The 142,388-nt window shown below is 43.5% G+C and overlaps 8 protein-coding genes across 9 annotated transcripts; 5 read left to right on the top strand and 3 right to left on the bottom strand.

The window, feature by feature from the left end:
- Positions 1–25,841: 25,841 nt before the first annotated feature.
- On the bottom strand, positions 25,842–28,818 carry LOC120442747 (macrophage mannose receptor 1-like). The gene is made up of 6 exons (XM_039619899.1): positions 28,703–28,818; positions 28,367–28,458; positions 27,325–27,684; positions 26,913–27,239; positions 26,745–26,842; positions 25,842–26,437 (listed from the first exon to the last, which is right to left on the bottom strand). The coding sequence occupies exons 1-6, from the start codon at positions 28,750–28,752 to the stop codon at positions 26,300–26,302; spliced, it is 1,065 nt and encodes a 354-aa protein (XP_039475833.1). The 5' UTR covers positions 28,753–28,818; the 3' UTR covers positions 25,842–26,299.
- Positions 28,819–37,951: 9,133 nt separating this feature from the next.
- Positions 37,952–42,263, top strand: LOC120442746 (putative C-type lectin domain family 20 member A). The gene is made up of 5 exons (XM_039619898.1): positions 37,952–38,030; positions 38,952–39,305; positions 39,575–39,943; positions 41,688–41,788; positions 42,126–42,263. Exons 1-5 carry the CDS (start codon positions 37,952–37,954, stop codon positions 42,261–42,263), a joined length of 1,041 nt encoding a protein of 346 aa, XP_039475832.1.
- A 3,908-nt stretch (positions 42,264–46,171) lies between these two features.
- On the top strand, positions 46,172–61,464 carry trim33l (tripartite motif containing 33, like). Of its 2 annotated transcripts, none has more exons than XM_031746464.2 (14): positions 46,172–46,467; positions 48,538–48,600; positions 48,983–49,118; positions 49,964–50,090; positions 50,168–50,284; positions 51,238–51,352; positions 51,796–51,942; positions 53,673–53,784; positions 54,028–56,663; positions 56,775–56,965; positions 57,626–57,728; positions 57,851–57,907; positions 58,117–58,239; positions 59,205–61,464. In XM_031746464.2, the coding sequence occupies exons 2-14, from the start codon at positions 48,559–48,561 to the stop codon at positions 59,490–59,492; spliced, it is 4,194 nt and encodes a 1,397-aa protein (XP_031602324.1). In that variant the 5' UTR covers positions 46,172–46,467; positions 48,538–48,558; the 3' UTR covers positions 59,493–61,464. The 2 variants fall into 2 exon arrangements, with proteins under 2 accessions (XP_031602324.1, XP_039475231.1); XM_039619297.1 differs by lacking the exon at positions 46,172–46,467 and adding an exon at positions 47,263–47,347.
- Positions 61,465–62,439: 975 nt separating this feature from the next.
- Positions 62,440–65,051, top strand: zgc:171704 (uncharacterized protein LOC100124619 homolog). The gene is made up of 4 exons (XM_031746587.2): positions 62,440–62,542; positions 62,753–62,806; positions 62,935–63,011; positions 63,535–65,051. The coding sequence occupies exons 1-4, from the start codon at positions 62,440–62,442 to the stop codon at positions 63,943–63,945; spliced, it is 645 nt and encodes a 214-aa protein (XP_031602447.1). The 3' UTR covers positions 63,946–65,051.
- Positions 65,052–65,119: 68 nt separating this feature from the next.
- On the bottom strand, positions 65,120–80,982 carry plin6 (perilipin 6). The gene is made up of 8 exons (XM_031746466.2): positions 80,921–80,982; positions 78,235–78,274; positions 77,685–77,883; positions 77,520–77,602; positions 76,638–76,875; positions 74,231–74,412; positions 66,905–67,171; positions 65,120–66,814 (listed from the first exon to the last, which is right to left on the bottom strand). The coding sequence occupies exons 1-8, from the start codon at positions 80,974–80,976 to the stop codon at positions 66,404–66,406; spliced, it is 1,476 nt and encodes a 491-aa protein (XP_031602326.2). The 5' UTR covers positions 80,977–80,982; the 3' UTR covers positions 65,120–66,403.
- Positions 80,983–83,504: 2,522 nt separating this feature from the next.
- LOC116325643 (synaptotagmin-11) lies at positions 83,505–95,638 on the bottom strand. The gene is made up of 4 exons (XM_031746601.2): positions 95,368–95,638; positions 88,653–89,593; positions 86,871–86,991; positions 83,505–86,536 (listed from the first exon to the last, which is right to left on the bottom strand). The coding sequence occupies exons 1-4, from the start codon at positions 95,399–95,401 to the stop codon at positions 86,226–86,228; spliced, it is 1,407 nt and encodes a 468-aa protein (XP_031602461.1). The 5' UTR covers positions 95,402–95,638; the 3' UTR covers positions 83,505–86,225.
- A 7,381-nt stretch (positions 95,639–103,019) lies between these two features.
- On the top strand, positions 103,020–104,401 carry LOC120442855 (methyltransferase-like protein 27). Its single transcript, XM_039620244.1, has 4 exons — positions 103,020–103,144; positions 103,269–103,404; positions 103,492–103,584; positions 103,726–104,401. Exons 2-4 carry the CDS (start codon positions 103,269–103,271, stop codon positions 103,968–103,970), a joined length of 474 nt encoding a protein of 157 aa, XP_039476178.1. The 5' UTR covers positions 103,020–103,144; the 3' UTR covers positions 103,971–104,401.
- Positions 104,402–131,104: 26,703 nt separating this feature from the next.
- On the top strand, positions 131,105–140,043 carry LOC116325631. Its single transcript, XM_039619217.1, has 7 exons — positions 131,105–131,238; positions 132,035–132,409; positions 132,487–132,762; positions 133,392–133,482; positions 137,848–137,902; positions 138,216–138,334; positions 138,808–140,043. The coding sequence occupies exons 1-7, from the start codon at positions 131,187–131,189 to the stop codon at positions 138,863–138,865; spliced, it is 1,026 nt and encodes a 341-aa protein (XP_039475151.1). The 5' UTR covers positions 131,105–131,186; the 3' UTR covers positions 138,866–140,043.
- Positions 140,044–142,388: the final 2,345 nt, after the last annotated feature.

The following is a 142,388-nucleotide window of genomic DNA, read 5'->3' as shown; positions in this document are numbered from 1 at the left end:
TACAGGAGCCTCTACACCCATAGACGGTACATCCATGCATGTCTGAGGGAGAGAAATGCTGCTTTCCGGTCCAGAGATAAGCCGTCACACAGTATAAGCCCGCACCAAGCAGCTGTGATGGAGATACCGCACTCCCTGAGAAGCTGAACAAGTTCGACGCATGGTTTGATGCACTGAACAACACGCGAGTGAAGAAAGCCACACCCCCACCACTGACCAGACCATCTCTCTGCCTGCAGCTGATGTGAGGAGAACTTGTGCTGATCAGCTGGCTGATGTCTTCACATACATCTTCAACTCTTCACTGAGTCAGATGATCGTCCCAGCGTGCTTCAAGTTCACCACCATCATCCCGGTGCCAAAGAAATCCTCGGTATCCTGCCTGAATGACTACTGTCCCATTGCCCTGACCCCCATCATCACGAAGTGTTTCGAGAGACTTGTCATGGCGCATGTGAAGAGCAGCCTCCCCTGCTCACTGGGCCCGCTGCAGTTTGCATACCAGCTGAACAGGTCGACTGAGGATGCTATTTACACTGCACTACACCGCTCCCTCTCCCAGCTGGACAAGAAAGACACTTATGTCAGAATGCTGTTCACAGACTTTAGCTCAGAATTCAACACCATTATATCCCAAAAACTGTTTGACAAACTCAGCAAGTTGAGACTGAGCACCTCTCTCTGCTACTGGATACCAGATTTCATGTCAGAGGGACCTCAGTCTGTCTGAATCGGTGACAACATCTCCAGCACCATCAGGCTGAGCACAGGAGCTCGTCAGGGCTGTGTTCTCAGCCCACTGTTATTCACCCTCCTGACACACGACTGCACCACCCTACACAGCTCTAACCACATCATCAAGTTCGCTGACAACACAACCGTGGTTGGACTAATCAGCAGCAACGACGAGTCAGCGTACAGAGATGAGGGTCAGCAGCTGTCGTTCTGGTGTAGCGAGAATAACCTGTCACTGAATTTGGACAAAACCAAGGAGATGATCGTCGACTTCAGGAAGACTCACTCCACCCACACACCACTCAGCATCCACGGTTCCACAGTAGAGACTGTTAACAGCACCAAGTTCCTGGGAGTTCACATCTCAGACGACCTCACCTGGACCACCAACCCCACCTCCATCACCAAAAAGGCCCAGCAGCGCCTCCACTTCCTGAGACGCCTGAAGCGGGCCAATCTCCCTCCTCCCACCCCCACCGTGTTCTACAAGGGCACCATAGAGAGTATTCTGACCAGCTGCATCCCCGTGTGGTTTGGAAAATGCAAGGTCGGCGACCTCAGCCAGCTACATTGGATCGTCAAAGCAGCTGCCAAGATCATCAGAACATCTCTCCCTGTGCTACAGGACATCTTCCACAAGCGCTGCATCAGTAAGGCCTCCTGCATCGTGCTTGACCCCTCACATAGACTCTTTTCCCTCCTCCCATCCAGCAGACGCTATGGCTATGGCAGCATCGGGGCCCGATCCTCCAGACTGCGAGATAGCTTTTTCCCACAAGCCATCAGACTCCTGAACTCACTACCGGCTCACTACCGGCTCACTTTCACTTTCCTCAGGGGAAAGTGAAAGTGCATATTAAGGTTTATTTGTTTAAAGATTTCAGGAGTATTTTCTTAATGCAAAAATCCGCCTTATTCAAATTCATCTGAGAAGCAAACTCAGACTGACCTCCATCAACCACAACATGGTGAGTGAGCTGTGAAACCATGAAACCAGACTGAGGTCATACACAGTAAACATTGCTCATGCATTTATCCTCTCTGACTTTCTTCTGCAGTTTTAGTCTCTAAGTGTAATAAAGCTTTTCTCACAGCATCAAACCTTTACCCTGTCTGCTGCATCAGGTCTCGGGTTTGTGTCTTCATTTGAATCTGAAGCAGAGGTTTGTGGATTCGCGTGCAGTGAGTGTGTTTGCATGGCTGTTTCACCCCCTCAGTCATATTTGAGTGAAGCTGTAATTATTATAATTCTGGAAAGAGCAGAAAAGTTTAACTCGTTATGAACTCGTGAAACAGATCAGTAACGAGCAGACTGATTAAAGACTGAACGTGAACGTCTTGTAGAGAAAGTTGGGCTCCTGTGAAAATGTAAATAACATGATCAGCAATGATGTGCAAATCAATTAAATGAAATTCAGCTTTATTGGAGCAAAGATAAAATAAGCATTATTGAAACTGGGAAGCTTTACTGGTGTTTTTGTTCTGTGTATGTTTTCACTGGGCACTGGAGTGCTGGTTGTCCAAACCCAGGAGACTTCTCTGAGGGGGCCAAGGATTTCCACGCTCCAGCTGAGATGTTGTCCGGTTCAGTCATCTGGCCAAACTTCATCTTCTCAGCAGCTGATTCGACTTCAGCTGCAGTGGATGACATGAAGAATACACCGTGAGAGATTCTTGAGAAGCATTGGTTCCAGTGCTGAAGCATGGCAGGCAGGTCTCACAGAACCTGATGGTCATGTTTGTTGTGAGCTGGCCAGTGTCCTGCGTCGATGATGGTAGTAGATGTTATTTCTCCTCCCTGGGTGTGAGTCAGTGTATAAATGTGTTTCCTGCCACAGAAGCTCTTCTGTAGCAGGCCTTTACATACTAGAGGTTTGCGGTGGTGACCAGCAGGTGGTGGTAATACGCTCAGAGTCTGGACGTCACCTGCCCGGACCAGAAGAAGAAGCGTGAAGAAAGTTCCATCTGTGTGATGCTCGCAGTGTTCCAGACTAAACCGGGAGGTTGTGATGGCCAAATGAAGCTCGTGCTGAAAAAGGGTTCATTACTCGAAGCTTTTCACCACAGTCCTCTCTGGTGACATCTAGTGGTCAAAAATATGAAGAGCAGCTTGAATCTACAAATTAAAACGAACTGCTTCATTATTATTGCCCACTCTGCAGCGTGGAGTTCACAGTTCCTTCTGATATTGGGCCACCCATGTTCCGTCTGTTTAATCAATAATTTGGTCAATAAACGTTCCTTGTTTAAACATGTGTGGTCTTTATTTGCTTGTGACTTCTTGATGTAAATCAAGAAGTCATAAATAAAATAGATTAAAAATACACTAATATGGATATAATAATGTACAACACATTGTGGGAGTATGCTTCTGCTGTGAGGTCCTATCTCCACATATTTATGCATTTAACCACTGCTCAGCTGGACAGGTATGTTTAATAATAATGTTATATTAAGCAAATTGTCTTATATATGTTTTTGACCTGGGGTAGAATTGGTTGTGAACTGGGAAGTGAAAATGCTTATGGACTTGTAAAGCAAACACATGATGCATATACGGTTATGTTATGTTTGTTTTTATTTAAGAAGTGAATTTGTTCCACTGTGCAAGAGCTGAGTCTGTTTCTTTTCTTGGACATAATTTCTATTGCCTTAGAGAAAATCCTCTCACATGGAACAGAAGAGGCTGGAGTGCACAGAAACTATCACGCAAGATGGTAGAGATGCAGGTATTGGTTCTTCCTGGTTGCTTCAGAGGTGGAGTGGATCCTATGTCTGGGGAATTAAAGGATCTGCCATGTACGTCTGTACTTCCACTGTGACATCTGCAGTGGCATTCCTTGCCTGATTCTCCACCACATCGCTGTCCAGCAGATCCCACAGACCATCACCTAAAATGAATAAACAAATCAAAGGGCTGCACATTTTATAGGAAAACATTTTATTAAAATTTTTTAAATAAAACATTTTTTTATTACATTAAATTTAAAGAGTCAAATCCAAGTCTTTCTAAAGATATTTAATGATATTTATATTTTGAAAAGCAGATTTTAGTTTTGTTAAGACATTTTATATTTACATATTTTTAACAACAGAATTAAATGGTAAATGGCCTGTATTTATATAGCGCCTTTATTCAATTCAATTCAATTCAATTCAATTTTATTTATATAGCGCCAAATCACAACAAAAGTCGCCTCAAGGCGCTTTATATTGTACAGTAGATAGCACAATAATAAATACAGAGAAAACCCAACAATCATATGACCCCTATGAGCAAGCACTTTGGCGACAGTGGGAAGGAAAAACTCCTTTAACAGGAAGAAACCTCCGGCAGAACCAGGCTCAGGGAGGCGGGGCCATCTGCTGCGACCGGTTGGGGTGAAAGAAGGAAAACAGGATGAAAGACATGCTGTGGAAGAGAGACAGAGGTTAATAACAGATATGATTCGATGCACAGAGGTCTATTAGCACATAGTGAGTGAGAAAGGTGACTGGAAGGGAAAAACTCAATGCATCATGGGAATCCCCGGCAGCCTACCTCTATTGCAGCATAACTAAGGGAGGATTCAGGGTCACCTGGTCCAGCCCTAACTATATGCTTTAGCAAAAGGAAAGTTTTAAGCCTAATCTTGAAAGTAGAGATAGTGTCTGTCTCCCGAATCCAAACTGGAAGTTGGTTCCACAGAAGAGGGGCCTGAAAACTGAAGGCTCTGCCTCCCATTCTACTTTTAAATACTCTAGGAACAACAAGTAGGCCTGCAGTGCAAGAGCGAAGTGCTCTAATAGGGTGATATGGTACTACAAGGTCATTAAGATAAGATGGGGCCTGATTATTTAAGACCTTGTATGTGAGGAGCAGGATTTTGAATTCAATTCTGGATTTAACAGGAAGCCAATGAAGGAAGCCAAAACAGGAGAAATATGCTCTCTCTTTCTAGTCCCTGTCAGTACTCTTGCTGCAGCATTTTGGATTAGCTGAAGGCTTCTCAGCGAGTTTTAGGACATCCTGATAATAAAGAATTACAGTAGTCCAGCCTGGAAGTAATAAATGCATGAACTAGTTTTTCAGCATCACTCTGAGACAGGATATTTCTAATTTTAGAGATGTTGCGCAAATGGAAGAAAGCAGTCTTACATATTTGTTTAATATGTGCATTGAAGGACATGTCCTGGTCAAAAATGACTCAAGGTTTCTCACAGTGTTACTGGAGGCCAAGGTAATGCCATCCAGAGTAAGAATCTGCTTAGATACCATATTTCTAAGATTCTCAGGGCCGAGTACAATAACCTCAGTTTTATCTGAATTAAGAAGCAGAAAGTTAGCGGCCATCCAGGTCTTTATGTCTTTAAGACATTCCTGCAGTTTAACTAATTGGTGTGTGTTACCTGGCTTCATGGATAGATAGAGCTGCGTGTCATCTGCATAGCAGTGAAAATTTATGCTATGTCTTCTAATGATGCTGCCTAGGGAAGCATGTATAATGTAAATAGAATTGGTCCTAGCACTGAACCCTGTGGAACACCATAATTGACCTTAGTGTCTGAAGAGGACTCTCCATTTACATGTACAAACTGGAGTCTATTAGATAGATATGATACAAACCACTGCAGTGCAGTACCTGTAATACCTACAGCATGTTCTAATCGCTCTAATAGGATATTATGGTCAACAGTATCGAACGCAGCACTGAGGTCTAGCAGGACAAGCACAGAGATGAGTCCACTGTCAGAGGCCATAAGAAGATCATTTGTAACCTTCACTAAAGCTGTTTCTGTGCTGTGATGAGCTCTGAAACCTGACTGAAACGCTTCAAATAAGCCATTCCTCTGCAGATGATCAGTTAACTGTTTGACAACTACTCTTTCAAGGATTTTTGATATGAAAGGAAGGTTGGAGATTGGCCTATAATTAGCTAAGACAGCTGGGTCTAGAGATGGCTTTTTAAGTAAAGGTTTAACTACAGCCACCTTGAAGGCCTGTGGTACATAGCCGATTATTAGAGATAGGTTGATCATAATTAAGATCGAAGAATTAATTAATGGCAGGACTTCTTTGAGCAGTTTTGTAGGAATGGGGTCTAAAAGACACATTGATGGTTTGGAGGAATTAATTATTGAAGTTAACTCAGAAAGATCAATTGGAGAAAAGAGTCTAACTTAACATTGATGGTACTAAAAGTAGCTGTAGATAATATTACATCTGTGGGATGATTATTGGTAATTTTTTCTCTAATGATAAAAATTTTATTTGTGAAGAAGTTCATGAAGTCATTACTAGTTAACGTTAAAGGGATTGTTGGCTCAGTAGAGCTCTGACTGTTTGTCAGCCTGGCTACAGTGCTGAAGAGAAACCTGGGGTTGTTCTTATTTTCTTCAATCAGTGACGAATAGTAAGATGTTCTGGCTTTATGGAGGGCTTTCTTATAAAGTAGCAAACTCTTTCTCCAGGCTAAATGATGATCCTCTAAATTTGTGACACGCCATTTCCTCTCCAGCTTACGAGTTATCTGCTTTAGGCTACGTGTTTGAGAATTATACCACGGAGTCAGGGACTTTGGATTTGAGGCCTTAGTTTTCACAGGAGCTACAGTATCCAGAGTCGCATGCGTAGTGAGGAGGTAAAATTATTAACAAGATAATCGACCTTTGTTGGAGTAGCGTTCAGATAGCTGCTCTGCTCTATGTTGGTACAGGGCATTGAAGATGATAACAGTGGGTGGATTATATTCTTAAACTTAGTTACAGCACTTTCAGAAAGACATCTACTTTGATAAAGTCTACTCTCCACTGCTGTGTAATCAATTATTGTAAATGTAAATGTTATCAGGAAATGATCAGACAGCAGAGGGTTTTCAGGAAACACTGTTAAATGTTCAGTTTCTATGCCATATGTTAAAACAAGATCTAGAGTGTGATTAAAGTGGTGGGTGGGTTCTTTTACATTTTGAGAGAAGCCAATTGAGTCTAATAACAGATTAAATGCCATGTTGAGGCTGTCATTTTAGCATCTACATGGATGTTAAAATCACCCACAATAATTATTTTATCTGAGCTGAGCACTAAATCACATAAAAGTCTGAGAAATCAGAGAGAAACTCTGTGTAAGGCCCAGGTGGACGATAGATGATAACAAGTAAGACTGGTTTCTGAGTTTTACAGCTGGGGTGGACGAGGCTAAGCATCAGGCTTTCAAATGAATTAAAAGTCTGTCTTGGTCTTTCGTTAATTAATAGACTGGTGTGAAAAATTGCTGCCACACCGCCCCCTCGGCCTGTGCTTGAGTTTCTGGTAGTTAGAATGACTCGGGGTGTTGATTCATTTAAACTAACATACTCATCCTGCTGCAACCAGGTTTCTGTAAGGCAGAGTAAATCGATTTGTTGATCAATTATTAAGTCATGTACTAACAGAGACTTGGAGGAGAGAGACCTAATATTTAATAATCCACATTTCACTGTTTTACTCTTTGGTTCAGATGTGGATACTGTATTGTTCTTTCTTTGTGATTTTTATGTTTAAGTTGTTTATTGCTGGTTTTTAGTTTGTTTTTGTCTTTTGGGAGCTGACACAGTCTCAATGGAGATGGGTTTTGGGGGGTAGCAGGAGGAGAGAAGCTGCAGAGAGGCGTGTAAGACTGCAACTCTGCTTCCTGGTCCCAACTCTGGATAGTCATATTTTGGGGGTTTAATGAATTTGTCCATATTTCTAGAAATGAGAGCTGCTCCATCCAAAGTGGGATGGATGCCGTCTCTCCTAACAAGACCAGGTTTCCTCCAGAAGGTTTGCCAATTATCTATGAAGCCCACATCGTTTCTGGGACACCACTCAGACAGCCAGCAATTTAAGGAGAACATGCGGCTAAACATGTCACTCCTGGTCTGATTGGGGAGGGACCAGAGAAAACTACAGAGTCCGACATTGTTTTTGCAAAGTTACACACCGATTCAATATTGATTTTAGTGACCTCCGATTGGCGTAACCGGGTGTCATTACTGCCGACGTGAATTATGATCTTACTGTATTTACGTTTACCCTTAGCCAGCAGTTTTAAATTTCCTTCAATGTCGCCTGCTCTGGCCCCTGGAAGACAATTGACTATGGTTGCCGGTGTCTCTAGCTTCACATGTCTGAGAACAGAATCACCAATTACCAGAGTTTGACCCCGGCGGGTGTGTGTCGCCGAGTGGGGAAAAACAGTAGACACATGAACAGGTTGGTGGTGTACCTGGGGCTTCAGTTTAAGACTATGCTTCCTCCTCACCGTCACCCAGCCGCCTCTTTCCCCAGCTGCTTGGGGTCTGCCGGGAACAGCTAGCGGGGCCTCACGCTATCTTCGGCTGCACCAGCTACAGGGGCCTGGCTAGCTACGGGTGAATGAAGGGTGCGGCCGAGTCTCCAATTCAGTAATCCTGGCCTCCAGAGCTGCAAATATGCTACATTTATTACAGGTATCATTACTGCTAAAGGAGGCCGAGGAGTAACTAAACATCTGACACAATGAGCAGGAAAGTGCAGGAGGGACAGGTGAAGTAGCCATGGTGCTAACGAGTCGGCTACGAGCTAAGCTAGCGAAACAGTAAAGAGACAGTGAGTGAATACTTTGGCTATAAATTAGGTAGTGAGTACACAGAAAGGGTGATTCAGATGAAGCACGTTAAGATTATACTATGAAAAAGGGATGTATCAAAAGATTTAAATTAAATTGCTAAGCAGAAAAGCTACTCAGAAACACCACTGTGTTTGAGCAGGAACAGGAAGTGATACTCTACCACAGAGCGAGCGAACACCAAGTGACAGCGCCACCAAGAGTCAGGAGGGTCAAAATGGAAATAGATTTTAGACACAGGAGGAACACGCAGTGATCAGCAGGAGCAGCTTGGAGTCCCTAAGGACCCCAAAGCGCTTTACATACCCAGTCATTCACCCATTCACACACACATTCACACACTGGTGAACACACAATTAAAATGTTTTAAAGACATTTTAAGAATATACGCTATACGTCACTGGGTTGCAGAACCGGCAGCTGACTCTGGCTGTGAGGAGGTGGATGGGGTCATCATTTGGTCTGTTTCAGCTCCAATGTTGGTGGCACATTCTACAGTCAGACGTTTCCCTGCAGTTTGAGCACAGGTCTGACTGGAGAACCAAACAGCCCTAGTGGATGGTGCACGAGACTCCTGCATGGTGTTTATGACTGATGCAGGAAGTCCTAAGGCACGGAGCCTCTCCCTCTCAAATCAAATCAATTCAATTCAATTTTATTTATATAGTGCCAAATCACAACAGCAGTCGCATCAAGGCGACTCTCAGGGGCCAGGCCATCAGCCGCAGCCTGTGGAGAAAGGATGGAACAGCGACCCACCGGCCTGGGAAAGGAGGTCTCTACGAACTGGGAGCTCCCAGGAAATGTCATCCAGGAGGGCCAGGATTGCCGAAAACCAGGGCATGTCGGGCCAGAGAGGGGGCACCAGGACCCAGCCGCATCTCCTTCCACTCCCCTGGGCTTGGACCCCCCCGGACATGATGTCGGCCGCCGTGTTCAGGGGACATGGCACGTGTACTGCCCTGAGGGAGAGGAATCGGAGGTGAGCCCACTGCGACAGCTTGGCGGCCAGTTTGCAGAGGGGAGGAGAGCCCAGCCCCCTGCTGGTTGATATAATCCGCCGCAACCGTGCTGTCCATCCGGACAATCATGTGAAACCCACGCAACCGAGGCAGAAAGTGTCAAAGTGCCAGGATCGTGACCTGCACCTCCAACATATGGTGAGATGCCCCCACACCCCTCGTGGACCACTCCCCACCCTGTCGGGGAGTCATCTGTGGAGACCAGCTGGCGGTGAGTCACTGGACCCATCGCCTTGCCCTTTTGGAGATTGGGCGGGTCCCTCCACCACCGTAGAGCCCGGTGGAGAGCCTGAGAAACCACCAGCTTGGTCTGGTGGGCCAATCTCCAACCTTCCTTTCATATCAAACATTTTTGAAAGAGTAGTTGTCAAACAGCTAACAGATCATCTGCAGAGGAATGGCTTATTTGAAGAGTTTCAGTCAGGTTTCAGAGCTCATCACAGCACAGAAACAGCTTTAGTGAAGGTTACAAATGATCTTCTTATGGCCTCTGACAGTGGACTCATCTCTGTGCTTGTCCTGCTAGACCTCAGTGCAGCGTTTGATACTGTTGATCATAATATCCTATTAGAGCGATTAGAACATGCTGTAGGTATTACAGGTACTGCACTGCAGTGGTTTGTATCATATCTATCTAATAGACTCCAATTTGTACATGTAAGTGGAGAGTCCTCTTCACACACTGAGGTCAATTATGGTGTTCCACAGGGTTCAGTGCTAGGACCAATTCTGTTTACATTATACATGCTTCCCTTAGGCAGCATCATTAGAAGACATAGCATAAATTTTCACTGCTATGCAGATGACACGCAGCCCTATCTATCCATGAAGCCAGGTAACACACACCAATTAGTTAAACTGCAGGAATGTCTTAAAGACATAAAGACCTGGATGGCCGCTAACTTTCTGCTTCTTAATTCAGATCAAACTGAGGTTATTGTACTCGGCCCTGAAAATCTTAGAAATATGGTATCTAAGCAGATTCTTACTCTGGATGGCATTACCTTGGCCTCCAGTAACACTGTGAGGAACCTTGGAGTCATTTTTGACCAGGACATGTCCTTCAATGCACATATTAAACAAATATGTAAGACTGCTTTCTTCCATTTGTGCAACATCTCTAAAGTTAGAAATATCCTGTCTCAGAGTGACGCTGAAAAACTAGTTCATGCATTTATTACTTCCAGGCTGGACTACTGTAATTCATTAATATCAGGATGTCCTAAAAACTCGCTGAAAAGTCTTCAGCTGATCCAAAATGCTGCAGCAAGAGTCCTGACAGGGACTAGAAAGAGAGAGCAGATTCCTCCTGTTTTGGCTTCCCTTCATTGGCTTCCTGTTAAATCCAGAATACAAAATCCTGCTCCTCACATACAAGGTCTTAAATAATCAGGCCCCATCTTATCTTAATGACCTTGTAGTACCATATCACCCTATTAGAGCACTTCGCTCTCACACTGCAGGCCTACTTGTTGTTCCTAGAGTATTTAAAAGTAGAATGGGAGGGACAGCCTTCAGTTTTCAGGCCCCTCTTCTGTGGAACCAGCTTCCAGTTTGGATTCAGGAGACAGACACTATCTCTACTTTCAAGATTAGGCTTCAAACTTTCCTTTTTGCTAAAGCATATAGTTAGGGCTGGACCAGGTGACCCTGAATCCTCCCTTAGTTATGCTGCAATAGCTGCTCAGTGCTGTCAGAGTCTCCTGCATGGGGTGGGAGATGTTGTCCAACAGGGATGACAGCTTAGCCACCATTCTCCTGTCACTCACCACCTCCACTGGGTCCAGAGGGCATCCTAGAACAGAGCTGGCCCTCCGGATCAGCCTGTTCAGTCTCTTCCTGTCCCCAGCAGAGATGCTGGCGCCCCAGCAGATCACACCGTAAAAGATGGCAGAGGCCACCACAGAGTCATAGAAGGTCTTCAGGAGTGGGCCCTCCACTCCAAACGACCTGAGTCTCCGCAGCAGGTACAGCCTGCTCTGCCCTTTCCTGTAGAGGGCGTCTGAATTATGAGTCCAGTCCAGTTTGTTGTTCAAATAAACACCAAGGTACCTGTAGCTGTCCACAGCCTCAATGTCCATGCCTTGGCTCTTTAGTGGCTGCAGTGCAGGATGTTTGTGCCTGCGGAAGTCTACCACCAGCTCCTTGGTTTTACTGGTCTTGATCTGGAGGAAGTTCTGCTGGTACCAGTCCACAAAGTCATGGGTCTGTTCTCAGTACTGTCGTCCCCATCAGTGATGAGGCAGACTATTGCAGAGTCATCAGAGAACTTCTGCAGGAAGCACTGGGTGGAGTTGTGGGAGAAGTCTGCAGTGTAGATGGTGAAGAGGAACGGAGCCAGAACCGTTCCCTGTGGGGCCCCCGTACTGCAGACGACCCTGTCCGACACACAGCCCTGAGTCCTCACATACTGGGGTCGGTCGGTGAGGCAGTCCAGAGTCCAGGTAGTGAGGTGATGGTCCACTCCTGAGTTCTCCAGCTTGTCCTTCAGAACCGAGGGAAGAATGGTGTTGAAGGCACTGGAGAAATCAAAGAACATGATTCTCACAGTGCTCCCAGCGGTCTCCAGGTGAGCGAGGGAACGATGTAGGAGGTGAATGACGGCATCATCCGCTCCAATGCCAGGCTGGTAGGCAAACTGAAGTGGGTCCAGTAATGAGCTCACCAGGTGCCGAAGCTGAGCCAGGACCAGCCGCTCCAGGGTCTTCATCAGGTGGGATGTTAGAGCCACCGGCCTGTAGCTGTTGAGGTCCTTGGGGCGTGAAGTCTTTGGCACTGGTACAACACAGGAGGTTTTCCAGAGCTGTGGGACTCGTCCCAGCCTCAGGCTCAGGTTGAAGAGGTGCTCCATCACCCCACCCAGTTGGTCTGCGCAGGACCTGACGACCCTCGAGCTGATGCCATCTGGGCCCGCTGCCTTCTTGCCATTAATCCTCCTCAGTTCAACAGGCTGGAGCCTTGTGTTGATTGTGTATTGGATGCTGTTGTTGGGGGTGGGGAGGGGTGAGCAGGGTGAATAGAGGAGGTGTGAAGTGTCTGAGGTGTCAGAGGTGGAACAGCAGCAGTGGGGGTGGGTGAGTCTGCAGCCGATGTTGGAGACTGCCTCATGGCTGAATCAAATCTGTTGAAGAAATGATTCAGTTCATTTGCCCACCTCACATCCCTCCCAGGCAGAGAGTTCTGATGTTTGTGGCCTGAGATGGTTCTGAGGCCTCTCCAGACTTCACCAACGTTATTTTGCTGAAGCTGGTTCTCCATCTTCTGCCTGTAGCTGTCCTTCCCATTCCTTATCAGTCCCCTCAGCTCTCTGCACCCTTTTCAACTCCTCTTTGTCTTTGGATTTGAAGGCCCTCCTCTTCTGCTTGAGGACAGCTTTAATTTCTGGGGTAATCCAAGGTTTGTTGTTGGAGAAACACCGTACAGTCCTGGTAGGTACGGTGTTATCCACAGAAATTAATATAGTCAGTAATGCATGTAGTAAGGCTGTCGATGTCCTCTCCGTGGTCGTCACAGATCACCTCCCACACAGTCGACTCAAAACAATCCTTAAGAGCCTCCTCGCCTCCTCCTCCGACCATCTCTGTACTGTGCAGGTGGCTGGTGGCTCCCTGCGCACTAAGGGCTCATACACAGGGACAAGGTGCACAGGGTTATGATCAGATCTGACCAGGGGAGGGAGAGGTGATGAACCGTATGCCTCTTCAGCATTGGCATACAGTAAGTCCAGTGTTTTATTGTCTCTGGTTGGGCAGGTCACATACTGGGTGAAGGTGGGCAGTGTGGAGTCCAGTGAGGCATGATTGAAGTCCCCTGATATTATGAGAAGGGCTCGGAGATTGTGTTTGCAGTCTGCTGACCACAGAGTGGAGAGAGTCACAGGCTGCATCCGCGTTGGCGAGGGGGACATACGCTGTTATCGCGATAACATGCGAGAATTCCCGGGCAGGTAGTGCGGACGCATGCTAACGGCTAACAGCTCAATGTCTCTGCTGCAGAGTTGTTCTTTTACAGTGATGTGCCCGGGGTTACACCATCTGTCATTCACAAACACTGCCAGTCCCCTCCTTTCCTCTTACCGCTCTCTCTCGTCCCTGTCCGCCGCAGCAGCTGGAATCCCGGTAGTGTCACGCTCGTGTCCGGAGTTAGCGTTGTTAGCCACGACTCCGTTAGCATCATGATGCTACATTGCCGGTACTCCCTCTGTGACCAGGTTAGCGACGTGAGCTCATCCATCTTATTGGGCAAAGATCTTATGTTTCCAGTAATTACAGAAGGAAGAGATGGTCGATAACGTCTCCTTCTCGGGCGACGGCACTCCTTCCCAGCACGACACCCCCGTCTTTTTCTCCTCAGCTCGCTGGGAATGTCGGGTCTGTCCGCCGGCAGTACCGCTGCGGGACGCAGCGCTAACAGCTGATCCTTACTGTAAACAAAGGATCCCTGCTCTGGGTCCCCAGACACGGGTGAAAAAAGTAGAAAAAAACTGAGAAAAACGACCAGGACTAGCACAAAACGGTAGAACATGGTTGCAGAGTCTAATTACTAATACGTTAGTTATAAAAATTACGAGAAGAAAAAGATAAGAAAGAAAGAAACTCAGAATGAGCAGAGCTGCTGTAACAGGCTGCCGCACACGGGGGGCGCTGGAAGTTATTGAACCTCAGTTTGATCTGAATTAAGAAGCAGAAAGTTAGCGGCCATCCAGGTCTTTATGTCTTTAAGACATTCCTGCAGTTTAACTAATTGGTGTGTGTTACCTGCCTTCATGGACAGATAGAGCTGGGTGTCATCAGCATAGCAGTGAAAATGTATGCTATGTCTTCTAATGATGCTGCCTAAGGGAAGCATGTATAATGTAAACAGAATTGGTCCTAGCACTGAACCCTGTGGAACTCCATAATTGACCTTAGTGTGTGAAGAGGACTCTCCATTTACATGCACAAATTGGAGTCTATTAAATAGATATGATACAAACCACTGTAGTGCAGTACCTGTAATACCTAATCGCTAATACCTAACCTCTAATCGCTCTAATACGATATTATGGTCGACAGTATCGAACGCAGCACTGAGGTCTAGCAGGACAAGCACAGAGATGAGTCCACTGTCAGAGGCCATAAGATGATTTGTAAACTTCACTAAAGCTGTTTCTGTGCTGTGATGAACTCTGAAACCTGAAACTCTTCAAATAAGCCATTCCTCTGCAGATGATCTGTTAGCTGTTTGACAACTACTCTTTCAGAGAGATGTATCCAAACACCGGGCAGAGAGGAGAGAACCTGCACCTCTTGCACCTTTTATGGAAAACTGGAAGTAAATCAGTGTTCCCGTTTGATTTGATCCGTTTCCTTCATCTCTGTCTCACACATCTTCATAAACTTTATCATTTCTCAGCAGCTTCATCGCGCAGCTCTGGGCGCCTGATCACACCCAGCAGTCCTCCACACTGACAGACTGACACACACACACAGAGCACAAATCAACAGAAACTGTACCGGATTTAAATCTGGCTGACCTCCTGTTCAAGCTGCTCAGCACATTTTTTTAGATCACGGTGCTTTATTGTAGGTGTCATGTAACGCCCCACAGATTTGAATGAGCATTGCATTTCATCTCACAACATCAAGTGTTCAGAGCACGAGTGAGCAACACATTCATATTATGTTTGAGTATCTACAGCCAAAAACTACGTGTACTGTGTTTGATATAATATGTGGGACATCAGAGTTTTCCTTTGTTTCCACACCTGAACCACCTCCACTGGTTCCTTGGAGGAGGAGGAGTGGCTCTACTCTGAGCTCGCGCTCTCTTTGAGGCAGAGGCCAGCCACCCTTTGAAGAAAGCTCATTTCTGCTGCGTGTATGTGGCCTCGTTCTGTGGGTCACTAACCTGAGCTCGCGACTGTAGGTGAGGGTGGGGAAGTGGATCGACTGGTATTTTAAACCAGTGACACCTGATTAACACTTCAAATAATCCATATTCCTTCTTTTACTCCATAAAACAGAATCTGAACCCCCATCCTGGAAACCTTTAACCGATGATAAAACCGATCAGTGGCTGTGGGTTGTTATTTTTTTTTACCTTGTGGCGGGTGATGGAGGAGCCTGTGTGATCTGGTCACCGTGACTCTGCGATGCGCCGACACACAGACGCCGCTCAGAGCTTCATTACAGTCGAGACACCAACATGCGGCCGAGGTAGCATCACAGTTTGTTGTGGATTTTTGGATGACATGTACAGTTCTATACACTGTATATCTATCTGCACTGAACATATATGCTGTAACATTCGCATAGACTCAACGAGACGTTTTGTCCTCGCCATGGTTTAGTGAGATGGTACAGTAACTGGGATGTCAATGCCGGGCAGGGTCCTCCTGAATAATGTTTTTCATGCAGCAACAACCAAAACAGGTCTCTTACAGAACTGTAACATTGTAACACAAATAGTGAACACATCAAAATAAAATCACCTTAAGGGTCATTACAATACTCTATAATCATATATTCACATATACACTATAAACCTACACTGGAGTGTTTATATATGAGAATCAGCATGTTAAGCATTTAACCTATATATTTAAACTGTATGTAACCTATATATAATTAGGTCCACTATTATTCACAGGTATATCATAAGATTATGCCACTTGCTGTATGAGCACCTGCTGATGCATACTGCTTGTTGTAAGATTTAATAATTCGGATTAATGTGCGACTTTTGACTGTGTTATGACCTGTTGTGATAAGCTGAACAAAGGGTTGCTCACCTGCAGATGACCTTGGCCGGTACCTGACGCTGCACCTGCTGTTTTTAGCTGTAGGACAAGCGGAAAGTTACCCAGCAGCAGAAGCAGGAGGAGGGGTTTCTGGCCCCTATAAAAGATGGGTCGGAGGGGCCATCGGGGCTTCTTTCCTGTCTGTCTCTGTGTGGCTCTGCTCTCTGTGCTTAAAGCTCTACACCCCATCGTTTGCTTTGCTAGCTTTGCTATGTGTTGTCTTGCTGTTCATACGATTCTGTTTATTAAACTGTGTTTCAAGAATTCTGCTCTTTTCCAGAGGATCTTTTTGAGTGATTTGATTCTAACTGGATCTAAAACGCTGGAACTCCACATCGTTGGCAGGATAAGGTTATCATATTGGCTTTAAAATTTGCGACCCGACAAGTTGCTGCAGGTGGAGACGTTCACAGGTCAACGACCAGCTGAAGGTCTTTTCTTTTATTAATCTATTTAAATGCCACGTGGATTTCCACAAACATGTCTCTACTTTATAAAATCAGACACGTTCACGTTTCCTGCACGTGTGCAGCTGCAAAGTACCGAACACGGGAGATCTTAAAAGTGTGTCACAAGACACAAAATGGTCTCCATAGGGCTCGTGGTGTCTTCATATAAAACCAGCCTCACAGTGTTGTGACGGATGCCACAGCCTGTTTTTATAACACACGTTCTTTACTGTTTTTATGGCACTATGATAAAGATGAAGACATGAAAATAGCAGCCCCCGCATTTTATTTTTATGCTGAAAGTCACTTTCTTTTTAAGACCACTGTTAATGTCGATTGTGCTGCCTGCCGTCTAGACGGACACACCAAGACTGATTTTGGGTATTTTCAGTGGAAAATATGAATTTAAGAGACTGAATCTTTTAAAATGTTAAATTTATTAAAAAAAAATCAATACTAAATGTGAACACAGTGAAACTCACTTTAATCTCATTTCAGCCTCATCTTCACTCAGTGATTCCCATCATCTCCAAGTGTGACAGACATTTTTCCATCAGTGTGACTGATTACAACATGAAACGACTGGTCAGAGTGTTTGGTGTGTTATACAGGTGTTCTCCCTCTGCTTTCCTGTCACTCTTCACTGGTGTCCGATAAAGCCGAAAAAGGCCAAAAAGAAAATACAGTTTTTTAAAAGTCCATATGAGGACAGAAAACAGGTGTTCACGTTTTTAAAATGCTTTGAGATTCGTTCCAAATCTGCGGACCTCTACAGGTCACACTAAAACTGGCTGATTCAAATGTGCATTTCTGTCCCTCCAAAGCTGAGTCCACATCCTACATTAACTTCAGCAGCTTGTAACCACGCTGTCACTGAAACAACCCCAACTCAGCCAAATGTGAGACTCACTGTCACTTTGTCATAGTCTCCTCTTTGGGCACGGCGCTGCCACCCACAACTTTCCCCTGACCATCATGAGGGTCAAGTGCAGGGAGGACAAAGCCAGACTTCATGAAAGTGGCTGATGTGGACTTCAGGGTTTTGTCACCCTGATCTCACAAACCACAGGTGTGTCTGTGGAGGTTCTCAGTCATCCAGGTCACGGTAGTCTAAGGAGCTTGGAAAGAAAGCGATGGGACTGCTTTAAGTTTCTTTAAGACGTTTCACCTCTCATCAGTTCTTCTTTAGTTCTAAGACCGAATGGCAGACGGTTACAACAGAACCACCGAGGGTTTAGCGTGTCTCCACTAATCGCGTCACAGAGGACATATCTGAAGGCCACCGGCACGCACGCTGTGAACATTCACGCTAACACGAGTCCTCGAGGTTTAGTTTGGAGGCGCTCAGATGACCAAAACGACAGAACCAACAAGAACCATCACGATCACTAGTGACGGTCCGTTTGAAGCTGAAGCTCATGTGTCTAAAAAATCAACACTGTTTCAGAAACACTGTGCTAAGGCTTGGTTCGTCTGAACACAGTCACGTGATCAGTGACATCTGAAGCTTCATTTGGCACTCTGCTGCTTCAGTATCTGATTCAATAGTTTATAAGGAGATGAATCATTGATTTGTGCTCTGTGTTTTGGTGATTTTGTGCGAGAGATAGCGAACCAGTGTGTGACATCATATGAGCCCGAAATCAGACAGAAGCTGTCAGTTCAGGTCTGTAGAGCGGGCAATCATGATGAAGCAGTTCATTATAAGTTGTAGATTCAAGCTGCTGTTTATATTTTTGTCCAGCAGATGTCACCAAACATAACTGTGTTGAAAAACTTCGAGTAATGAACCGTTTTTCAATACAAGCTTCAGTGCTTCAGAAGTCTTCGTTTGGCCCTCACTAGTGGTTAGTTATTCGTCAGTTGTTTATTTGCTATAACTGAAGCTTGGAAAAAACGTTTGTTTAATTCACTTTTTTTCTGCCAAGTCTCCTGCGTCTGACTTCACCGACAGCATTCTCCCTCTGTCATGATATGCGTGAAATGTTGTTTCTTAAGATGCAGTTCATGTGGAAGCCACAGGAGGGTGGTGTTGTGTGTATAATAAAAAGTGATGTCAAAACCTAAAAGACGGTGTCATGTCTACTCCCTGAAGTAATATCGTAACATGGTGTCAGAAGTGAACTGATAAGGCTATACAAGAGTGTCGCACACATGGAAGGGCTTAAGCCGCCGGCTGGACTTGATTTGCTGCAGGGGAACCTCTCGGAAAACTGGAGACGGTTTCGGCAAAGGTTCGAGCTGTATCTCGTGGCTACCGGAGGTGCTAGCAAGCCACCCAAGGTACAGTCTTCACCATTTCTTCACATTGCTGGAGAGGAGGCGGTTGAAGTGTACAATACCTTCCCGCTTATGGAAAATGGTGATGAGCATAAGCTGACGAAAATAATGGAGAAATTTGAGGAATACTGTAACCCAAAGATGAACATAACCTATGAAAGGTACAAGTTTTTCACGTGTGTGCAAGGGATATGCCAATTAGCCAGTACATCACGGAGCTAAAGCTAAGGGCCAAGTCATGTGAATTTGGACAACTGCAAGAATCCCTCATCAGAGATCGCGTAGTGTGTGGAATTACATCGGATCCAATGAGAGAAAGGCTGTTAAGAGAAGATGATGTTACTGTCGAAAAAGTAATTCAGCTTTGCATTGCAACCACTAAAGCTCAAATCAAGCAAATGCATGAGGAGGATCACAATGCTCAAGTCTCTGCACATGAAAGCAAAGACGTAGATGCAGTGAGACATAAGCAGACATGCAAAAAGACAGACAAAGTAAGAAGAAACCGAACGACAAAGACCAAGCAAGCACGTTTAATTGCAAACGATGTGGAACTAAGCATGCATTACGTCAATGCCCTGCTTATGGCAAACAGTGCAAGAACTGTGGGAAAATGAATCACTTTGCCAGAATGTGTAGATCGAGAAAAGTGCACACTGTCGCCGATGAGGCCACAGATCAGCAGGCAAGTCTGTTCATTGGGGCTGTAAATGCAAAAACACAGACACGAACAGATGAATGGACTGTAGAAATAAAAGTTGGCCACAAACCTGTGAAATTCAAACTTGATACTGGTGCACAAGCCAATGTGGTTCCATACAGTTTACTAAGAAGGATAGGAAATAAGCAAATGCTTAAACCCACAAATGTCAGGTTGTACACATACACCAGAGACAAAATAGCAGTTAAAGGAAAGTGCACTTGGGCAGTGAAATACAAAAAGAAAAGTTTTGTTTTGGAGTTCATTGTCGTAAAATCAGAAACCAAGCCAATTCTGGGAATTCAAACGTGAAGAAATGGGACTCATCAAGAGAGTGATGGCACTGAATAGAAGTGATGAAATGGACATCTTCAAAGAATTTGCTGATGTGTTTGAGGGCATAGGTTGCCTGGAGGGAGAACACACCATTCAAATTAATGAGAGTGTGGCACCAAAAGTTCATCCACCGAGAAAAATCCCTGTCACTTTGAGAGAAAAACTCAAAGTAGAACTGGACAGAATGGAAAAAAATGGAGGTGATTACAAAAATTGAAGAGCCTACCCAGTGGGTGGATCCAATCGTGATAGTGGAAAAGGCTACTGGACGACTGAGAGTTTGCCTAGATCCACGTGATCTCAACACAGCAGTCATGAGAGAGCACTACCAGTTGCCAACAGCTGAAGAGATAACGAGCCGACTGTCAAAGGCCAAATACTTCACTGTGCTGGACACAAGCTCAGGATTTTGGCAACTTAAATTGGATGAAGCCAGCTCTCGTCTCTGTACATTCAATACACCTTTCAGTCGTTACAGATTCCTTCGCCTGCCTTTTTGAATTAATTCAGCTCCAGAAGTATTCCACAGGACGGTGAGGCAGCTGTTTGAGGGGACTGACAGTGTAGAGACGTACATAGACGACATTTTAATCTGGGGAGAGACTAAAGTACAGCATGACGACAGACTGAGACAAGTGCTTGAGAGAGCAAGAGCAAAAAATTTCAAGCTGAACAAGAACAAATGCAAGGTAGGCCTGGAGGAAATTAAATACCTTGGCCACATCTTCTCAGCAGATGGTTTGAAACCAGATCAGAGCGAGATAGAGGCAGTAAAGAAAATGCCTACACCAGAGTGCAAAAAAGATGTGGAGCGATTTCTGGGTATGGTGACATACCTAGCAAAGTTCATTCCAAACATGTCACAACACACAGAGCCATTACGTGGCCTTACCAGAGATGATGTTGCATGGCAGTGGGAAGGTGAGCATCAGCACGCCTTCAAGAAATTGTAAACAATTCTTACTGAAGCTCCTGTGCTCAGATACTATGATGTACAGCTTCCAGTAACACTATCTGTTGATGCTTCTAAAAGTGGACTCGGTGCTGTCTTACTACAAGAGGGCAAGCCGGTTGCTTATGCATCACGCTCATTAACAGAGACTGAACAGCGTTATGCACAAATAGAAAAAGAGATGTTGGCAATTGTGTTTGGTGCAGAGTGTTTCCATCAGTATGTGTATGGAAGAGAAGTGAATGTGGAGTCAGATCACAAACCACTAGAAGTGATAATGAAAAAGCCGTTGAGCAGTGCTCCAGCAAGAATACAGAGACTCCTAATGAGACTGCAAAAATATCAGGTACAAGTACAGTACAAGCCAGGAAGTGAAATCGCGGACACATTATCCAGAGCATATTTGACAGTGACCAACTCATCTGATAATGACATAGAAGACCAGGTGCACATGGTGATTTCCAACTTACCTGTGACAAGTGCAAAACTAGAAGAATTCAGAAAGGAAACAAGGAATGATATGACACTGACTAAACTTACAGAGACAGTTCTGGATGGATGGCCAGAAGCAAGAAACCAAGCTGCAACAGAAATCCAAGCGTATTAGAATTACAGGGAACAAATTTCAGTAGTGGATGGAGTTCTGTTCAAAGGAGAGCAGCTTATTGTTCCTGCAGCACTGAGAGCAGAAATGCTAAAGCGCATTCACGAGGGTCACTTGGGTATTGAAAGCTGCAGACGCAGAGCGAGAGAAGTACTGGAATGTCACAGAGAATCACTGAGATGGTGAGCTGCTGTGATGTGTGCAGTACTCACCAGAAACGACAGACCAAAGAGCCACTACATCCACATAGTGTTCCAGAAAGACCCTGGCAGAAGATAGCTGTGGACCTATTCACCTCTGACCAGCAGGAATACCTCCTCTTAGTGGATTACTATTCCAAGTTCACTGAGGTTGAGTGGCTGAAGTCAGACACAAGAACTGCAACGGTCATCTTAAGTCACAATTTGCCAGACACAGAATTCCTGAAACAGTGATTTCAGACAACGGACCACAGTTCAGTTCCCATGAATTCCAAGACTTTGCAAAAGAGTGGGAGCTTTGTCACAACACTACGAGCCCCCACCATGCACAGTCAAACGGAATGGCAGAGAGAGGAGTACAAACAGTGAAACTCTTGTTAAAAAAGGCAAAAGCCGAGGGGAATGACCTGTATCTGTCATTAATGAATCTGAGGAGTATGTTGGAGGACATTGGAGCGTCACCAGCCCACCTGCTAATGGGTCAACGCATAAGGACAAGACTTCCAGCAACATCGCAAAGATTGAAACCCCACATGGTCACTAAGACAGTGCAGCAGTTAACCAAGGAACCAGAGCACTTCAGCAACTGCAGGTTGGTGACACTGTCAGAATGTGGCAACAGGGTGTGTGGAATCCAGCCCAGGTGACAGGTTTATCTGAACATCCAAGATCTTATGTTGTTCAGATGCCTGATGAACAGACATATAGAAGGAACAGGAAGTTTCTAAGGCAGTCAGGGGACAATCAAAACGTGACACAGCAAAATGAGTGTGAAAAACACAGGGACAATGTGAGATGGACATGCAAAGTAAAAATGTCACTCCCACAGAGTTTCCAAGTTCCCCACCCAAAACAGCGAGTGGACATATTGTTTCCAAGCCCAGAAGGCTTATTGAGGAATAAAATGAACATTATGTTTTGAGTATATGCTTTGACCTAAAAAAAAAAAAAAAAACATGGGAAGAAAAAAGAGAGAAATGTGAGTATGCCAAGAAGCATTTTTTTTCTCTCTTTTTTTTCCCCACTGGTCATGGGCCTTGGGTCGTGTTGTGAGTTACTTTGTTTTTTACACCTGCTGTTAAAAAAAAAGAAAAAGGGGGATGTCATGATATGCGTGAACAGTTGTTTTTTAAGGTGCAGTTCATGTGGAAGCCACAGGAGGGTGGTGTTGTGCGTATAATAAAAAGTGATGTCAAAACCTAAAAGACGGTGTCATGTCTTGTTATGTGAAGGCTGTGTGGCCCCTCGGACCCTCCAGCGGAGGCAGAAGGCTGGTGCGGTTCTCCAGAACCCCCAGCGGGAACAGAAGGCTGGACGGTCCCCTCGGACCCTCCAGCGGAGACGAACAAAGGCTGGTGCGGTTCTCCAGAACCCCCAGCGGGAACAACAGATGAAGGCTGGACGGGCCCCTCGGACCCTCCAGCAGGAACAGGTGGCAGAACAAACGACTGAGGTGAGAACTGAGCAAGTGACTGAGCCGATAGGTGAGCTAATGTTTGAGCTATGGACAGAAGTTTCAGATTTATTGACTGTTGTAAAGATGGTAGTAATGGTGGGTTAGGTGGTAGTTTAGCTGGTAGCTGAGCTAATTCTCCTGAGCCTCCAGAACATGAGAAAAACGGCTGGACGGGCTCACCAGAACCTCCAGCAAGGTCAGAAATGGGTGCACGAGTCTGCTGGGCACTAGCCGCTCCCACCCGAGGAGTAGGTACGGGTGCAGAGGTAGGCTGTGTCCTGGCTAGCCTCACCCTGGGAGCCGGGACAGGCACCGTCAGTGGCTGGGCAGCTGCTGTCCCCACCCGAGGAGCTGGTACGGGTGTAGCGACAGGCAGGGCCTCAGCTGGCCTGGATACCAGAGCAGGGACCAGCTGGACCTCAGCCTCCCTCACCCGAATCACTGAAACAGGTGCAGGGGAATGCTGGGCCCAAGCTGCCCTGGGAGCAGGAACACAACGGGGCGAAGGAGCAGGCTCAGCAAACACAGACTCCTCTACAATGTTTTGTAGCTTCCTACCGCCACCACGTCTAACAGTCTTAACAGTTTTCACAGTCTCAGAATTTACGTGGCCAGGTTTAGAAAAAACAGACTTGGCAAAAGTGGGTTTTAGCTTATTTCCACCACGATGAACAGTCTTAGGACTAAAAATCTCTGAGGAATGTATACTGTCATTAACTAGCTCGTGAGGAGCTAAACCAAAACTGGCCTTCCAATCCAAATCATCATTGAGAAAAGAGATCCCGAAGGTGTCTGAGGTGAGATTATAGTCCATTCTGTTTATTGGCTCAGGAGTGTGGGAAATGTAGTCATTTTGACTCACCACCACAAGTTGCTCAGAATTGTCCATATGACGGCGGCGTGGGCTTTGCTTTCCTCGGGAGGAGCAACGCTGTGGCTCCAGCGAGGAATGCGCTTCTTTTGCGGTTCGGACTCCTTCTGACATTTCTTTGGAGGTGGAGGAACACCAAAGTAATTGCTTAAAGGAGCTTCTTTGACATCTTTAAGAGTTCTAAACAAATGTCTGTCCTCTTCCGGAAAATCTTATGTACACAAACGCGCGTTGCAACTTCTTATCTGTTGTGCGTCTTTCATTTTGACAGCGAATGCGCACCTGCGGACCACTTATGTGCGCCCCTGGTTATTGTAGAGTCTACCTAACACTATAAATGAAATGTGAAGGCGTGGCCAGCAAATGGCGCCACACCTGGTTTTAAACTCCTTGAAGTGTGACTTTGGAGGTGAAGGGTTGGACTTTTGAATGGTCAGTCACACATTTTCATCAACGATGAAGTCCTGAAGTGAAACTCGATCATTACCACTCAGACTTTTTCTACTGTTAGCATCTCTGAATAAAATCAGGTGATCTGTCACTTCCTGGTGGGCAGACTAAACCGACAACAGCCAAACTTCCAAACTTTGGCAAAGCTTTCCTCAGCCCATCATTTACTTTACTTTACTTTACTTGAAGTAATAAAAAAAGAGAAAATATAACAAACAATACAATTATTCAAAACACATGATCATTATGAAAAGGAAAAATAAAGACATGCATCTGTAAACACATCAGCTATGTCCATGTCAGGGCAGCTCAGTCTGCAGTTTGTCTTAAACGACTGCTGAAAACTCATTTTATAGATTAGCTTGAATCTGTTTCCTGTTATTTTTGGCTTTTGTTCCTCTAATGTGTGTGTGTGTAAGTGTGTGTGCAGCAGTGAATGCACCGCTGTGTGGACAGGTACTCTGGTCTTAATGTGGAGTTTTATCAGACTGTGAAACACTTTGTGTTTTAAAACAGAAAATATTTGATCTGAATTTATTTTGAAAATCACCGTCACACAGCTGTCTCGTCGCTTTCACAGATTTTTCTGTGAACAGATGAGCAGCAGAAGTTTTCAGCATTTTACATTCAGATGTTTCATAAACTGTTGGATTGTCTGTCTGGGATTTCATAGCCAGTCATGTGACTGCTGTCCTGCCAATCAGCTTCACTGTATGTGAGACGTCTTATTTTTTAGCATTAAACTTCATGTTGTCTCAGCCTTTATGATGTGTGTTACTGGCATCAAATTCAAAATAAGAGCATAAAAATGAAGCAACTCAAAAGTTGTGACAGGGACAATAAAATATGAATAGACTTTATTGAATAGAGTTTACAATGAAGATGGATGCAGAGCCATTGTAACGGTCTTTTGCATTTGATGTTTGTTAAGCTGTATGTCTGGATTTTGTTCCTTTGCGCCCTCTGGTGGTGAACTGTGTAGGGTACAGCTATGCTGTTTGGGTCTCCACCCAGCCACTTTTTTCTTTTGCTAGCGCACATGGTGTCTGCATGCTGCAGCTCACAGTTAGCTCCACACATGGAGAAAATATCGTTTAAAGAGTGGAAATAATTGAGAAAGAAGATGGAGGATAAGGCCATAAAGGACTATTTAGCACCTCCTGGATGTCAGCTCACTGTAATTAAGGATTTTTGATTGATTGACACTAAGTACAAGAGCGCATTTTGATGTGATGTTTTTGTCTTATTGTTTGTCCGTGAGCAGTTCTCATGGGTTGCCAAGACCAGAATAAACCCTGTTCTATAACTACATCGTGCGTACGTCAATCCTTGAGGGTGCTACAGCCATCACTGTAGTTTACAGAGTCAAACATCAGCAGAGACATTTCTGAGACTTTTACAGAAAAATGTATATTTAATATCATAATAGAGAGCATAAATGCCCCATTCACTGACATATACGGCATATCTACTGTTATATTGCTGGGTGCTCATTTGAAATATGATGTATGAAGTCAAAAAGCTCAGACATCAGACTGCTCTGAACACTCAGGTTCACTTTGTTCTCCGCTTGAACTTTCATATGTAGAGACAGGATATCATGAACATTTAGACACAGAAGGTCCGCTCACCTGCTCACCTGCAAACTTTAGCTTCACCAATCAGAAGAAACAAAGAGGCATAAAACAGCTCATCAGACACTCTGTGATCTGAGCTTAGGATAAAGAAGGATTATTTCCAACTGTCAGTCATGCAAAGCTACGCTGCTACAGTCCAGCAGTCAGAGTACAGAGACGGAAATAAGTTGAATTACACAGCAGATCATCTGAGGAACATCAGCCAATAACGTTCAGACTAAACCGACCCACAGTCTTCCTCCTCACTGTCACCGGCTGTCTCCTCCTCTCTGTGGAAAATCTTCCCATCAGGCTGCGTCCTCCACCTCAGCTTCACCTCCTCTCTGATCCCTTGCTCCACCAGCTTCTCCCTCACCTGAAACACAGTTTTCACACATTAACAGAAGCTCCTCATGAATCAGCCGTTGTTTCCGTAGTGAGCAGAAAACGTTGTTCCTGCTGTTTCTGGGGGAAATGAACTAAATGAACTGGCTGGGGATGAAACTGAAGTTTGGAATTAGGCCTCATTGCCTGTCATTGGTTCACTTCATTAAACGAGCCCCGTATCTCTGCAGCTGTGTGCTGTCACGTGTCCCTGAACCTGCACAGACTCACTGCTCTCTATCATTTCACAGTAGTTATAGCGCTCTGTTCCTTGTATAGGGGCCCGTGTGACCTCTGACCTGCTGCAGGATGGATTCTTGCACTGTGGGGTCGTTCAGGTCTGCAGATCCTGCCCTCAGCTGAACCTTCACTGACCTCGAGGCTGAAGGTTTGACATCTGCAGAGAAAGAAAAAGCCGATGAGCCCAGGAGGACCAGACTGTGCAGAAACACAGAGGACAGACTCACCTCTGGAGCAGAGGAAGGGGCGTTGGCCACCACAGTTATGACTGTGGAAGGAGCCCGTTGATCCGACTATTGTGGCACAGTTTACGCTGTTATCAGGCTGCCCGGGCCCCCACGGCAGGTTGGAGGCTGTGCTCGAGTTTGACCATGTCCAGCCACTTCTGTACAGTCCAATCCAGCTCATAGAAAAGTATTGCATCGTATTAGCGACCTGGCTGTTGTCCTGCGAGTCGGTGATGGTGCTCAGGTCTGTGTACGTCTGTCTGCAGTAAGACTGAGCATCAGACCAGGTCATCAAGATCTGCACCTGGATGTGTTTGTTAGTCGCAGCTGAAACAAACGATCAGACGGATTCAAACCTGCAGCTAAAATGTTCAGTTTGTCAAACCCTGGTACCAAAGTCTGAAACACTCACCGTCATAGCAGACAAAGGGATAACGAGCTGAGCACGGTGAAGTGAACCATGATCCATATCCAGTTATTATCACACACTCATCAGTCCCTGGCTGTCCCAGGAACCAGAAATTTAACCAGGATGACTGAACTGGACCAGTTTGAGACCATTTCCAGCCGCTCTTGAACAGTCCAATCCACGCCTCTGTGCTCCCCGCCCTTTTCTGGGCTTCCTGGATGAGAGCTGAGCTGTTAACGATGGCGAGGTCGATGTACTCATCTCTGCAGTATTGCTGAGCATCGTTCCAGGACTTCTGCAGGTCAACCAGGTGGAGCTGTCTGACTAACTGATCAGACTGAAGATGGCAGACCATCACGTAACCTGAGAGGACACGAGTCAGTCAGCGCGGTCACAGACTCACCTCAGCTCGATTTTACTCGTCAGGAGAATTTACAGACATTTGAACAATGTTGTGGTCTGTTAATATATATGTCCTTCAAAGGATGTGTAACTCGTGTAGTGGTTAAAATGTGTTTTACAATGCCTGTGGACACCTACACACTGGTTTCCTGCTCCAGGGCAAAACTCTCACATCAGGTTAAAAAGCTGCTTTAACAGTGTTAAGTTTGTTTTTCACTCTGGCCTTATTGCACATGTATTTGGATGATTTTTCCTCCTCAGTGTGCAGAATGAAGGAAAACAACGTGTTAGTGGTCGAGGCTGAACAACACGTGCAAAAAGCAGTCAGGATCTTTTTCAGCGAGCTGACGGGTTTGCAGCGTTTCAGGCTTTCAGTCAGATTTCTACACAGAAAATAAAATCAAGACGTGTTTTTCTCAGCAGTGCACACAAACAGAGCCACGTTCATGCACTCTCTCTTCCCTCCTTACATGACAAAGATCTTTGGAGATTGTACGAGTGTTTCTGTGACTGCTTGAAGCTCGTTTACAGACACCTTTAAAATAATCCCTATGGAGCAGTTCAGTTTGTGCTTTCTTTGATTTTCTGACATCAAAAGTTTTATTCAAACTATAAATGAGGCGACTGAGATGAGTTTACTGACCTGAGAGCAGCAGCAGGATCAGTCCACACCTCTTCATGACTGAGAGCTGAAAAACTGTGAAGACGTCCTCATGAATCTCATCTGCAGCTGCTCTGTCATTATTAATCATAACACTTAAAGCAGCATCAACACAGAGGCAGATGTGTCTGTCACTCACTCCATTTCTATCCTAATCTAATCATTCAAACAAAACTATCAAACATATTAAACATTTGAAACGTTCAACTTTAAAAAATGCTGTCTTCATTCAATTATCATCATTTTGTTTATTACAATACCAGATAATGAATGTGTGAGATTATCAAATACACCAAATCAAACATATGCATAACATACCCGACACGATGAGACGTCTGTTCAGCTGTGACACAGTCAGAACTCTTCATCTGATATAAATGTCATCCTCGCTCCTCCTCCCACGTCTATCAGAGACTTTGTAAAAGTGGTTTTAGAAAGCAGCCCAGTGTTCATTACAGTGCATTTGATTAAAGATGCTCAGAGTCATTTAACTGAAGATGACTTATTCAAAGCTATTACAGATGCAAACAGACTGACGTCTGGCAGAACGGGCTGTGAACTGGAGCTAAACGAGGTCACAGGCGTCGAACCATGAAACTAGGACTGAGGTTAAACGCAGTAAACGGGCCGTTCGGTTTCAGGCTTCAGTCTCTGTGAGTGGAAGAACATGCTTCTCCTCCTGACTGGAGGTCAGCCTGTCTGCTGCATCATCAGCAAAGATGGACGCACTTGGAAATGTTTGTGTCTTCATTTGAATCCAAGGCCGAGGTTTGCGGGTTTGCTTGCTGTGCATGTGTTTGCATGGATACAGCGCTGATTCTCTGCCCGACCACTTCAGTCTTATTTGAATAATGTTGTCATTATTATAATTGGGACAAAAGAGCGTTCAAGCTCGACTCCTCCAAACAAATCAGTGATGATGAAGACACAACCTGACACATTTCACATGTCAGTTCCAATCATAGAGAACAAATAGATTTTATTTTGTTCCTTGTTTGTTTGGCTTCAGCCTGTTTTTTAATGATATTACAGTTTTAGTGCATCTCCTCTAAAAGGGAAAAACTTGCTTTGAGAGTCTCACACAGCACCACTTCCAAAGATGGAGGCTCAGTCAAATACAAATAAAATGCACTGATTTTAAAGTATTAAAAAGACTTCATGAAACAACGTATCAAAGTCTAAAACTGTGTTTGGTAGCACTGATGGATCTTCTGCTGGAGAAAAGAATCCAGCTTTTGTTTTTGACCAGAGTTGCAACCAGAGACATGGACGCAGGAAGTTTAGCTTGAAGAAGAGGAAGAAAATGAATGAATGGCTGGATGTACAGATGGATGGAAACACAGTAAACACAGTTCTGTTCACAGGAACAGGCCCACTCAGGGACACAGGTAAGTGCTTCTTCTGGAGCTCAGTGCGAGGCAGATGTCAGAGAGCTGATTATCACCACTGATGCAAGAAGGATCTGGGAGAGAGTGTCGGCTGGAGGTGGTCCCTGTGTACAGAGGTGGGAAGAGCTGACAGAAGACAGGTGTGTCAGCTGAAGTGAAGGAAACCAGCAGACCAGCAGGTGGAGCCAAAGGTGAATCTGGCCAACAGGAGAGAGAGGAAGAGAAAGGAGAAGTCAGACCTGCCCTGGATTATCATAGAGGTGCAGTTTGAGCACCGTGGGTCATTTTAGTCATCAGCCACAGGCTAAGCTGCTGGTTTACTGACACTGAACAAAGATCTGGTTTCCAGGAATTACTGAGTTTGATCCTTTATTTCTACAAGTCACGCTCAGTCAGTTTAAACGAGCTAATAAGCTGCAGTGGTAGCATATCAGACTTAGAATCAGAATACTTTATTAATACCAGAGGAAATAATGTGGTCACAGTTGCTCCAATAAAATCAATAAATTCAGTAAAAAGGGACTAGATGTTACAGTCCCTGATAATGCATTGCTTTAGATGGAGAGACCCTTGAGGGATGGCTATTATGAGGAAAGGCAGCCCAGATACTTTGCCAGCAGCACACATCATTGTGTGTCTCAACTTTCTGTGTTTTACCCAGGCTAATCTGCCATTTTCCTTCCTTGGTTAGGTTTAGGGATTAGAGATCAATCTAGATTATCATTTTAAAATGTGGAACACATCGTCAGTAGTGGACCTTGGATTCATCAGGTGTTTCGGCCATTATCACTAGACACCCTCATCCAAGGAGGCCCTGCCAGGGTTGATCAGGCCCTGGAGTGTGTCACTGGTTTATGTTAACTTGTTATTTCTCTTCTTCTTTCTTCTGTTTAATTTCCTACAGTTTATTTTCTGTCTATTCACTGCAACTGAAAAATAATACTTACCTCTTTAGCATTTATGGAGCCTAACTTCTTCAAAGGGATAGAAAAGGTGATAGAGAGAAGTAAGACAAAAGAGACAAGATAGGAGAGAGCAGAGATGAGAGCCGGAAGGGGGGGCGCCTGATCTGGCTTCCTCCCCGCCGGATACGGCTGTACGCTCTACCTCCCCACTGCCTCCCAGAAAAGGGAAGAAGAGCAGAGGGAAGAAGAGCGGAATATTTGTTTTCTCTCGCGGTTAGCTGACTGCCTTAGCTGCCAAAGTGATGTCAGTCCTTTTTAGCCATAGCCAGTGACTGGTCCTCTCAGCAGTGTTAGCTAGTTCTCTTATAGCCTGCCGTTGCGCCTGTCCTCTGATCCCAATCTCTCTAAGCAGTTTTGCTGTTGGACTGGCAACAAAGCCCCTGCACCCCACTTACACCAGGCGCATCTTGATCTTCCAGCCTCTGTCCTCTGCCTCAGCTGCCAAGTTGGCATACCGCAGCTTCTTACGCTCAAACACTTCCTCAGTTGCTTCCTCCCATGGTACCGTCAGCTCAATGACGTATGCAAGTTTTTGGGAGTTAGACCAAAGGACGAGGTCTGGTCGCAGAGTTGTTGTTATGATCTCTGTGGGAAAAATTAGCCTCTGATCCAAGTCCACCTGCATCTGCCAATCCCTGGCGGCCTTCAGCGGGCACAGGTCTGGGGTTGAGGGGCTCGTCCTCGGCTTGTCTCCTTCCCGGACAAATGTTGATGAAAACTGACGCTCCTCTTGGTTCATGAAAGGTTGAGTGTTGATGGATTTTCTTTTGCACTCAACTTTCTCGGCTAGACACCTGAGGACCTGGTTGTGTCTCCATGTGTATCTGCCCTGAGTAAGGCTAGTCCCACAACCAACCAAGATGTGCTTGAGTGTGGCTGAGACTGTACACAGGGGGGAGGGTGGGTTCTTTCCAAACCACAGCTGCAGATTTATTGGGGAAGGTAGCACATCGTATGTCGCTCGGATGATGAAAATTAGTCTATTAGACTCCATGCTCCAGATTTCACTCCATGACAGTTTCCTCTTTTCCACACTTCCACACTTCCAGCGACCTTGTTTGGCCAGCGCTACGGCTCTCGCATGTCTGACTGTTTCCTCCTGTCGACGCACCTCCTCCACCACCATTTTTCGACGTTCGGTTACAGATGCCTGTTGCCACCGAGGTGTTACTGCTCCAAGACCAAATCCTCCTCTGCCCTGTTGGACGTGACCCACCACGTCACAATGCCAAAGAGCGGATTTCACCTGTAGCACAGATGTGGCCGGGGTCCACTTCCTCCCCGTTGCTAGGGTGGGAGCAGTGCCTCTCACTATGGGGTCCCGGGAGTCCGTGAGTGACATCTCAAGCCTCACTTTTGCACATTTAAACTCCTCAACCAGGCTAGGGATAGGCAATGACAGTATCCGGTCACTGTAGAGTCCAACGCTGTTGAGGCATTTGGGAAGTCCGAGCCACTTCTTAACGTAGGAGCTCACTAGCCTCTCTAGTCGATTGGCATGATTGAGTGAGACCTCGTACATTGTCAACAGCCACAGTAGTCTGGGTAATAACCCAAACTGGAAGCACCAGAGCTTCAGTTTCCCTGGGAGTGCAGTGTTGTTAATCCACTTGAGGTCATCAGCCAAGTTCTGCCTTAGTTGTTCTAGTTCCCACGTATCATTGAGGTCTGCATTATACCACCATCCCAGGCTCTTTATGGGCTTCTCTAAGACTGTTGGAATTGGTTCTCCATTGATATAGAATTGCTCGGCTGTCAGTTTTCCTTTTACAATGGAGATGCTCCATTCTTGCCCATTCTGTGTTTTCCTGGAGCTTCTGTAGCAATCGCCTCGTACATGGTTTTGTTGTTGTAAAATAAATAAATATAAAATATAATATGCTACAAAGTTACAAAATATAACAAAGTAGCTTTAATTCTAAATATCACAAAATGTAATATACATAGATAAATTAAGGCGCCTCTCAAAAGATTTGGCATGAAAGGAAGGGAAGTAACACAGAGAGTCCACCTTAACTTTATTCAGTGTAGTGTGTCGGTGCTCTTGATGCAGGGGTGTCATGGCTGTGTGCAGGCAGGCAGGGAAATGGACCCAAGATGCAGGACTCATGGAGGCAAGGGTGAACTTAAAATAAACAGCTTTATTGCCAGTTGCTGATTGTACAGGACGCTAACTAAACTGGAAAAACATAAACTAACGGACAGGCAAACAGGTTAATGGAACACACAACGAAGTTTGATGGTACGACGCGACAACGAGCAGGGGAAGACGCAGACACTAAATACAAGAGGTGAACAGGACTAAGAGGAAACAGCTGGGAGACACGGTGGATGCTGATTACACTGACGAGACAGGGGCCGTTTATCAATGCCCAAGTACGCGAGTACGTACTGGCGTGCTCGGTGAGTACGTACTCGCCGAGAACGCACGGGAGTACGTACCCGCCGAGAACGCGAGCACGGACTCGTGGGCTGTTTCTCAATTCTCAAGTACCCGAGCACGGACTCGTGATTTCTACAGTCGGAACACCAGCGTACGCGATGATGTCACAGGTCCGGAGTTTTTACTGCCGTCCCCTCTTAATTTAACTGTGAGTAACATGTTATAAAGCTTAACTTTAATCACAGCCAAACCGGTTTACTCAGGAACAAATAAAACACTGAAATGAACCAAACATTAACATTTAGAAGTGATCTAAGTGACTTATATATCATTTTTAACCTCAGTAGTGAAACCTCTATTAATAAAAGTAGTGTGCATGTACATACGTGTACATACCTTAATAAAAACAAGCAGGTGAGATGTTAGAACGCTTTTATTTCTATTCTAGTGGACACTCAATACTATAGACAGCTGCTGGGGTTTCTTTACCCTGAGTAGTGAGAAGTCCGCGAGCGGGGGTGGGGGCGAGGCGATGTGCCGGGAGTCCGCTGTAGAGTTTTGGACGAAATGCATTCTGGGATATATAGCTGTCCCAAGTCTACACCGATGCATGCTCGATAAAATGGGCGGATCGAGAACACATCCGGGACTTTTTCGCGTTCTCGGCTTGATGCGTACTTCGAATTGGAACAGTACTTGGTCTCCGACTGATGACGTATCACGCGTACACGAGAACGCAAGTACGCACAAGTACGCATATTGATAAACGCCCAGGGAGAGCACAAACACAACACACTGACAAAAGACACAGACCTTCAAAATAAAACAGGAAATGCACAGACTGGACTCACATGGGCAGACACAAAACAGAGGGAGTGCAACACCAAACCTCTAAGAACAAAAAGGTGTAAACCCCAAGCACACAATCAGCGTAAACAACAACAAAGGATCATAATGACAACCACAGAATAATAAAAATAAACACAAAACGCTGGGTCAGATGACCCAGGACTGTGGCAAGGGGCAGTTGGAGGGTGGATGGAGGGTGGTGGGTGCTCCACCTTGGATATGACGATGATGATTACACCTCTGCTCACTGGGCTTGGTGCAGGATGGTTAGCACACAGGAGAAAGATGGGATCAGTGGAATTTTTCTGCTGTTGGGCCCAAACTCATTCTTTCCTTTTACTGGGCTCGCAGGTGAAACAGGCTCTTCCTCGCTCCATGTTTCTGGGTAAATGCATGTAGCTCCGCCCCTTCCAAGCTCAGATGATGTTGCCCACTTGCTGAGTGAAAATACAGGATTTTTTCCACTTGTTAAGTAATTTGGAGGTAGAATAAGGAAGCAGTATAAGTATTTAATCTTGTCTGTAGACTGTATACTACGAAGAAGTTCAACACAGCCAGACTTTCGTTGAGTCAGCTGGCTCAACAAAGTCTCAACAAACTCTTGAAGAGATAATGACGACATTGGTTATCAACTTTCTCTGTTAAGCTGGGCTTTTTAACCCTGTGAGGTCATCATCACTGATGACCCTGAACCTAACTGGCCCAAACGCTGTTGTTCAATGACAATAAACAGCTATTCACAGCGTTGTATGAGGAAGACGCAGCAGATCCTCTCTGATCCAAGCCACAGACTTTTCACACTCCTTACAGGCGGTACAGAAGCATTCAGACCCGCACCAGCAGACACAGAGACAGTTTCTACCCACAAGCCATCAGGCTTTCGAACTGTTGACATTCTGCACACACCATTACACAAAGACACACTGTCACTTTAAACCACTTTAAATCCTCACTGTAAAACTGTAAATACAAAAAAAAGTTAATTCTCTTAATATTTTTTATTTATTATTATCATTATTGTTGTTATTTTCTTTCTAAATATACCTGTAAACTTCTATATGTTCATGTAAAGCTGAGGAACACAAGCCTAAGAATTTCATTACAGGTAAATGTTCCTACACTGTCTGCATAAGACAATAAAACATGAAACTATTCTGTTTAATTCTATTCAATGTGAGGAGCAGGATTTTGAATTCTGGATTTAACAGGAAGCCAAAACAGGAGAAATCTGCTCTCTCTTTCTAGTCCCTGTCAGGACTCTTGCTGCAGCATTTTGGATTAACTGAAGGCTTTTCAGTGAGTTTTTAGGACATCCTGATAATAAAGAATTACAGTAGTCCAGCCTGGAAGTAATAAATGCATGAACTAGTTTTTGAGCATCACTCTGAGACAGGATATTTCTAATTTTAGAGATGTTGCGCAAATGGAAGAAAGCAGTCTTACATATTTGTTTAATATGTGCATTGAAGGACATGTCCTGGTCAAAAATGACTCCAAGGTTCCTCACAGCATTACTGGAGGCCAAGGTAATGCCATCCAGAGTAAGAATCTGCTTAGATACCATATTTCTAAGATTTTCAGGGCCAAGTACAATAACCTCAGTTTGATCTGAAATAAGAAGCAGAAAGTTAGCAGCCATCCAGGTCTTTATGTCTTTAAGACATTCCTGCAGTTTAACTAATTGGTGTGTGTTACCTGGCTTCATGGACAGATAGAGCTGCGTGTCATCTGCATAGCAGGGAAAATGTATACTATGTCTTCTAATGATGCTGCCTAAGGGAAGCATGTATAATGTAAACAGAATTGGTCCTAGCACTGAACCCTGTGGAACACCATAACTGACCTTAGTGTGTGAAGAGGACTCTCCATTTACATGTACAAATTGGAGTCTATTAGATAGATATGATACAAACCACTGCAGTGCAGTACCTGTAATACCTACAGCATGTTCTAATCGCTCTAATAGGATATTATGGTCAACAGTATCGAACGCTGCACTGAGGTCTAGCAGGACAAGCACAGAGATGAGTCCACTGTCAGAGGCCATAAGAAGATCATTTGTAACCTTCACTAAAGCTGTTTCTGTGCTGTGATGAGCTCTGAAACCTGACTGAAACAAAGAGATGCTGTTGGAGTCAAATTGTTAAATGTTGTTATTGTGTTACTTAAATTTGTAAGTCTTAGTTCAAGCAGCATGATCAAAGACATTCCTTTGTTTCTGACCACCTCCCCAGCCTGTTGGTGGAGGAGGCTGTAGTGTTTTATTATATGGACACATCCTATGTGAAGGTTCTGTTTTCTTGTTTAGTAAACTTCTTGCCTTTATGACCCTTTTGTGGGCAGGAGGTCACACAAACGCACCCCCAAACACACACACACACACACACACACACACACACACACACACACACACACACACACACACACACACACACACACACACACATTCTCGCACATGCATACACACACACACATACACACAGTACCTTATCTTTTAGAACCATAGGGGGGGTTTGCAATGGGTGGTGCTTGTGTGTACTGTAACTGTTTTCAATAAAAGGTGGCAAGCGGAGGCTGGGGACCAGGGCTTCCCTTGCGCAAGTAAAATCGATCGATCGCTGATTGTCTTGCTTCCTAGCTTCGTTAACGGGAATAAGTTTCTAAACCAGCGGGGCCTGTGGAAGTGCAGACCCAACAGATGCCAACGTGATGATTACTACAGAGAATTGTAACAGTCAAGAAGTAGGAAAATCTAGAAAATAGTAGATTTTTACATAATATTAAAGCTGCCAAATCAGTACAATTAGAAGTTAAATGTAAAATGTGTCTTCAGTCGGTCAGCACAGATCATTTTAGATGAAGAGTTGAATCTGAATACTCTTTTATCAGAGTTATAATATAATTACAGCTTTACTCAAATAACCACAAAGTGGTGAGGCAGAGAGTCTGTGCTGTATCCATGCAGACACGTGCAAAGCTTTTGCTTTAGATTCAAATGAAGATGCCAAGATTTCCGTCTGGACTGACAAATGATGATAAGATTCAAACATTTTTGATAAAACTTCATTCAAGTGGAGAAATGTTTTATTACGCTTGAAGAGTAAAACTGAAGAGAGAAGTAAAATAAAATCAACTGACCTAACGTCCTGCTCACAGTTTATGACTTCCATCTCTTTGATTTATAACAGCTTCACACTTTTGACCTCATTTACAGTCTGTTCTGGTCTGAGGGTCGTTTGCATCTGAAATGAGTGTGAATAAGTCAACTTCAGATTTATATGCCTGTTTTTGCATTCAGAAATGACTCCATAAATCTCTTAACCAAATAGACTTTAATGAACACTTCTATATGTCCAAGAACATGTGCCTGGTTTTTACATAGTTAATGATGACTTTCTGAGAGAGGAGGAAGAGGAGGGAGGAACAGATGTATATTTAGAGGGACAGTGTTGATGTCTCATGGGCAAACACACTGACTCCATCTCCTCACTGCAGGTACGTTGTGCATTCTGAGGCTCTCCTTTGTCTCATATTCATGTGAAGTGATGTGAGTAATAATTCAGTTACACAAAGTTCAGTCTGTAATATTTGTACATTGGCTTCATTGGGCCACATTGGTACATTGGGTCTTCAAGTCTGGTTTGAGTGATTTAACAGGAATGTAAAACTGTTTTAAGTTCATGACAGAACTGGTGCTGTCAGCCGGTGGGATAGGTCAGTTTCACTGAAGTGGAACTGTAGACTAGAAGGTCCCATCTATTATAAAAGGCATCGTCCCAATTTGGAGGCGCAAACAGGAGTGCTTTAAGGCCTGTGATTATCTTCCTTCCTGTATCGCAGGAATGTGATGCTAAACACATGAAAATACGTTTCTTCAGGCTCCCACAAAGGAACACGCTAACACAGTTTACAGTGAGCGCTAACTCAGTAATAATAAAGAAGTGTCACTCTATGCTGATGATGTTTTTGTGTCCATGATGAAATGGTTGCAGAAGAAGTCCTTACAGTCTCTGAGCTCTCAGTCATGCAGTGTGGTGAAGCGCTCCTCCTGCTGCTCTCAGGTCTGTAAACATGTCTCACTCTCACACATTTAGTTATAAGAAAATGTGGCAACGTGTCGGCCTTAAACCACAGTAAACTGAAACCTCTGAGCTGAGCGGTGTGCTACGAAGTGAGATTGTGAGTGAGATTATCAAGCTTAAAGTCAGTTTCCTGTGTTCATCTTTTCACCTGTTAGATCACCATAGCAACTGATGATAAACACATAACTTGGTCTGGAGCAGGTTATGTGTGGAGTTTCTGTTTAAAATCAGCTGAAAGTGCCACATTTTACTGATTCTTTTATTTACAGCCTGATTTAAGTGTATCTCACCAACATGACTGAATGAAGCTGGGATGTTATGCCAGCACAAACAGCTGGTGGTGTATTGTCACTGGAATTTATACAGATTCAGTTAGTGATACAGAAATTGTATAAATGTTTTGATGTTTAATCTGCTGCTGGGTGTTTTTTACACCCTAATATTCAGTTCAGTTTTTTAAAGACTCTACAGAGAAAATCCAACAATCAGATGATCCCTGTGAGCAAGCGCTTTGGTGGCAGTGGGAAGAAAAAAACTCCCTTATAACAGGAACAATCCTCCAGTATAACCAGGAGGGTATACTGGAGGGTATACTGGAGAAGAGTGTAATAACTGAACAGACATAAAAATAATCCAGTGTCAAAATATCAAACTTTGCCTGTGGATCACTTTGTTTTTTCAGATGTTAATAGAACAAAACTATTCATAATAATCAGCGGAGAAGAGCAGAGTTTGTAGCAAAGCAGTTTGTTGAACTACAAAATAGTCAAAGCGATAAACTGAAGTTTTCCTGACACACAGAATAATCTGTGATCTTTAAATGTTTGCGTTTCACGGCCGTGCAGACCTTCTGGGTGTTGTGTTTTTGCAGTCAGGGCTGTCTCTTGTGTTGTCTCTCAGGTTATGTGGTCGTTTGCCAGTTTCAGTCTGGTCAGTGCGACAGACAGTTCCACTTCGTCACGCAGTCAAAGACCTGGACCGAAGCTCAGCTTTACTGCAGAGAGAAGTACACCGATCTCGCCACCTTCACCAGCAAAGACAAAACCATGGCGGCCCAACAGCTGGTGGGGAGTCAAAAGTTCTGGATCGGACTCTTCAGGGTCTGGAAGTGGTCTTATACTGGAACAGGTAAATCAACCTTCACAAACTGGGGCCCGGGCGAGCCTGGTGTGGAGAAGTGTGTGACAGTATCTGCACTGGGAATCTGGTCGACCAGAGACTGTTCAGAAGAGAAGCACTTCATCTGTTACAGCGGTGAGTGGCATCGGCACCAAGACGAAGGAGCACGATGGGTGCTTCCACTCTAAATAGCTTTTAAAATCCTGTAATCTTATTTTTTTCATTAACAGAAGAATTTTGAACTGGAACTCTGGAAAACACATACTTGGCAAATATTTAGTTGAAGAAAAGACATAACAATTAAAATTTCTTAAAAAAATGAGTTTTTAGTTTAAAAAAGGTGAATGTTGTTGGTGAATATTTGCAGCCTGTGCTCTGAATCTGTCTGCTCGTTTCTCTTCCAGGTGATGCTGGCCGTTACATCCTGGTGCAGGACTCGAGGAGCTTTTATGGCGCTCAGTCCTACTGCAGGGACAGGTACACAGATCTGAGCACCATCAACAGTGTGGTGAACAACACGGAGATCATGACTCTGCTGGCGTCAGACATTTATGATGGTTATTCAATGAATGGAAGTAGATGGCTGATTCCCTCTTTGTCACTTGCCTGGATTGGTTTGAGCAACAGCTGGGAGTGGTGTGATGGGAGCGACATCCAGTTCCTGCCTCTGACTTTGCAATCAGCAGATGGGGACTGTATGATGGTGGACCAGTCATCATCATCGTGGCTTTTCCAGCCATGCAACAATGCCCACCCCTTCCTCTGCTACCAGGGTGAGTCTGTCCTCACTGTTGCTGCAGAACCTGATCCTCCAGGTCCTGAGATGAGTCCGACTACCGTGGTGTCATCAGCAAACTTGATGATGAGATTGTTGTTGTGGGTCGAACTGCAGTCGTGGGTGTAGAGAGAATACAGGAGGGGGCTCAGCACACAGCCCTGTGGGGAGCCGGTGCTCAGTGTGCGAGTGGAGGAGAGATGAGGGCGGAGTCTTACAGTCTGGGGCCGGTTTGTGAGAAAGTCCTTTATCCAGGCACATGTGAGAGGAGGGAGGCCAAGAGTGACCAGTTTGGTGATGAGGATGTCCGGGATGATTGTATTAAAGGCTGAGCTGTAGTCCACGAAGAGCATTCGGACGTAGCTCTGCCGCTGCTCTAGGTGATTCAGCACAGCGTGGAGGGCTGTGGCGTCTTCTGTGGATCTGTTTGCGCGGTATGCAAACTGGTGGGGGTCAAATTCTGGGGGGAGGTAATCCTTGATGTGCTGAAGGACTAGTCTCACAAAGCATTTCATGATTACTGGTGTGAGGGCCACAGGGCGGTAATCATTCAGGCTGGAGATGGGAGACTTCTTCGGCACTGGGATGATTGTGGCTGATTTTAGACAGGATGGGATGGCTGCCTGATCCAGTGAGAGGTTGAAGAGTCTGGTGAAGATGAGGGTGAGCTGGTGTGTGCATGCTCTTAGCACCTTGCCTGGTACTCCGTCTGGACCGGCCGCCTTCCTGGGGTTCACTGCTAGGAGCACAAGTCTGACATCGTGCTCCGTTACAGTGAGTGGAGCGGTGCAGGAACCAGGTGAGGATGAGGATGGGAGCAGGGCTGAAGCAGATGAGTGTTGCTGTTGTGGTGTTTCAAAGTGGGCGAAGAAGCTGTTTATTTCCTCTGCCAGCTGCACACTCGGGTTTTCTGTTTTCTGTGGTTGATGATGTCTTGCATTCCCTGCCACACCTCCCGTGTGTTGTTGCTGGACAGGTGGTACTCGATACTTCCTTTATGGTCTGTCTTGGCTTTTTTAATCCCCCTTTTCAGGTCAGCTCGAGCAGCCCTGTACAGAGCTCTGTCACCTGACCTGAAGGCGGCGGCGCGGCTGTGAGCGGACCTCGCTGGTCATCCAGGGTTTTTGGTTTGGGAAAACCTGAATGCTTGTGTCCACAGTCACATTTGCAGTACAGAACTTGATGTAGTCCTGAACTGATCCTGTTCATGTTTCTAGGTCCTGGTGTTCAAATATGTCCCAGTCTGTCTGTGTGAAGCAGAACTGCAGTTTGGAGAGAGCATTTTCAGGCCAGGTTGTAATGGTCTTTGTGGTGGGCCTGGCACTGCACCTGAGGGGGGTGTAGGCTGGGGAGAGCAGGAGGGAGAGGACCCACAAAGACCCACAGACTCTAGAACAGTTTCTTCCCAAAGGAACTCACACATGCACCAATAACACAGTCCCACCCACTCATTTTTCCCATTTCCCTCTTTAAACCACCACTGTGCAATAACCCGAACTGTATATACAAAACACTATTTACATAATTACCTTTTTTTTTTTTACACTGGATTGTATATTGTAAATTTTATACTTTTCTTTTCTGTTAATACTGTTCATATGTATATAGTGCTGCAGAACTGTGCACCCCCACCCCCCACATGTTTGCACTGAGTTGTAGATGTTCTGTATCTCATTGTACAACTGCATAGTGACAACAAAGGCAATCTATTCTGATCTGATCAGCTTGTTGTTTCTCTGCAGATGTCCAAACTCCAGTGTTGAAGCGCAGTGTGAAGGTTTGGCTGAGAGCGGGATCTGCAGACCTGAACGACCCCGCAGTGCAAGAGTCCATCCTGAAGCAGGTCAGGGGACACATGATACCCTGTTCCTGCAGCAGAGCTGCAGCAGAGCTGCAGCAGAGCACCAAACTGCAGCCTCTTGCATCTTCAAAATAAAAAACCAGAGGATCATTTGGTGGTATTTTCCTCTAGTCTGCATGTCCTCAGTCAGCAAAAGAAAATACTCGATGACAACTGTGTTAGCATGAATTCAAGAATTTAAGAATGAAATTCAGTCATCCTGATATTTTCAGACTCCTCACTGATTGTGCTGGTTAGAAATCAGTCACTGTGTCTTCATCAGGTTTCAAACACTTTTTGACTTTATACACTGATGTAATGTGTGAAAACTGTGTTTCAGGTGAGGGAGAAGCTGGTGGAGCAAGGAGTCACTGAGGAGGTGAAGCTGAGGTGGAGGACGCAGCCCGATGGGAAGGTTTTCCACAGAGAGGAGGAGACAGCCGGTTACTGTGAGGAGGAAGACTGTGGGTCGGTTTAGTCTGCACACCAGGAAGTGACATCATCTGTTTATTCATTATTATTGGCTGATGTTTCATTGATAAATCAATTACGTCTTTTAATCTTTAGAAGTTATCTGACTGACACATATCAGTAGTTAGCTCATAAATTGTTGTGTATATTAGGGTTAGTAATCGAGTACATGTATGTGTGATGTTTGAAAAGTAATTACTCTGTAGATTGTTTCATGATCTTGAGTTGCTGGACCTCTAACCGCTGCTCTCCTGAGCAGGCTGACTCTCACAGTCCTGCTGTGCTGTCAGGAAACAAGTGCAAATGATTTTCTTTTTAATAACTATGACTTTTCTTCTTCAGCTGTTTTTCCCAGTGCATGAAATTGTAATTTTCATCTTATGAATTAAATAAAAGAACAACTTTACACAACTCTACTTTTTCATCACTTAGGGGTTATGATGGAAAACAAGGCGCCAATAAAACTAATTTGAATACATTTCATGATATTGATTATGGCAGGGTAACACTGTTCCCTTATTTGACTGAACTTTGATTCATGTTGTTTGCCTTTGATTCTTGATGATTCGGTTAAATCAGAGCTCAGATTGTCAGATTCACCTTAAAAGCCTGTCGTGCATAGTGAATGAAAATAAATCAGTCAAATTTAAAATCAAATCTTTAATTAAAGGTAAAACTTGAATGTGGTTTAATGGATATGTTGGTGATCTGGAGGAAGTAACTACTGAAGTTAGCTAAGAGAGATCAGAGGGAAGCAATCTAAACCTATATCAGCAGTTATTATATGTTTATTATATGTAGGCAGGCTATGGTAAAGTTTTTCTATAAATTTCTATAAACTTTGGTGTAAAATTTATTTATACAGAAATGTGACGCAGCTCTGACTGAGGATGACGAATGATGAATGCTTAAAATGATGAGAGCTTCATCTGAGGCTTGGACCCAACAGAGGTCCATATGTCATCAGCAAGAAGATGAAGAGAAAATGCTTTATGGATGTATCCAGTTTCATTCAGTTATTAATAATTACATTTAATCTAAACAACCTGAAGCTGCACTTTCTCCATCAAATTCCAGTCAGATCAGGAAAACAGCTCAACAGTAACATCCAGCAGTAATAAAAATTATAAAACGTATTTAAACCAGTTTATTATTGATTTCTGACCACCTCTTTAATCGAACCCTCGGATGACCAAAAAAGGAAAATCTGTTACTGTTGCTAAACATCTTTTTTAATCATGCATTAAGCTGATAGTATGAGGATTACAGCTTTAATGGGTTCGAATTTTCTGAGAGAGGAAAATATGATTAAAAAACATACAGTTAGTCCATAATAAGCAGCAATCATGAGTCCAAATGTTCATGGGAAAAGCACAAAAACACAGCATTGTTGTGTTTAAAGAATATCTGCCCCTAAAAAGGATGATGATCACACAGTATATGAACAGTTTTATTCCCAGAAATGAATCCAGAGGTTCCCTGAATCCACGGAGGATTGACTTTGTTGGAAGAGAGGGGAGGAGGTGCAGACCTGACCTGGAGTTTAATCACAGAGTCGGGAGAGCAGTGAGACCAGTGAGGGGTTAGCGGTCCATACAGAACAGGTGTTTGGTATCAGTGGATAGAAGACCAGTGACTCCAAATCATCAGTATAAGCGTTTAACACGAGTACATAGTTTATCATGTTCTCTCTTACCTCTAATAGACAGACTGATTATTCATGTTCTCCACAGACAAACACTGAATTTTTACAGCTTTATCTAATTTCTAAAATAAGAAATCATGGAATAAATCATCGATCCTCTCCTGGTGTGCAGACTAAACCATCCCACAGTGCTCACTCTCACAGACGGAGTGATGAAAGGCTGTTCAAACCATTTAGCTGACGTTTGCTCCATCGGCACGATTTACTTTAGACCAGCACGACCTCCACTGTCTGTACTGGGTACTGCTGCCATCTGACCACACCCGCTGCTGTTCAAACCATTTCCACCCATGGTGACCTCATTAGAGGCGTTTGATGCCAGCAGAGCGGCGACCTTCATGCTGTTGCTCAGGTTTGTGTACCGAGCGTGATAGCAGCTGCATTGTGGAAGAGAGCCACATGTTTCTGTGCTTTATGCCACTGATGAACCCAGTGAGTCTTACAATATCAGTTATGATGCGGGTCGTTTCCATGGCAACAAGAAGATGCTGAATGACTGTCTGATAAATAACTGAATGAGTGAATATTTCATCTCACTTCTCTTTCTAGTGAGCTTGTCTTCATAGAGCCACAAAATGCATAAAACTGCTGACATGAAGAGAAGTGTCCAGTCTGCTGAACTGGAAACAGTTAAAAGTCCAGATAATAAACATCTGCTCCTCCGTCCTCTCTCAGAAAGTCATCGTAAATTATGTAAATCCAGATGTAGTCTCGGGGAATGGAAGTGCTCATTAAGGTCTGTTTGTTTAAAAGATATCAGGAGTCTTTTCTTAATGCAAAAATCCGGCTTATTCAAATTCATCTGAGAAGCAAAGAGTCCTCAGACTGACCTCCATCAACCACAACATGGTGAGTGAATGAAGTGTGAAACCATGAAACCAGACTGAGGTGATACGCTGTAAGCTGTGCTCATGCATTTATCCTCTCTGACTTTCTTCTGTACTTTTAGTCTGTAAGCGTAATAAAGCTTTTCTCACAGCATCAAACCTTGAACACGTCTGCTGCATCAGGTCTCAGGTTTGTGTCTTTATTTGAATCTAAAGCAGAGTTTTGTGTATTTGCATGGCTGCCTCAGCACCTCAGTCATATTTGAGTGAAGCTGTAATTATTATAATTCTGGAAAGAGCAGAAAAGTTTAACTTGTTATCCAAACAAATTAGTAACGAGCAGACTGAGGACACAGCCCGACACGGTTTTGTTGTAACATCAGGATATCTTTTTTTAAACATGATTTTTTTGGCATCTTTGCCTTTAGTGCGTAGTGATACAGTGAAAACACACAGGACATGCCCCTTCTTTTCTTTATTATCCACCTCAGTTTCCCAGTAATGAACTCTATTTTTCTAATTTGCTAATTATCTTAGAGTAATACATAACATTACATTCAAAAATATTAACGTCTCAAATGTATTTAAATAATAATAAATGTAAAAAATATAAATATATATTAACAAAATAAAATATATTTAGAATCCAATATATTCACTCACTGGACACTTTGTTAGGTACACCTGTTGAGCCCTGATTAGGTAACCAGCCAATCACATGGCAGCAGCTCAGTGCATTCGGGTATGTAGACAAGGGCAAACTGACCTGTTGAAAGGTGACTCAGGTCCACAGTCACCTGATCTCAGTCCAGCAGCACACCTCTGGGATGTGGTGGCACAGGAACTTCAAACAAACCTGTGTGATGTTTTCATCCCAGTGTGGACCCACGTCTCCAAGGAAGGTTTCCAGCACCATGAATATAACAACAACAATGGGACAGAGGGGGTCCGACAGGTGATGGTTGATGTTTCTGATATGTTTTATGTCTAATATGTTTCCTGATAATGGTAAATATACAACAGGATTCATATATAAGATTAAGAAATGACCTGTTTTTAACATATCTGCACGACTCTGTGTTGTTGCACCTACTCTGTGATTTACATTAGAATCAGTGCAGTTCTTTTCTGCTGCCCTGTCAATGACACGTTTTACCCGGATACATAAAGAATATATATGTAAGAGTAATTTTGCCAAGAACTGATTGGTGCTTCTGCCTCATGACAGTAGTGATGTTTCTGCTCAGAATGATGTAGTTCATGAAAGATATATTTGATATGTTTTACAGATTATAGGCCAACTAATTACTTACAGCAGTTTAAAATGCTGATAATCATTCACTCGCAGCAGAGTGTACCTAATAAAGTGGTCGGTGAGTGTATAAATGTGTTTCCTGTCACAGAAGCTCCTCTGTATCCCAAACCTGCAGCGGGTCTGTGAGTACCGGAGGTCTGCGGTGACGACCAGCAGGTGGCGGTAATACGCTGACAGTCTGGACGTCACCTGCCCGGGCCAGAAGAAGAAGAAGCGGGACGGAAGTTACATCTATGTGGTGTTCGTGACGGTTCTTGTTGGTTCCGTTGCTGTGGTCGTCTGAGCGGCTCCAGGCTAAACCGGGAGGACTCGTGTTACCGTGAATGTTGACGGTGTGCGTGTCTGTGGACGGAGCGTAGTGACGGTGAGTCCATCACGTCAGCATCTCCGGTGTCGGGGCTGGCCTCTGTCGCGGGGCTCTCGGCCCCCTTAGCGGCCCTTCGGGTCCGGGTCTAGCTCAGCTCAGGTTTATTTACACAGCGCTAAATCGCGGCGGCGCTAATGCAGCGAAAACCCAACCGTCAGACCACGCCCTGCGAGACAGCACTTGGCGACCGTGGGAAGCAAAAACTCCATTTTAACAGGAAGAAACTTTTAAGATTTTCTTAATCCGGTTACTTTATAATAACACGAAGGTGAGAAAGCGACGTGTTTATCCCGGTCTCTGAGGGCTGTTCCCGCGTGGTGACGTCACGGCGGTGTTTGGGATCCTCCTCTGTGTTTACATGATGTTCCACACGGCTCACCTTCACCCTCACACATGCGCTCTGTGACGTGACTAGTGGAGACACGCTAAACCCTGAAGAACTGATGAGAGGTGAAACTCTTCCATGACCTGGATGACGGAGAGCGTCCACAGACACGCCTGCGTTTGTTTCATGTGGGGCTCTCACGGTTTTTCCCGTGAGGGTGGACTTCAGGGTGACAAACCCACGAAGCCCAGTGTCAGATGTGGCTCAGAGGAGACGCGCTGAGTTGCGCTTGTTTCGGTGACAGCGTGATGACAAGCTGCTGAAGTTAATGTAGGATGTGGACTCAGCTTTGGAGGGACAGAAATGCACATGTGAATCATTGAGTTTCAGTGTGACTTCACAGCTGCGTCAGACTCTGACGTAATGGATGTTTCCCGGAAAGTTGTTTCTGTCCATCTGAGCTCTCCTCCACATGACTGCATGAACGCTGCAGCAGCATCATCGCACAAAAATGAGCTCAGACTCATGATCAGCATTTAAACTACCATAAAGGTTAATACCAGCTCTGAGTTTGTTAAGCTGTAGATGAGGGAAACTCGGGTTTACTGTTAAAGAGAGTGAACTTGAGCTCAGTCAGTTGCCATGGTAACAGACTCTCTGAACTTAATCTCCTCACTTGGAAAATTTTCTTAAAGTGCAGTAAGGGGGCTGTAAACACAGTGAGGGTATATATACATACATATGTGCCCCCTTTGGACGATGGGAATCACTGATTCGGTCTCTTAAATTCATATTTTCTACTGTAAATCCCCAAAGTTAGTCTCTGTGGGTCCGTCTAGATAGCAGGAGCCTCCAACCTGGATCCAGCTGAACGATATCTGATCAGGATCAGGTCATTTCAGCTCGGCCTGGATCCATCTCACAGCTGATCGTACTGGTCATTCTGTCCACGATCTGTAAGCTGTTCGTATTTAAAGAGATCGTCCTTTCCAAACTGTACCAAACTATTTAAAATGTAAATTACCAACATGTAAATATTGATTTGAAATTTCCCACAGCTTGTTTGTCTTTACAGACAAAACTTTAAATCCAAATGTGATTTTTTTCAGTTACAGACACGTGTCAGTAAGAAAGCTGCCGTCTGTCACTGAAGGATGAAAACAGATAAAGTTATAAAACAGTAAAGACCGTGTGTTATAAAAACAGGCTGTGGCGTCGTCAGCAACATGAAATGTTTACTGAACTTTATTAAAACACTGAAACGCTGATAAACTGTTGCAGATGTTTATGATGATGTGACCTGAGCTCATTAACGTGAGCCCGTCCTGATTAAGACGACACACTAATGTGTCCATGGACTAACACGGAGGCTCTGCTCTTTATTAACTCTTTGCTGTGGAGAATCACGGGATCAGAGCTCCATTGATGAGGACTTTCTTTATTCATGCAGATAATCTGTGATCAGCCTTTCTGCAACCAAAACCCAGAATTCTGATTTTAGTTTGTTGAAGCTGCTTCTTTGGATCACTTCCTCCGTGCTATGTTAGCGCTCCTGCTAGCTGCTGCTGTCACCTGATAACTGTAATTACTGCACGGAGCACAGAGGAAGTGATGTCACCAATGTCAGCTCTAGGTTTCTGTGTCAGGATCAGACTGATTATTGACTCACATTTGGTACGTCACCAACTCCACAAATGTTCTCATCATAGCTGCCGGACGTTATCAGCTTCTCTGTCTTTCAGGAAGCAACTTTGCTGAGCAACATGGAAGCGACAGGAGCCCCAGGAGACAACCTGAGTCAGCAGGTAACTCTCCAGCAAACCTTATTTTATTTATCTGTGCCTCACCACCAGGATCTCCTGCTTTGAGCTTTTTAACCAAAGAATATTCACATGTGATCCTGCAGCAGCATGTGGAAAATGTGTGTGTGTGTGTGTGTGTTTGTTTGCATGCACGTACAACACTGTGAGGCTGGTTTTATATGAAGACAACACGAGCCCTATGGAGACCATTTTGTGTCTTCTGACACACCTTTAAGACTCCCGTGGTCGGTACTTGGCAGCTGCACAGGTGCAGGAAACGTGAACATGTCTGATTTTGTGGCGTTTAAATAGACTGATAAAAGAAAAGACCTTCAGCCGGAGCTCAGTCTCACCTGTGAACGTCTCCGCCTTCTCATCTCCTCAGTGCAGCAACTGCGACGCCACCTCGGCCGCATGTTGGTGTCTCGACTGTAATGAAGCTCTGTGCGGCGTCTGCGTGTCGGCGCATCGCAGAGTCACGGTGACCAGATCACACAGGCTCCTCCATCACCCGCCAGAAGGTAAAAAACCCAACCCACAGCCACTGATCGGTTTTATCATCGATTAGAGGTTTTTGGGTTCTCTTGGAGTTAAACTGCTCTCTGCAGTCAGCTGACACTCGCTGTTGACCGTGACTTAGTGACGAGCTTCAAAAAGATCTTATATGTTGTAAAATTAAAGTGTAGAAGCACATCTAAGTGTGTAAGCCACAACTTGTGAAATATTTAGTTCATGAATTGAAGTTGGATACAAATAAAACAGGATGTGATGTTTCCACAGCAGCAGGAGCTTCAGTCCACCATTTTTTTATTTATTGTTGAAGAACTGAATCCTCAAACAGCCAAACAGAGTTGAGTCTTTTTGACCCGACGGGTGGAGCCGTAGAAACGCCGACTCCCACACAGCGGGCCGTCGGAGGTTCTCACTTTAATGGGGAGTGGTTTGCTAAGCCCAGCCTGTCTGCAGTGTCCAGCTCAGAAACACTGGTACTTTCCAGTTTCTTTGTTTACACCATTAGCGTTTCAGTCTGACCTGCAGGACTCCAGCGTCTCCCTCACCTGCCAAAGCGCCACAGAGCGAACACGTGTCGCTGACTTCCACCGAGCTCTGAGCCCAACACGTGGAAACGAAGGAAGTCCTGCAGATAATATCAAACGCAGCACACTCAGTATTTTACTATAGTTTCATACTTCGGTTCAGGTCTGTTAGAGAGCGCTCGGTCCAGAGACGGTTTCAGCGGGAAGCTGATTTTACCACATCTGTTACAACCTGTGATATTATAGTAATAATTGAGATCACAGTTATTGAGCAAACTAAGTGATAATCTGTGTGTGTGTGTGTGTGTGTGTGTGTGTGTTGTCCTCAGGAAACATCTTGTCTTCTCCCACCAAGTTCTGCAGACTCCACCCATCTGAGCCACTCAAACTCATCTGCTTCACCTGTAAGCAGCTCACCTGCAGAGACTGTCAGCTGATGACTCACATGAACCACAGGTGAGGCGGGTCGGACGCGTTCTCCTGTTAAAGTGGTTGTAGTGCAGACGTGAGCCGTCAGCTGCTGTTGTTTCCAGGTACCGCTTTGTCAGTGAGGCGGTGGTCAGCCTGAAGAAGCAGCTGGACGTGTACGTTCATTCCATGAAGAGGCAGGAGGACACGGTGAGGCGGAGTCTGCAGGACATGGAGACCAGGTACGGCTGATGATTTCACTGTTTACTTCCTGAAAAGACGATGGCTCATCAGCAGAATAAATCCTTTTTGCCTTATTGTGTCGTTACTCCACAGAAACAAACAGAAACATACATATTAGCAGCTCGAGTGTTTTTAATCTTCTTAAAATGTGTTTTGTTTAGCAGATTATGAGTAAATGTACAGAGGAGCAGCAGTGCGGGTGTCCCAGACTCTTTGCTTTAACTGTGTGCAGACCGGCCAACACAAAAACACCATCCCTGTATGTTCAGTTCAAATCATTGGTGGGCCTGAAATCTGCCACAGAGGGCAAAAAACCAACATTTAAATTTACACAGTGCCACTGGAAATAATCTAAAACTCAAATAATGCGTGTGAGTGTGTGAATGGTTGTCAGTCTGTACGTGTTAGACTGGTGACCTGTCCAGGGTATACTCTGCAGGGATAGGCTCCACCCAGCCGTGACCCTGACAAGGATAAGTAGAAGAGAATGGATGGATGGGAATAATGTGTGGCTGCCCTTGGAAAGTGTGCAGCATGGCTTGATAAACATCCTGACCTGTGAGGAGGAGGAAACTAAAGCCTCGCCACAGGCTGCAGAGCCTCCTCCTGATCTCCCATCAAGATGCGTTTGGCATAAACGCCTTGTTTGAAGTTATTGCTCGTAAACATGAAACACTCCCAATGTCAGACTCTGTGCACTGCTGTGAATCCTCACACAGACGTTTACTCGTTATCTTTGTGTACGGAAACATTCAGAGAATTTGACTTAGATTCACTGTATTTCATAAAATCGCTACCAAATGTCTCTTTGCTGAACTCGACTGTTCTGAGTCTCCACGCGGTAAAGGTCACCACCTCATTCCTACTTGATATTAATAACTTAACGTCCCTCAGGTGCCGGCTGTCCCGTCTGAGGAAAGTAACCCCCCCTCGTGCTTCTGCTGTGTTTCAGGCTGCAGAGCATCGAGCAAACCGAGTCTCGTCTGAGGACCGAGCTGCAGGCGGGATTCGTCGCTTTTGCTAAACTTCTGAAAGCGAAAATGATGTCGCTCCTTAAAGACATAGAGGTACGTTCCATCAGCTGTTTTAAATATTGTTGAATGTCGAGCAGGCTGATGTCATTTCCTGTTTCTCTCTGCAGTGTCCTTGTCTGTATCTAAAAGAAGAAGTCTTTGTTTTTTCAGCTTTAAGTGTACATTTCTAATTTCTTAGAAAGTGACCCAAATCTTTTCTCAAAATATGAACCGAATTTATGAACAGACTTTTCTTCTTGCTGAGGGATGTTTTTCAGTCTGTGCTCTGAAGTCATTGCAGTGAGTTCAGAGTTTCACTCCTCAGCATTGCCTTGAGTCTTATCTGCTGCTGCTCTCAGTATCAAACGTCTGTGCTCACTCAGCCTCGCACGCCAACATTTGTGGTAAAATACAAAACAATGGAGCGCCTAAAAAATGATTAAAACATGCTGAATGTGTGTGTGTGTGTGTGTGTGTGTGTGTGTGTGTGTGTGTAGAAGGTGTATGAGCTGGAATGTGAGCAGATCCAGGGGAGGATGGTGAAGCTGAAGCAGCTGCAGCAGAGCCAAAAATCCATGAAGGAAACGCTCGAAAAGGCCCGAAATCTGACCGACCTGCCGTCCCTGCTCTCACACACCGCACAGGTACACATCAGAGATGTGACAGACACACAGCAGACACACTGCAGCTGTACTCACACTACCATAGCTTAAACCAATGGTTCTCAAACTTTTTATTCCCCACACGGCAGGAAGAAATTTTTTCACGTCCCATCTAAACAAAACAATGACAGAAAAGCCAAACTGCAACTTTATTTTCGTAATAAACTCATTCACAATGAATCCTTCAGTAATTTTTATTTTAAACAACTTTCATTTCAAACAAATAATTGTAATGTTTGTCACTACACGGCTTCATTATTCTGCAGCACCTCTTCAAAAAAGCAAAAGTTAAACAGAATGTGAACGTTGCCAAACATGGAAACATAAAGTTCAGTGTTATAAAAAAAAGAAATCCAGAAACTTGTGAACAGAGATGAAAAATATATAATTTAGTGAGTTTAATACGTTTCACTCTTAGTGGCTGCAGTGAGCCTGTTTTTGACTGCAGAGCTGCGGCGGGGCGTGGTCTGCGGCACGGCTGCGGGTGAGTGGCATCCGCAATCACGCCTCGCCGGCGTGCCAAAGTGGGTGTCCCCGACAGAATTTGTTTCCCTTGCGTCGGGAGCGTTCACTGGGCGGGGAGAGCGGATCCAGTTGACTCCGCCTCCATTACAACTATGTAGACGTGGAAGCAATGAACTGTTTTAGTGAAAACATGAAAAATCAGTGTTGTTACATTACTGTTCAGTTAGTGGGTTACAACAGAATTGATACATTGATTTTTCTCGTGGATTATTTCAATAAACCAAGGACATTTTGACTGATACTTATTTGTATTCTTCTGTAACTTCAGAGCTAAAACATCCACAGTTTCCGGAGTAGTTAGTCATTATAAGAAGTGTTTGTGAACTAAAAATCAAGAGTGTGGGATACTGTTTGTCCGTGATTTGGACAGCCCAGTGCGCGCTCCCGATGCAGGGGAAACCAATTCTGTTGGGGATGCCTACCTTGGCACGACACTGGACCACATGTTCGCACTTTTTAGTACACTAATTTATTGCAGCTGTCGACTTGCCTGCAGCTTTTCAGTGGATGCAGCGGATGTGCATACTATTACAAAACTGCCGCGTTCTGTGTTCCCCCATAAAAGTGATTCCAATGCTAAACATTAGTTCTGCATGACTTTTCTGCCAGGTGACTTGCACCCCACCAGTGGGGCGCGCCAGTATGAAAACATGCGAGGCACACTGACTCTCATAATGCTGGATGACTCTGTATATTGTCAGATTTAGATATTGAGCGATAGAGACGTTTAAACATGTAACTCATACATGAACAGTCATGACAGAAACATAACAACAACAATTAGAAGCAAAGACAGGCTGGAGTGGTTTCCTTGTTCATGGATGTCTGCTGTAGATCCGAAACTGTGGGAGGAGCCAGTCCTCGCTACGTCCCCACAGAGTTAGACTAAAGTCCAGCAAAGCCAGGCTTTCTTTCCTTAGCTGGCTCAGAAGAAGATTAAAAACCCTAAAAAGGGGCGTTTTGCACATCATGTGACTGTTATGTCACGCACAGTGATCTCTATGAGCGTCGCCCAATCACAAATATTATCAGATAATCATTGCTTATAAAAATCTGTAAAAAAAAAAACCCAAAACATCACTGTTGCAAAGAAGTTGGAGAAATTCTGCAGAAAACGGTTAATCTGGTGATTTAGTGCGTAGCCTGTGAACCAACCAATTTATCTTTGCTTTGTTTTTCTCTTCCAGATTAAAACCCAGATGAAGGACCTTCTAGATCAGGACTCAGACCCCCCTCTGAAAATGCCTGAAGTGAAGCTCATTACCAAGTTGGGTTACGAGGAAATCCTCTCTGAGCTTTGTAAGTCCGCTCGTGTATCCGTTTCTTTATGTTGTGGCTTCAGTTTTGCAGCGGACGCTCGGCCGTACGTGTGGAAACCAAACCGAATCATTTTATGTGCCAGTTTGGTTCGTTTTTTCTGTCCATGAGCTCAGAGTTTATGTTGATGCTGTTTGACTTTGGATGTAGTTTAATCTGAGAGAAAATAATTGCTGCACCCTCCTCCTCCTCCTCCTCCTCCTCCTCCATTGTTTCGGTTTCCAGGTAACCTTCATGTTTCATGGATCCCCTTCGCTGTGCCACCAACCTCGGATAAAAACACAGCAACTCCGGCCCCTCCTGCTGCCCCTCCTCCCACCTCCACCTGCAACCCCATCTCCAGCACTGTGATGGACAGCGCCTCTGCTTCTCATTCGCTTAATCTGTCCTTTACATCCTCATCTGGCCCCAAACCTAGAAGAGACTCCACTTCTTCCGACTCCCCCTCCACCCGCCTGGTACCCCCCGGCCCCCAAACTGAGACGGCCGGTTCCAATGCTACACCTGTTCCTAATGACTGTGCTGCTACACCCTCTTCATCCTCACAGTCAAGTTCATCTTCGGCCTTTTGCAAATTTTCGCCCAACCTAACCCTTTATAATCTCCTCACTCACCATCAGGTTGGCACACAGGATTCGGTAAATCCTCGATCTCCGCCCTCGAGTTCCCCATCGGGTCAGTTGAGTCATGCTCTCCCTCCAACCACCACCTCTCTTGCAACCTCCAACATGCCCCTCCCCCTGCACTGTAATGCCCCAGGCGCTCCAGCTAGCCGTCCCTCTCCTTTGTGCACGCTCTTATCCAGCTCCTCCACTTCCATTACTCCTCCTGCTCACACCTCCACCTTTCCAATGCCCACTGACCCCACCCCTCAAACTGGCAAAGCTGTGAACTGTAACCCACCAGTTACCATCAGTGTTCTCCCTCCACCATCAACGTCTGTGTCTGCTCAGTCGAGTGTTCCTTCGTCCTCCACAACCGCCATGTTTCCCTCCTCCTCCATCACTCCTTCCATCTCCACCCGTCCCAGTCTGTCAGCACTCGTGTCCAGTCAGCTGACTATTTCTCCATCCTCCACACCCTCCGTGTTTCCCCACTCCTCCTCCTCTTATACTCCTTCCACCTCCACCAGTCCAGTGTTCACCGGCTCCATCACTCAAACCGGCACCTCCCCCAACACACCTGTTACCATCAGTATCCTCTCTTTACCATCAACACATTTAACCAATCAGTTGTCTGCGTTTCCCTCCTCCCCCTTATCCACCACTCTTTCCACCTCCACCTGTCCAGCAGCAACAACCGGGTCTGTTTTGCAGACTCTCGACACCCGTGTCACTAACCTGGTTGTTCCAGATAGTTCCACATGCCGCCCTTCAGCGTGGCTCTCGCCCTACGATCAGTCTAATCTTCATCTTTCCTCCTCCGCCTGTCCCTCGTCTATTTCTCCTCCAACCGTCTCTTCCACCTGCCCACCTGCTCAGATTTCTAACTCGCTGAGCGCCTCTCCGAATCAGTTCAAACCTCTCGTTACACATTCGAGTATGGTGTTGGCTTGTTCTCCAGCCACCTCCACATTAAACTCCGCCCGTCCCGTGTCCTCCTGGTGCCTCCTCCCCCAAACACCAAACTCCAGTAATCCTAACCTGCTTGTTCCAGTCAACTCTGATGCCACCACCACCTCCTCGACAACCATGAACTCCTCCTCCACCAGCCCACCCACCTCCACCTTTGCTGTTCTGACCAGTAACGCTGCCTCGCCTGTTCCCGTCAGCATTCCTTCATCTCTTTGGAATTCCTTGACCACGTCGTCCTCTATAGCTTTCATATACTCCTCCTCTGCCACTCTGCTCAGCACCACCTGTTCCACAGCGACGCGCAGCTCGCTGCTCCACACGTCTCCCTCGCTTTTTCCAGTCAGCAGTCTCAGTACGTCACAGATCTTCACTACCTCTATCACTCCAACCTTCTCGTCCTTCATCAGTTCTCCTGCCAGCAGCTGTTCATCTCCCAGCTATTTGTTCCTCCCCCAAACTGACGCCTCCCGTCCCTCAGTTGTTCTCAGCATGCTGCCTGCCGGCTCCACGTTCCCCCTGCCGGCGGGTCAGTTTCTATCCGCCCTTAAACCCGTCCAACCATCGCAAGTTCTGAATCAAACCGCCGGTCCTCACCGGAACCAGCCCAGCATCGTCATGCTGACCAACACTCAGAGAACGTATCAGGTGCTGCTCAACGAGACTGCTCTCTTCAGGCTGCCTGATCGTCGTGCCTTCCATCCGGCCTCAGCGCAGAAACTAAGCGGCCTTGGGGAAAGCACCATCACAGAAGTGAGTCCAGAGATTTCTGCGGGAAACTCGAGCTGTGATGGACCGAGCGACACGTTACCGTCAGAGCACCAAACCGTGGAAGATAAGAGCCCGGCTTTACCCAGCAGCCCTTTGTCCTCGCTTCAGGAACTTGACAGCACACTTCATCCCCCCTCCCCTCAGGAACAGACTCAGCAGGTTCCTGTGGAGGGCTTGGTGGCTGACGCTCGCTGTGATAACACTATACAAGATATGGAGGAGAGCCAGGAAACGAAAGAAACCGAACCCGCCACTTTAGTCTCTGACGAAGCCAAACCCAACGCCCTCGAGCCTAAAGACGACATACCAACACTGGTAACTTCAGACAAGGACACCGAAGAGCTGAGCGCCGTGATTGGACGGGAGGACTTCAGTCTGAGTCGGTGGCAGCCCAAAGTGTCTGTGTTGAGACTGCCTGTGTCCCTACCAAGTGTTGGACGGCCCCTTCCCAGTTTTCGTCTGTTACCTGGAGAGACTGATGATGAGATTTACCTGGAGGAAATGAGTGACGACTGTCAGGTAGGATGCACTTGTCAAACACGATCTGTAATCCAGGCAAACTTGAGAAACTTGGATTATAAGATGAACCGGTCAGCTTTAAGAGACTGTTGTCGTTGTGCTCTGTTACAGTCCGATGCCGAAGACGTGGCGGCTGACAAAGGGGATTTCATAAAGCCGGAATCGTCTCCAGGCTCTCCAATAACCCTGGAGATTCTTTCCTGCTCGGTTTGTGCATCACCCGGCACTTCGATCATCTGCTCAGCCTGCGGTCGAGGATACCACAGAGACTGCCACGTCCCCCCAGTTGGACTCGACTTTTGGTAAGAATCCGAATCATTTTCATCCTTTTGCTCCTTTAAGATGACTGAAGTCCACTGACGTGTGATAATTGGATTGATTTTCAATCTAAAGCCTATTCAAAAAGGTTTTTTTAATTTTAAATTATTATGAATAAAACTCAACACTTTCCTCTTCCTGATTTACTTTTATTATGAAACCTCTGCAGGAAGTCTCTTAACATTGATTCTGTTCATCTGGATGTTTTCAGTGGGAGAAACGTTTCGTCACTCGTCCGAGTGATGTCTTCAGTCTCAGCTGACTGCAGGTTTCCAATCTTATTAACAGCACATTTGCATAATAACTGAAACCAGCCCACTGAAGGAACCATGGGCTGGGAGATCAGTTCCTTCATCATTGATATGCAAATTGTCGTTAATCAATGGCCATGAGTACCAGCTCTCTGTGAATGGTACTCATGGTCTTTGATCAGTGGTCATGACAAGTTTTAATGATCAAGGAAGTGACCTCCCACTGAAAACGTCCAGATGAACAGAATCAACTTTTAGGACTTCCTTACTTGGATGATTGAGCATGCGTCAAAACATCTGCAGGAAGTGGATACTATGAGCATCAGTAACATCACACAGAGCGCAAAAAGAAAGTGAAGTGACCTCTGCTGTCTGTCCTTGTCCTGCCTGCAGGTCAGAGTGGGTCTGTTCGTTATGTCAGGACCTGTCAGACCCGTCGGACCCCTACAGCACTGAGAGACTTCAGCATACCAGCCTCAGTCTGCAGAGCCTCAGGGTCAGCATTTGCTCACTAACGCTTACTCATGAACCTCACTTCACAAAATGACTCCGTCTCCATCAGTTTGTGGTAGATTTTCTTCTAAAGTTTTGTGTATTATGTCTGTTTTTGTTTTTCAGAGGTGCGAGAGTCTCGTTCTGCATCTGAAGGTTGAAGTCTGCAGTCGGTGCTCTCAGGTAAGTCTGAGCAAAGCTCCAGTCAGAGTAGAAGCTTAAAGCAGCTGACGAGTTTATACACTTTATAAAATGTGCATGAATGGAAATAAACCTGGAAACGGGAAATGGAAAATAAAGGGTCTCCTGTAGCAGTCGTTAAACCAGCAGGTGGCGCTCCTGCAGCCTGATGAGGTCACAGCGATGAAGACTTTCTGTTTTCTTCTCTTCAGTTTGGCGGTTCGTCTCAGCTGAAGTCGATATCGGACCGCCTGACCCTCCGCCGGCCTCCTCCGTATCAAACGGCCGCACAGCTCGTCTCCGACATGTGGACTCTGTTCAAAGACGCCTCACAGGTACGCACGAAGCAGGCGGAGTCCAACACAGAGCCTGATGAACTCTAGTCATTAGGATTTTTACCTCTTTAATGAATTAATGAGACAGTATTAAACTGTACTTTTTTGATACTATCGTGAAATTAAAATACCGGATGGATGTCAGACGCATTAATTATGTCATTATTATCATTATTATAATAATAATAATACTAATAATAATAATACTACTCCAGGTCTCTAAAGGGCAGATGGTGCTTGTGTGTTGCAGAGCAGGAGGCTGCTCAGTTATAAGAACACAAAGTAAAATATGGCTCGCCTTCATAAAGTCAAACTTTTTTAGGCAGATATTTGTTTTAAAACTGTACCTTAAACTTTCACCACTAGGAGGCGGGGTTTTACCATAAAGCCTGAGTGGTGTTGCCACGGTGATAAGAGCAGAAGAGTTGTGAGTTGTGCTGTGGATGTGAGAGTCTGTGGTCCTGATCAGGTGTTCCCCGCCCCTCACCCCGCGACGCCTGTCCCTGAAACGTCTAAGAAACCTGAAGGATTCTTAGACGTCTTTTTAACAGCTGTTAAAGCCGTGCTTCCTGTTAACCTGCTGCTACTGTTAATTCCCAGTTTAAAGAGAGAGCAGGAAAATTACCTGCAGTCAGTCTTACCTGATACCTGTCCACTAGTGTCGTCTAATTGTTCTCGACCTCATCGAGCACTGCTGTATGTGAGTGTGGATTCGATGCTCTGGCTTCCTTTCTCGTCCTCACACGTGTTTCACGTCTGGAGGTGTTGGATGTATAATTTAAAAATAAATCATCAGAATTTAGGGCTGATTTCGCTGCCTGCAGCCATGTTTGCTGTGCAGCTGATGTGCGAGCTTTGGCTTCTGTCAGTGATGCCGAGCTGCCGACGCTCGGCTTCAGTGCAGACTCGCTGATTGAGATAACTGAGCAGCAGCCGTCACTCTGCCTTCTCTCTGCTGTTTTCAGGACGACGAGTTGCAGAAACTGCAGGAAAGTTTCCGGATGAAGTTGGTGGAAACTCTGAGTTCGGAGCTCCATCCTTCACTCCTGACCGCACCGAAGTCAAACCTGCAACCTGCCGCTGGACGCGCAAGCAGATTGCAGCACGGCCGAGAAGACGAGAGCTTAAAGTTGGAAAAGGAAGAAGGGTTAATACCTGAATCCAAACTCGAGGACTTCAGGAAGAGACTGAGAGACTTTCTGGATCTGAAGGCAAGTCCTGCTCCAAAGAGGAAAAGGAGAGAGGACGACTGAGGAGGTTTTAAATAACCAAGAAGACTCTGCACAGCTGCTTTTTTCTTTTTTAACCCATGAATGTACGAGTGACCTCAGCAATATTTCCTATATGTTCTGTACACGTAAAATGAAGGAGAAACTGCCCGTCGCAGTTTCCTGTAGCAAGCGGCCGTTTTCAGATGTCTTAGGTTTGTGTGTAAAGCCCAGCGAGACTGAACGTAGCGCGATGGAAACGGCGCGACTAACCGCGTGTGTGACCGGAAACACGCTCGTCTGCTCCGCCTTCATCGGTTTGTTTCCTCGCTGCTTAAAAACCAAAATCAGAGTTTCAGTGGCTCAAAGAATAAATAAAAACCTTTCCGGATTCAGATTTGATCGGTGGAAGCTCGGCTCTGCACTCGGTGCAGGAGCTGCTCCAGGTGTGCTGAGCTCTGATGTACAGGAAGTATCTGAGCTCACAGCAGGCAGATGTGACCGCAGCAGCTGGAGACTTTTTATTTTAAAGAAACAAATTCCGATGTGTAGTTACAGCACGAGTAACTTTAAAAAGCATTTTTCAGAATCACCATGTGCCTTACGTTTAAACCGCTCACAGAAACCTGGAAACTCAGCCGCTGATGATGAAGTCAGTTTCTGACTGGTCACCGTGTGTAAATCCACAGTATTAACCCCGTCGTCTCTCACTGACACAGCGTGAAAACCGCCGAAGGTTTCCTCTGCTGTGAGCGGGACGGGTCCGCGTCAGCGCTTCTGTATTTCTGCACTCAGTTCGCTGCGTCTGCAAGTCGTAATCGGGGATTTTGGTCTGAACTCTAAACAATATTTTTGGTATGAAAAAGTTCATTTTTCAGTGAGTGGTCACATCTTAGAAGCAGGAATCGGTCAGTATTTCACAATTTCAAAAAGGGAGGAAATGATGACGGCATTGATCAGGCCCAGTGTCTGTGCTGTGAGCGCTCTGACTGTATCAACATTAAACTGGTGATTTCATCTGAGACTTTGTGCCGGTCTCGATTTTACCGCCTTATGTAAAGAAAGTGTGAGACCTTCATTCAGACGTGAAGCCGTTACTTTTTCCTTGCGGTTGTAATTATAGTGGAGTCCTTGGTGGCAGTAATGGTACCTTTCCTACTGTCAGATTTCATCTCTTTGGCAGCTGATCAGCCATAACGTGTTCTTATTTTTGGTATTTCCCCCGAAAGCTGAGGCGCGCACGTCTGCAGCGAGTAGCGTAACATGTTTACAGTTTAGTCTGAGTTTTCTCGTTTGATATTTCATGTTTTACACGTATGTTGTGTTTTCTCTTACGATGAAATACGCAGAGAATTTCGTTTGTTTAACATATATATAAAAAAACAACATTTAAAATAAACATTCTTTTCCATAACTGACTCGCTTTGCATCTGAGATGAGTCTCGTCTCGTCATTCGGCTTGCGATTTTTAGCAGCTGGATTTACTGTAACAGGCGACTCTGTATTTGATCTTTGTTGTCTTCAGTATTTGGCTCACATCCTGCTGAAGTCTCAGATGTTGTTTATTCCTTCAGTCCAGCTTCATGACTCGATTTGTTTTCTAATCACTTCATGTGGCTGTCTTCTTTCTTTAATGTCTGTATGTCAAAGCTGTCGTGTCCAAACGGATCCCAGTCACATGCTTCAGTCTGTGGAACCAATTAGCCGGTTCATGTTTCCCCCGGTGTTGGACGGGGAACTCTGACAGACTCGTTTCTTTGTGTGCGCAGTTCGACGTCGTGCACTTTCATGTGTTCAAACTTTATTGTGAAAGTCTGTGTTTACTTTCCCTTTGAGGAATTTGAAATAATTTTACTTTGATGTTAACAGAACCAAAAAAAGAAAAATCTGCTGAAAAAGAAAAACGAATCAGAACAAGAATTCAAATGTAAACGTGGATTCTTCTTGGCTGTACATTTTATCAAAGAAAATGTTACGCTGTGTTTTAAAAAAATTCCATTAAAATATTTTAAAATATTTTTTCATGTGACTGTAAATCGATCACCTCTTTACTCAGAACACAAATTCCTTTGTGGTTGCATCAGGAGGGCGTGAAAATCTGCCAAATGCAGCATCCACTGTGGAAACCCGTGAGACTTTGATCGTGGTCTTATTGAAATTTCTCGGTAGGCTGAAAATCCTCCAGTGGGGAAAACCGCCTTTTAACAAAATGATTAAAATTTAAACTTTTAAGTACACGAGAAGGACTTCGAGAGTTTTAGAGTCTGTGATAAAAAAGGTCACATATTTGTCTGCATGATTTATACACCAAATACGGCCCTGAGGGTTCCAGTAATGGATAAAGAGATATCTTGGCCTAAATTTGGAAATTAATCCCCCTTTGATATCAAATTAAATGATTTTTCGAGGAAAATAATAAATCAGTTAAGTTCTGCAGCTGCTGAAGAAAAACAGGAAGAATAAGGTCGTTCAGGTGGAGGCCAGCAGGTGGAGCCAAAGAGGCAGCTGATACACTCTCTGCAGCACATAAAGTGTTTCCCGACTGAGACGCTAACCCAGCTGCACAAATCCCTGCAGATGTTCACAGGATGCAAAAATGTCCCAATAACTGAAAAATGAGATAGAGACACGTCCTCCATGTCCCCTCACTTCAAAACAGTATATCACCACCACCCCACTCCCACCCCCACCAACCAGTGCAGAGTGGTGCAAAAATGTCCTAAAATGTTCCCACAATTACTGAAAGCCCTCAAATGCCCTCAAAAAGACACTGACACAAGCACGTACACAAAGATGCTCATATCAGCCTCCATATCTGCCTCGTTACTGCTGTAATAAGACTCCAGATAAGACCCTCCACCAACCACAGGCTGCAGTCAGACTGTGGGCTGTGACTCACAGCTCCGCCCACACGGGGTACATAAGCCAGCGAGCTGAAGCGGCGCCTCCAGATCTTTGACATCCATTGTCAGCAAACCTGAACTGATTCCTGATGGTGGTACAGGAGAAAAGTCGTATGGAGGCGATGGAGGGAAACCCGCAGAGGGTGGAGGTGAACATCCTGCTGCTCGGAGCTCACAATGTCGGCAAGTCCGGTGAGTAAAGATCAAATGTTTGCTTACAGAACCTTTTCAGGCTTTTATGTTGATTCGTTATAAATATCCTCTTTGTTTCTCTTCTCGTGTTTTCAGTTCATTTCTAGTTTTCTAGCTCAAATGTTGCTCAGTGAAAGCAGCTCTGTGGTTTCTGTTTTTACTTTGCAGTGATTGTTTTCTTTGATCTAATGATCTTTTCTCTCTGTGCAGCTCTCACCGTCAGATTTCTCACCAGGAGATTCATCGGCGAGTACGGCGACATCGGTGAGAGCTCTGTCTGTTCAGTCAGAGAGAACGTCTGTGTTCACATGCTCCGACTGATCGAAATCATTATTCACTGTCAGTACTACGAATATTTATTCACGCTTCCGCTTTATCTCTCGTTCTTTCAGAGTCGGTTTACAGCCGAGTCGACAGAATTGATGGGCAGGAGATCTGCTTCAACATCTGGGACTCTCAGTATGCACAGGTAGGTCTCCACCTGGCTGCACCTCACACACACACAGGCGCATTTCCAGCTCTCTAAAATGTGATCCTTTATATTAAAACACCTTGTATGGTTCCCAAATTGTGGCTGAGCAAACAGATTTGAAAAATATAATAAACGTCAGTGCTGAAGATAGAGCGGGTACCACACGTCCATGGTTATGCTTATGAGGAATAGTTAGAATACATCAGTATCCATGGTGAGTAAAGGGCATCTTAAATCTGAGATAAACCTAACCCTGCTCTTCTTCTCCTGTTGGAAGCATGATTAATAAAATAAACATGGGGAAAATGTTTACTAAGGTCATAGGTCAAGTGTCTCCAATAGACCCTGATGGTCAATAGACAGAATGCAGACTCAGGACCAATCATTTTTATCGAGCGTGTGGTTAGTTTAGTTCGACAGATTAGTTTGGGACACTTTTTGCATAAATTTGCATATTAACGCGGTCGTTAATAATGATGTGAGCGTGAATTTTGAGTTTGTGTGTTTGCTTTCTCCACAGGCCGGAGAGAAGAGTTCCTCCATCAGCGACAAACAGCTGCAGTGGGCTGACGGGATGATCCTCGTCTACAACATGTGTGATCGCAGCAGCTTCGACGTCGTCCAGCAGCAGCTGCAGCAGATACGTCGAAGCAGGAAGCCGTCCTCTGTCCCCATCATCATCGTGGCAAACAAACGCGACCTGCAGCGGCACCGCAGCGTCTCTGGCGAGGAGGGACGGCTACTCGCCCTGTCCCAACACTGTGGCTTCTTCGAGGTGTCCGCGGCGGAGACGTACCACGGCGTCCTGCTGGTCTTTCACCGCCTGGTCGACCTTGTGAAAGAAACTCGAGCTATAAGAAAAAGCATGGCCGGCGTCCGAGGAATCGTCAGGAGCGTGTCTGCAGTGTTTGCAAAGAAACGGGCAGAGTAGACTCAACGTGCAAAGGTTGTTTTTGCTAATTCTGATGAGATGATAACGTCAGAGCGAGAACTTCCTGTCAGATGATTCCTGAGTGAAGTCGAAGGTCAGATACAAGACGGGCTGAGGAGGTTGAGAGAACGATTCTTTGTTGGAAGGTCGACGGTAAAGCTGGTCAGAGAAAAGTTGTTTCAGAATAAAGAGGGGCAGCTGGAGCTGAAGACCGTTAGCTCTCAGCTAGCAGAGAGGCGATGAATATGTCGGCACTTATCAGACACTGACGCAAAGTTTGGTTCGTCTTCCTCAGAGGATGAATCCTAATTACACAGGTGGTCCTCTGATGTTTCCATTAGCCACAGACAGGATGGAGTTTGAACTTCCATCCGATGAGCTGACGAACTCTTCTGGCACCAAAGAGGGTGAATCCGACTGACTTCAGTCATGTAACCTCCTCTGATTAGATTCTGGTAACCTTTCTATCGAACCAATAGTGTTATAATAGGGCCAACATTATGTGCTCCATTTTTTGGTTTGTGACCAAACGTGCAAAAACACGGACTGTAGCGTTAGCCTTGTGTATAGTCTTTAGCATGCTAAGGTAGCAAACATGCACTACATTTGCATTGTTGTCAGAAAATATTTTAAACTCAACGAATTCGCGAGTTCCCCTCGAAACATCTGAAATCATCAGGACTCTGCAGCCGGGTGGGAATGTTGGACGTCTTGTGTAGTTTGAAAGTTTTGCATGTCAGACAGACGTTTTTAATTCATCAGTTCATTACGTTTCTGTTGGATAAAAAAAAAACTGGTTTAGATGTGAACTCGCTCACTGACTGACGATCAGCGTTTTTTCTGGCTGTGATTTCAAACAGGTTATCAGGTTCTCCGGACACTAAACTTACACCATCATGGACCTGCAGGAACGCTGGGTTCTGTCTGTTTTTAGTTCCTGGATGAACGAGCAGTTTCGGTCCTAAAAGGCCCCAAACCTCTCATGTTCCTGTGGCCCGCCTGGTCACTGGTCCCAGCTGACCACAGCTATCTGGGATATATGAGAACAAAAGAACCTATCTGTACTGTAAAATGAATCTTTTTGTAAATAAATCTATTTATTCATATCAGTGTTGTACAGAAACTTTTTTCCCCCTGAAATTAAAACCTGAACCAAAGTCACTGTAGGATCCTCTGAGGTTTGACGAAGCTTTTATTTGAACTTGCTCAGTCAGAAACACTTTCAGATCATCGTTTACATAAGTGGTTTCATACAGAAAGAGTGACAACCATAAAACCGATGATAACTTCTAAATTATCAAAACTATATTTATTAAAAGAGATTAAATGAGTTTCAGCAAATTTCTGTCCAAATAAAAATGGTCACTTCCTAACAGGTTTAAACGTGAAATATTTCAAAGTGCTCGATATTTTGGACATTTACAACCACCACTGATCACCTTCACTAGATTCTACTGCATCTCTCTTTGTTTTAGATGATAAAATTCAGAACTTCGTGAACATTCGTCTACCCAACAAGTCTTGGTATCAAAGCCATCCACACATCTCCAACCAACAACACAGACCCTTCATCACTACTTTGCATCAGTGCTTGATTATTAGGAGCAAAACACAAAATGAAATCATAACCAAGCTGCACGTTGACCCAAAAACCAAACAGCTTTCAGTCACATCTCATGAACTTCGTGACTGGAAAAAGGTTATGAAATGTGGCTAAAGGCTTTTCTTCTACTAAGCAAAGCAGATTATGAACAGCATACATTTATACATTTAACATATTGGAAAGAATTGTGAAATAAATATAGAACATTTTCTGCTAAATGTGAAACAGATGAGGGATTTTTTTGGGACTTTGTGGCTCGACATTAAACCCAATTAAACCTAATTACTGAGTTTTCTCTGGAATTACATTGATGCAGGTTGATACTCTAGGTTCATGTGACTGTTTTTCTGGGAGGCGTCCCACACGTATCGTTCTTGGGCCCATTTTTATTTCTCCTGTCTTAAGAACCTCCTGAAAGATATGGCAGTATGGAAAACATGAACTAAAACATGAACTTAAACCTGCCTTTAAACACTTCATCCATGACATTACAATGAACAATAATAAATATGTTCTTCGAACATTGTTCAATGTAAATCTGGCTGTTTGGGCTGATTCTACACATTTGGCCTCAGTGGATCAAATTTCAGATTAATGAGGAACTAAAACTATAGAAAATCTTCGTGTTGTAGGTTTTGCATGTTGCCGCCTGTCCTCAGCGAGAAAGGCGTCAGCGATCAAATGATAATTTGGTGACGGCTCTGCGGCTGAACATGAACGCACAAACCAGCAGCAGCTGAGGCAGGTTCATCTGATCATCCAGGACTGAGGTGGCGGGCTGTAATCGCTCGGGGGTCGGGGTCAAAGGTCGCGGTCGGTGGGGGATGAGGGTGGGGTCAAACCTCAGCGTGGTGTTTAGGAGTCGGCTGTTTCTGTATCGTTGGCGGCATTTTCGGAGGAGTTGGGGGTCAGGTACTCGAAGGCCTTCTGGCTCTGGGAGACGAACTGTTTGAGCGGGGCGAGGAGCAGCTCGGCGGCAGATGGCCGTCGAGGGGCGGCGCCTTCGGAAGGGAGGGGCGTGCCCTCCACCTCTGAGGCTTGGGGCTCCTTCAGGCTCGAGCGACGACGGCCATTGGGAGGGTCGGGGCTCGCAGGACCACCGGAGCCTCGTGCGGCGCGGGAGTGCAGGCTCCGGCGGCGGCGAGGGCGGCCGTCCATGGCCTTCAGGAAGAGGCTGTTAGTCGAGCCGCGACGAGACGAGTTGTCAGATACAAGCTCCTCTTGGTTCAGGAATTCCTCCACCTCCTGAGGAGATGGCTTCTGTAGCTGAAAACACAGGAGTGGAGTTGGAAATCCCGACATGTCTCAGGTGTGTTACAGGTGTGTTTCAGGTGTGTTGCAGTCCTTTCCACTCACCATGTTGTAAAGTGGTGTGGTGTTGACCACCAGCTGCAGGATGATCTTGGCTACTTCCCTCAGCTCTTGAAGCAGCTCCTGGATTTGGACCGGTACTCCTCGGACCTGACGAACCACGCGCAGCTCTGCCAACATGGTCGCCCGAACTCTGACCGCATTCAGAGAGGCCTCTCTGAGGGCCTCTGCTTGGTACACCAGCGCCACCAGGAGGCCCTGCAGGAATTGCAGCAGGTCGCTGGACAACTTGAGGACCTGAAGCAGACCAACCTGCAGGGAACAGGTGCTGTCGTTAGAAGATCCATGAATCTTGTGTCTCTTCAGCACTAAACTGACTCAAATAGTGAATGAACTCGGAAGAATTCGGCAGGACTTTTTCACTCCTCTAGCTGCTTTGTTTTTCAGCTTCTGTCTTTTTGCCTCCTTTAACTTTTCTGACACAGAAACCAGAATTCCTTACAGCTGTTTTACAGTAAACACAGTTAAAGATGGACTCAGAAACATGTCTGTTAGTAGCATAAACATGACCTATCATGGACAGGTGCAGTGGAGCTATGCATGGTGTAAAGGCTAACACATTCAACAATTCTGAGAACAGGAGGAGACACAAACCCAACCTCAGGGGGTCATGAGCTACTCCTAGTCCCAGTTCCAAGCCTGGATGAATGAGAAGGTCGATCAAACATGTGCTTCATCTGGGAACAGATCACAGAACCCTGAGGATCTCCAGGATTTAGTTTTGGGTGTTTTTATGAAGAAAGTTCACAAAAGCTCAAAACAGCTTGATGGAGTTCCTTTAACCCGGTGATAAATTCTGATCTTTGTAGTGAAATACTGTGTTACTGTTCAGTGAGGGCTTTCTGCACTCTCATTAGATCTGGAATAAGTGAGTGCCAAACCTGAACCAGGACACTTGTGTCGTTTGTTTGGCATAAACTCTCCGTAAACCTCTCAGAGTTTACGGAGACAGCAAATTTTCTGGGACACAACGGGGGAGAAAAATTGGACCGGTACCAGCTGGAAGCAGAGCGACACGTGAGGACACAGAAAGCAACGCGTGAGGAGGGAGCGCTCAGGAACAAAGATGGCAGGAACAGCAGGAATGAGATCAGGGCCCGTCTGTCACACGTCCCCGAATGTAATCAGTGATGCATTTATTTTGTGGAGGAAAAGCACTAAATTGAAAGGACTGCAGTCTGTGCTGGTATTTAGAAGAAAGCCTAACCACGCCTCCATCTGAAATCTTCTTTTGAAGACTATAAACTAATAAAAAATATCTTGTTTTAAGATCACAGTGCCAAAAAGACGCAGGGGAGATAATGTGGCCCATGAGCAACAGCTTCAAACCTGGTCTCTTAGATGATAAAAACATCCATTTATTTATTTCCCCTGCCTCTAAACCCGTGGTAACACTGCATTATGTGGATGAAAGTTCAGTAATTTGAGGAATTGTGTTTGTTTGCCTCACTCCAGAAAGAGAAAAAGGCTCACAGCCCACAATCTGTATCACTTACTAAGAAAAAGAAAAGGATCAAAGTGGAATTATACGTCAGGACGCTCTGATTGTTTCCTGTCCGACGTTCACTCCACACTGTTTCAGTCTATATTTCCCCCCACCTGCAGTAGCCGCACACACGGACAACCTTCCATCCCATCATCCTTCATGTGAAACATCATTTCCTTTCTCATTTTTCTTACTTCCCTTGCCACCTTCTCTTCTCTACTTCCTTCCTTCTGCGCTCCCTTTTTCTCTTCCTCACCTCGTCTGCATTTACTTCGTGTCTGCAGGTTAAACCCTGAGGGCTCACCGAGAGACAAAACTCTAATTTAGATTTGGGCCAATGTAATTACATTACTTGCAGATAAGAGTAAACTTATCTATTGATATCATACAACACAAACTGCAGATAAGTTGGGATGCTGTGCAAAATGTAAACAAAGAATGAATGCAATAATTTGCACGTCTCATAAACCCATATTTTATTTTACATTGAAAACAAATCAAAGGTTCAAACTGAGATATTTTACTTTTTCATGAAAAGTATTCGCAGCAAAAAAGTTGGGAGAAAAGTAAGCGTTACTAAAATTAAACAGCAGGAGGAACATTTTGGAATTTATTCGATTAACTGGTCACTGCTCCCAGTCTTTGGTCCTGTTTACTGGAGTGACAACTGACCAAGCATCAGCCGACCAATCAGAGACAAGCCAGGATGTGTAACGAGATATTTACGCAGAGACTGCTGTTGTTGTTTTTCTCTCCGAATACAAAATGTTCTCAGGTCTCTCCTGGGAAATTTGGGGGTTCGGGTATTTGGGTCAAACTGAGACAGCGGGCCGTGACCTTCTGTGCTGCTGACAAACAGCCACTTGAACACGTGAGCGCACACTCACACGGTGAAACGCACAGCGACAGGCTAATGAGGCGGCTGATTGCTGCTGACACAACAACATGTTGACCAGCTCACCTGCAGCGACACGTCCTCATTAGTCTGAATGAAACAGGATGGCTGCACCCACAGCCGAGCCTCAGAAATGTGACCAGCCTGTGCTTCCAGAAGTCACACTGTGGAGGAGATGAGAGGCTTTCCCGGGGTCGCTGCGACGTGCCTTTCACAGGACGCTCAGACACCAGCAAGAAGAAACAAACTGCTCACTTGTGAAGTAAAAACACCAAAGAAGCCTTTCGTGTTTCACAGAGGAAAGGATAGAGTTCAGTGTTTCCTCACACCAAAGACGCTTTTGATAAAAGACACATTAAAACTCAAAGAGCTGAAAGATTTTAGGGCTTCAAACTTGTTTTATCGTTTTTTTCTGGCTTTGACTAACTTCACTCCTGACTACTGCATGCAGTCAGTCACAACGCTTCAGTTCAAAAGGCTGCACCAAAACCTTTCCCAAGCCCCTTACCCTGACCATGACCCAACTGTAACCCTGACTCTAAAACCACATTTTGAGTCTGAAAAATGCCTTCAAACTTGTGGGGACTGGGATTTGGGTCCCCACAAAGATATGAATACACACACACACACACACTCTGTGGGTTTTAAACTATTAAGATGTGTTTGGAGTGCAAATTTTTCATTTGCATTAAAGAAAAAATTGCATTAATGGTTTAGGGATGATCTAAACTCCAGAGTTTAAAGGTACTTAAACAATTGACTGACAGGCAGTTGAAGCTTTTGACAATACAAGTGAAGGTGGCCATCACTACGATGAAAAACCAAAATCAAACCAACAGAAAGAACAGCAAAAATCCACACACTGCTTAAAAAGTCTTAAAAAGAAGGAATCCACCAACGGGATCAGCAACACTGACAAGTCTGAAACACACAGGAGACAAATCATGGTGCAGAATTCTTCCCTTGTTTACGAAAACCTCTGCGCAGCATGGGAGCGAGTGAAGAACACCGTCCATGAGGTCTGAATCAAGACACACGAGTGGAAATACAGAGTTTACAACAAGCTGCACTCCACTGAAGAACAAGAAGGCCAGACCAGGCTTAGGAAAACTTGGATTAGCCAGGAAAAAAAGCCGGCACAGAAACCAAGATGAAGTTGGAGCTGAATGATGGGAAAAGCAGGAGCAGACACCAGCTGTCAAACATGGTGGAGGCAGCGTGATGGCGTGGGCATGAATGGCTGCAGGTGCCTCACACAGTTCAGACTGACTAGTATTAAAGTAAAGTATTTAAACCAGTCCTTATAATTAAAATTATGTTAGTCTGTCCAGTTATTGTGCATAAAAATGGATGAAAGTCCTGAACAATTCATGCTAATTTCTTTTTAAACCCCTTGAAGTGACGCTGACAGTCTGCACTTGAATCACTGTGTGATTTAAACTCTCCTGCTACTGTACGAACACTGAATGTAGTATAATGAGTGTTTCTCAGTGAGAGCATAAAGTAACATGTTGTTACTGTGAAATACAGTTAGTCTATAGATCATCCACAGATAAATGCACAGAGGCTGAGCTGTGGATATCATGATGTAGATCTGTATCTGTATGATGTTTAAAAAAACGAGGCCGTGAGTCTGAGCAGACCACACTCGGCCGTTATCGCCGCATCAGCTCAGACGCTCCACGCGGCACGTAGGCAGCGAGCTTAGATTACAGCCGTCTGCTGAGGAAGCACATCCATTTATCTTTAATGGAGCTCATTTTCCTGAAGGCAGGACACTCCCGTCTGTGTGCCGTTTAAATCCATCCCTCGCTCCTCAGAGAACATTTATGGGGTTTTTTTAACAGCAGAACATCTAAACCGACGCGCTGATATTTATTTTCTGTTCTCATCCACACCCTAAAAGAACATTTACATGTGAGGCCCGGAGGCCAAAGTGAAAGTGACCTTGGAGATGTCTTTATCAGCTGTTTCCTGTTGTCATTGCAGCGCTGTGAATACAGGTGTGCCTGCAACACCTGCACCAACCAGGACCCAGCTGGAGCTTCCTGCCATTGGCTTCATTCAGTAATGTTTCAGTGTTGAGTCACGTTTAAAACATGAAGTCATTCGTTTTTCAATTTATCTGCTTACATAACGACGTGAATCTGTAATCGATCAAACCGAGTCTGATTGGACTGAACCGCCCGTGTGTGTGTGTGTGTGTGTGTGTGTGTGTGTGTGTGTGTGTGTGTGTGTGTGTGTGTGTGTGTGTGAGAGAGAGATGTGCAGGACGAAGAAACGACTCGTGTGTCCAGTCACGTAGCTGCTGCCAACACACACACACACGGACTTCAGTCCTTGTGAGGACTCTCTCTCTCTCTCTCTCTCTCTGTCGCACACACACACACACACACACACACACACACACACACACACACACACACACACTCACTCTTATGGATTTTTTAAAGCTTTAGAAAATAATTATTTTGGCACTTTTTAAAGAACTTTTTTAGTCGTCTGGTATCTGACAGTTTTTTGGGATTTTGATCGGCTCACGTGGTTCTGGTTTGATTTCATTCGCGGGTGTAGTGAGCGCACATGTAGGTGTCTGACAAACATCCTGGAGCTCTTATCCTGTCTGACATTTTATATTTCTCAGGAGTTTGTAGGACTGTTTTTCAGGTGTCTTTGTGCTCCTTTTTAGGACTTTCTGGACAAACTGGCCAAAATGTTCCACGCTTCCTAAGTCAGAACATTTCTGCTACTTGTCAGGCATGCATGAGGTGTTTGTTAATGTCTTACATCCCATTTTAGGTGCAGTTTTCATGCAGGTTGCATTTGCAGCAACCATCCCATAGCTTCTGGGATGGTTTTATTGGTTTGTACAGTCAGTTCTGGATCATGTTTCTTCAGTTTATTGGATCAAATTTCTGGTCCCGTATCCTAAACATCGAGTGTCTGACCTCTGAACCCTCAGACAGACCTGTGTGTAAGGCTCTGTCCTAATTTGCTTTCATTTTTAAACAACTGGTCCTCACAGAGATAGATAAACGAGACCACTCCTCTTACAGCAGCTGCTTCACGTCTCCTCGTCTGTTTGTTAGTTCTGGACGGCAGAAGATTTCTATCATGGTGAAAATGACAGAAACGTTTGCTTTAGGGAACAGCCTGCTGCTGCCGCCTCTCAGCGATAAATGCTGGTCCCAGTCTGAGAGTCATAAAAGCTGCTGGGAGGGGAAACGTGTGGGTTTTTAGGATAAACTGAGGAGCACGAGTCAAAGGTGAACGCTACTAAAAATAACACAGAAAACTAAAAGCTGCTGCTTTAAATAACTGAAACTAACATTAACAAACAAAATCAGAACACACTGGACTCAAACTATCTCTGGACACTGGATCCTCAGCAGAAACGCGCAGTTTAGTTTGGCCCACGTGGACATATTTTCATCATGTGCTGGTCATATTTATGAGGACTTTTGTTTGTATTTTTAAACTGTGACACTGGTACACAGTCAGTTCCCTCACATTCAAACATAAAGACAGGTGACAAAATAAAGTAAAAACCTGAAAAGTGTGACTGACAGATACTTATTATCATCGTCATTGTCAGAAAAGGTTTCAAAGTTTTAATTCCTCTGCTGACATCAGCCCCAATATCCTGAAGTCCTGTTTTGAAACCTTGTGATGAGTTTTTTCATCATCGCCTTCGTGGTGTTTTGGTCAGTTGATGGTTGTTGTTGTTGTTAGATAATCCTCCTTTGTGAGTCTTAAAATAAGCAATGTTTACAAAACTGACTAAAAGTTTTATTCAGTATCATGTGAAATACACGACCGAGCCCAGAGAAGCTAGGAGACCATAGATATCGCCCCCTGTTGGTCATTAGTCAGAAGAAAGGACCTGGAAGCTACGTCTAAATTTTTATAGTTTTATCTGCGGCCCAAACTCAGCCTGATACAAAAAGATTAAAGAATAAATAAATGATTAAAGTTCAGGTCTTAATAAAATTACTGGATATGAATCAGATTACATGGTGTGAATCTGAGACCTGCAGATACTCCGTCAGCTGACACGTCCTTATTCTGACGTCCGCGACCACAAAGCGGATGCCAACGCATGTGATGGTGACGGGGGAGACGTGGAGCAGACGTGGACTCATGGAGTCAGAGGAAACGTCACAACAGATGGGCGAGAGAGGTGTGATAACACTGGTACAAAGAGAGAGAGCAGAAATTTACTGGGATATTGTGTCTTTCAACCTGAAAATAGTCCGTCTTTATTTTTATACAGTTTTATATATTTTTGCTTTTTTGTTGTTGTGGAGAGACGTTTTAAATGTTTAAATGACCAAGCGGTCGGGTCGGTCAGCTCCATGGAGCCATGCACCCAGCAAACATTCCCCCTTCGAGACCACGATGGGGCATTGTGAACCGTCCCACATGGTACCACATCCTGGTGGGGTACATCAGTGTAGTAGTGTGCCCACAGAAGCCCCTTTTTGAGGCCCCAAAAGACAAAGTTGCTGTGGGCACAACCACTCGGGTCAGTGAGGGATAAGTGTGGGTTTTTCCCGGCCACACAGGCCCACAGTTCACCCACAGCTCCCAGAAATGGGCCCACACGAGAATGTCTGCTGGGTATGTGAAAGAATTTCTAAGAACTCACACTCTCTGGACTTCCCATTTCGTTGGGGGCGCTGTTGAGATACTCCAACATGTTTAGATGTAGTTTAGATTAGATTGGGTTCCTCTTCTAAATTTTATGTCAGTTTTTAGGTTTATGTGGATTAGATCCCAGTTCTTCCGGACCTTTCAATGAAAAAAGGATCATCTGATTTCCTCTCTCACTGGCATTCAGGTCGCCTGAACAAATCCCACAACTCCGTCATGTTTCCGTTCATGTCAAACGTCACACGCCGAGTTCTGCAGGAGTTCGGTTTCCTCTCACCTTGTCGGCAGCGTCTCCCATGGTCCTGACGACTCTCTGCAGCTGCTCTCTGATCTTCATCAGGCGGTGATAAAGCTGCAGGCTGAGAGTCAGCAGGAGGCTGCGGACCCTCGTCCACATACTGGGCTCATCGCCGTTGTCTTCACTCTCGTACTGCTGCACCCTCAGCTCCCATTCCTGACCTGATGGACGGCAGAGACGTTCAGAAGCAGAAGGCTTTGTATTCATAAAGGAAGGTTACAGCAAGCAGCCATTAAAACAAACGTTTGTCAGAACTCAAGCTGAACTGAAGTCTGGGCAGGACGTGCATTTCACATGACATTAAAGCATGTTCAGAAACTTCATGTCTGGTCTCATTTCCTGGTGTGACCTTTGCATTTGATGCCCCTGATCTACAATAAGAAGATTTTAAAAAAGCTTTTCCCCATGAAACAAACTCAAACCGGGCCTCACGTAGATATAAAGACAAACGTTAAACACACTCACTCAGTACAGAAATGTCACATGAAGTGAAGTTTTGATCCTGTCACCTTCAGCGTCACCATGTGACACTGAGGACTCTGGTCTCTGATTGGTTCGTTGGCTGTTATCAGCATAAAGAGCTGAAGTTCACCAGCATCAGTTTGGGGAGTCAGCAGAGCTTCGGCTCCCTCTGCTGGTTGAATTCAGCAGAAAAATGTCCCCCCCACACAGTGTCGGGTATTCCTATCTTGTGGGGACATCTAATTGACATAATGCTTTCCCCAGCCCCTCACCCTAACCATAACCTCATTGTAACCCTGAGTCTAAAACCACAATTTGAGTCTCAAAAATGCCCTCAAACTTGTGGGGATTTTGGTCCCTACAAAGATTTGAATACACGCTCACACACACGTTTCATTTCCATAATCCAGTCTGAAGTGTGAGCTGCAGTGATGCATTTCTCTGTGATGACACGATAACTACAAGTGAGTAGGGATGGGTATTGATAAGATTCTCACGATTCCGATTCCATTTTCGATTCTGTTTAACGATTCGATTCTTTATCGATTCTTTTTTAAAAAGGAGAACACTAAGGTTGATTAGCTTAGAACTGTTTTATATCTTCTCTTTGAACAAGATAGAAATTTAGGAGTAACATGGCCTTACAAACCCAACAGTGAGATCTTAAGAGATCCACAGCCTACGGCTCTTCAATGGGGTGTCACAGGGTCCCCGGGGAAAAAATTGTAAATGTAAAATAATAAAATAAATATTCTTCTGTAGCAAAAACAAAGTATAACATAAATTATTCTGTAGCAATTACACAAGAATATCCAGTAATGTCCCTGCCTACAATTAAACACATTCACTTACGGAAAATCGGTGCAAGGCTTTGACCACAAACTTAGTCACTGCTCGGTGACATTCGTCTATCCTGGCCTGAAAGGAGACGCTGCCGGTAGACTGCAGCGAGAACTGCCAGCCAGACTCTGTCTCTCTCATCATGGTCACCTAAATGCACAGTAATGGCAGGTTTTGTAATAAGGCAGATCGCGCTAACATAATATGCACTGTTAGCTGATTATTTACCTGCCGCATTAACGGGAGATGACGTGCAAACGTGTTAAGAGATTTTTTAGGATTTTGGGATTTTTATTATGTTGTGCTTAAAAGTACGTTTCTTTATCTAAATATGTTTGCTCTTTCAGTATTAAGCTTAAATGGGGAAGTCACACTCTCTGCAGACTCCTAAATGGGGAAGTGCAGACTCAACAGGAAGCCTGCACAGTTCTATTTTATCTCTTCCTGTACGTCTCTGAGAATGCTATGAATAAAAAGGCTGACAACTATTGCACGGTGCGAGTCTCCCTGAGTCTCACCCGTGTACACGTTAAACCTGTCTGAGCGTTTTTATTCCGACCTGAGTTGCAATACAGGAAAACTCCTGACAAAACGTTACCGCTGCTGCTGCTGGGTTGAGATTCACGAGTCCGGAGCGGAATTAAAAACACGACATTCATTTAAGGTCATCGCGTGTTTGTGAGCAAATGCTTTTGCATATTCGTATTGTTTCCTCCTTTAAATGAAATATCTACTTTGCAAGTATTGCAAGTTGCCCTGTTGTCATCCGTTCTCATAAAGTATAACCAAACTTTTGAGCGTTTGAGCCGCTTAGGCGCCCTGCCAGGTAAATGACGCTCCGCAACATGGTGACGTCATTTGGGGCGACTGGAATCAATACGGGAATCGTTTGCAAAAATGGCAAACGATTCCAAGGAATTGAAACCGTGGGAACCGGTTCTTGTTGAGAACCGGTTCTCAACAAGAACCGGGTTTCGATACCCATCCCTACAGGTGAGGCAACATTAGCTGCGGCAAAAGTCTCTCAGACTTGCAGAAAAAGAGCTGCTTTGCCAAAGAGCACTACAACCCCTCCCATACTCACGCAGTGTGGGTGGGAGGGGCAGGTAGTAGGCGGTGGCATCCTCCAGGCGACTCAGCACTTCATCAAGTCCCGACATGGCGGCCTGGCCCACCTGAGTGTTCTGCAGCTGCTGCACAGTCACCCGACCTACGTCAGCCAGACGCTCCAGCTGATCCAGAGCTGCGTCCAGGCCGTCCACCACCCACAGCTGCACGTCATCCAGGGTCAGGAAGAAGGCGTCCTTCAGGTGATTCATAACCTGACAGAGGCAGGGATTTACAGCGATTTACAGTCCCTGTAACATCAGGCAGCAGCCTTCCCTGTCATTTTAAACTGTTTTTTAAGAGTCATCTTTGCACATTAAGCCTTTAACAAGCTCAGAGAGACCGCAAATGTTGGAGGAGAGCAAACTGATAACGACCACCTGGAGGCAGCTGAAGCATGTGAGCAACTTTACACACAGTCCTGTTTGGGCCTGATGAATCTGTTTTAGCTCCAGGTTTGGATTCCACCACCTCCTCAGTCAGCTGCTGAGCAGGAAGTGCCCAGAGACTTTCTCCAGGTGATTTCTGCCCCCAGGTGTCCTGTTCTAGAATCCTGAATCCTTTGGGTGATGTCTGAAGGACTTTAAGCTGGTTAGAAAAACTACATTTATTACTTTAATTTTACATAAAGTTAACGATTTTGAATGACTGGTGTATAGCCTTTTAAAACAATGCTGATATTTTTGGAGCTGACCCTGTTCTTCTGTTGGATCCTGTTGTTTCGACAGCCTGGCTGCTCGCTCGTACTCTAGTGCAGAAATTCACCGTGTTACCTTAACTGGCAGCGGTGCAAAGAAAACTTTGTGACATGACCACAACACAAAAATCACATCTGTAGCAGATATCAAAGCAGAATGACCTCGTCTGTTGACTGGTTCAGGATTGGATAGTTTTTCTCCAGGTGATCAAGACCAACGAGAGCAAAACTGTTGGCAACTTCGACTGCAGAGAACAAGACAAACACGATTCAGAGGCAGTGAAACGTGATTACGTGGGATGAAGTGTCAGCAGTGCTGTCACGTACTCTGTGGCTCCAAACTCTGCAGGAGGGGCGTGGCTCGTCTCATGGCCTCTTGGGAAAAGCTGCGAACTCCGACCTCGGCCATTCCTCCCATCAGACCCAGCAGACGGTAGCGACCTTTGACCCCGGAGTACATGGAAGTCACCATCTGTAACGCTGAGTGAACCAGAGGCAGATGGGAAGCTCTCAGGACGGCATTGGTCTGAAACACGAGGAGGAAAACCGTCACACCTCATCAGGACTACAATGGGGGTTTTTAAAGCTGGAACTGGGAATACTGGAATATTTGGGCACTGGAGCTAAAGCTTACTCAGGTTATGAAGCAGGACAATGATCTTAAACACACCAGTGAGCCCACCTCCACCTCACAAATACTTATTCACATACTTGTATATCAATACAAACACAGATTACGTTGTTTTTTTATTCCCGTTCATTCTGTATTTCATTATTTGTTACTCGTGTTTTCACAGATCTAATCACGTCCTCCTCTTCTGTGGAGGAGCTGGAGAAACGTTTGGGTGAAGCCTAAGTATGTTCGCTCTTAGCTCACCTCATGATCTGGATGAGATGACATTTCTCTTTCGCCAAATCTGAGAAAACACAAACAGAGGTCACAGATCAGACTCGCCTCCACGACTCCAGAGTTCAACCTTCACATCAGCATGAGGCAGTCAGCTGCCGAGCCTCCACAAAGCTCACGACTGTTCGACCAAAGCCAGCATGAAAATCGGTTTTTCGCCGCACCATCCGCTCCAGCCGCCGAGCACACAGCGGCTCAGACGCAGCACAAAGGCCTGTCTTTAAAACGAGAGCGCAGAGAAACGGCGTGAAGACTTTACAGGGAGAAAACAATCTTAAGTTTACATCATCTGAGTTTTAGCTTTTCAAGTCGTCTCTGTAGAAAACGGAAAGCACCTTCAATAAGTCACCTAAAAACATCACGAGGAAAACGATTCCACCAAGATAAACTTTGTGTTTCAGACACTGAATCAGTATTTTACAGTTTTCTGCATGAGAGAACTTTTTTGACTTTTTCTTTATTTGCTTGTTGTTTTTGAGTTTGAGCAACGTCTATTTAAACTACTTAACATGGATGAAGTGGAAATATTATAATAATCCCACAATTCAGACTGGGATCATTTGAAATCATCCATCCATCCATATTCTGCCGAACTCCTGACCCCATCTCTAAGAAAGAGGCCGACGCTTTTCCAAGGAAAATCACTCGTATCCATGACCTCGTCCTTTGGTCGCTACCCAGAGCTCGTGACCATCGGTGAGGGTGGGGACGTAGACTGAGCGGTAAATTGGTAGCTTCGCTTTTATGCACAAAACCAAAGTCACAGTTAAGCAGTGACCACAGGTATTAGTTGGGTTACATGTGATATGAGTAGTTCATGAACGCAGACGACACAACTCAGTTTCCAAGAAGGCGAACCCTGCACAAATAATGAAAATCAGTGATGGACAATGTAAAACAAAACACAGTGCACCATTTTAAATTCTAATTGTATGATAAAATTAGTCATTTTACAGATAATTTGTCCCAAGATTTTTCAAACTACGATTAAAACAATAAAATTATGAAAATCAAGTGTTGAAGCCACACCCAGTGAGGTGACAGGAAAACAACACAGAAAATCCAAAAACTAAAATCATGTCTGTAAATTTGAAAATGCATGAATAACAACGATAATTAGTGTTAAAAATATGTTGATTAAAGAGGTGGAGCACACCGCTGGATTAATCACAACAGAGAAATCATCAGTGTTTTTGGTAGTTCCTGTTCATGTCAGGGTCTAAGCTTTATCTGCCCTAAACTAAAGGTGTTCATAATTACCAATGATTACCAATTTTTAATGATAATTATATCTAGTAATCCAGCAGTATGCACACGCTCTTTAATCAAAGTGATATTTTTAATGGTAAAAAATAATTATCATTGATTTGAAGTATAACGTTTTACAAAAAGCAGAAAAAAGCAAATTGTATCATATTTTGATTAAATCACAAAGTTACAATTATTTACTTGCATTTCAGAAAAAAAGAGACTGAGCACCGCTCAGGTTACGCTGAGCAACGAGATTCTTACTTCACTACAAAGAAATAAGTAAAATAGAATAATTAAATTAAAATATAAATAAATGAATAATACGTATAAAATAAATAACTTAAAGGAAGCACTGCGTACAGAAGGGTAGCGTGTGGTCACAACATAAACTTGGTTCTATCGTAATGGTAAGACATGCAGAACGTACGAGTGTTATTACACAAAAATGTGTTATTGTATATGAAAATAAAAGTGGCTGAATACACACACACACACACTTCGGTACTTATATCTTGTGGGGACCTCTAATTGACATAATGCTTTCCTAACCATATCCTAATTGTAACCCTGACACTAAAACCACATTTTGAGTGTAGAAATGCCTTCCAGGATCCTGGTCCCCATTAGGGCTGTTGGTCCCCTCAAGTATAGTAAATGATCAGTTTTTGGTCCCCACAAAGATATGAATACATGCTCACACACAATAAAAAAAATTGTTTCCAAATGATTAAAAAATGGTCATTTTGTTACTTTTTTCTCTAAACACTATTTGTGTAATTGTGAAGCATGTTAATTTGTATTGCTGTGCAGAGACTGGAGCAGCCGGGGAGCAAACCACCGACGGTGGACAACCACTGCCCCCCCCCCCAAGCTGAGCTGCCAGAAATTGTTCTGTATTATTGTCGCACACATCTGAACTTGTGGATTCAGGTAGTTGCTGGTTTTCTTTATCCAGGTCAGTGAATCACTGGTTATACTTGCTTGTTACATAAAGTGCTAACAAATATGTCACATGTATACAGTTAAACAACACTCTTGATGATGTTTGACTGGAAGACTTTTTTCTACTACCTTTTTAAAAAATGTTAAGATGTATTAGGCTCGATTGACCTAACAGCTCCCAGCTACAGAGTCACATCTGACTGGGAGGATTATCACTGGTATAAGAACAGAACAAGTAAAAAATGGGAGAATTCAAAGCCAATAAATAAAAAACACAGCATTTAAAGCTGCTGTTTCCCGCAGATGGGAAAGGTAACTTCACACAGAGTCCTGAACTGATCGTCCCGAACCCAGGAAAAGCTTCTCGTGCCTGGTAAAAACATCAGTTTTTACAAGACGTCAGTAACAGAGTTGATGTTTTAACTCCTAAACTCTTTAATACAAACACACAGAAGAGTCTTACCCCATTAGAGGACTGTTGATGAAGCAGCTGAGCCGAGTCACGATGACAAAGATCATGAAGACACTCTGACTTTATAACCTGTAGATAAAGAGCGCTCCTGGGATTTGAGGTTAATAAACAACAACCTCATTGGCTGGAGCATGGTGTGATGTCACTGAGGTTTTAGACTTTAATGGTGAAATTGAATCATTGCCCTGCTGTATGTGTCTCTGACTAATCAATTACCTCTGAATCAAAAGGGTCATTCAGGGGGAAAATACAGGAAACTGAGAGCCGAGGGAAACAAATGCGACACAAAATGTAAATATTGTAAATCCAGCTGGTAGTCACAACGCTCCACCTGAAATAGAAGTCACCATCTGTAACGTAATTCTGAGCGGAAATATTCAGAATTAAGGTAATAAAAAGCTGAAGAAACTATAAACCAACAACTGATCGAAGCCTTTCAAACAGATGTAAAATTAAAGACATTAAACTCTTTCTGCAGCGCCCCCTGGTGTGTGGTCTACGGTTTAGACTCCCTCTAAAACTAAGGCCTTTTTAAAAACATCTAAAATGCAAAGTGTTAGTAGCGTGCTCCTCATTCTGGGACAAAGTTCTTCTTTTTCGTGGTCTGTCATGTAAGATGACGGTGTTAGCGGAGACTTTGGCAGCCTACATGTCGCTGTGCCACCGAGTCATGTGACCACAGGACAACTAAACACAGCAGAGTAACGATGAGGGGCAGAGCGGTGTTTGCAGACACGTCTGCTCTCTGATATACGGGAGCCACGAGCTGAACTCAGAGAAGTATTGATCCTATCAGGCTAGTATCGATCCGATACTGTCCAGTTTAGCTGTGTTGCAGGCAGGATGAGGACCCAAACAAAAGGTTGAACAGTAGGAGGCCGCTTTATTGGCTGTGGCAGAAACTCTAACATTACAAACAGGGAAAACAAAACCTTCAACTGGAACCTCAGAACTCAAAATTAACAAACTACAACACGAGGAGCTAGGAGATACAAGGAGCACAGCATTAACACGGCACCTGAGAGGCAACAACGGACAGAGGAAAACACAAGGCCGAAATACACAAGGAAGTATCGAGGGAAGAGACACAGGAGGAGAGCACAGCTGGGAGTAATCACACATAATGAGACGGAAGGGGGTGTGGCCACTTTGAAACAGGAAGCTGTAACTGGTCAGGCTTACAGGTGGGGGTGTGGCCACTTTGAAACAGGAAGCTGTAAATGGTCAGGCTTACAGGTGGGGGTGTGGCCACTTTGAAACAGGAAGCTGTAAGGGAAGGAGTGACTGACTGGTCTTCTCGACTGATTTTTAAAAAAATGATATTATCCAGTCAATAGTAAGGCGTGTTGGTCCTGCTGGTTACCGAAGCTTGTTATGAATCCTGGAGTGGTTTCACCATGGCCAGCTTGGTGTTTTGAATCTACCTTCATCAGCTAATGTCTCCCAGTGTTTGTGCTCAGGTTTGGTGTTCAGGTGTCGATCGTGATCGTGATCCTGTAACTGTGAGGCATACGTGGCACAACTGAGATTTCTGTTGCTTGATACATAGCAGTGACACTTTGTAATCTACAGTTTAAATGGTTGTAGCTGCATGACTCAGTTCAGGAACTTCAAACAAGATAAAAGTCTGAAAATATAAAAACTTGAAAACGCTCGCTCAGTTAATGAAAGTAATGAGGTCATGCTTCAACACCATCAGCAAACATCAGCAGCCTGTTGGAGACTGTGCAAAACCACAGAGAGAATATTATGTAAAAGGTTTTTACATGTTTTTGTTAGCAGGTTATCGTTTATATCTGTGTTATTACAATCTTTTCGCTCTCCGTGGACTACGTCAGTGTCTCCTTGGGAAAATGCAGTCAGAGTACGCTCAGAGAGAGGCGGGATGAAGGAACCAGTGTCAGAGTTTCTGAGAAACGTTCATGTGACTGGGATTATCAAAGGCTGGATGACACTGGCTCTGGTGATTTCTAAGAATGGAATATGGTGCAGACACAAGGACATCTTCTCAATCTTTAAATGATTCCAGCACAGTGAAAATCTGGTGACATGCTGCATTTTTCTCTTATTAAACCATCCCGTGCACACTTAAAGAAACACTGTTACGGCTCCTCACTTTAATAAAACTCCTTCAAATAAAGTTAATGATTAAAATTACTTACAGACCAAATGCTGTGATTGCAGCCATTCCCCAACTCTCTGTGAATGGTACTCATGGCCATTGATCAGTGGCTGTTGATCAATGGTCATGAGAATTTGCATAATTAAGATTAAGGCACTGACCTCCCAGCCCATTGTTCCTTCTGTGGGCTGGTTTCAGTCATTATGCAAATGTACTGTTTATAAGGTTTGGGGAAACCTGCAGTCAGCTGAGACTGAAGAAGTCACCTGGATGTGTGACGAAACATTTCTCCCACAAAACGCTACGTCCAGATGAACAGAATCAACTTTTGGAGATTTACTTACCTGGATGATTGAACATGCATCAAGACGACTCTTAATATCACGCCACTTTGCACCCATAAAATAAACGGTCAAGTGTAAATAAGGTGAAATGAGCGTTCAGGCGCGGCCGTCATGGATAACTTGTTTTTATTTGTACGTCCAATGAGTGTTAACAAACCCAACACAGAGGTTAGCATCCAGGTCTACAGCAGGGGGCGCTCAAACACACTAAAGCTCTGAGAACATCAGACAGGAAGGAAACCAGCAAACATCTTCACATCTGTACAAATGTACACTCAGTCTGTCTGTCCGTCCGTCAGCAGGTCACAGTTTGAATCTGAGGGCGTCGATGGAGATCAGGCTTCAGGTGGCGTGTTTTCTGTGGCGTCTTCTTCACCTCTCTATGATTCAAAGTGAAACTTGCACAAAGTTTATTACTCTCTGCACTAGTAAGCAAGCTGTTGAGCAGATTCAAGGTTAAAGTTAAACTGGGGTTAAAATGTGCTTTCAAGACAAAACTCACAGTGTGTCATCACTCAAACAAACTCGTCAGTAAGAAAACATGAAGCCAAAGTCCAACGTCACCTCAGACACATTCACTGGGCTTGTAGGAACAAAGTAATATAAAACAGCGCCACCAGCTGGCTGCAGGGGAACATTCACAGAGGGAGAGATACGCTTTACGAAGCAGTGCAAATCAGTCTCAATGTGATGGAGGAGAGGGAAATGTACAAAATGAGACAGAGAGAGAACGCAGTGAAGCAGAGGAGCGCTGCCGTGGTCGCCGAGCATGATTCACATCCCTCCCTTAGCATTGGCGTTCAGTGCCAGGATGACCATATTTAGACAAGAAGGTGGAGCCTAATCAGCAGAAATAAAGACTGGATACAGAAGATGAACATAAGTTCAGAGTCTGAAAAGTGAACCCAATGTGGACGCAGCTCCTTCTAATGACCAGCAGGGGGCAGCGAGGGCTGGAATAAGAAGCCTGAAGTCTGAAAGAACTCTGAGGAAATAGATCCTATTTGTTATCACTTTTATGATTAATTTATTATTTCACCTGATAGTTTCTAGTCTTAATGAACACAGTATGATATCAATTTTTATGAGAGTTAAAAAGCAGGAGTGTTTAGTTCCCTCGATTTCGCAGGGACCAAAAGCTGATGTCACGGTACCTACATCCAACTTATAATTCCAAGTTGGAAGATGGAAGTCTGACCTTTGGAGTGGACATCTGCCATCAGAGCTTTTAAAGACCTCAATAAATCAAGAATGACTGTGTCAAAATGATGAATTATATTCAGACTTTATAAACAAGCCTTCAGTAGTTTTGAATGCGTGTACTGAACAGTCCACGCTACTTGGTGGACTTTTGTCACATGACAGTAAAGTGCCTTTCAGTAGAATGTGGACTGTTGGATTCCAGCAAGTGTTACAAACCCCAGGATGTCGTAAACGACACAGACAAAAGCCACATCTGTTTTATTAGCTGATGCTTCTGGTTATCCTACTTTTATCATCAAAGAGGTAGTCGGACTATAAAGACGTAAAGGTACTTTTTTACTTTCGAATTGAATTATATTCATTAACTGCTGTATGCTGCAGATTTCATTGCTTTTTAATGTCCTTTCAGGTTTTCAGACTTTATTTTGGTTGCTTTTCTTTTCTGAATTTTCACCCAGCTGCCTGAACAGTGTTTAGAGGAGCTGCAGGTTTTGGCACTTCCACATTAGTTTCAGTTTTAAGCCCTGAAGTTCTTATTTACCTCCCATCATTTACAGCGAATGTTATCCTCATCCTAACTACAGCACTCCTGTGGTAAAGAAGCTTCTCTTTAAGGGCTACATCCCTGAATGAATACATGAATATTTCTCCACAGCATGATGCTGTTCTGTGATAAAAAGCTAAAAACATCATCAGGCACCACAGCCGCCCTCTGCATCACTCGCAGTCTAAATAAGAGGAATGCATTCATGTTACAAACAAGTATTTTACATCATCTTTCAGTCTTCATGAGCAGGAGCTGATTTCAAACGATCTAGGCTCAGTCAGGAGGTTCTGACAGTCCTGAATCCACACTGAAACGAGGCCGAGTGCACTTCCTCCGGGGTCGGGTGCGGTCGTACGATCTGCTGCAGGAGCGGTGGGTGAAAATGATCTTCTGCAGGCAGAGAGCACGCTGCTGTCTAAAAACAACAACTATCCTCCTGCAAACGGAAACTTGACGGAGCGTCGGAGCATCGGGAGCGATTCTTTGCAGCAGTATTTGGTCCTACAGAGGAGTAATCGTTACTTGGATATATTCAGCGTTTCAGTTTCTATGCAGAGTATTTTCATCATATTTTCTATCAGAGCTGAAATTTCTTCCTGTCGTGGTGATGTCACAGATCTCAACTCTTCATTTGGAGTGATTTTTTTTTCTTTTCAGACGGACATGCAATGAACTGCATGGCAACAACAGCAAGAGGGGGATCTTTTTCTTTTTTCTTTCTTTTTTTGAAATCATATTTGAGCATTCCTTCCCCCGTCGACACACATCGACAGCCAGAGGAGACACGAGAACAGTCTTAGAAATGGACTTCATGGTTTGTTTACTGGCTGTAAAGAGCTGCAGGATTCTTCTTATACTTTGCAGATGTAGTGGTGGTAGAGAGAGATAATAGAGGGAGAGAGTTTACCTATGATCACAACAGTGTGACTGTGTGTTGTTTTATGTATGTGTGTGTCTGTGTGTGTGTGTGTGTGTGTGTGTGTATATGTGCTGTACACTGAGTCTTTATTTCCCAGTGGCTTCACTGGTGGAGTCCCAGCCAGTGGGTGGTGTTGGCTGGTTTCTGGCGGTGCTCCTCCCTCAGTACTCGCTCAGGTTGTGCCATTTGGAGATCTGCCGGCGGGGGTTTTCGCACACCTCCCTCCAGTGGGAGGCTCCAGAGGGGGAGGGGCTGTGGAGGCCGAGCAGGAGGCGACCCAGGACCTCGTTCTTGGTGGTTCGGTCGAAGTCGACCACCAGGAACTCCACGGAGATCTCAGGCAGAAGCTCGGGCGGGATGTCGTAGATGAAGGACTCGTTGAAGACCGGGTTTAGCGTGCACTTCTTCACGTGGGTCTTCTTCTTGGCGATGCGCTTACGGCCATAGAAGACGTTCACCTTCACGTAGGGGTCTGAGGACAGAAGGGGAACGGTCTAAGATCAAGCTTTGATGTTTGACCAATATCCTCTTATATGAATATAAGAAAAAACAATGATTACACAGCAGATCTAAAGAATGTTATTTATCAGGGGGGGTTTGTATTCTTGGATATGCCTGGATAGTCAGAGGGGAGGTGCTTTAGGGCGACTTGCTCCATGCTGCATGTTCCAACCAGAACAGCCATCTTTGACTTTTATACACTGTACTGTGTGCGTGCCTCAAAAAACAGAAAAAGATATTCTACGCAAGTCAGACTGAACTGAGCGCTGAGCGTTCTCCTGTACTTTGTCCTGTTCTCTACTCACTGGCTGACAGGCCGGTGATGTCCATCTTGGGGAGGTGTCGAGCCTTCAGGACGACCACGCTGAGGCGATGAGACACCGGCTGGTAGGACAGAGACGCCAGCAGCTCTCCACGACTCTCGCACTAAAAACACACAACAGATGGAACAAAGTTAGCGTCGTATCTGGGTGACTGTATCATCGTTATCACAGCTGCACAGAAGCTCATCTACTTTCTTGTTTTCAGGTTTACTGTGTTTTAGAGCTGGGCGATATATCGAGTTTTTTAAAAATATCAATATATTTTTATATGAGATATAAGATGTGACAATATCCTTTATATCGATATAGTCTATGTTACGTTATAATTATAGTTGCGGAGCCGCAAGTTTGCCTCTCTTTCGTCCACTTTTGTCTTTACGCAACGTTACTCGACCTCGCCTCTCCTTCACTGAACACAACTCCCCCTCCTCCCCCATCGCTTCACCTGCAGGCAGCGACAAGATGGACACGGCAAATCTCCGTTAATGAGTTACTGCGCATCACCCCGTGCGTGGGGCTGGACGGCGTCAACGTGTTAACGAGCTAACCACGCTAACGAGCTAGCCCCGCTAACGCCATGCACGGCCTGAAATCCTTTCATTTTCTCAAAAGTTGACTGCGCGCCTTTTGTATGAATTCTGGTTGTGCTTGATGACCGCAAACCGATTTTATGTGATACACAGCGCTCAGCAGTCTGTCAAAACATGTTTTAGTACGACTTTGCTAAGCTACGGAGCTGCACCGCTTGATGGATTGTCGGAGCATTACGGCTACCGAGGAGCCTCGCGGAGTGATACGTACTGTGCTTCAACGTAATATTACCGTACTGAAATGGCACCTGTTCAGAGACATGGTTACGAAGCGGATTTCAAACTCCAGGCTGTCAGTCACGCAGTAGAAGTTGGGAACAGAGCAGCTGTGAAATCTGTCTTTGTTATTATGCTCAGCGTCTGTTAGTTTACATTTTGACTGCACAATTGTGAGCTCTTTGTTATGCACAAAAACAACATAGTTTTCTTTTATTTATAGAGCATCATTATTTAATAAATGCTCATAATTTATTTTTGAGTAGTTTTTTTCATGTACATCTATGCTGTATGTTAATAAAAGTGCCTGTGTGACATCTGGGACACAGCTTTGACTAAGAACTCTCTTTTTGTTCTTACTTTATGGCTTTAAAAAAATATCGAGATATGAATTTTGGGTCATATCGCCCAGCTCTACTGTGTTTTCTCTGCAGGACAACAACTCGTTCACTGCTCGCATGTTTGACAATCCAACATTAATCTGATAAAAGACGGAACAACAGCGACGCTGTCACTGACACAGACTGACCAGCTGGCTGCCATGGTAACGCAGAGAGCAGACAACAGCGTCAGTTAGTCACGTATGTAACGGGCCAGGACCACTGCAGAGCTGTCAGTCATGAGTGCAACCACTAACAGGAAGCTTTAGCCTCATGTGACTTCTAACTTTCTCTCTGAGCGGACATTTAAGAAGTAAACACAACCAAAAACTGTGAACATGATTTTATATTTGTTAGAAACTGACAACTGCTGCATATGAGAGTGGCTTAACTGTGACTTTAGCTGTATAAAAATACAGTACATCAGAAACATTTATATTATATTATATGTTTATATGAGGGCACTTTTTCAGTGCTGATCTGGGATCAGATTAGAAGTCAGCTGGCTGATCCATGACTGTCAAATAAAACTATTATTAGTTTTAGTTTTATTACAGCTGCAGCAAAGCCTCGCTCACCTGCATGTTCCTCTTGGTGATCTGCTGGCTCAGGTGGACTCGGCCCGTGCTCGGGTCCACGCCCTTCAGCGGCACCACTGCCTCCCCGATGACATCATCGCGGGCAAAGCGATCAAAGCTGAGGACCAGGAAGTGCAGGGTGAGCTCGGGCAGCGAGCTGTAGGCCACGCCGTAGAAAGTGAAGGTCTCATCAAACAGAGGGTCCAGGGTCTTCCTCAGGACGCGGGTCTTGACGCGGTGCTTCTTCTCGGGCAGGATGGTCATCTTCACGTAGGGGTCCGAACTACCCGCCTGCTCGTCCATGGCGGGGAGGCCCCGGGCGCCGACGATGGTCACCACCAGAGCCTTCTTGGGGAAGTTGTAGTCAACGGTGAGGCTGATGGAGCCCAAGCTGGGCTCGGGCTCGGGCTCTGAGGAGGCGGGGGTAAAGGGGGACGCCGTCTTGCTGCTGGTCTGGCTGCTGCTGGCCGAGCTGCTATCCAGGCAGCAGTAGTCAGCACGGACCGGTAAAGCCCGCTCCAGCCGACCCTGGCCATGGGCAGCGTCTGCGCCGGCAGGAGGGACCAGGTGGCTCATCTGCAGCTGACCGGGGACATCCAGGATGTTGTTCTCCGCGTCCACAAGCACCATCCCCCTCCCGGCGGTGCCCGCTGTGGTGCAGCCTCGGTCTCCGTCACGGTCGGAGCGGTCGGCACGCCGGATGCCGCGTACGATCCTCTTGCTGCTGCTGAGGGATTCTGGGTAAATGCTGATCCCCTTTAGCATGTGGATGAACTTGTAGGGCGGGTCCTCGGCGTCATAGTAACGGTCCCCGTGCAGCTTGTAGCGCCCAGAGATACGGAGGTAACGGCGCTGACAGAAGGACCAGAGCAGCACCAGAACCACCACGACCAAAACCAAAACACCAGCCCCCAGGAAGCCCGCCAGCACCGGAGACATGGCTGCGAGAGAGAGAACGACAGGGGAGTGAGTCAGACACAACAGGCTGCTGTTCAGTCAACACACAAACACTCAGTTTAGCCCAGTGTGACATGATTTTTAACCCTGAAGTGAGCACCAGGAAGTCTCTGCCATCCACTGCACAGCATGGTCCAAGCATGACTCTCAGAACCCTTCAACCCTTCAGATGTTAATGATAATTCAGTGTTTCACTGACCCATTTATGTTTTTACTTACTTACTTTATTTACTTATATTTTATAGAAATGTAAATCTGCCCTCCTTTATACTCTCCCCTGCTTGTTTCAGGTTCACTGACAGGAAGTAAGAAAGCTGCCGTCTGACTTCAGTGAGCTGCCTGATTTAAAGCTAAGTCAGGCTAAGTTAACAGTTCATCTGCAGACGGACACTTTTTATTTTAACTTCTGTAGTTAGCTATTTAGTTATTTGGTTTACTCGGTGAATCGCTGCAGTCCTCACAGAGACGTTTAACTAGACTTCAGTCCTGCAGTCAGTCTCTGTTTCCCTTCCAAATAATCCAAATCTAAGCGGCAGAGGTGGAGATATTCGAGCACTGGGACCACCAGAGGAATAAAGCGCAGACTGTAGCACCGTCTTACAGCAGCTAGGGCAGCGCAGTCGGTGACAGCATATTTAAAAACAGTAACACCAGAGTGAAGTCACCACTTCGACTCTCCGAGGGTCTCATTAGAAACATCTGAGGACTGGAAGAGCAGAGAGGAGGGGAGCTCTTTGTTTGCTGGGTATAAAAGAGTATTGTTGTGAGTCACACGAGGACACACTGATGCTACGCACGCACACATACACACACACACAGTTGGTTTCCCAGAGAAACCGCACTGATGTACTGACTTGGTATTCACTGAATGCTGAAGTAGAATTAAGATTATTTCCACTGTGTGCCTCAAACGCTGCGCTACCCGGCAGCTAAAGCAAAACACAGCGAGCTGTAGCTTCAGTATGTCGGTGATCAGGCCGGACGCAAAGCATCCGCATAGAGGGCGATTGTGGCTCAAGAGTTGGGAGTTCGTCTTGTAATCTTGTAATCGGAAGGTTGCCGGTTCGAGCCCCGGCTCGGACAGTCTCGGTCGTTGTGTCCTTGGGCAAGACACTTCACCCGTTGCCTACTGGTGGTGGTCAGAGGGCCGGGTGGCGCCAGTGTCCAGCAACCTCACCTCTGTCAGTGCGCCCCAGGGTGGCTATGGCTACAATGTAGCTGCCATCACCAGTGTGTGAATGGGTGGATGACTGGATGTGTAAAGCGCTATACAAATACAGGCCATTTACCATAGAGAGGACGCGGTTAGTAAATGTCCATCCCAGACAAGTAATGTGAGAAAAACCTTTTCAAATGATCCATTTAGTCACTGGGATTTTTGGAAAGCTGCACGGAGCTCGTGTTTCTGCAACTTTATGCATCGTTCTCTGAAAGTCCTCATGTCCCAGAATCTCTCCACCCCAGGTGGAGGATGCAAAGTTAGCAGAGTGTACTCCACCTCTCACTCTGTGACAGCTGGAAGGCTCCAGCCCCCTAAACACTTTTTCTGGTTTTCCAGCACCTGCCTCAGCTCATCTTCCTGTTCAGGTTAGGTAGATGTACTTCTCTCCTGAAGAGAAACGTTCACCTGCCGTTCAGAGCAGAGCAGGAGTTACTGCTACACCACACAGCCTGAAGCAGCCCCGTAGCACTAGGCTGCCCTTGGCATGCCCACAGCAGCCAAAACATGAAACGCAACCTCGCTGAATGAAATAAACACACAACCGCAGAACAAATGCCAAAGAGGCGTGAAAAAACACACAAAGGCAGGAGCAGAACTGAGGTGAAGAACTCCATCAAATCTAAGAAGCTTCATTAGTAAAATCTATTTACTCCAACTTCACCAACATCTGCTACTTTATCTCCATCACAGCTCAGCAGAGCCGCTCCAGAATGAATGACCTACTTTGTTTGGCTCCTATAGGCTTTAAATTGTGATGAGTAACCAATCGGACTCTTCTGCAGGCGGGACACTACTGCTGCAGACAGAAACAGGCTGCGTCAGAACCACATCAGCGCGTGTTTCAGTCAGATTAGAAGAAACAACAACGCTGAATAAAATATAAATAAAACAATAAACTGCTCGTGTTGATGAGCCAGGTGAACTACGGTCTCATCCCTGTGATTAGCTGCGGTTACAGCATTTACAGCTTCACGCAGTCTGTGTGAACAGAGTTTATCTGTGCCTGGTACACTGTGTCACATACTTAAAGTCTCTCTGTTCCTTTGCTGTCAGTGTTTTGATTCATATGTAAGTCTGACGTGTGTTTCTGCTGATGAGATTAAAAACTGCGAGTTTTGCTGCTAAATTATCAGACGGACACAGAAACGCGTCGTTGCTCAAACTGTAAAAGCTGCGGAGTTAAAGTCCAGAAAATCCTCCTTCCTGTTTGTTGTCGCTTTTCATTCAGACTCCATCAGATGATGTCATGTTTTGGAAAGAGCTGAAAGCAGCTGAGCTCACTGCCTGGCAACTCGGACACACTCACACACACACATGTTGGGTATTCATATCTTGTGGGGACATCTAATTGACATAATGCTTTCCCTAGCCACTTACCCTAACCATGAAAAATGAATGCCTAACCCTAACCATAACCCTACTGTAAGCCTGGCACTAAAACCACATTTTGAGTCTCAAAAATGCCTTCAAACTTGTGGGGACCAGGATTTTAGTCCCCATAAGGTCTGTTGGTCCTCAAACTTCCAATTTTTGGTCCCCACCATGATATGAATACACGCTCACACACACACACACACACACACACACACACACACACACACACACACAGAGGTGTGCTCACACTGAGGGGAAACTCACAGTTTCTGATCTGCTCAGTTTATTCTCAGCAGCTTAAATCATCACTTAATGAGATTTCTCACAGAGTAAACAGTTAATCTGTAACGTCTGTCTATTCTGACCTTTGTCTCTGCAATGTCACTGACTGATTACACTCAATTAAAGGAGAAAGTGTCCAATAACTGTAACTGATCACATCCAGATATTTATTGACTGAAAGAGACAACAGGAAGTCCGCACTGCATGAGACGTATTCGTTTAGACGTGTCTGTCTGATTGTGGAACGAAACATAATCACAATTTTTCAGGTTTAATTATGATTATTTAACATATCTATTCATTTACGTAAATGTAATGAACTTACTGAATATTAAAAATGTGTCTGCATACTTGAACTCAGACAACACAGACAATAAATAATACAGTGGGAGTTTTCTGGCCCAGATGGAGACAGAGCGGCGCCTCAGGTGACCTGTATGAAGTGGGAGCCACGGGGAAAGAGAAGGAGAGCTCAAGTTAATTAACAACTAACGGGCACCTCAGCTGTGCAGTGCTGAGACACCCTGCAGACAGCTGTCTGCGCAGCCTTCCTCAGGCTCCCTGCACACAGCTTTTATGTCTTGTTTGTGAGGGGCGTCAAGCTCGTTCTAGTTTGATGGGAACACTGAAAACCTGTCAGTGCGGTTCCTTCAGATTAACCATGGCTGTTGTAGTAGGATTCAGACATTATACTCAGACACACGATCCATTCTTAAAGATTTGCAATGAAAAAATGCAGTAAAGTCCTAACTTTGCACTCTGCAAAGCCATTCAGTGGACCCTGTGATGGCTGTTTGTTTGATTAATCTGGGTTAAATTTGCTGACTAAAGGTTCTCTCTGAGTCATCAGAGCTCAACTAAACTGTGGTCCAAAATGAACTCTCACTCTGCAGGGAAGCAGAACAAACCATTCAAACGCACAGCTTTGTGGCTTTGTAGCTAAAATGAATGCAGAAGGTGATTGTCTTTACTCTCAATAATTTGTTCACAAAATTATTGGAAGCCACCAAATTTTCACACCAAAAGCTCTTTTCTAATCAGCACCGTCCTGAGCTGATCAATAACCTCAGCTGATGAGTAGCTGGATCAATGAGCTCCTGAATAATACAGTGGATCAATTCAGGAGTCTTAACCAGTCATTTCAGAGCACACCCGTTCTGCTTATTTGCAGCTTCTCTGTGGGAAACAAGATCTTTAGGACTGTCACATACTATACTAGCCACTTTATTAGGTACACCCATTCAACTGTTGGAATTGTGAATATCTAATCAGCCAATCACCCGAGAGCAACTCAGTGCATTTAGGGTTGCAGTCAAGACTCTTTACTGAATGTGGAAGTCCACCAGGCATGGCTCCCCTCAAGAACAGGAAGCCGAGGCTACGATCACACAGGTTCACCAAAACTGGACCACAGCAGATCGGCAAGCGTTGTGTGGTGAAATGAAAGGATTGCTCCATCCTGACTCAACGGTTCAGCCTGGTGAGGTAAAGGTGTGGTTTGGTTGCACACTTTGGGCTCCTTAACAAAAAAGATCGTTAACACCCCAAAGCTAACTGAGCACTGTTAGCTGACCTTGTGCATCTCCTTATTACTACCACAGTGTACCATCTGCTGATGGCTGCTTCCAGCAGCATAACAGATCACCTCAAAATGGTTTCTTTAACATGACGGTGACTCCACTGTACTCAGATGACGTCCACAGTCACAGATCTCAGTCCAGGCGAGCACCTCTGGGATGTGGTGAAGCTGGAGATTCTCATCATGGACAATGCTGGCAAATCTGCAGCACTTGTGTGATGATGTCATGAGATCATGGACCAAAATCTCTGCATAATGTTGAATCTGTGGCATGACGACTTAGAGCAGCTCTGAAGGTAAAAGGGAGCCCAACCCAGTGCTAGCAAGGTGTGCCTAATAAACTGGCTGACGACTGTGTCTTCTGGGTGGATGTTCAGGTTCAACACAGACAGAGCTCTCCTTTAAACCAGCAAATAACAGAAATCTTAAATATAGATTTTATCTGAAAATGTCAGAAAACTAGGAGCGATTATAATTTTCCACAGAAACACCATCATCCAGTTTTACGATCACACCACAATCAACCAATCGATTAACTGCATTTATCAACTAATAGGAACAGTCAGCCAACATATATAACATTTGGTGTAAATCTGAATCTTCTGCAGATTTGTATTAAAAAGCTCTTCATCGATGACGTAATCACCGATGACGTAATCACCGTTTAGTTTATCTTTCCTTTCGCTGACCAGCTCCTACACACGACGATTAAACTGATTTAAAAAGGTTTTTTTGGTCGGAGAGCACAGACATGACGTCACCCATACACACCCCGACGGGCGCGCGCACACACGCACGCAAAAGAGCGAGGCAGACTGTGCGTGGGAGCGCCGCGAGAACGCCCTGTTTTTCTTCCCCGCGCGGGCTGCTGTTATTTTTAATTTGTCACCGATGATGTAGAGGCACGCGCGAGGCCTCGTTTAAACCCCACGCACTTTTTTTCCGTGGCAGTGAAATGATGACTTAGAGTACGGTCATCTTCCCCCAACACCATCAACTCAAACATGGCTGCGGTCACAAAATCACAGTGTGAGCTAATTTAACCGGCCTGCTGCAGGCAGCGGTGCCAGTCACGGGAAAATTACCCGCTTTAACAGCTGAAGAATGAAGGGAAAGGCTGGATGTGATGGGCTGTGCGGCCGTGGCCTGGTGCCGCTTTATTCACCTGCTGCAGGCATCCGTTAAAGCTGTCACAGCATTTGACCCCAGTACACACCACAGCATAACACAGTGAGGGCATTTAAACACCGTGGATGTGGGTGAGATGAAAAGACACGAAGACCAAAGGGCCTGGATCTCACCGTAGGCGGGTCCCAGCTCGCTGATATCCGCCATTTTGTGGATCGGGGCAGGATGCGGTCCTGACCGAGCGGGGAGAAGAGCGCACAGATGAGAGGACACTGACTGACTACCGCCCGCTTTTACTTCACATCCATAGAGGAGCGACGGCCGAGAGGAGAATCACCGAAACCAAGCCGCTAATCCGGGAAAGAAAGCCTTCACACGTCGGCTGACGGAGGTGTCGTCCGCTCGCTGCGTCGGTCTCTGTGTCGGTGCTCCGCTCGGTGCGCAGTGATGCTCCCGTTAGGATGCAGGGAGTCTGCGCGGAGGAGCTCGCGATGAGGCTGGCCAAAGATTGTCTAACGACAAGATGACTCACCCAAAGCAGGATTCCTGCGCCAACGTGTCTCATTTATTTTTTATTGTTATGGAATCTTTATTTTTTAAAAGGACAAGGACAAAAAATGAATTCTAAAATTACCTATTATCTTTTTTTCTTTTTACATATAAATATTAAATAATTAAAAATGTTTAATATATATATATATATAAAAGGAAAAGTACAGATCTTATAAATCTCATAAAAATCAAAAGGTTTTGCTTGCAAAAAATTCTGGTTGCATAATTTTGATGCAGTGTGTGTGAATTTAAAGGTTTGTGTTGAATATGTTTGGTGACTTTTTTACTTTTACTTTTGTAAAATCCTTGTTTGAAAAAAACTGAGAACCTTCTAAAATGAATTAAGTGCTGTGTTGCAGAGATGTCAGCTGACCAGACCTTCTCGTCTTTTCTTTTCTTTCTTATTTATTCATTTATTTATTTATTGCTGACAGAACAGGGTTTCCACATTTTCCTCTTTCATAAAAATAAGAAAACAAATTACAAAAATAAAAGAAAACCACTGGAACAAAAAGAAACCAAATTACTATCTTCTCCTCAAAAACAAATAAAAAATAAAAATAAAACATGGTCAACTGACACGTTAAAAACTACAGTAAAACTAATATAAATAAGTTCTCACCTGGTCTCCATCTCATCCACACAGATGGATTCTGTTTTGCTTCTACTGACTTTAATTTCTCTTGTCTCTAAGAGCAGACCTCCACCTCTCCAGGCTCTCCTCCACCTTCTCCCTACTCTCACTGCAGATCACAGTGTTGTCTGCAGACATCACAGTCCACAGAGGCTCCAGCCTGACTTCATCTGTCAGCCTGCTGCAAAAAAGAAGAACCCACGTGTCACTCCTACACACACCTCACCACTGCCCCTCTGTGCTCAGACATGTAAACAGTGCTTTATTTTTCACATTTTGTTTTAATTTGATCATCAAAAGTTTGACTTTAGCCCAAAGTCTCAGTATAGCAGCATCGTCCCCGATACAAACCAGGCAGAAATTCATCTGGTCTGGAGTATTTTTATTTTTAAGATCATTTTCCCAAATCATTCTGACCTTTCTGCCAATAATGTGAATGATAACAGCTCATCTTAGCAGGGATGAACATTTTCAGGTCTAATCAGACAAAGTTTGTTTATCTGAGATGTGAACTGTCTGAGCTCGAGCCTACAGAGCTTTGCTTTCCACAAGAGACCTCTCAAAGGAGCATAATAACAATAATAATTACAATAAATGGTAAATGATTCTTATACAGCGCTTTTCTACTCTCCTGGATTACAACTTTATTCAATTCAATTTTATTTATACAGAACCAAATTATAGCAACAGTCGCCTCAAGGTGCTTTATATTGTACAGTAGACCCTACAATAATAGAGAAAACCCATCAATCATATGACCCCCTATGAGCAAGCACTTTGGCGACAGTGGGAAGGAAAAACTCCCTTTTAACAGGAAGAAACCTCCGGCAGAACCAGGCTCAGGCAGGGGCGGGGCCATCTGCTGTGAGAGAAGGAAGACAGGATAAAGACATGCTGTGGAAGAGAGACAGAAGTTAACTTTATAAATTCAGTCAGATATTATGCCCCATAACTTAACTTGAACACTCGATACAGATTTTTAAATGTGGCAGTTCCTGTTGATTATGTGACTACAGAAGCAAAAGATCAGGACTAAAACATAGTAAACTCAAAATGTTTCCATATTACATTGTCCTGATTCTTTATTATTGAGGATAAGAACAAACCAACTCCGGCCCAGATGAGTTCAGTCAAACGATGATTTATTAAACACACGTGTGGGAAGATGTATACTGTAAGAACATCAGCATAGATCTCCGCTAAAAAGCACACTTCAAAATGGTTTTAATATGTCAGGGTTCAGCCCCTTCTCGCGTCAGCAAAGAGTATAATATGCATAAGTTACAGTTAATGACAGTTAGACAAGTTTCTGTTATCAGCAACATTTTACCATACAATACTGTTTGTTTCAACCGTCTCACCCTCCAGATGTTTCCTGTTGACTTGTCCAGTTCATGCTTATTTTTTAACACCTTTTCATCAACTGTTGCTATGCAGGCTCAAGTGCAGTTACAAGCAAAATGTATTCCTGGCCTCTGGCCCAGACTTTCTTCTGTAATTATTTGTGTTTGTAAGCATGTATGCATTAACCTTCTACGCTCAAAGTCACTTACACAATAAATCGTCGGGACCTTCACGCCAGACGAAGCTTATGACCTTAGATGGACTGAGCGTCAACTCTTCATGACCACATTTGCAATGTGTGTATAAAAATAACTACAACAACACCTTTAATTAAGGTTTTAATAAAATGCCAGTAATGAAAGCCATGTTTAACAATAATATATTTTCTTTTATTTCCACATTTCCCTCACTTGACGTTTTTTCAAAAGGTCACCATACTTTCTGTTGTGTCACTCCTCGATCCATTCGGCTGCTTCCAACTCTACCAACGGCATCATGGCCACCTGAACTACTGGTCCGGAGTCCTCTGGCGCAAGGGATGAGACAACAAAATGTTAATTTTCTGTAGTGAAAGATTCAAATATATTTACTGCATCATATTTAAAGTAAAGTGAAAACACAAAAGAGCCTTTTCCTTTATAATCCATCATTTCTGAGGCCTGGTTTTTGTGGTTTCCAGAATTTTGAACAGAGTGAAACATCATCACAACATCCTCATCACTGCGAGGGTCCACTTGGTACTCGCGGGAGTGGAGACCCCGCCCCAGGCTGCGTCATCACAGTGTTAGATAATAAACAGGAAGTGTACTTATATGTCCACAAAGAGCTGAAGCAGAATGACAGGAAACAGCTGTACCTGTGTTCTAGGACCAGGTCTGGACCCAGGAACCTGCTGCTTGCACCAAGTGGTGCAAGACCAAAGCAGGAAGATCATGATGGACCTCTACCATCCCAGCAATGACTCTTCTCACTGTTGAGGTCTGGGAAGCGCTTCCAATTCAATTCAATTCAATTCAATTTTATTTATATAGCGCCAAATCACAACAACAGTCGCCTCAAGGCGCTTTATATTGCACAGTAGACCCTACAATGATACATACAGAGAAAAACCCAACAATCATATGACCCCCTATGAGCAAGCACTTTGGTGACAGTGGGAAGGAAAAACTCCCTTTTAACAGGAAGAAACCTCCGGCAGAACCAGTCACCTTTCTCACTCACTATGTGTTAACAGACCTCTCTGCATTGAATCATATCTGTTATTAATCTCTGTCTCTCTTCCACAGCATGTCTTTATCCTGTTTTCCTATGAAGACTTTTGTTGTGATTTGGCGCTATATAAATAAAATTGAATTGAATTGGAAAGGAAAAACTCAATGCATCATGGGAATCCCCGGCAGCCTACACCTATTGCAGCATAACTAAGGGAGGATTCAGGGTCACCTGGTCCAGCCCTAACTATATGCTTTAGCAAAAAGGAAAGTTTGAAGCCTAATCTTGAAAGTAGAGATAGTGTCTGGCTCCTGAATCCAAACTGGAAGCTGGTTCCACAGAAGAGGGGCCTGAAAACTGAAGGCTCTGCCTCCCATTCTACTTTTAAATACTCTAGGAACAACAAGTAGGCCTGCAGTGTGAGAGCGAAGTGCTCTAATAGGGTGATATGGTACTACAAGGTCATTAAGATAAGATGGGGCCTGATTATTTAAGACCTTGTATGTGAGGAGCAGGATTTTGAATTCTGGATTTAACAGGAAGCCAATGAAGGGAAGCCAAAACAGGAGAAATATGCTCTCTCTTTCTAGTCCCTGTCAGGACTCTTGCTGCAGCATTTTGGATCAGCTGAAGGCTTTTCAGCGAGTTTTTAGGACATCCTGATAATAATGAATTACAGTAGTCCAGCCTGGAAGTAATAAATGCATGAACTAGTTTTTCAGCGTCACTCTGAGACCGTTTCCGCTCCCTTAACACTAAAGCAGAGAGAATGAGGAGGAGCGTCTTCGCCCAGGCTCTTTGGGCCCTGAACCAGGTGCATCATCATGGCACACACTCTGTTAATTTGCACACTTCTAATAATTTCTTTCTTAAATCGTTGTTTGCACTTTTTTTTTTACTGTAAATTTCTATGTTAAAATCTGTAAATTTTGTCGTAATCTGTAAATTCGTTACTGTGGTTTAGTGGTCGGGCATTGCACAGCAATAATCATTTCACCACATGTCGTACTGTGTATGGTTGTGTGTGTGTGACAAAATCTGAATTTGGGAGCGTGCTGACGCAGGTCTTGTTCCCAACCTTTGGCAGTGTGGAAGCAGCAGCGAGTGTGTGATGCTTGTCTAGAGGCACACACTCGCACAGAGACAGCAGCATTCACACTTTTAAATGTTATTTTCCAATTCCAGTTTTCCTGGAACCGTGTCTCTGTTTGACGTAACTGACGAAACACATTCTGACTGATGATCAACCTCAAGGACGGAAAATTAATCGAGCACATAAACTTCAAGCAGTTTTTTACAGTTTGTGATATTTGTGTTTCACTGTTTGTCCCCTTTGTGGTTAGCATTTAGTGAGCGCTGACTTTGGCTTTAATTTTGTTCTCTGTGTTTTGAAGTTTAGAAATTTTGTGTTTGTGCCTTTTTATAGATTTAGTAAAATCCTGAGCTTCTGTTCTTGTTATTCTTGTTACCACTGAGCTGGTTCTGGTTAGTTCCCTTTTGTGTTCTTGGGTCCCTCTCTCATCAGCACCTCTTCTGTCCTTCTGTTCTCCAAGTTAACCTGAGTCGGGCGTTCAGGTGATACTTCCTGTTTTATTATGATAATTGTTGTTTTCTCTGCCTCGTTTCGCGCGTGTGCCTCACTTCTTATCCTCTCAATGTATTTATTTTCATTCCCTGCTTTTTCCTCAAAGTCCGATTCTTGTTCAGTAAATGTTTGTTTTCCTTTAGACTGCAGGTGATTAAGATGTGATTTTGAGTTCAAGTCCCGCCTCACGGGTCCTGCATTTGGGTCCACTTCCTGCCTTTCACACTGCTGATCCATAACGTTCAGTGACTAAACTACAACAGGATGAAACAAGAACTGCAGAATTAACTGAGTTTAGAAAACTTACTCATTCAGTAGGAGCTGATCAGTTTTTATAAGAACCCTCACTGCAGTGTTAAATTAGAAAGAAACCGTTTGTAATGTAAAATATTTACACCAGAAGAGATAAAAATACAAATTCTTGTCACTGGACATTGTAATAGGTCAACACTGTGACAGTGTAAACCAAACTCTCTAGAGCACAAAAACGTACATTTCTGAAAACAGTGACATCTGTAACATTTTTCAGTTAAAAATGTTTGTACGAGTTACTAAGAGTAGCTGGTTTGTTCACTTCTGCATTTCTGAAAATAAACTGAGAAAATTCACAAGTTTGTTTTTGATGTAAGAAGCACTTTTCTGCTAAATTAAATTGACGTCAGCATGTTGTTGACGTCATGTGCGAGAGAAGAAGAGACTGCATTCAGCCGATCCTGCTGTTTGATACGACTGAGCCACATTTAGCTCAGCTCGCTTCTTTCAGTGGCAGAGCTCCAGGCCTGCTTTTTGAACTGGTCAAACTGGTTTCTCCATGTGTTGCTTTGGTTACACCCTGTTCATTTCGGCACAGTATAACATTTTTCAGTTACCTTGCATGCAGATGTGACATGTCGAAAATGACACGGCACAGTTTTGCATGGATGCTGTAGTCAATGAGCTGCTTTCAGATCAGCGGGCTGGAGTTCTATGAGTTAAAGCTTATGAGTGAGTAACCAATCAGCTGCCACAGAAATACATGAATAAAGTTAAAAACAACGAACAGCGCTGTCGTGATGTCAGCAAAGCATCGTCAAAAGAACGCCGTGGGAAAAAAGACAAGGGGAGGACATATCTGAATGAGATGTTGGCTGCACCAACCTCAGAATATTTCATTATTCATTTGATTATTAACAGAAAACTCTGCTTTCTTTCCCAGTTTAACTTTTTATGATCTGGTCTAACATCAGTCTTCATTGATGCCAGAGATGCTTTAACTAGTCAGATCTCAGTCATGGTGACTGAGCAGCTTAATGAAATGCCTCGGCTTTTATAGAGACGTGGACGTGTTGGGTCATCTGCATCTGAGAGATTTCAGCAGAGGTGGCAAAAAGTACAGATATTCTTTACTTAAGTAGAAATACTCCATCCATCCTTTTCAGATTCGCAGGGGGGGCCTGGAGCCTATCCCAGCTGTCCTTGAGCAAGAGGCGGGGGTGCACCCTGGACAGGTCGCCAGTCTGTCGCAGGGCTAACACATAGACAGACAACCAGTTGCACTCACATTCACACCTATGGGCAATTTAGAGTTTCCAATGAACCTAATTCCACTAACTGAATGTGTTTAGACTGTGGGAGGAAGCCGGAGAACCTGCAGGGAACTCATGCAAACTCCACAGAAAGACTGATGGTGGAACTGAACTCAGGACCTTCTTGCTGTGAGGCAACAGTGCTAACCACTGTGCTACTGTGCTGTACAGATACTCATCTTAAAAAATACTCCAGTACTGATTGAACTTTGTTACTTAAGTAAAACTAAAGAAGTACAGGCTCTGAAATGTGCCCAAAGTAAGAAAGTAAAAAGTAGCTGTTTGGAGGATGAACTTTGAACCCTGTGCTATATTAATGTACTAATATAAAATAATATTAGTACATGGGAGTGAAAACTTTATTTCAGTCCAAGTGTTTAATTCTAATGAAGGTACCTTGACTCAGTGAAGCAGAACATGAGCATCTAAACAGGAAAATGAGCACAGTCAGGTGGGGAAATCCTAAAAACGGCTGTAGTGGCTCAGTGTGGGAACAGAGTAACTCACAATAATAATTTCAGGACCTCAAATCAGTTGGACGTTTGGAGGCTCGTGGTGACGGATTTATAACTCCTCCTAAATGTGTTAAAGCAAAAGTAACGAGAGTAGAAAGTATAAATATTTGTTTAGGGAGTAAAAGTAAAAAGTGCTCAGAAAACAAAATACTCACACAGATACCTGACAGATGTTCTTACATTCCCACCTCTGCTTAAGACTGAATTTCAGACACTGAATGTTTCAAACATCTTTCAACATGAAACATAATCAGATTACCATCAGGTGCTCTGCAACTGCATTCTACCTGTGTCAGGTGCAGCAGGAGAGGGAGGAGTCAGTGATAACCTCGGGGTATGTTGAGGAAAAACTGCCAGTGAGCAGGTTTAGCACACAGAGTAACTGACTCCGAGTTTTGTTCTTTCTGGAGCAGAAAACCTGGAGCCTCCTCGATCTCAGCCAATCTCTCACACGAGCCAAGGTGTGAAAACGGGTGTAGGTCACAATCAGCAGAGGTTTCGGTAGATCCCACTGTGAAACCCAGCCCCACGCTATGCTGTGAGGTGAAACATCTGCAAGGAACGTTGTGCCTTAGTTAAACGTCTAACCTTACAGGAATGTGTGAAGCGTCTGTGGAGAGCTGCAGCTGACAGAGGTACAAACATTGGCTGTTTCTTGTGTATTTAGATGTTCGACCTGGGCTTCAGGCACTTTGTGGGAGTGGACGGCAGTGAGGGCATGTTGGAGAAAGCTGAAAAGACCGGCCTCTATCAGGATCTCAAACTGGTCTTACTGGGTCCACAGCCGCTACCTGTACAGACTGGTGTGACACATACACACCTGTCACACACTCATAAATATAGCCCTGTTCTTCTCGTGCTAACTGAAGGGATTTCTGTCTTGGTTCCAGATGTGTTTGATGTGGTGACCATTGTTGGCGCTCTGGACGCTGGTTTTGTTCCAGTCAGTGCTGTCAGGGAGCTGTGCCGGGCCGCCAAACCAGGTAACTTTAGCATTTAGCTGAAGAATGTGCATTGTGCAGTCTAACATCAGCAGCATGGTGGTGCAGCCATAAGCACTCTTGCCTCACATCAAGCAGCTGCTGTAGTCTCTGTGGTCTGAGTGATTTGTGTGCTGTGTTCAGGAGGCTTTGTCTGTTTGATGAGAGGGAACCACAGGGGAGCACCGGCAGCGAGTTACAAGAAGGACCTGGAGACAGAGCTGCAACAGATGGAGGAGGAGGGACTGTGGAGTCGGGTAGCAATCCAGGAGGTGGACAGATACATGGAAGACCCGCATCTGAATATTGAGAGAGACGGGAAGACCGAGCAGCAGGTCTCGTACATCAGTGGGAATGTTTATTTCTACAAGAAATCGGTCAGTCCATAGGGGTATGTGGCGCAGCTGAGTGGGAGGGGTGGAGCTCAGTGGGTTCAGGGTGTGCTGCCAGGGGAGGCTGACCCACACAATGCAGCTGTTCTCAACCACCTGTAGGATGCTGAGTCCTGATGGGAGAGCTGTGTGGTGTGTGGATCTGAAGGAGGCAGGTGGCTCTCACATCATCTGCAGTTCTGCTGGTCAGTGACATCATCAGGGGACGACTTCAAACCTGCCAATATGTTTTTTTAAAATTCACTTTTTTTCATCTTAGACTTTTTGTCATTTTGATTTTGGAGTCAGATTACCTGCTGTTTTAAACAATGTCAGTCTAAATATGAGACCAGCAATAACCTGAGAATCAGGTTAGATGATCAGCACAGTTACAGCACGTGTCACATGTTGTATTGGTTAAATAAACATTTGCTCTGCGTCTCATTCCAACAGAGGAACAAACTAAGCATGTGTGCGTTTTGTTGTGATCGATTTGCAGTTCCACTTTTTTCAGCTTTGACTGACTGAGATCTTTTAACACTTGGTCCTCCATGTATCAGTGTTCAAACAGGTGTGTGTGTGTGTGTGTGTGTGTGTGTGTGTGTGTGTGTGTGTGTGTGTGTGTGTGTGTGTGTGTGTGTTGTTAAATGCCACAACACCAACTGAGGGAATTTCACCGCTGGAAATGTAAAGATGGCGAACATTAAAAACAATCAGACAAATATGAAAGGACACTCGGCACCAGGCTGGCTGCTCACAGTCACACAGCACGAGCTGCTACGATTTACTCTCAGCCACACAATATGAAGAAATCACACACAGCCGTTTAAAACAAAGAAAATAAGCACAGGAGCCAAATAGTGATTTACACTCCACGGGTGTCGCCTGAGCCACTGATGGTCGATGGTCGACTGCAGCAAGTCACCAACTTGATGAGATGTAAACCATAAATTATATTAATATAATAATACTTAAATAAACTCTTTAAGTTTTCTTAAACTTTTATACTCACTGAGTTTTTCACCTCCCCGGGTGGATTTTATGTTTGTAACTGAGACATGGCTCCATGCTGGTCAGTCTGCTTCTTTTTCCAAACGTCTTCTCTGGAAAAGCCGGAGGACTAGCTGTGATATTTAAACCCAGTTTTCAGTGTCCTTGGAGTGACCCACTGGTTATAGACTTGGTTTCCCTCCTTGGTTTTTTCATCTTAACACAGCTGCTGTCTGGCCCTACACGTGAACTCGGTCACACACTGGAGCTGGTGTTGTCCTATGGACCAATGTCTCCATCACAGATACGTGACACACGAATATCAGATCATTTTTTACTCGTTTATTTACAACAGCAGTCCCGAGCTCTAATAATCAAGGATCCTCTGTGAGGCGTGTGTGCATAATTAACCAAGTGTAGCAGATTTTTACCTGCTTTTAAAAACTCTGACTTGAGCTTGAGGACCTTTCAAATTGTTTTTTTTTATCTACCTGCACTGCTGTACTGGACTGTGTTGCTGCTTTCATAACCAGTCCGACTAAACCTTCCTCTCAGCTGGAGGACACAACCCGCCCTCTAAGATGTGAGCGCAGAGGTGCTGAGAGAAAGGTGGACGAGCTCCAGGTCTCGTTAGAAATCCAGCAGTAAAGTGAAGTATGAGAGAGCAGTCAAACATGTAAACATGACTGTCTACTTCTCAGATATTGTTTCTAATAAAAGTCACAGGCCTCAGTTTCTGTGTGAAAACTTTAAGAAACTTGTCTGCTCTCAGACCTTCATCATCTCAGGCTGAGGCAGACCCATCTGCACCTCCTCACAGTGAAGCTGTCTTTGAGCACTTTGAGTTTGTCAGTTTCTCCTCTAAAGGAGCGAGCAGGACGCGAGAGCTAGAAGTAAAACTGTAGCAGCGCGTGCAAAGCCAACGTGGCTTCTTTGTTTCACCCGTGAAATGAAATTATTTGCTCTGATTTATTGATCAATTTAATCGCACCACCTTTTCTCCCAGCTTCCATCCAGCAAAGTCCTCAAAGGCCAAACCGCGAGGCTGCAAAACAAAACCAAAAAACTGGTTTGCTCCTGAAAATGTAAAAGAAATTAAACAAGGAACTTTATCCACTATCACTGCTGTAAAAGTGTTGTTTCTACATATGTTGGTCACAAAATTGAAATGAACACGGTCCTGATGTCACGGTCCTGGGTTGGTGACCCAGTGTTTTGTGTATTGTTATTGTTATTTTAGGATTTTTCTGTGGTTTGTGATTTCTAGTGTTTAAAATGGGTTTTGTTCTTTGCCAATCTGTTTCCTGTTTTACTTTGAAGGTCCGTGTCTCATGTTAATGTGTCTGGGTTTGCTCCCTTGTCTTGTTAGGTCAGGATTCGTCCCAGCTGATTGCTCCCTCTGTGTATTTAAGCTCTGTGTTTCTCTTTGTCAGTGATGCGTTGTACCCTCATACCCTGTGTGTTCTGTTTTCATGCCACGTTTTGAGCCATCCCAGTTTAGGTCTTGTTTTGTGTTCAGCAGCAATGGAGCTGTGCATTTTGAGCCTAAGTCTGCATTTTGGGTCCTTTTCCTGCCTACCTGCACACAGCCATGACAACAGAAGTCTGGATTCAGACACAAAGAAAAATCAAGTGAAAAAATGATCCAGCAGCCGAGTCTTTTTTGTTAAAATCTTATTGCAGCACCTCAGAGTGCCGACTGATGGTGTCCCGGAGGATCTCCTCCCACATCTGGACCACTGGGCGCTGTCATCTCATTGGAGGGCCACTTTAGTGTTCACGTAGTACAAAAACACAACCAACCACACAAACAACAGAACACCCTCAAATATATCCAAAAATGTACATTTCAGATAATGTAAACAAACTGAAGCCTTTCATTGAACTACCAGTAAACACAGTGGGGCTCTCTGTTCCTGCACAGACACGTGGCAGCAGCACATAGATGTACACATTAGTTTTTGATTGCTAATGAAAATTGTTTTCTTTACAAATAACAACATGTTTGAACTCTCTGCTCATGCCGCCTTCATATCAAATCATTCTTTGCCTTTAAAGAACTTTGCACTCAACAACAAATCCTCCCAAACAGGGGCGATTTTAGCCCATTTTTGAGGCTACTCTCAAAAATGAATCAAAGCACCCCCAAAGATTTCTTACTTTTTTGACAATATTTGCTGTTTTTGTGACACACTACTAAAAATATAAAAAGCATACAGTGCTTGGTTGAGACGTAACATTTCAACAACAAAAGTATAGATACCCCCTCCCAAAATGGCTTGTTCCAGCTACTCTGAGACGCAGCGGAGCGGAGCTGTAAGTGCCTGGCTGAAAACAGGACATATTAGCTGCATTTAACCTTCAGTTACTCTTTATATAGTTCGGTAGGAGTCAGGCCATGTTTCTTTTTAGCTGAAAAACATTACACCAGGTAACCTGCAGTGTTGAAAACTTGTTTTCCGGCGATGTTTGCTACCCTACAATCCGTCCTGCTCTGTAGTAAAATCAGCGACATCTGACCGTCCTGTTGCTCCCACTGAAATGTATACAGCCTGTTTAAAATCTAAAACTTAAAATTGTCCGTAGCTTCTGTTGTTACCACTGTCCTGTTTGAAATGGATACTAACTAGCTAACTGACTGAATGCCCTTTAACCTTATAACTCCTGTTGTGTGTGTGTGTGTGTGTGTGTGTGTGTGTGTTTGTGTACAGAGAGACAATTCATAATGGATATAAGGAAGTTTTTTTCAAAAACAGGAGCAACATTCAGGTAAAAGTGTAAAATCAAATGATCCATCAATAAAGGATAATGTTGGATCAGTGTTTCAATATTTATATCTTTTATTAGATGTTCATGTGGTTTGGTTATTTGCCTTTTGGTTGAAAGTACACTGAGAGAGGACTTTTTGTTAGTGATCTTAATAGTATTTTTTTCATATTAATGTAATTTTTTCATCTAATTGAATCCAATCTATTTGTGTATGATTGTCAGTCCAAAGAGGGAGAGAGGAAAGAGGGGACATGAGGAGAAAGGTCAGGAAGAAGCAGGTAAGAAAACAGACAGGGAACAGTGACAGGCACAACAGAAACTGTTAAACTGACAAAGAGAAAAAACCTGATTTTACTCACACAGTCTGGAAGTTGTGTCTCCCTGTATTAAAGCTGCTATACAGAATCTGCAAAACAAACTGGGTTGAAACATTTTTGACCCTCTTTAACAACATTCCAACATAACATTATCATTGATTGGGGAGATTAAAATTAATGATATATTTTTATGTGGTTCAGCCACAACTCTACTACAACCTCAGCCAGTAATAGGTAGGCCAACTTGTGGACCGTCCAGTTGTCTGTATGACTGCTGCAGTACAGTATCAGAAAGTGCCAAACAGCCCTGGTGGAGTGAGGAGCTGTAAAGAGAAGCAGATGCTCTGTTTATATTCTAAAAATGTTTTAAGCTTGTTTCAAAGATTCTGTACAGCAGCTTTAAATGTTTTCCAAAAGCACACATACACTTATCAGTGTTTCTCAAACTTTTTACAGTGTGTACCACCTGATAAAAATGTCAAGCTCTCCCAAGGACCACTATGAAAGCATGAAACTCATAAATCTTACAACACAAAATTAGTATTATTAAATTAGTAAAATTAGTATCTGCAGTAAAGATTTTTACATACATTGTATACACTGTACCACAGGCAAAGTTGCCTCCATTTTTATATTTTTTTATTAATATTTTGTAATAATTTATTCTGTTTTGGGAGTATTTTTTTATGTATTTGTATTATATTATACATACTCATTAAAAGTGAATCTCTGTCCAAAAAATGCACTCAGCTTACGTTTTACTCACTATGAGCATCATTCATTATTCTCCCGCAGTAATTAAGGTTAGGATATGTATTTTTTTTTATTCCAATCCATTCTTTTTTGGCAGCATTTAAATAAACTTTATCAGATTTATGGTTTTGTTACAGACTTTTCAAAAAAGTGTTTTGCTTTTCTTTCACACATGTGGGGATTAAATTGTGTTAAAATGTACAAAACAGTGATGTCGTGTTTTGTGACGAGGACCCAGGCACAGAGAGACTTGATGAATTTAAGAATCTTATGATTTAATAAAGAAATTTGCAGACTTGCACAGAGATGGTAAAATTATGATGACTGATAACAGAGACGAAGACAACAGAGGATGAGGACAGGGAGGAACAGGGGTTTAAATGCACCAAGGAGAGAGTCAGAGGGAACTCGGGACAACTGGAGACATTTAAGGATGCAGGGACTGACAGAGACGGGGAAGAAGTCTCATCGTGACGTGCAAAGTTTATTTTGCCTGGCTGGGCAGCTCTCTGGGTGCTCAGCACCCCCAAAGCTCTGATCCTAGAATCGCCCCTGCTCCCAAACAAAAACGGAGCATACGGGCCAAATTGCATTATGTTCCTTATTTCTTCACGTCAATGTACGGTAGGACGACGAGGGCCGCGAGTTTGAGACAAAAGAAAACACTTCCCAGATCGATATGTTCTGTTCGTCCAGTTTTCAGTTAAAGCTCAGGGTTACACCATGTGCCAATCATGGGATCCAGTTTAAATTAAAATTTTACAAAGAACAACAGAATGAGGTTTTGAAACAAAGTACGAGAAGTTTCAAAAATAATAAAGTTTGAATAAACTGAAACAGTTTAAGGTCTAATAAAACATTTCTTTGTTGTTGTTTCAGCCTTTTGTATTTCCATTAAAATAAGGATTGAGATGTAAATTGTCCCAGGCTGCGTCCCCCTCCGGCTCATCACTGATTTGTTTAGAGGAGGAATCACCCTGAACACTCCTGTAACAGAATTATCATAATTACAACATTACTCAAATATCACTGAAGTTCTCAGACAAGAAGCTTTTTGGGTGGAAAAACACACAAAAAGCTTCTTTCAGTTCAGAGGAAAACACCAGAGTTTCCAAACGTGTCCATAGTTACTGACAGATGATGCAGCAGACGTGCTGGTTTGAAACGCACTTTAATAAAAAGCTACGGGAGACTAAACCTGAAGAAGACACTCCCCACCTCATTCATCTCGCACTATCTGTTGTGGCTGACAGCATCAGTCTCTTTGCATCTGTACTAACATTTGAATAAGTCATCTTCACCTTAAATGACTCCGAGCATCTTTTAATCAAATGGGCGTTAGTAATCCTACGTGTGCTCGTCGTGAGGACCTTCTGATCGACGTGGGAGGAGGAACGATCAGATTTATATCAGATGGAGAGTTTTGATGTTTCACAGTTGAACAGAGCGTCGGCATCTTTGTGTCGGGTAAGTTACGAAGGTTTTTGCTTACGCTTCAACAGAAGCTCGATAGTCAGATGACGATGTCATCATCCATTAATAGATTGGTTCATTTACCTCTGTCACTATAAAACCTGTAATAACTACAGTTGTGAAAAAGTATAAAGATATGTAAGAATCAGACATAATGCAGCAACATTTCACTTGTAGTTTTCTGTTGCGCTCTGAGATCTTTGAGGTTTGAACTTTGGGACAGTATTTTACTTATTTTTGTGCAGGTTTATTGTTAACCACCAATGGTGATATTACTTTAAAAAACCCAATAATATTATAATTAGTATCATCTGAAAGGTCCAGAATTTTGTTCTGTTCAGGTGAGACTCTGCTGATATTTTTGTTATCGTGCTTTTACAAAATCAGACATGAAAGTCGAATGAAAATAAATTGTCTCCATTTTTGTGATTCAGAATTTCATGTTGAGGATTCTTTTTTTTTAAAGGATTACTCCTCATGCTTTATTCTGCAGTACTGTGAAATTCAACCTTGTGCCAAGTTAGAACTACAACATTGTTTTTTCTTTTTTGTTGTATAATATTGTCATTCAAACGACATACTAAGTAATAAATGATGAAGCACAAAATATGAACAAAGACATAAATCAAAGAGACTCCAGGACTCTCTTTACAAATGAGATTGAAACAGGCTTTATTCTCTTTCACACAGAGTGGCGCGTAGCCCTGCATTGAGCCTCAGAGAAATCTGGAAGAGGACTTCATGAGGTAGACTTTCCCCATAAACGGATCAGTAAAAATATTGCAGTATTACTTAAGTATTGCTGCAGTATTGTTATGTTCATCCTGTTTGGGTATACTCGTCTTAACCCACCTACTCCTGGAAAGTAAATAGCAACAAGAAGAGAGAAAGATTACGAGATAACAGCTCACAACAGCATTCCAGAGGCAAATAAAGACCCGACAGCAGCACACAGAGAAAAATCTGCTCTGAGCAGCAGCTGGCGATGGCGGTGAGGAAGAACTGCAGTTTAAAAGGAAGAGAATACTAACAACATAAAGGAAAAAAAATAGAAGACAACAGTTTTCATGCAGTACACACAGGAAGTACAGACAGAAAGTGAAACAGGCGTGAGGGAGCAGTGCTCAGTGTACGGGACGTCCTCCAGCAACCTGGACCTATAGCAGCATAATTAAAAGATGACTCAGGGTCACAGTCAAAAGAAGGAAAGTTTAAGCCCAAACTGTGTGCGGTTCCACAGCAGAGGGCGCTGATGGTCGAAGGCTCAGCCCATCTTTCTCCTTCTGGAACCTCAAAGAGCCACAACGAAGTCTGCAGTCTAAGAGTGAAGTGCTCTGATAGGATAACACGAAGGTCTGTATATTCAGGAAAAGCATTTAAAATTCAATCATAATTTTACTGGGAACCATTAAAGAGAGATCTGAGAAACACACGAAAAGCCCCAAAATCAAACGGTTTAAAGCTTAGGATCGTCCAATCAAAACCTCCGTTGCTTATGAAGGTTTCCACCTGTGTGAAGTGACCCCGAAGCAGCTGCATGGGGGTCATAATAAGAGCTTAGGAAAGGAGCTTGGATGCTTCCTTTACTCCCTCCTTAATAATGCTGTTGCACAGCTGATTACAGCAGCTCTCATAAAGTTCTCCTATTTGTGAATGTTGATATACATAAACTCAAACAGGCAGTTTTAAAACAGTGTTTTGTGTTTGTAAATAAAGCAGGTAATATTTAAATCACTGTATCGCACATCTGTATGAACCCTGGAGTTCATGAAGAGTGTGAGAAGAATATTTGTGCCTTTGTGCTCCTCTTTATGTTTGCATCATACAGTCGCAGCATTTTGTGTCTACAGGTATGTGTGACGGTAATACTTTGACCTAAGGTGATTGCTGAAATATATGATATGAACTGGTCATCACTGTTTGACTTGACTGGTAACTGGAGTATTGCACTTGAAATAAACTGGTTTATTTTTCCTTATCAAAGGTGGCAAACAGTGTGGCAGCAGCCTGCATGTATTTGACGCAGAGAGACTTCAGACACAGAATACTTAGAGACAACATCTCTGTCATGGTCACAGATGTGAAACTGAACTCTGAGTCTATCTGAACACCGAGACCAGGACTGAGCTTTTCATTCAGCCCGACACAGGAGAGCACATGACCTTTTGTTCACTGATCACACAAGTGTTTAAACATACGCTGCAAAAACACACAGGTTCTACTTAGATCATCAGGGTGTGTCGTACAGAAAGCATGCTGCACAGTGCAGTGGAGGTCGAGTGGGTGGAGCTCCTGGAGGGACACGGTCAGGGCGGGGCGCTCTGACCCACTCAGGCTCTAAGGAGAGATAAGTTTCTCTTACAGTCGCCAGAAAGATGAAACAGTTTACCCAAACATGCGTAACACTCACAGTTTTGTCTGTCAGCCACGCTAATCTCTGCCGTCGGCTCGACTGTCACCACAAATCAAGGTTTCTGCTACAACCTCACTGACAGCAGTCAAAACAGGCGTAAACTTTATACTACTGGGGTTACTGCGCCCTGTCGTGACTTATCTCTAGACCAGATGTGAACACATGGAGACTGCATCCCCCCCAAGCTGTAACTATTTCACTTAATTTCACAAAAGTAAGGAGAACGAGGCTGTTTCTGGAGATCCTAGTGGAGATGGTCTGTGATCCAGGCTGACAGCAGTCTCGTCTCTCATCTCAAAGTAGAAGCTTCGGGATTATAAGTCACAGCATCTCACACTCCAGAACCCATCCATCCATTCATCCATTCGCTTCTCCTTTCCAGGGTCGCGGGGGGCGCTGGAGCCTATCCCAGCTGTCATAGGGCGAGAGGCGGGGTACACCCTGGACAGGTCGCCAGTCTGTCACAGGGCCAACACACAGGGACAGACAACCATTCACGCACACATTCACACCTAGTGACAATTTGGATCATCCAATTAACCTATCCCCTCAAACTGCATGTCTTTGGACAGTGGGAGGAAGCCGGAGTACCCGGAGGGAACCCACGCAAACACAGGGAGAACATGCAAACTCCACCCAGAAAGACCCCGGCCTGATGGTGGAATTGAACTCAGGACCTTCTTGCTGTGCGGCAACAGCTCTAACCACCGTGCTGCCACACTCCAGAACCAATTTATATAATTTATATAATATAAACTAAGGTGGGCTTCTTCTTCTACTGATGGTGGACACACATGAGCCTAAGGAGGCAGACTCAGTGACTCCTTACCTTTACAGAAAAGTATTATTAGCATTGTTAGTAGTTTTTTTCCTTCTTTATGAGACAAAGCTGCTGACAAGAGGCTGTGAGAGGGTTTCACTCACCTGTCACGCAGCAATGCTTGGCTGAATCTTCTGAGGCTGTGAGAAGAACAGAATAAAATCAGTTCGATCAGTTTATTGATTGTAATGTATCTGTGTTCTTTCCTTTTTCTTGTAGGGAAACTGATTTTTGTCCAGCATGCTGCATGATCATTTAAGGATTTACACCCGGCGACCGGTATCACAGGGCTGCGGACACAAACGTGATGCTGGGACGTCCCAAACAAAACACATGATTAAAAAAAATCAGAAGAAAAGTTTTATTCCCATTAAATGCTTATTTTTGGTCTGCAGGCTTTTAAAAGAGAAACCCTGAGAGTTGGAAGTCTTGAGTATTTAGAAGAGTCTGTTTTTGTTTTTTTGTGTTTACATATTTAGTCTGAACTCTTTCCAAATCCATGCATTACTCATTAATCTTCTTCTCTTTTGTTTAGTAAAATGTGAGGTTGATTGCATCGTTGCAGTGAGATGAAACTTTGCTTTTTACACAGAAAACCATGTTTGCATAAAACACATGCAAAGCAAATGATGCATGAAAGTTTTATATCTGCAGTTTTAGATACACCACGAGGAGATGCAGCAAAAGTAAGATGTTGGAAAACAGATCACTGCTCCAACTCTACTAAAAATAAATAAAGAAATGAATGAATGAAGTGAATGAATGAAGTGAATGAGCCTTTCAGCCATTAGGATGTTTTTATGATTAAGATTTAAATGGCAAATGTCTCAGGTTGTGTCTTCACCCTGCTCATCACAGATTTGTTTAGATGATGCGTAAAGCCTTCACAGGAATTATCTTAATTACAACATTACTCAAATAACCCTGAAGTTGTCAGGCAGAAAGTCTCTAACATCTATGCAAACACAACACGCAAACACACAAAATGCTGCTTCCAATTCAAATGAAGACACCAATGTTTTCAAGTGTGTCCGTCTTTAAAGACAAACGATGCAGAAGAAACACTGAAAATGTGACGTTTGAATAAAGGAAAGGACATCCTGTGTGCTGTGCACGAGCTCTGTCATTGTTTCATGGATGGACACTTATGACCTCATTAAGCTGTAATTAACAACCCGTTTGCATCTGCAGTGAGTTTGAATAGGTCATCTTCTAAACAAATGGACTTTAATGAATGATTACTCACACTTCATCTGGTTTTACATACTTCATGTTGATGTGGGAGGAGGCAGAAACATCAGATTTATATTAGATGGAGAGTTTTGAGAGTTCAGTCCATCAGCCTGCCTGCAGCTCCTCGTCTCAGGTACGTTATCGTCTTATTGCTCTCATGAATGAACCTCAACAGAAGCTCACGGGAGAGAGGTGATAACTTTATGTATTGTTTTATCCTTCATGTAGCTAATCTAGCAGAACATGTAATGATAACTAAAGTTAATGGGAGGGTCCAGAAGTTAATAAACTAATAATTATTAAGGGATTAATAATAATAATAATAATAATAACAATAATAATAATTATTTTTAAAAGAAAAGCTGATATCCATCCTTCTGTTTACGATACTGACTTCTGTTCAGTTTACTGAGAACCTGCAGTTACATCACTTTGCATCTCAGGTGAGTCTGCTGGCTGAAATGAATTCCGTTTGAATGAAAACTAATATATTTTAAGTAAAGATTCAAACTCCAGGCTTGTTTCAGCAAAGCTCTGTGTAATTATATTGTGGAGCCTGAGTCAGCTCTGCTCTGATTGGCTGCAGATGATATTAATGACGACATCTTCACAGTTTTCAGCTCTCAGTCATGATCGGACGTGGAGTGACCCTCCTGCTGCTCTCAGGTCTGTGAAATAATTATACCAAAGAACTGTTTGAGACACGATGTTGTACCATGACTCCTGTTCACCTACAAACTGAACACTGGAACAAAGTCAAAGTAAACTTTATTGTCATCTCTGCTATATACAGTTCAGTATATAGAGAGACGAGACAACGAGTTTCATTCAGTGCAAAAGAACAACAATAAATATAGGAAGAGTAAGAATAAATATATACACAGTTTAAGACTGAGGTAAGGGGAGTAAATATACACTTTGAGGTAAAAATGGTTAAAAACAGTCTAAAATTTACAATTGAAATTTAAAGTGACTTTGAAGTGGTTTAAATGACCAACGTAGCAGCTTTACAGTTTACAGTGTGACTGATATAAAGTGACCAACATGAGCAGGATTCCTGACAGTAGGATTGTCCACATCTGTATTTACAAAGGCAGTGGTCTGTGGAGTCCAATAGAGTCAGTTAGTGGTTTGTGTGGGTGTGTGTGGTGGGGGGCAGTCGGGGAGCTGGTAGTGAGTTCAGGAGTCTGATGGCTTGTGGGAAAAAGCTATCTCGCAGTCTGGAGAATCAGACCCCGATGCTGTGATAGCGTCTGCCAGATGGAAGGAGGGAAAAGAGTCTATGTGAGGGGTCAAGCAGGATGCAGGAGGCCTTACTGATGCAGCACTTGTGGAAGATGTCCTGTAGTACAGGGAGAGATGTTCTGATCTTGGCAGCTGCTTTGACGATCCGATGTAGCTGGCTGAGGTCGCAGACTTTGCAGTTTCCAAACCACACGGGGATGCAGCTGGTCAGAACACTCTCTATGGTGCCTTTGTAGAACACGGTGGGGGTGGGAGGTTGGCCCGCTTCAGGCGTCTCAGGAAGTGGAGGCGCTGCTGGGCCTTTTTGGTGATGGAGGTGGGGTTGGTGGTCCAACAGTAAAGTTGCAACCTGCTCTTTCAAAGGCTTTAAAAGCGCATGCTGCTCAGAAATGATTTAAAAATAAAGCGGACCACACCCACAGCTTTTTCTGCCTGGTTTAAATTCACAGGAACATAATTATGAAATTCATGTGGACGTAGCGTCTTCAGTGGGAAAAATGCTTCGTCACTCATCCAAGTGACTTCTTCAGCCAAGGAGGCCATTTACATGAAAAGGGAAAGACCATCTATAAATCGGGGGCGGGGCCTAAGGGTACATCTGTCACCATCTTACAATGCTGTGATTGCAGCCATTCCCCAACTCTCTGTGAATGGGACTCATGGTTATTGATCAAAGACCATCAAATCATTGATCAGTGGTCATGTCAATTTGCATATTAATGATCAAGGAACTGACCTCACAGCCCATTGTTCATTCAGTGGTGCTAGCTTCAGTCATTATGCAAATGTGCTGTTTATAGGGTTGGAAACCTGCAGTCAGACTGAAGAAGTCACCTGATGATGATGAAACGTTTCTCCCGCTGAAAACATCCAGATGAACTGAATCAACTTCTTGGGATTTCCTTACCTGGATGATTGATCATGCATCAAGACATAATTATGACAAATACATTATTATCATTGTTTTTTAGACCAAACGTTTTTTCTATCAGTTTTAAATCTTTGAGGCTTGAAGCCATTTGTTTATGCTGAGCTCTCTGAAGCTCCCCCCACACCTCAGTGGGTGAGGTCAGACTGAACCACTGCAGCACGCTGATTCATTTTTTTCAGCCACTCTGTTAGAGATTTGCTGCTGTGATGGGATCATAGTCCTCTTGCATGACTCAGGTTTGACTATAGAATACTTTGTTATACAGAGAGGGAGAATCAATGAGTGCTTGATGTCCAGATTCTGTGTCGTCTAATCATTAGATCTTAGTCACCGTGCTGACATTGTGCATCAGGTGGTACATATGATGAAAGGATGCACAGATGAAATTATATTTCATGTAGTTGGCACCGAATCACAACAACAGTTACCTCAAGGCGAAACTGAGAGTCCTGTTTGCAACTTTCCATTTCATGTGACTTTATAATGACAGACAAACAAACATTTTAAAAAGTTCGAGCACCTTTTTGATTTTTTTTATCTACAGAGAATCATTTGACTGTTTCCCGTGTCATCGCTCAGGTTGTGTGGTGGTCTGTGCTCTTCAGCCTGAGCAGTTCCACTACGTCGGTCAGTCACTGTCCTGGTATGAAGCTTTCCAATACTGCAGACACACGTACACCGACCTCGCCAACATCCAGGGAGCGGCCAATAACTCGGAAGCGCAGCAGGCAGCATCGGGTGGAAGTGTTTGGATCGGACTCTTCAGGAACATGTGGAAATGGTCTCAAACAGGCCTGGTTCAGTCATCCTGGTTCCAGAAGTGGGCCACGAACGAGCCAGGGACGGGACAGTGTGTGGTAATATCCCAGTCTGGGGTCTGGTCTACCAGAGATTGTTCAGATCAGAATCACTTCATCTGTTACAGTGGTGAGTTATTTTTAAATTAACTAACATCAGCATCAAACAAAGTCTATACTCATGCAAGATGCTGCACTTAAAAACATCACAAGTAGAAGTATTGCAAACAGAAACGAACATAAGCATCAGGACAGTCTTTCAAAACTTTGTCACTGGTGTGAGTGATTTTGTTTTTCCTTGTTCAGGCGCAACGAACGATCAGATCCTGGTTCAGAAATCAATGAATTGGTCTGCTGCTCAGTCTTACTGCAGGGAGAAATACACAGACCTGATCAGCATCAACACAGTGCAGGACAACACCAAGATCGCCGGTCTGATGCTGTTAAACATTCTGAACACCCAAACTGCTTGGATTGGTTTGTACAAAACATCGTGGGAGTGGTCAGATGGAAGCAATGCCACGTACACAAACTGGAAATCTGGGGAGCCTAAAGATGGTAAAGACTGTGCCCTAATGGAGACGTCATCAGCTTCCTGGTCCGGTGAAGACTGTGATAAGAATCATGACTTCCTCTGTTACCAAGGTGGGTCCTTCATCACTGTTTCTGCAGAGTAGGATCTTCCTGGTCTGATGACTTCTTATTTCCCTGCAGATGTCAAACCTGCAGAGAGCAACATGACGTACAACATGAAGTACAACGTGAAGTACAACGTGAAGGTTCAGCTGAGGGGGGGATCTGCAGACCTGAACGATCCGACAGTGCAAGAATCCATCCTGCAGCAGGTCAGAGGACACACCGTGACTCAGTGAGCACACAGTTATAATAACTGTAATAATAAAATGCAGGTACAGGAAGTCGCATTCCTGCAGCTACAGAATCAAATTTTAAAATAAAATATCAAATGACTGGAATTCCACAGAGCACACTAAGAACAGCCCGTGGATTCAAACCCACGATCTTATACTGTGAGGTAACACTGCAAGCGCTGCAACACCATGCTGCCTGCTTTAGTTTAGGGCAAACCTAAAAGTATCTCACAATACAGCCTGACCCAAACCTCCCAGAGAATTGTGTCTTTAACAGATCTGAAAATGGGGAGTTTTTTCTGTTGGAAAAATATTTTAATCACGTCACTAAGAAGCTGCTGAGAGCGGGAAATAAGGAATTTTTCTTTTAGCTATATGGTTTTGTAGCCCATTTTCACAACTAAAAAAAAAGTATCCATAACTCCAAATTTTGATTTACTGTTCTCGAAATTTTGACTTATTACAGTTTTTTCTGATGGCTTGAGCACATTTTTTGTAACTTTTGGCTATTTTTGCAAAACTCTGCACACAAATAAGAAAACTCTTCACCCAATCAGCAAAACATTGTAGTTTTCTTGTAAAAGCGAATAACCTTTGCTTAACTCTCCACACCTTTGTAAAAATGGTATTTTCGTATCCAACAGTTAACACAAGCCATCATATTAATAAGCACACAATGCACCAACTACACACTGATGGTATGAATAAAAAGCACATCTGGCTTTTGCTTTCTCTGTGCACAAGGTAGGCTATGTCAGTTTGAGCTCATACTTTTGTCATAGATCCGTAAGCATAGAGGGATCCAAACTTCAAGTACTGGTGTTTATTCACACACATCAAAACAAACACAAGTGTTTATTTCCAAGTATAGGATTATTTGCAATCACCATATTGACTATATGGGTTTCTTGGTCTGCAGTGAACATGCTTCCTCTGCCCCCAACATCTGGACGTCTAGCAATTCTGTAAAGTAACATTTTCAGTATTTTTACATCTATGGTATTGTTGTGTTTCTCATTAGCATGGCAGTGCTACAGATCTTAGTGCAAAGTGACTGTACTAACCAACTCTCATTTCAAAATGTCCTTATGATGCTTGCTACAGTGTAGCGGCTCGAGTTAGGCTGAACCCGTTGGCCAGCTTCCCTCAGGGTCACTCCATGGTTGATTACATGGTCCACTATTGTAGCTCTGATGTCATCAGCAATTCTATTTCTTACTCTTCTTATCCTTCCTCTCCCCCCTCCTCGTCCTCCTCTTGCTCCTCCTTGTCCTTGTCGTCCTCTTCGTCCTACTTCTTCACCTCCACATCCTCTTCCTCGGCCTCCTCTACTTCTCACTCTTCCTGCTCCCTCCACTGTACTCCACACACACAGCTTACCTGTATTATAGTGATTGGGCTGATTGCAAAGTGAACTACTTATCTAAAGAAGTTTTCACATGTGACATTGTGCCAGACAGTTGGCAAAATAGTGTAAATAATGGCCTTAAATGTGTATAGTTTTGCTAGGAGTGTGTTGATCCTTTGCAAATTGAGTGTAAAGCCGTGAGTTGTGTTTACAGTTCTGCAAAAAGAGTGCTGTGCAGTGGATTGTAGCTACAGGTTTGCAAAGTGTGTGTTACAAAATGGCAAACTGAGTGCAAAGCAGTGTTTGTGCTTTTAGTTTGGCAAACTCAGTTAGGGTTTTGCTATAAGTAGTAATAGTTTTAGAAATTGTGCTATAAGAATCACAGTTAGGGTTTAAGCATTCAGAAAAAACTGTAACTCAAAATTCTGAGAACAGTAACTTGAAATTTTGACTTACTTTTCTCAAAATTTTGAGTTAATAACTCGAAATTTCGAGTTAGTGCTGCCAATCAGTAATCTATGCACTCAAAACCGGATCGCAACAAATTGGTGCTTTCGAGAGTACGTTTGCTGATAGTAACGCCACGTGACTCAGCTAATTGTGCATTAATGACGGGCTGTAATACTCGTACACTGCAAAAAAAAATATCCTAATATAGAAGTATTTTACTGTGTATTTTACAGTTTTGTTCTGTTCTTCTAGAATATCATTAAATTTACATAAATAGACTGTGAGTTCACATTTCAAATGTAAATTAACATAAAATAACTGTAATGTAAAAAAACATAATTTTCTTGTTTTTTAAATGTATTTGTCTGAACATATGCATATTTAGATTGTTACAATACATTCACAGATGTATGATTTCACAAATATCTGTCCGTTATTTGAAAGATTGAACTGTTAAATTCAAATGTAATGCTATGGAAAAATATATGAAATGAATCTTATAAACTTTTTTTTACATCAAATAATAATAATAATTATTGCTATTTAGGGCGATCGTGGCTCAAGAGTTGGCAGTTCACCTTGTAATCAGAAGGTTGCTGGTTCGAGCCCCGGCTCGGACACTCTCAGTCGTTGTGTCCTTGGTCAAGACACTTCACCTACTGGTGATGGCCAGAGGGGCCGATGGTGCGATATGGCAGCCTCGCCTCTGTCAGTCTGTCCCAGGGCATGCAACCCATTATTATTTAAACCAACTGTTAACTGTATATTTCTGTACATTTAAGTATTATTATTCATATTGCCACACACATTCATTGACCTTGTTTATAGGTAATTTCATTGTTTAATCACATTAAAATGTTCCTAATTTAATGTTTAAAAGCACTTGAAAAAGACAAAATCCCATGTAAAATTAGGGCAACAAACTGTATTGTCATTACTGAAAATAACCGTATTTTTATGAGAAAGTTATTTTCTGTTATTTTATGGTATTATTTTGGCGCCCCAGCTGCAGGAATATTACTGTTTTTCTAGGATTTTTTTTTTTAACAGTGTAGCTTAGCTGTAGCATTTGTAGCTGAGGGCTTCCGGGTAAGAAGGAAATGATGTCATTCACGTAGATTACTGATTGGCAGCACTAACTCAAAATTTTAAGTTATAAACTAAAAAATTTGAATTACTTTTCTCGAAATTTTGAGTTAATAAGTCGAAAGTACGAGAAAATAACTCGGAATTTCGAGTTATGGATACTTTTTTTTTAGTGGCGGAAACGGGCTTCCATAGTTTTGATATCTCCGAGTCTAAACGTATTACTTTTTCCATTTATTCTCCGCGTGGTCGCTATGAATGTTTTCACTGGTCCCTGGTAAAGACCTTGGCCCTTCTCGTCTTTGCAGTTACAGATCAATCTCAACATTACAGAGTTTCATATTGCTCCAATTTTAGAAAAGTTTGTAGTAACCAGTTCAGAGCTGTAGGGGACAAATACAGGATTCTTGATCATATTCAGTATTTTGCTACACAGCGATGCAGGAGGATGTTCTGTTTTGGACCTTTGATACTGCTGACCATCACGTTATCCTTGAAAGGCTGAGATAACAGTCGGGTGTACCAGGGTCTGTTTTGGAGCGGTTCTCTGCCTGAATGATGTTTGGCTCTGTGTGCAGGTCCTTCTCCTTCCTGCGGTGCACCACAAGGTTCTGTTTTGGGACCTTTATTGTTGCTGGTTGTGATATTTATCATGGAAGGAGCTATATAAACAAAATTTTACTTTTTAACTTTATTTTTGTAAATTATCAAGGAGCATGTGGTGGACATCAAAGAACTGCAGTCAGACTTCAGTTTTATCTGTCATCATGAATCAGTTGCAATTTATAGTGATAAAACCTTCATTCACAGCGACCAATCATTAAGGAGCTTCTGTTAATATATGAAAACTGTGTTTCAGCTGAAGGTGAAGCTGGGGGAGGAAGGGATCACGGAGGAGGTGAAGCTGACGTGGAAGACGCAGCCCGATGGGAACATTTTCCACAGAATGGGGCCGACAGCGCCTCCCGGATACTCTGTAAAGGACGACTGTAACATGGTCTACACTCCAGAAAGTGACTGACTGTTTCCTAATTTTTATTGGCTGATTCATAGGCTCATAGGCTGATGAAATGTATCCCTTAATATTAAAATGGCACTTGTCCCCTTGTTCTTTGTCCACACTTGAGCTGAATGTAGCCTGAAAAGGTTTAGATTTGATTTATTCTCAGATTAATGATTTTTATTGACTGATGTTCTTCTAGCTTTCTTCACTATCATTACATGATCTGTGGATTAAACTCACCTGTTCCTGTACTTGTACAATGTCAAACGTGCTGTAGCACGAAAACATTCTGAACGTTTTGCTGGAAATAAACTGTTAGACTCACGTGCATTACCATGTCCGGGTCTGTTCTTACCTTATCAGACAGCATAGCTTTACCAGAGCAGAGCAGATGTAAGTAGGAAGAGAGAGCATATTTTTCCTATATTGGCTTCCCTTCATTGTCTCCCTGTTAAATCCAGAACCAAATACAAGGTTTTGACAGGCCTGACTGTGGGAAAATTAAAGCAGATCAACAGTTTTTGAAATACCTGCCAACAAAACAACCATGAACCTAAAAACTGATTTGCTGGGTTTGAACTTGCCTTGAGTCGGTTGTATCGTGTGAGTCACAGGTTATTTACATGAGTTGTACCTAACAAACTGGCAGGTGATTGTGATGTGTTGTGACTTGAAGATCAGCAAAATAAGATGAAAATAAAGCTTTAAATGATTTACTGTGGAGCACAAAGTACAATATTTGGATTCAAAATAGAGTAAAAGTCAAAAGTAGCACAAATACTTCAAGAAAGTACGAGTAGGCTGTGTAAAACTGCTCTTCACTAAAGTAAGTAAAGTAAATTCATGTCTGTAATATTGTCCATGTTTTAAAAAGGGTTAGAACTTGTAACCATTTCATAAATTACAATGAACAGGTGAGGAGAGCCCTCCGGCTGACTCTGTGTGAACCAATAAATAAATATCAAACACGTGCTTTAACTGGTCTGTGGACTCAGACTGGCACTGAAGACCAGTTCTCACCGTTTCTTATTGCTAATATATATTGTAATATATCTATATCACGGCTAAAGCACTTCTGGATGGATGCAAACTGCATTTCGTTGCCCTGTACCTGTGACATGTGCAATGACAATAAAGTTGAATTCTATTCTATTCTATTCTATTCTATTCTATTCTATTCTATTCTATTCTATTCTATTCTTCTTTCTTTCTTTCTTCTCAAATAATCAGAGTGTTTCCGCCCTGACCTCAAGTAAAAAACAAAAAAATGAGAACTTTCAGATTGGACCTGAGATTTTTTCCTGCTAACCCTAAACTCACAGGTGTGGAGCTGCTCTTCTTTTTCTGTGATAAACGATATGAAATATTCACATTTTATTCGTTTGACACTGAGTTGTAAGAGCAGATTATTTAATCTAAGAAAGGTTTAAAGACAAAATGAGCGCTCAGAGCTGTCATCGTCATCTATCAAGGCCAGATTAGGTCGCAGTGCGCTCTGTTCACCAAAGAGACTCAGCTTTATGACTGAAAGCAGTGGAGCAAATCAGCGTAATGAGTCATTTATAAAAATGCCTCCATGTTGGCGGGGGGGCTCAGAAACTACCTGCAGTGCGCCAGTTTGTATAGAAAGATGCAGTCGGGTCGTTTCATGAGGCAGAAACTCCTGAACGAAATAATAAAGTGTAAGCGCAGCTTATTTCTGGCAGTTTAAATCACTCGTGGGTTAGAAAGCCCCGAGGATGGAGGATCGATCCAGAGGAGAGTTTCATTATAACAGAAGATTGAGCCGTTGAAACCTAAACTCTGTGTGGCACAGCTGACCTGCTGAACAGCGAAGATTATTCACCATCAGATCTGATTTCGTGAAGACACTCTGAGTGCCATGTGCGTAAATGTAAACTCATCATAGGATAAGTGAGGGGAGAGCGACAGCCGTCCCACAGGAAAGAGAGCGAGAGAGGACACACTCAGGGAGGAGAGCAGCACATGGGAACTGATGAAGATGATTATGTTTTTAATTTCAGTCTGACGTCACAGGAGGTCACAGGACAAAAGCAAGCGCTCCTGCTGGAAAACAGTGTGGCAATTTACTGTGTAAAAACAGAGGTTTCATTTTCACAGCACTGTACAGCCGAAATCCCAACAGACAAAAGGAAAACGTTGTAATTTTTTATAAGTGTTTTTTTCGTTGCTTCATGTTGACAGGATTTGGAGACCATGAAGTACAGAGTACCCACAGCTGGCCGTAGATTTTCTGAATGATCACTTCTGTGGAAATCGTGGAGATGCTCAGGTTCTCGATGTGGCCTGTGGATCTGGACTGGCTGCAAAACTGGTGAACCAATAACTGGAAAACTCTCATTGCACTTCATGTGAAATTACAAGGAAGGTGCCATCACCTTCTGATAGCTGATTTGAGCCCTATAGAGGTTTAAAACGCCGATGTCACAAATGGGATTCAGGAAGTTTTACTGTGATCAGCATTTTTATGAATCACACGTGAGGACATCTTCAGATTGATCTAATTATGAAAAAACACAAAACAACAACAACATTTTAATGAATCCCAAATCAGAGTGTACAATAGTAAATTCCCAGCAAACATGAACTTACAGTCTGACATGTGATTCTTTTTGAAAGTGGGAAATTTCAGCGGTTTTTCAAAATCTGTGAAATTGATCCTCAGACGAACATCCAGAGTTCACGGTACAGGCTCAGAACTGATCGACTTCTCTCTGGATTTAGATGTTTGACCTTGGCTTCAAACACTTTGTGGGAGTGGATGGCAGTAAGGGCATACTGGAACAAGCTGCTAAGAGTGGCCTTTATCGGGAGCTCAAACTGGCCTTACTGGGAGCAGACCCACTGCCTGCACAGACTGGTACGTCACACTCACACTCTGAGCTAACTAAGCACAGACCCGACAGACACATCAGCACCACAGACAAGAAGACAGCACCTCCAGCTGATAGTAAAACAACATGATTGAGAATAACAACATCTGAGTTTTTATAGAAATATGGGGGGCTAAAAGTGCCAAAATAAAAACTAAATAAATACATAAGTAATGAAATTGGTCATTAATAACTTAAAAATGTTGTTTTTATTTTAAAAGATAGTTAATTACTTAACTATTAAGTATTTGATAATTCCTTTGCTACAGCTCAACATGAAGTTATTTTGTTTAGATTAGTTAGATGCTCAAAATATATTTATGTTAATAATGGTTTAAATCTACAGCGCATCATGGATCAAAAACAGAAGAAAAAGGAGGGAAGACAAACACAGCAAAAGCAAAAACAAGACATGAAAAGTCCTCTCAGAGTAAAACAGAAAACTCGCCATGAGATGAAGATTAAAACTAAAAACACTTACAAAGAAACACAGGGGGCATTACTGCAAAGACACGATAGAGGAAGGACCGTGAGAACATCACATAAGAAAGACGTGCACAAAAGAGAGGAACCAAAACTTAGAAAAACCCATAATGTGACAATTCCAACTTTCACACAAAAACAGCTAACTCCTCTAACCCCTCTCTAACTGCTTTCTATCTCCTCTAACTAACTCCTCTCTAACTAATTCCTCTCTAACTAACTCCTCTCTAACTAACTCCTCTCTAACTAACTCCTCTCTAACTAACTCCTCTCTAACTAACCCCTCTCTAACTGCTTTCTATCTCCTCTAACTAACTCCTCTCTAACTAACTCCTCTCTAACTAACTCTTCTCCCTCCTGGTCTGCTCCTGGTTTCAGGTGAGTTTGATGTGGTGATCATTGTTGGTGCTTTACGTGATGGTTTCGTGCCGGTCAGTGTTATCCGGGAGCTCTGCAAAGCTACTAAACCAGGTAACCGACCAACTTTCAAACAAACAAACTGATGTTAATCTGAGTGTGATCTTTTTTCCAATTAATGTAAAACCATTTATCTGATATGATGAACTCAGCCTGTTCTTTAGCTTTCAATAATACAATAATCAAAGCTGTGATGTGATCTTTAGGAGACAGACCACCACACACCTGCTAAGGATATAATAAAAATATGATATGATATTATATTATAAATAATAATAAATAATCTGATTGTTGTATTGAAATTATAGTAAATGTGACCTCAGATGAATAAAAACACAGGACTCATGATCTCCTGATGTTGGAGCACATCCTACAGTGTCCAGCAAACCTGAGCAGACTTTCTGTTTTTCAGAAAAAGGAAAAAAGATCATAAATTGTTTTGTTGTTTTCCCTCCTTCAGGGGGCTACGTCTGCATGTCCAGAGTGGACCCAAAGTCCGAGTCTGGAAACAAATACAAAACATCTATGGAGCGTGAACTGCAGCTGATGGTGGAGGAGGGCCTGTGGAGCCCTGTGGATACCAAAGAGATGCACAGATACATGATGGATGTTTATAATCATAAAAGCAAGGATGAGAAAAAGGAGGAATTCCTCCATGGAACCATGTACCTGTACAGGAAGTCTCTTAATAAGCTGTAAAATTAGGATTGGAGCCAAAAATGTGAACTTAAAGGGTACATATTTGTCGAGCTTGTGCTGGTGTTAGCGTTACAGTACAGGGTGCTTTGAATGGTTATTGTTGTTTGTTGGTGATGCATATAAATTAAAGTGAATTGAGTCAGAAGTCCAAGTCAAGTCCTTCTAAATTCAAACCTCACCATGGCAGCCATCATGAAAGCGTTATCTATGCAAACCTTCATTTCAGTGGTCAGGACATAAACAACTGAAAGCTCAAAGTTTGCTGAGTTTTTATTTTTTCCACTGGAAGTTTTGCTTCTACCATCTTTGCTGTTTCACAATTCTTCAGTAGATTTCAGCTCCTGAGTTTTTAATGTCTCTCTCTTACATTGTCTCCAGTCAACACTCTGTCACTATTTTTACCTTTAACAGGGCCCTTAAACATATCTGCTTCAGAAGTGCAGCATCAAGTAAACCAGCAGAAACCAGAAGAAGCAGGAATTCAATTCAACTAAGTTTTATTTACAACAACAGTTGTGTTAAAGTGCTGAATGCTGTAAGGTAAATATTTCACAGAGGAAATGGAGAAATCTCTACAGTCATATGGCCCCCGATGAGGAAGCACTTTGGTAATTATTTTCAAAACGTTCCTCCATCTTTTTAGTAATACTATCCTTTCCAGCCCACTGTTGTCCCGCCCCTGTTGCTGCCATCTAATTCAGAACAATCAAATATTTTTATTAAAGTAGCGTGTTCTCAGTTTAAACATTTGATATGTTTTATATGTTCTATTTTGTATAAAATATGAGTTCAGGAGCTAATCATTGTTTTCTGTCCCTATTTACATGTTACACAGCCTTCCACCTTTTTGTGGAACTGGGGTTGTAATTAAATCCCCAATATTCAATTCAAAACATTTTTCTTAACAAAAGTTTGATACATTATTTAATAGAGTCCTTATTGTTTATTGCTCCATCGTGTACTGGTTTACAAGTGAACAATCTGTGGTTTGTTCCCAGGAGGAGATACAGATCACTGCGTTGTGTCGGGGGGGATCTGAGCATTGTTACCACAGCATGGGTATTTAATTTTTATCGTAACACACTTCCTGTGTGCTGTTGCCAGATCATTTCCATCATCTGCTGTCCCTCACCCACCCATTTTTAAAAGTAACCTTGTCAGTTTTCAAGATTTACAATGACTAACACAGAGCAGTGCTGATTTTCTAACACTGGAATATTTCTAACATTTCGAGTTATTTTCCAGTGTTCAGAAAATCAGCACTGCTCTGTGTTAGTCATTGTAAATCTTGAAAACTGACAAGGTTACTTTTAAAAATACAACACTGTCAAAAGTGTTCATTTAACACTCAACAGTGTGGACACATATAGACACTCTGTAGTGTTAATTTAACACTGGAGTTTTTGCTGTGTAGTTTTGATCAGATTGATTGACAGATTTCTTGTAGAGATGAAGGCTCGACCTGATGTATGACTCCTCCCGAGTGTCTCTCTCATCTGTCTCAGCGTTCTGATGTAGGTTCACCAAATATCTGTCTCTGTGTTTGACCGCGATCAGACTCCACAGCCCCTCTTCCTCCATCAGCAGCAGCTCTCTCTTCAAGTCCTTTCTATAGTCCTCTGCTGCTGTTCCTCTGTAGTGGCCTCTCACCATGCAGATAAAACCTCCTGCACACAGCAGAAAATAACAACACATAACAACAACACAACAGCACAGACTAAGATGCGATGGATGCTAGAATATTGTGAAAGAGCAGAAATGGCTGAGATGAAGAGCAGAAGAGAGCAATGAGACCTCAAACTGAAAAGTGTTTTCTCACTGCTTTTATGGCTTCTTGCTCTTGTTTAGGAGGGTTACAGTTGGACAAGTGTTGGAAACACTTTCTATGGTGGTCACTTTTGACAAAATTCATTAAAACACTCAAAATTCAACGAAAAAGGTGCTCATCACTTTTATATGTTCAAGCACATAGTGTGGAGGATGTCATAAGGCTTTGAGGCAATCTTTAGATATATTTGTGACCATAAAAGGGCAACAAAACCAACAACAGCCAAACAAACAAAAACAGTTTTGGGATCATTTTGGGAATTCAGATTGTGACCTGTAGGAGGCACTATTTAATCAGATAAGCTAATACAAGAAAACACACAAAATAAACAGAATAACTTATAAAGTTAATAAAACTAATTTTACGACAGTACAGTACCTGAAGGACAGGATAAGTGTTGCACTGAATATATTAAAAAACAAAGGCCATGTGTTAAACGTTGAATGCACAGCGAGCTACATTATAACATGAAAGGGGAAGAATATATAAGGGAAAATCTCCAATGCCCACCTCTGTTCAAGCTCACCGCCGTACGTGCCAAAAGCAGCAGTCGTTGCAGCAGTTTCACTGTCTGCAACGACAAGAAAGGGTTAAACCACCATGAAACACAATCAATGTGTTATTGGTGCTTTCTGATACAGTACAGTAACATACAGCCAAATAAAAGGAAAACAGCCGCATCAGCTCTGCGCTGTCGAGTTAAACCAGATTTAAAGCAAAGTGCAGCAGCCGGTGGAAGACCAGAAATCCAAATCCATATTGTGGTGGAACACCAAAAACAGAATTTAGGTTACTAGAATAGAATAGAAGAATCCTTTAATTGTCCCACAAGGGGAAATTTGGTTGTAACAGCAGCCAAAAAGACACATATACAAACAAACAGGACACAGGACACAGAACAGAAACATACACAATTTTTCTTACATATTTGCATTAAGGACAATGGTTACTATATACAGAGAGACTATTAGAGACTATTAACTATTAGGTTAATATAGGTTACTGGAAAAATAGAAAAAATGACAAAAAAGAAAGAGAAAAGAATAACATGTCTACCTAATTTCCTGCTATTAATGCAATTCAGCTTTATTTATACAGCGCCAGTCGCCTCAAGGTGCTTTATATTGTAAGGTAGACCCTATAATAATAGATACAGAGAAAAACCTTTGGCGACAGTGGGAAGGAAAAACTCCCTTTTAACAGGAAGAAACCTCCGGCAGAACCAGGCTCAGGGAGGGGCGGGGCCATCTGCTGTGATTGGTTGGGGTGACAGAAGGAAGACAGGATAAAGACATGCTGTGGAAGAGAGACAGAGATTAATAACAGATATGATTCAGTGCAGAGAGGTCTATTAACACATGGTGTTAACTATTAACAACTATTAAAGTTCATATCACTGAAAACAGGTACATACGAAAACCAAATAAGATTTTGTAACCATTAATAATCAGTTTTAAGCAGGAATAAATAACAAGTTAATCTTTCAACTCATTGTAGGGTGTCATCAGAATCAGAATAATTTATTAATCCCTAAGGAAACTATGTGGGGTACATTTGCTACAAGACACTAACAGTAACAGGCTAAACTTATTTAAATAATACAATATGTTACACACAATATGTTCCTCACTCCTGTGCTCAGGTTTACCAGCCTACGACAGTCTTGCCCCAGAGTCCCGTCTCACCTCTAACAAAAAGATCCAACTTTATCGAGGTTTGTGTGCTTCACCTACTATTGATACCTTTTACCTTTGACTTAGTCCTAAAGTGTATATTTATTTCTAACTCTCCTTATATTTATTGGTGTCTTTTGCACTGAATGGAACTGGAGCTTCGTCGTCTCGTCTCTATATACTGTACTGTACAAAGATGACAATAAAGTTTACTTTGACTGTGACTATTCCTCAAAGCTCCGTCAGATTCCAGTAATTTCTACACTAAAATTCAAAGGCTGTGAAATGTTTGAACGTTTTTAAATATTTGATCGAATCAGCCGTACGGTGGCCAGATCCACACAAACTGAACCTGGGACAAAGTGTTTCCATCAGTGGGAGCAACGCCGACATAACCTGGTCACTGATGTTTCTCCAACCACCACCACAGGTTCAACAGTAAACAGAAAAACACCTCTTACTGCTGCATGATGGGAGTTTCGTCACACTGTCACTGTTTTTAGAAATGACGTAAAAAACAGTGACAGCGTTTGGTAAGAAAGGAAGTTACATTAAAAGAGGGAGTTAGCAACTTTACAAATCAGTGAAAGACTAAAGAGTTCCTGAAATAAAAGGAAGTTTGAAAGTGACTGACAGTCACAATCACCATCAGACATTTGCTTGTCAGCCATCTCTCTCTCTCTCGCTCGCTACAGCAGAAGCAGCAGGAGGTTAAACTGAAGGACGTCAGCAGAGGACTGAGAATGGCAGTTTGCACTGAAAAGACTGTGTGGAGCTTCATGTTCCTCCTGACAGGTAAGACTGAAGTGATGCTTTCATTAGTTTTTAACCTCCAGAGAAAGCTGACACTGTCACACAGGAACAGGAAAGAAGAAAGCAGAAGGGCGTCTGAGCATAAAACAATTTCTGACCTCATTTTTTTCTTCTCTTTTTGCTGAAATGATGACCATGACTGCAATGCCATAAAACATATTTGCTTTTTTTAACATTTTATTTATTAATGAAAAAAAACCCAACAGTTTAAACTTACCGGGACAAATGTGACAAAGTAACTGCTGCCTAAGCCTAATAAGCGTTGTGTCACCCAGTTGTGTGTGACAGCTGTCAGTGAGTCTTACATCACTGCATGAAGTCAGAAAACTCTTATTTGCAGAAATGTTTACATTCAGCTTTATTCACTTGAGATTATATATTGGAATTTCAGGAGCGGGACCACGCCTCCAAACACACTCCATTTACGTGCTCCTCCCTCCTTGTTCTCAATTCTTTAACTTCTTCACTTCTATTTAGTACATGGGGATCTGCCAGGCTCGGGAGCCATCGCCAGTCCCCTTGGAGGTCTTCCCCAAAGTGCAGCTCAATTCATGTCCAAGCATTCACCTTTACCTACTAAAACACTGTCAAACCTAAAATGAGGACGTGGGCCCAGCGAGTGAATTGATGATTTGCATGTTTAGTAGAGATACATGGTACGTGTCGTGTTCATTGGAACACTTGCAGGATGTTACGGTGGGCTTCAGCATGTGTTATTGCATCAGTAGTTACAGTGTGAACATATACATGTAATTACTTCTATACCATCTGTTTCCAGGTGCTGTGGGTCAAAATGTGATCTATCCTCTCACGTCTACCTGTGCTGTCAGAGGATCCACTGTCACCCTCCCCTGCACCTTCACACCTCGGAAGTCTTTCAGTGATGGTCAGAGAGAAGTTCCACTAAAGATCGTCAGAGTCCGCTGGTGTAAGAACCATGAGATCTGTCAGGGCGGCACTCCGTCTGTGTTTGACAGTAACTCAACAAACAGAGATCCTCGTTATCAATATCTGGGAGACATGAAGACAAACTGCACTTTACAGATCAGAGATGTTCAGCAGGGAGACAGTGCAACCTTTCGCTTCAGGATGGAAGCTGATAATTCTAAAGGACATTTTACTAATATGACAGGAGTGACTGTCAGAGTTGATGGTGAGAGAAAAATATCCTGACATTAATAATAAACATAAATGAGCTTTCAATGAATCTAATGAACACTTTGACTTTAGATGGACTCAAAATGAGAATAATCAGCTCCAGTGATGATAAAAAGTTGAGCAGAGGTGAAACCGTCACACTGCTCTGTGCTTCAGTCTGCACTTTCCACCAACTGGAGGTCACCTGGTTCAAAGATGGCCACGCCCTCTCAGACAATGGCCCCTCCCTCCATCTCAGCCCTCTGACTGCAGAGAATTCTGGGAACTACACCTGTGCTCTGAAGAACATTAACGAGACTCTCTCTGAGCCGTACAGCCTGCAGGTGGAGGCAGAGGAACGACAGCCTGGTATCTTTTTTCAGATATTACACAAACTGTAAATACGCTGCAGGTGTTTCTCTAATGCACAGCAGAGGGTCTGACGTCAGTCAGTAGAGCACTTTATAGAACAGAGAGCTTTAAGCATACTTCTGTTCGTTCATAGATATTTGGTGTAAAGTAGCCAGAGTGTGAAAGATAAAGGAGAAGTGAACCTCTAAAAATGAGCTTCAGCTGCTCTTTAAAACAAACCACCACTTCAGCCATTCTGATGAAGACTGTTTCAGAGGCGCCACAGCTGGAAGCCGGGTCACCTCTGGATTTAAACTCAGAGTATTGAACAGTTAAAACGCAGAGAGCAATAAGGTCTCAGCAGGTCTGATATAGAGGGACGAGTCGGGCTTTGTGGGGATTTAAATGTACTCAAAATATTTAAAAACATTTGAATTTCCACAGTAAGCCAATGAAGAGAAACAAGACTGATGTGTGAGGATTGCTAGATATTTTCATGATAAATTATGTGGAAAACCACAAACAACTTAACCATTAATGATGCAAAAATAAATAAAAGTTTACAGTTTTTTGCAGAAAAAGGGATTTTTGTCTAGTCTGTTTCTTTATTTGTAAATTTCTTTATGAATTATTTCTGCTTTTTACAGCTGATGGTAACCTGCCTCTGATAGTCGGCGTGGTGTCGGGTGTCCTGCTGGCTGTGATCGCATTCATACTCTTCATCTTCATCATCAGAAGGTACAAATCAGACTTTATGTGTTTCTTCTACATTTGAGAAATTTAACATTTTGGTGGTTTTGAATGTGTAAAGAATTGTAAATGAGACACACACATGCACACACACACACACACGCACACACACACACACACACACACACACACACACACACACACACACACACAGCCAGTTGGGCTGCCAGAAGTAAAAGATTCAGACGTGATCTCAGCTGTAAATTGTATTTTTTATTTTATTTTATGAGTGTTATTTTAATGATAATGATTCCAATAAGTCACAGGAAACACAGATGTGTGTGACATGTTTTGTGTGCAGAAAGTTTTGAACGTGAGCAGAAACATATCAGAACTATAAACATGAGGTATTGATGAATACTTGCCTGCATTTTAAATAGGTCATTTCCCCAAATGTAAGTGTGAGAAGTAGCAGCGAGAACTGTCAACTCTACACTTATTTTTGCACAAGAATTGCAGCTCTGAGCTTCTCTAGGATTTCTACACAGAGTAATAATAGTAACGTATAAAAATTAAAGATGTTTACAGTTTTTTCTGATGGCTTGAGCACATTTTTTGTAACTTTTGGCTATTTTTGCAAAGCTCTACACACAAATAAGAAAATCTGTCACCCAATTATCAAAACATTGTAGTTCTCTTGCAAAAGCGAACACAGCTAGATTAACTCTTCACACCTTCGTAAAAATGGTGTTTTCATATCAAACAGTACACACAAGCCATCATCTACTAAGCACACAATGTGCCAACTGCACACTGATGGTATGAATACAAAACACATCTGGCTTTTGGATCCAAACTTCAAGTATTGGTGTTTATTCACACTCATCAAAACCAAGACAAAGTCAGAACACAAAATAGGAATTTCACAAAAAAAGGAAAAAAAAGACAATCAGCCTACATCATGTCGACTTTCTGGGTCCAGCCACAAAATTTCGTCCACATCGCATGCGATATCCTCCAGTCCAAGGCGCCGGGGAAAATATCTCCTTGAATGCCGTATCCAGGCCTGACATGATGCCTGGTCAATATCTCCACATGCCTCCTCCATTGCCTGTAAAAGGGCTACCTGTTGATGAGGATGACGGTCGTACACTTTCCAGCGCCAGGCAGAGAAGAACTCCTCGATGGGATTTAAGAAGGAGAGTATGGAGGGAGGTTGAGTGCCATGAAGGATGGGTGGTCTGTAAACCAGTTGCAGACCAAAGCAGCCCCATGGAAACTAACATTGTCCCATATGATGACATATCGGGTCTGCTCTGGTCTCTGAACAGTGAGCATGTCATATATGTGTGCAGTGTTGTATGGGCCTATGGTTGCATGATGGTGAACAACACCATTTTGGCTTATAGCTGCACACATGGTTATGTTACCACCACGTTGTCCTGGGACATTGATGATGACACGGTGTCCAATAATGTTCCTGCCACGTCTCCTGGTTTTACTGAGGTTAAAACCGGCCTCATCCACAAAAAGTAGCTCATGTCCCATTGCATCTGCTTCTAGTTCCATCACTCTCTGGACAAGACAAAACAAATGCAACACATCAGGCCCATGCACAGCACTACAGTATGTGATAGGTTTGTAGCATAAACCTATTCGCTGGAACGTTCAGGACAATTTGCTATACAGCAAAAACAAGACACAAGTAGGCAAAGTTCCTTCTAGTACTCATGCATGAGGGAGGCCTGCCTGGAGCCAAGTGTCGTTCCACCCACTTGACCCCCGTCAGACTCTCAGCCAGGTTCCCCATAGCACTCCTTTTATTGTGGTTACATGAATATGCATAGGTTCATTAACATATGACATCTTATATAGGTATGCATGTGAACAAAGAATACCCTGTGTGTGTGTGTGTGTGTGGGGGGGTGTCAAACTGTGACCCCAGGAAGACTCCCCAGAGCCGTCCATCTAAACAAAAGGCACTTAGCCTAAAACAGATATAGATACGTTTATCCTACCATAAAACAATAGGACAAGGTACGACCTCTCCCATGCTCCTAAAATGTGGGTGTGAAAGTCAGAGAGCTCTGGAATGCACACAAAGCTTGCAGACTATTAAGGATCAAACCTCTACCAATCTACAACTAATTATAAAACTCTAAGCATATATAAGTAGATATTTCTAAGCATAAATGACAATCACAATACAAATCTAACAGTATGCACTTCCAAATTCAGAACCAATGACACTAGCTTACCTGCACATAGTCATATCGCAGTTGCTTTACACGTTCTGTGTTTCTCTCGAAAGGAACTCTGTAAATTTGCTTCATTCTTATTCTGTGGCGCGCAAGTACACGACTTAGTGCAGAAATGCTTGCACTGTGTATATTTTGAAAGATGGTGTCATTATCAATTATGCGCTGCTGTATTTCGCGCAGTCTTATTGCATTATTTGCAATCACCATATTGACTATATGGGTCTCTTGCTCTGCAGTGAACATGCTTCCTCTGCCCCCAACATCTGGACGTCTAGCAATTCTGTAAAGTAACATTTTCAGTATTTTTACATCTATGGTATTGTTGTGTTTCTCATTAGCATGGCGGTGCTACAGATCTTAGTGCAGAGTGACTGTACTAACCGACTCTCATTTCAAAATGTCCTTATGATGCTTGCTACAGTGTAGCGGCTCGAGTTAGGCTGAACCCGTTGGCCAGCTTCCCTCAGGGTCACTCCATGGTTGATTACATGGTCCACTATTGTAGCTCTGATGTCATCAGCAATTCTATTTCTTACTCTTCTTATCCTTCCTCTCCCCCCTCCTCGTCCTCCTCTTGCTCCTCCTTGTCCTTGTTGTCCTCTTCATCCTACTTCTTCACCTCCACGTCCTCTTCCTCGGCCTCCTCTACTTCTCACTCTTCCTGCTCCCTCCACTGTACTCCACACACACAGCTTACCTGTATTATAGTGCTTAGGCTGATTGCAAAGTGAACTAATTATCTAAAACAGTTTTCACATGTGACAGTGTGCCAGACAGTTGATAAAATAGTGTAAATAATGGCCATAAATGTGTATAGTTTTGCTAGGAGTGTGTTGATCCTTTGCAAATTGAGTGTAAAGCCGTGAGTTGTGTTTACAGTTCTGCAAAAAGAGTGCTGTGCAGTGGATTGTAGCTACAGGTTTGCAAAGTGTGTGTTACAAAATGGCAAACTGAGTGCAAAGCAGTGTTTGTGCTTTTAGTTTGGCAAACTCAGTTAGGGTTTTGCTATAAGTAGTAATAGTTTTAGAAATTGTGCTATAAGAATCACAGTTAGGGTTTAAGCATTCAGGAAAAACTGTAAACAACACTTTTATGCAGAAATTATACAAATCGGTGCACAAACTTTCACTACAGTGCAGAAAAGATGTTTTGAGGGCTCAAAATGTTCTAAACCTCGATCTGAGCAGATGAATTAAGTCTTTTCATTATTAAACTTTTGCATAATGAAAAAACCGATTGTGCATAGCAGGCAAAAGAGAAACAAGAATCCAAGAAAGAATTACATTAAATTATTGTTATGTGCTGATAACCACAACAGAAGGCAGGAGAAGGGGAAGCGAAGCTGGTCTGTGGCACATAATTGTGATACAATAAGACAAAATAATGTTGAGGCAGCAAGTCAAGGTCAGTTTATGTTTTCTGTGAGTTTTCTGTAAATTTAAGAGAAAAGCTGTTTGAAGTCTTGCAGGAGCTGCATGTGAGAAAGTAAAGTGTGTGTAACGTGATGTCAGACGGCTCTGATGTGGTGATATTTGGTAAAAACTCTGGTGTGTCTGCGTCAGCACGGCGCCCTGCTCGCTCCGTCCGAGCAGCTTCTCCTAAATCACACTATTTCCACTGGTGCACACAAAGCAGACAAGCTCCTGCTGTGTTTGTGTCAAAGGACAACCGTGGAAGCTGTTTGTGGGAAATCAGCTGTAGACACACAGAAACAACAATACATATATAAATGGCTTTTTTTTTGCATGATAATGCAATACAGCTAGTCTGGTTTCACAATTAAGAAACACTTTGTTTTATAAAATGTATACAAATATATTTGAATAGAACAGAATAGCCCTTTGTTGTCATTATACATGTAGAACCAAATTATAGTAATTAGATAAAGATAAAACATCATGATTATTAAACAGATACTTTGTGCGGCTCGATGTGATCTTAATCTCCATAATTCTTCGAGGTCGGGATCTCCAGCATCGCTCTGCATGTCTACAGCTTGAGTTCCTGTTTCGGTCTTACATTAAAAAATTTAAATTTATGTCTCTAGTTTTCTTAGCATTTCACTGTCTTTTTCTTTGCCTCTGATTTTCTACATTCATCATTTTTGATAGACTTTCTGGTTCCTGTTGACAGAACAGTCATATTGTTACAGGAAGCTGGCAGCAGCAGAGCATCAGAGAGCTGAGGGAGGTGAGACGGAGCCAAAGGTGAGTTTTGATTTCAAAAATAATTTCTGACTCTCGTAGAATATTTAATCTTAAGTGAGCATAGAGGAGGAGATTATGATCTATCTACGACTACATGAAATCTAAATGATTGTCAGTGACTGTAATCCTAAACCCAGATGTCATTTTGATGTTGTTTTCTTTTAATGGTTCTCCAAAGTCTTTGCAATTAATGGTCAAAAATATAATAATAGCTGATCATAAGATATTGTTCCAGAAATGCGCTTCATACGGTTCGGGCCGGGGAGCTCAACAGCGATGACTTTACACACGTCTGTATTTCTGGCTGTTTCAGGATCCTGATAACATCTACAGCAGCATCCAAGAAGAAAGTCACCGACAGGAAACCAGCCGAGCTGCGGAGGACGTCAGCTATGCCTCGGTGCAGTTCAAACACAGCCATGAGAGGAGCAGGTAGGACAGGCAGCTGTGAGGATGGAGCGTCTTTGCTTGATGCTTCTTGTGTTTTAGATTTTCAGCTGAGAAACAGACACATAAGAAGAAAATCAGAGGAACTAAATTAAAATGAATAAAATCAGAATCAGAATGATAAAAGTTGTTGGACTTCTTTTACTTGGTGACTGCTTTTAGACTCGGCTTCTTATTGATTCTAACTCTTGGACTTCGTTGCTTGCAGCTACTTGCTCCTTATTTTTTCACATATGGAATTTTCCAGTCATTAGAATCAGAATCTTTATTGTCATTGTAGCAACGAAGCATTGAACAACAAAATAGAGACACAAATCTGCAAAAGAAGAATAAAAGTTAGAATGCAAACATTACAGTGGTGTTACTGTGGTGCAGGGGGCTCAGCCAGATGTGGGTGCTCACTCTAACCCCAGATGTTTTTATGGCACTCATGTGGAGTTTTCTCTTGGTTTTCACAGACACGTGGAGGAAGTCGATAATGCCGTTGTCTACTCTTCACTAGCCAGTCGAGGCTGAAGTCACACTCTCATCCACAGAACCAAAAGCAGCCGTGCTGACCACAGGAGAAGCTGCAGGAAGCTCTGAACTGCAGCACTTTGTGTAGATCTGCTGCAGTCTGACTTTATACAGCAGCAGGCAGCTCGCTGCGATTATCAGATTCCTCTTGTGAAAGCTCTGTGGCGCAGAAAGTTGGATAAATTCATAAATGCAGCTTTATGTCTCCATCACAGCCTCCATCAGTACTACAATGGTATTGTGCTACTGTGATGACCCTGTCCACCCTGCCTGGGGGGCTACGTGTTGGTTTGGCAGCTGCTTCTTGCAGGTCCTGCAGAGGAAGCGTGCTTTGTTCAAGATCAGCATCACTGGCAGCGTCGAAGCTCGACGTGTCTCTGCTGAAAGCTCAGTTGTTGGGTGTTTCTCCCTTCTGGGTTTTGGTTGTTGTTTGGTTTGTTTTCTCACACCATAAAACATCACATTCACTTACAGCACTGAGTGCAGCGAGCTCTGTTGTCAGGGCGCTCGGTCTGTGACCCAGCATTTTGCATGTTTGATTTCTTATGATGTATTAGAGTCATTTCTAGTGTTATTAGTATGTCTCAATTAGGTTTTGTTTGGATAACATTTCCTCCATGCTCTCTTGTTTATGTGTCGTTTTCTGTTTCCTGTGAAAGTCTGTTTTGTCCTCTATGTATGATTTTTAGTTATGTCTGTGCTTCGTTCCCCTTATCTGTTTCCCTGTTCCTCTCCTTGTGTATCTTTCAGCCTCCCCAGTCTCTTATGTGATTCATGTCTGCGTTTTCCACTTCCTATTGTCAGTCTCGTGTTGTCACAGTCTTTGTCTCATTGTTTTCTCATTGTTTCCATGTTCAGTGTGTTTAGTTTTGCTTCCCTTGTGGTGTCATGTTCATTTGTGTCAGCTGTGTCCCCCAAGTGTTTCCACTTCCCTCATTACCCATCTGTGTAAAATAAGATAAGGTAAGATAAGACAAGCATACATTTTTGGTCACGACAGGAAGTACAATAGCAGTAAAAAAAAATGAAAGAAGAAAAAAGCAAAAAAAACAATAGAATAGAATAAGATAAACTGAATAACATTCTATACAAAATAGAAAGAATACTATATACAATAGAATAAAATACTTGGTGGTTACATATGGTTAAAATGATTCAAATGCAGTAAGTATACACGTTTTCATATAAATATAGTCTATAACTTAATTATTGTCTGTAGCCCACATAATTAAACACTTTAGTTACATAAAACATGTGAGTTTGGATGTTATGTACTGTATAGCCTGTATAATAAATAAATATGTAGCCCAATAAAGCTACACAACATGTGGCGGTTCATTTACAAACACAAGTCTAAATCAAGTTTCACACTTTGTTAGAAAACAGTCACATTGTTACAGCTTAAATTACACAAAATGTCAGAAATCTGCACTGTCATGAACAAAAATTTTAACCTAATTTTTCATGATTTGTTGGATTAACCCTCTGAGGTCTGAAATACAACCGGACATTTTTGACTCCTTTTGAGTTTACGTTTGTATTTCACCCTCAAATTGTTTCATTTTATTTTTTTTCTCTTGTTTGGTGTCTTTCTTTTCAGCTCAACCTCACGTGTCTGAATTTAGTTGTTTTTTCATTGACATACTGTATTAATATTACTGATCTGAAATCACACAAAGAACTTAAAATCCTGGTAGTATTTTTTTTTACTGTCAAAAATAACCCAGACATGAATTATTTTTATAACTTGAAATGCAAATATAAATTGTACATTTTGTAAACATATTAACTATTTATCTAAAAATGCAGCCAATACACCTGCTGTTTTTTTACTTTGTACAACCATTTAAAAATATTACTAAAACTAAAATGAGAGAACAATCAGCTGTCGCAATAAGATGCCCCACAAATGATGTGTGCCAGTAAAAAAAAGTTGTTAGTCCACCAAAAGACAGAGGAGAGCAGCACAGGGACAAACCTGCAGGCCTGATGACAGGAGGTGTACCTTTGTGACATTCATCAGTCCCCTCACTGACACACAGAACAAAACAACGACTACACAACAGAACAACTACACAAGACAACACACTAACGATACAAATCTCCCACATCTAACAACTCTCTCTCTCTCTCTCTCTCTCTCTCTCACTCGCTTGCTCTGTCTCACTGGCATTACCGTCATTCCCAAAACTTTCCCGTCTTCCTAAACAACCGAATCCCACGTGACTTTAAAAAAAAAAAGGTCAACATGGTACATTTTCCCACCGATAGGAAAGAGGTGGCTTTTTTTCCTTTCTTTACTGTTTTCGCGCTGTCCTTAGAAAACGCTTTAAAAACGTGACGACAGTATTTAGAAAAAAGCGTGGCTTATATATATTTTTTATCATAACTCTGGATTTACTGGCCTGTAATTAAAATGTAAAACCCGGTGTATACTTTCAACACGTGCTGAAAGACTCAGCGTGGCTGCAGCTTGTTGCTGTGTCAGCTTAAATCAGTCATGTGATTTGGAGGTGCAGCGTGTCCGTGGACCACAGAGGGTTAATAACACTCACCTTCCTTCCATTTCCAGAGTGTAACAACTGATAGGTTTGTAGTTTAAACCTATTTGCTGGAACGTTGAAGACAATGTAATTACACAGCAAGCAAGACACGAGTAGGCAACGTTCTTTATGTTTCGGTGCACGGGAGAGAACTGGACAAACGCCGTTCCTTCGCTTGACCCCAGTTGCTCTCGTCCGCTCCCCCGTAACACTGATCTTTTATTGTGGTTACATGAATATGCATAGGGTCATTAACATATGATGTATACATACACACAAAGAGTACCTTGCCTGTGCGTTGTGTAAGCATGTGTGTGTGGGGTCAGAGTGTGACCCCATAAAGACTTCCCTAAACCTGCTGGTCTGGAAGTCCAGCAGTTCATCTAAACAAAAGGCACTTAGAGTAAAACAGACATAGATACATTTACCCTACCATAAAACAATAAGACAAGGTACGACCTCTCCCATGCTCCCAGAGTGCTCTGGAATGCACACAAAGTTTGCAGACTATTAAGGATCAAACCTCTACCAATCTACAACTAATTATAAAACTCTAAGCATATATAAGTAGATCTTTCTAAGCATAAATGAAAATCACAATACAAATCCAACAACAACCAACCACCTGTGTGAAATCTGAAATTCCCATGGTGTTAATGCTATCTTATTTTAATAAACAACACTGTCATATGCAAAACTAGGGTGGCACTTGGGGTGGCAAGAGATCATTTTAGGGTGGCACTTGCCACCCCATGCCACCCTTCTAGATCCGCCCCTGACAGAGACATTTTGAACGATGTGTGTGTCTGTCTGCACGTGTGCGGTCCTCTGCAGACACCGTGTTGCGGAGTCTGACAGCAGTAGGAAGGAAAGACCTGCGAAATCTCTCCGTCCCACACCGTGGGTGCCGCAGCCACTGAAGGAGCTGCTCAGTGCTGTCAGAGTCTCATGCATGGGGTGGGAGATGTTGTCCAACAGGG

This window comes from Oreochromis aureus, linkage group 11, assembly GCF_013358895.1.
Source record: "Oreochromis aureus strain Israel breed Guangdong linkage group 11, ZZ_aureus, whole genome shotgun sequence".
NCBI lineage: Eukaryota > Metazoa > Chordata > Actinopteri > Cichliformes > Cichlidae > Oreochromis > Oreochromis aureus.
Note: the sequence above shows the minus strand (reverse complement) of the source record. Positions and strands in the feature narration are given on the sequence as shown.

What these genes read in the sequence shown, in the direction of transcription:
- plin6 (XM_031746466.2), bottom strand. Translation starts at nt 80,976, where the DNA reads ATGATCTTTGTCATCGTGACTCGGCTCAGCTGCTTCATCAACAGTCCT. An exon ending in CATCTCATCCAGATCATGAG is followed by an intron (nt 77,884 to 78,234) that starts GTGAGCTAAGAG and finishes CTCGTGTTTCAG; the next exon opens with ACCAATGCCGTCCTGAGAGC. An exon ending in GCCCCTCCCACCCACACTGC is followed by an intron (nt 74,413 to 76,637) that starts GTGAGTATGGGA and finishes GCCGTCCATCAG; the next exon opens with GTCAGGAATGGGAGCTGAGG.
- LOC116325631 (XM_039619217.1), top strand. Translation starts at nt 131,187, where the DNA reads ATGGCAGTTTGCACTGAAAAGACTGTGTGGAGCTTCATGTTCCTCCTG. An exon ending in TTCATCTTCATCATCAGAAG is followed by an intron (nt 133,483 to 137,847) that starts GTACAAATCAGA and finishes ATATTGTTACAG; the next exon opens with GAAGCTGGCAGCAGCAGAGC. An exon ending in CACAGCCATGAGAGGAGCAG is followed by an intron (nt 138,335 to 138,807) that starts GTAGGACAGGCA and finishes TGGTTTTCACAG; the next exon opens with ACACGTGGAGGAAGTCGATA.
- LOC120442747 (XM_039619899.1), bottom strand. Translation starts at nt 28,752, where the DNA reads ATGAAGAGTTCTGACTGTGTCACAGCTGAACAGACGTCTCATCGTGTC. An exon ending in CCCCTTCCTCTGCTCCAGAG is followed by an intron (nt 26,843 to 26,912) that starts GTGAGTCTGTCC and finishes CTTTCTCTGCAG; the next exon opens with ATGTCAAACCTTCAGCCTCG. An exon ending in AAGAATCCATCCTGCAGCAG is followed by an intron (nt 26,438 to 26,744) that starts GTCAGAGGTCAC and finishes ACTGTGTTTCAG; the next exon opens with GTGAGGGAGAAGCTGGTGGA.
- LOC120442746 (XM_039619898.1), top strand. Translation starts at nt 37,952, where the DNA reads ATGGTTGCAGAAGAAGTCCTTACAGTCTCTGAGCTCTCAGTCATGCAG. An exon ending in GCACTTCATCTGTTACAGCG is followed by an intron (nt 39,306 to 39,574) that starts GTGAGTGGCATC and finishes TTTCTCTTCCAG; the next exon opens with GTGATGCTGGCCGTTACATC. An exon ending in AAGAGTCCATCCTGAAGCAG is followed by an intron (nt 41,789 to 42,125) that starts GTCAGGGGACAC and finishes ACTGTGTTTCAG; the next exon opens with GTGAGGGAGAAGCTGGTGGA.
- zgc:171704 (XM_031746587.2), top strand. Translation starts at nt 62,440, where the DNA reads ATGGTGGTACAGGAGAAAAGTCGTATGGAGGCGATGGAGGGAAACCCG. An exon ending in TCACAATGTCGGCAAGTCCG is followed by an intron (nt 62,543 to 62,752) that starts GTGAGTAAAGAT and finishes CTCTCTGTGCAG; the next exon opens with CTCTCACCGTCAGATTTCTC. An exon ending in GGGACTCTCAGTATGCACAG is followed by an intron (nt 63,012 to 63,534) that starts GTAGGTCTCCAC and finishes CTTTCTCCACAG; the next exon opens with GCCGGAGAGAAGAGTTCCTC.
- trim33l (XM_031746464.2), top strand. Translation starts at nt 48,559, where the DNA reads ATGGAAGCGACAGGAGCCCCAGGAGACAACCTGAGTCAGCAG. An exon ending in ATGACTCACATGAACCACAG is followed by an intron (nt 50,091 to 50,167) that starts GTGAGGCGGGTC and finishes TGTTGTTTCCAG; the next exon opens with GTACCGCTTTGTCAGTGAGG. An exon ending in AAATGAGTGACGACTGTCAG is followed by an intron (nt 56,664 to 56,774) that starts GTAGGATGCACT and finishes GCTCTGTTACAG; the next exon opens with TCCGATGCCGAAGACGTGGC.
- LOC120442855 (XM_039620244.1), top strand. Translation starts at nt 103,269, where the DNA reads ATGTTCGACCTGGGCTTCAGGCACTTTGTGGGAGTGGACGGCAGTGAG. An exon ending in GCCGCTACCTGTACAGACTG is followed by an intron (nt 103,405 to 103,491) that starts GTGTGACACATA and finishes TCTTGGTTCCAG; the next exon opens with ATGTGTTTGATGTGGTGACC. An exon ending in GTGCCGGGCCGCCAAACCAG is followed by an intron (nt 103,585 to 103,725) that starts GTAACTTTAGCA and finishes TGCTGTGTTCAG; the next exon opens with GAGGCTTTGTCTGTTTGATG.
- LOC116325643 (XM_031746601.2), bottom strand. Translation starts at nt 95,401, where the DNA reads ATGGCGGATATCAGCGAGCTGGGACCCGCCTACG. An exon ending in CGAGCTGGGACCCGCCTACG is followed by an intron (nt 89,594 to 95,367) that starts GTGAGATCCAGG and finishes TCTCTCTCGCAG; the next exon opens with CCATGTCTCCGGTGCTGGCG. An exon ending in CATCACCGGCCTGTCAGCCA is followed by an intron (nt 86,537 to 86,870) that starts GTGAGTAGAGAA and finishes TTCTGTCCTCAG; the next exon opens with ACCCCTACGTGAAGGTGAAC.